The following is a 144,179-nucleotide window of genomic DNA, read 5'->3' on the forward strand; positions in this document are numbered from 1 at the left end:
CTGTACTATTATGCATATTTTAGGGGCCAGCTGAAGGACACCTACGGGTGCGGGAATTCTCGCTACATTGAAGACCCATTGGTTGCCTTCGGCTGTTGTTTGCTCTATGGTCGGGTGGTTGTCGCTTTGACATATTCACCATTTCCTTTCTCAATTTTATTACATACAGCAGGAGGCTGAATGCACTTACATTACGTTGAAGTTATAACTGAATGTTTTATATATCGACTTGTTAGCAGTGATTCCTATTGGCCACAGACCACTGCTGTCAATCAGAAAGGGAAGTAACTCTCAATCATTAGATAATAAAATGGCTTTTGAAAGGGATTAGTCACGACAGTGTATAAAATGAAATGATTGAGTGTTGCCATCTTAACACCCAGTTATAATCATTTCTTGCGAGAATAAATTCAGGTTGGTATAGGCGGGAGGGTCTAGTAATAATTTCAAATTTTGAAACAGATAACTTAAGGCTGGATGAAAATCAATATTCCGCAAAATGTAGGACAATGCAGAAAATACTTGTCAAAAGTGAAAATAAATTTGCGAACAACAAAATAAATATGTACTCTCCTGAAAATTGAAATGATTATCCCTAAATTCAATTCAAAATGCAGATAGTTTAACATCTAATGACAGACAATTTGGCTGTCACTTGCTGGAAAAAGTGGAGAGGACAGAACTTTTACGTTGCAACAGGCCACAAAAGAGTTATTGCAAGTTTTGTTTTCAACGTTCAAGGCTTGAGAATGTAAAATTTTTCAACCTGAAGCATCGGATTCAACGTCTTCATCCGACCGGACGTGGATGTTATTCACAAACCCCGAATCAATAAATAGTCGTCCTCACTTATATGAGGGGTCAGAGGCTTCTGATCCCGAAATTCAGAGCTTAAAAACATGAAATCCCGAGGTCCCGAATTTAAAGAAATTTAAATCCCGACATCCCGAAATTCCAAAAAAATAATTCCCGGATCCAGAAATCCCAAACTTAGAAACACCCGATCCCGACGTCCCGTTCTTATTTGAAAGCCTTGGTTTACAACACATAATCTCTGAATTGGGTATATGAAATGAAAATAAACAATTATAGTAACGTTATTGATAACATTATCAGGTGTTCATCATCGATAGGATGACCATTGTTTACTGATTAGTCACAAAATAACAAATTATAAAACAAATTTGTGGTTTAAATAAGAGGCCCAACATAGGTTTGATATAATGCTGTAATTTATATATTTAAAGAAAAAAAATGGTTTTATACATGAAATTATCATCATTATACATGTTCAGACAAATAGTCATTTAGCAGTTTATTAACATATCGTTTTGCGTATTCACCAAAAATAGTACAATAATTTCCCCTAACAATAGGTCAGCTACATGTAATAAACAATTATCATCATTTGTGTATATATAACCAAGATATCTCATAACTAGGCAAGTTTTATTTACTAGATTTGAGCCAGCGACGACTTTAACATGAAGAACTACTTGGTTTCCACAATATTTTTCGTTATTTGTGTCTCTTTGGCAACATGTCAGGTACCACGATGGGGAAGTTGCCCGGATATTCCAGTTAAACAGAACTTTGATGCTGATCGGGTAGGTCAAAGCTTTTGTATCCAATGTCACAAATAAAAAGATGCATTCATTTAATTTGTAAGAAGAAAAAAATCGCATCAAGATTTTAATTATTTCATTTCGTTTTATATATTATATATTTTTTTTTAATTATATGTCTAGTCGCCAAAAAAAATGTAATGGTCGTTAATTTTTTAAGCTCATCGTGGGTTTTACTAGCGAAATTTGGATAAGGTTTCTTATATTATAGTGTCGCTCAAATTTTAGTCAAAATGTTCATACAGTGTAGACCGCTCCTTAGAGATTTAGTGTTTTTAACAGTAATATGCAAACTAAATTTCATATAGTTAGCTACAACTGTATAAAAGTTCATGACAGATACAAACAAGCAATGTCTTGCATATCTAAATATTTTCTAATGTCCATATCGCATATTCTGATATTCATGAGTGTGTATATGTGTCGTATAACTCTCCGATGCAAACATGAAACATTCATAATGCAGCCATTTTTATTAAATTTAATGTTTATAAAATGTTAATATATTTCAAAACACAAAGGTTTTTTCATCAAAACAAAGATGGCATTAGAGTGATTTGTCGCAACGTTTTAGAGGCTTTTGGTTTTTAATACTCTTCAACTTTGATTTGAACTCACCATTGCTCTAATTTGAGCAACTCCCATGATACGTCTGTATAAAAACGCAAAATAATTAGTTGCACTGTCGTATTTGAAATGTGCCCGGGATGTTGGTTTGCTGCCATTTTGGCACAATTTCAAAATTAGCATTTATAAATGCTTTCTTTTATTTATATTTTAAACACATTGTTCCCCAACAAATTAAAAAAAATATAACATACTTGTTAGTTAGACAACAGACAAAACTAATTACCAAAACAACGTACCTGAAATCACCCCAGTTTTTAGTTGGGTTCGTGTTGTTGTTGTACCCACAGACAACAGACAAAACTAATTACCAAAACAACGTACCTGAAATCACCCCAGTTTTTAGTTGGGTTCGTGTTGTTGTTGTACCCATAATTTTTAGCTCACCTGGCCCAAAGGGCCAAGTGAGCTTTTCTCATCACTTGGCGTCCGTCGTCCGTCATCCGTCGTCCGTCGTCGTTCTCCATCGTCGTCGTCGTCGTCGTCGTTAACTTTTACAAAAATCTTCTCCTCTGAAACTACTGGGCCAAATTTAACCAAACTTGGCCACAATCATCATTGGGGTATCTTGTTTAAAAAATTTGTCCGGCAACCCGGCCAACCAACAAAGATGGCTAAAATAGAGCAATGGGGTAAAATGTAGATTTTGGCTCAAAACTCTGAAACCAAAGCATTTAGAGCAATCTGACATGGGGTAAAATTAAGGAATTTTTGCCGTTTTCGGTTATTATCTTGAATATTGTTATAGATAGAGATAAACTGTAAACAGTAATAATGTTCAGCAAAGTTAATTCAACCTGACCAAAATGGTCAGTTGACTCCTGAAGGAGTTATTGCCCTTTATAGTCATTTTTACCATTATTTCGTAAATTTTTGTAATCTTTTACAAAAATCTTCTCGTCTGAAACTACTTAGCATAATTTAACAAAACTTAGCCACAATCATTATTAGGGTATCTAGTTTAAAAAATGTGTCCGTTGACCCAGCCAACAAACCAAGATGGCCACCATGGCTAAAAATAGAACATAGGGGTAAAACCAAAACATTTAGAGCAATCTGACAAGGGGTTAAATTCTTTATCAAGTCAATATCTATCTTCCCTGAATTTTTCAGATGAATCGGACAATTGGTTTTTGGCTTGTTGCCCCTGAATTGGTAATTTTTAAGGAAATTTTGCCATGTTTGGTTATTATCTTGAAAACTACTATAGATAGAGATAAACTGTAAACAGCAATATGTTCATCAAAGTATCAAAGATCTACAAATGACCAAAATGATCAGTCGACCCCTTAAGGAGTTATTGCCCTTTATAGTAAATTTTTAACAATTTTGTAAATTTTGTAAATTTTTACAAAATATTTTAACTACTGGGATATATTCATAGGTTCATTATAGATAGAGATAATTGTAAGCAGCAAGAATGTTCAGTAAAGTAAGATCTACAAACACATCACCACCACCAAAACACAATTTTGTCATGAATCCATCTGTGTCCTTTGTTTATGATATGCACATAGACCAAAGTGGGCGACACAGGCTCTTTAGAGCCTCTAGTTGTATTTGTGACACTTTGTTTCCGCATCGATGTCAATATAATGGAATTTGATGCGACTGTCGTACAAGTGAAAGGTTTAGCGCTATAAAATCAGGTTCAATCCAACATGTTTTACATTTGATAATGCCTTTACAAAGTCAGGAATATCACAGTTATTGTCCATTCGTTGTGTTTTATCATTTGATTTTTCCATTTGATTAGGGACTTTCCGTTTTGAATTTTCCTCGGAGTGCAGTATTTTTGTCATTTTACTTTTTAGACGTTTAAGTTTGTTTATTTTCAGTATTTAGGAAAATGGTACGAAAATGAGAATTTTTTCTTTATTGCTGAAATTGGTCTGAAATGTATAAGTGCCAATTACAGTTTAAACAGCGACGGTAGTATCAAAGTTCTAAACGCGGGAATAAACGCGAGGTAAGTTACTTTTACAATCAACTTTTTTCTTTTGGCTGGTCAAAGTTTTCTCCCTTTCATACGGGAAACTTTAAAGTCACCATTATTGTCTTATACCTGTCAGAGCCAAACAGATAAAAGGTTGGGAACCTATCTACATTTGTTTTATATGTTTTTTAAGTATGCATTCCATAACAAGTAAGGGACTATTTTTTTAATTTTTTTTTTACATATTTTCAAACCTCACACAGAACCATTCGACTCTTTAAACATTTTGGAGGATATTTCTATCCTCATTTTTTAAGTAGTCCTACATTGTATCCTACCAACTTGGTAATACACGTTAATTCTATTTCCATTACAACTGCCAAATTGAATATCGTTTCAACATTTATTCGCTTAAGGTTGTATATTTTCTTTGTAGAACTGGTCGTCCAAGTGAATCTGTCGGTAGAGCAACTATAGGAGAGAAGGAACCAGCAAAATTATCTGTCAAGTTTTCTAGGTGTAAGTATGATTTTTTTTTGAAAATGTGCAAAAATACAGTAAATAGACAATAAATGGGCAGTTAGTTTTTAGTATCAATTGTTTTACATTGTCATTTCGAAACTTTTTATAGTTGACTAAACGGTATTGATTACACTCATTGTTGAAGGCCGTACGGAGACATATATAGCCGTCACCGGAAAAAACTCGTCAATTATGCGCGCCTTTATGACGTCATTTACCAGATAGAGGGGGTCGCCTGTATCCATGCACTATTAGCGTTCATCAAGCGTCTTAGTGATTAACATTGTGCAGGATAAACTAGAAATAATGCTTGTTCTCTAGGTACTTTATGACAATTACCTAATGACAGCAGCTAATTGTCAATTTTGAGAATTCAATTTGCCGAATAATGCGTACAATATAGATTAAAAGTTTTCCAACCACTCGCTCAACATTGGAATGGAAGTCACGACGCTCCTAAACGCAGAAATGACGTTCACTAAAACCAGAGTTTTTGACGGAAATGCATCGAACTCGAAAGTTGTCTATTAAACTAAACTTTTGGAGAAAAAAAAATTCAACGAAGTTTTTATACAATCAGTCTCGTTCTGTTAGAGATTAAGTCAATAAGTTGGAGCATGCGTCGTATACGCTGATGCTCAGTGTGCTGCTCAGTTAATGCAATTTCCCTGATGACCATTGAAACAGTTGTTTGCATGTGAAATATTAAACGTACCATCACATGATATACAGATATACATGTACTCAGGGTTGGATGGGCTATACATAAAAGGTTGATGGAATGTTGGTTGCTAAGTGAAACGGAATATTCCATGTATTTTCGGGACGATAGCAAGATAGAGAATGATGTAGAAAAAGTGTAGAATAAGCATAAGGGAGTGAAAAAAAAATATGAGATAAACATATTATTGATAGAGAATAAAGAACAAAATAAATTGAAAAAAATGGTATAAAAACCAAGAATTAATTGTTGTACAATTTAAGTTGAAAAATTATATTACCATATTGATAGATACATGTACTCCATGTTAGACACTCAATATGTTATATTTATATTTATTTACAGTCCAACCAGCAGGAGCCTATTGGGTTTTAGACACTCAATATGTTATATTTATATTTATTTACAGTCCAACCAGCAGGAGCCTATTGGGTTTTAGACATTCAATATGTTTTATTTATATTTATTTATAGTCCAACCAGCAGGAGCCTATTGGGTTTTAGACATTCAATATGTTTTATTTATATTTATTTATAGTCCAACCAGCAGGAGCCTATTGGGTTTTAGACATTCAATATGTTTTATTTATATTTATTTATAGTCCAACCAGCAGGAGCCTATTGGGTTTTAGACACAGATTATGACACCTACTCCTTGGTTTGGTCTTGTAGCGACTTCTATTTTGCAAGAGCAGGTACTGTACTAACTATGTCGTCAGCACATATTATGTAATACAATTTGTTGTTATGGACGACAAGCTAACAATGAATGACATTTGTCGTTTTTAATGCTATTTGACCTGGTTTTTCATCTTTGTCTAACTAGTCATTACTATATATTAGTCTTTATGACAAAACAGGTTACATATTTGAATAAAAAATACGCATAGACAGGGTCTATTTGCATGTATCGCAAAATATTCCACAAAACATATAGATTAACTGATGAATTACAATGCTTTATAAGGGTTTACAGTTCTTTCTCCACTAGTGTATGGCAAGCCGTTCTCGTCAAAACTATGTTTAAACCATTTTTCGAAATATTTACACACTGAGAATTACAACAAAGCACACTGAGATTTAAAAACTTCAAAACGCACACTGAGAATTGAAAATTACACACTGAGAATTGAAAATTACACACTGAGAATTAAAAATTTACACACTGAGATTTCATAAAGACGCACTGAGATTACAAAAATGAAAAACGCACACTGAGAATTGAAAATTACACACTGAGAATTGAAAATTACACACTGAGATTTCAAAAAGACGCACTGAGAATAAAGAAACTGAAACACACACTGAGAATTTGAAATTACACACTGAGAATTTAAAATTACACACTGAGATTTGTGCGCACTTTTTATGCGCACATATCTAATTAGCATACTTAATCTGAATCTATTACAAGCTTAAAACAACAAGGGGACATAACTCGTTAGTCCTTCGATTTGGTTCCAAATTATTAATAAAAAAAACTTTAGAAATACAAGAACAAGAAAATACCCACTTACTCTTATTAGAAAATATAACCAAATGGTGAAAAACTTTATTAAAATTATAAGAAAACATTGGAACAATCTGCAAAAGAATGCAGCGAAATTTTTACTCTCTCCTCTCGTCCAAGGAAAGTGTCTATTATAGCATATAAACGTAACAAAAATATAAAAGATTTACTACCGAAATCAGGTAAACAGTTGGAAGACTTTTGAAAAGGGACCCATGTTTAATTACTGGTAGTAATGATCTGAATTATAGGCAACAAACTACATGTAACTTATGAATATAAGCGATGTTAAGTCTTGAAATTTATTACGAATGTTGGTTGAAGGAATCGCATTTCATTATAATGACAAGAGTTCTTGAGATCAAGATATTAATCTGTTGAATTATTCATCTCATGAATATTCATTAGTAATTTGCATATTAATCTCAGTGTGTATTTTTGAAATCTCAGTGTGTAATTAACAATTCTCAGTGTGTGTTTTTCAATTTATTTCATCTCAGTGTGTCTTTTTAAAATCTCAGTGTGTAATTTTGAATTCTCAGTGTGTGTTTTTTATTTTTTAAATCTCAGTGTGTAATTTCGATTTCTCAGTGTGTTATTTTAGGTTTTTAAATCTCAGTGTGTACTTTTTTCGAAAAAAGGGTTTAAACATAGTTTTGACGAGAACGGCTTGCCATACTAGTGCCATTTTTTTTTTTAAACAATTTGCAAAGTGGTTAAAAAGAGAAAGACCTGTCTGTTCAGTATAGTGCGCATACGCATGTATAATGGAATTTCCTGTCATATTCCTGATTTAATTAGCACAGTCAATTTCCGACGAAAATATCATGTTATTGTTTTTCTATTTAGCTAGTTATTTATGTGTTCTTTGCATTTTTGTTTGTATCAAAGTCAAGTTAAATAATAAAGTTTATTGATAAAAGAATGCGATTTGAAAATAAGAAGATGTGGCATATTTTTCAATGAGACAAGTATCCATCGAAGGTCAAATAAAGTGGATGTTAGTTAATCACTGTGAAATTAAACAAAAAGAACCGCACCAGCCAATGCATCGTTAAGATTTCCTCAACGACACACACAAAACGGTTCGCGTGCAAAATTTGAATTTGAAGCACAACAGACTGAGTTTCAAACAGTTTTTTATTTACATTTGTCCCTTTCGTAAGGTGTTTATCTGGCAATATTTCAACCTATAGAAATCATTGATTAATAATGCTTTTATCCGTATCCCGATTTTATAACTCGTGCATCACAAACTGTAACTTAATTCTCATAATTTAAATTCATGTTAATCTATTGAAATATCGAAGTAAGACAAACGAGGAATCTTTATTTGAACATACACAAACAAACCTATTGATAAAAACATACACAAACAAACCTATTGATAAAAAAATACAAGACAAACCTATTGATAAAAAAATACAAGACAAACATATATATATATACGCGCGTTGAATAACAGCAGTGTAAAGTATGTTTAACTTAGTACTATACACTACTTTGTTACATGTATACAACAGACAATGTATGGTCACCATACGGCTTTCAAAAATGAGCGAAAAGGAAGCCGCATAGTCAGTTATAAATTGCTCCGAAATTACACAAGTCATGCAATCCAATCCAAACACAAAAACTTAAGCCTGATCTAGGAACAAAACAATAAACGAAAACAAATATGATATAAAACAATCATTATATACGACAACCCCTAAATTACAGGCTGCATACAACGGGCAGGTACGTATCGAATGGAACGGGTTTAACTTGATTTTTTGCCGCTTAACCCTCTCCTAGCATACCGTTGGCAGTGGTGTTATATTACAATATAAAAACAAGCTATAAAAATCAGCTGACTATTTGGTTTTCGCTTTTGGAATATTTCCCATATTGTCATGTCGGGGCCGTTTTAAAAGAGGAAGTTTTGCTCATTATTGAAAACCCTACTGAGACCTATAGTTTCTAACATACATGTCGTTTGAATTCTGGATGAAATGTTTCTTATCGGCAAGTATATCACATTCTGGGTGCTTGTTTTAAAAACATGTGTACTAGTTTTCCCCATCTGAAGTTTATTTTATCTGATTAAAAAAGACAAAAGGCATGTATTTTATAGTCTTTGAGAACTATCGAGAAATAAGAAGTTGGGCTCCATTAAACATTGTCAATAAATTACACAGAATACATATAATGTTATTTGCTTTATACCCAGTAGCATATCTTTGACTAAATTAATATTCAGGACAGACATGTAACATATACACGTTTAATCATAACCCTATAGTTAGCCTTTTCAGAATCTAAAGAATCATGGGTAATTTCATTGTTCATACCCCAAAATGAAAATAACGCCGCGTCATTGGTTAAATTTCCATTGTTTATGACATTTTTAACCAATCAGGACGTCGTGGTGTACACTTTTGAAAATATTACCCAGGATGCATTAGATTCTGAAACGCCGAGTTAGGCATTGATAACCGCAGGTTGATGAGAGTATTGATAAATATATTAAGAGGTATTAACTGAAAGGATTTAAAAAAAAGTCTCAGATATTTCACTTCTTTCAAACGAAACGTCAATATGTTTAGAATACTTATCTAGTTTAACTCAAGATATATACATATAACTAGATTCGGGTATGCATGCATCTTAATAATTGACGATTCATAGAACTCGAGTTCTATTGTTTACATTCCTTGCCTACCAGTTTTGGTTTGAACGGGTCGAATACAGCTTAATATAGCTCTTCAGACGCATTAAATTTATAAGGTGTCAGTTTCATTTTGCATAAACTTTTGATAGACATTTGTACTATTAAAACTGTATTTGCTTCAAAACTGCTATAATATTGTAGTTTATAATAATTCACACTCTGGCCTTTGTTAAATTTATATCATTGTATCATTGTAATTTTAGTTTCTTGTGTATATTTCGGTTGGGGTTTAGTATTTCCATTCTCAATTTATTTGTTACAGAGTTTGTCTTTAGTGCCGTGTTGACACAGTAGAGTGTTAATGCTCTTATAATATACTAGATTAGGGAGTGTGTATCCTAGCAAAAACTTCTCTAGTCGGGTTGCTGTCTCTTTAAAAAATTCCCCATTTCTTTTCTCAGTTTTATCTTTACTTTTTTGTTTCCTATTTTATAGAAATTGCTTGGATACTGACACGAGACCGTAATGGTGTAGACGAAACAACAACAAACAGATTAAAGAACATTCTACAAACGTATCACATTGACACAACCTCGTTTAGAAAAACCGATCAAATTGGTTGCGCGTAAAACAATGGATATTAAATATATATATATATATATAAATTTGAAAATGGTACATATAACATGTAATGCATATATAACATATAGATAAGTTTATCCAAGTAAACTGGGTGTATGTTAAACATGGGACATACTTCAAAAACATTTAAAAAATAGTTTTGATTTTGTCATTAATTAAATATTACTGTTTTATTTCCTTATTCTTTCATTCTGGCACCATCAACGTTTGTAATGTGCCAAATATTTATTTTACGTTGTTTGCGACTTTTGATTGGATGCAGGCAGTTACGACTGCATCCAATGAAAATCATAACCTAGTAGATCCACAATTCTTACTTAATCCGCAAAGGGTAACGGAAAGGGGGTGGGTCGTATCCCCTGGCTAGCGAAAATGGATATATCCCTATTATACACTTGTATAAACGTTTACTTTTATTTTTTAATGAAAAAAAGCAGAACCAATTCTTTCAATTTGTCTTTTAGTTTTGAATGGATAATACTGGTGTGAAGTGAAGAAAAGATAACATGATCTCTGGAATAAATTGTGCGACATGAAAAAATTCAATGATAACGTTTTCTTGGCGTTTCCTCTTGCGAATACTTGAATATAAAAAAAAAAGAAGTGGTATGATTGCCAATGACAAACCTCTCCACAAAAGATCAAATGACACAGAAATTAACAACTATATGTCATCGTACGGCTTTCAACAATGAGCGAAGCCCATACTGCATAGTCAGCTATAAAATGCCCCAAAATGACAATGTAAAACAATTCAAACGAGAAAACTAACGGCCTAATTTCAGAACAAATAATAAACGAAAACAAATATGTAACACATTAACAAACAATAACCATTGAATTACAGGCTCCTGATTTTGGACAGGCAGGGTTAAACATGTTAGCGACATGTTATAACTAATCATCCTGTTTTAACAACAAGAGTTTAAAACACCAAATTGAAAATGTATATAAAACAGACATATAATCATACATATGTTATCATAAGGTTACCTTATCAACGAAATGTACTAAGATACCACCTCTTTTGTATATGCACCGACAGAAAAGACCCAATAGACAAACGCAGACTGTAACAAATAATAAACAACAAATTTAAGATTTCGATTAAGCTGTGCTAACCGTGGTAATATTTTTAATTTCTGTCAGTTTTTATTGGCTCAAATTCGGGTTGATTTACAGTTTGGTGTAGTGCATATAAATGTAAATTGTTGAAGGAGGCTCCCGCAGGGTCAAAAACGACCTGCGACCTCTGGGCTTTTTAGAGGCGACTTCCGACCTGAGGGCCTTCTAAAAACGACCTGCGACCTTTAAATTTGGAAAAAAACGACCTCCAATCGACTTCCGTCCTCTGTGTTGAAAAAAAAGACATGCGACCTGTTCAATTCCCTAAAAACGACCTCTCGACGAATTTAAAAGCGACCTTGCGACCTGAGGGGGGTACCCTGTGGGAGCCTCTTGAAGACGGTATAATACTCATCAGATGTCCGTTTGTTTATTTGTGTTGTCAGATACTGTCGTATTAGTATATATTTACCGCACTCCAATTTTCAATAACATCACGTTAGAACATTAAACAATCAAATCACATGCGAACACAATTTTATTGATACATTCTTGTGACTTTAAATCAAATAAATCAGAAGGAATATTTGAATATTTTGTCACATATTAATTTGTCATTAGTCTGAACTCAGTCAGTTATATCTTAGCGTTTCCAACCATGTCCGCCATTTCCACCATTCCAACGACCACCGTTTCCTCCACTACCTCCATATAGACCGTTTCCTCCATTACCACCATTCCAACGACCACCATCTCCACCTCTCCCATTATTCCAAGCGTTTCCTCCATTACCACCATCCCAAACACCACCATCTCCACCTCTCCCATAGTTTCCTTGAATATTAAATGCATGATTATTTATTTAGGTGAAGAGTCAAAATTAATCGATTCTTCGGTAATAAAAATTATTAGTTAATTACAATAAATATGCTAGCGGTATCAAGTATTTATATGAAGAAACATTCTTACAAAACCTACTCAAACACAAAAGGAATTCTTTAATTTACGTTCAGGTATAGTGGTGAAGTCCTGAAAAAACCAGCATTTCATTTTTTTTCCATCAAAGCTTTTCCGAGGTAACTTTACTGACACTAAGAATGCTACTGATGATAGAAGGTTCGCTTGAAATCTATTTAAAATTAAAACCGAGGGACGACTTCAAACTGAATGTCAAGTTTCGATCTAATAGTTATAACATATCTTCGTCCCAATCGTGTGAAATATTTATGTCTCAATTGATGATTTGCGCACGCATAAGTTAAACATGTTAAACAATACGAACTATAGTATTATCATTATCGTATTGACAAAGCTGTTGCATAATTCCGAGATGTTTCTTTTACACTGATCATTCATAGCCTTAAAATTCTTTTATAAATAAATAATTTAAATAGATTTTGACGTTAGCAAGTTGTGTAAACATGTTAGACGTGATCTAAATTTGGTTGATGTTATACTTTTTGTATTTTAAACTTGTGATACAGCGGAATTATAAAAGTACGCTTATTGGCAAATGAATAAGATCAAGAATAAGATTAAGTGCTTAAAGAACATTTGAAGAAATGAAGAAATAAATACTGATGGCTATATATTAATTAACTTGAAATTCCATTTACATGATCTGTTCGTAGAATACTTTTAAACAAAAACTCTTCAGTATTGTGAAAAAGAGAATTTAGACTTCTAAAACCATGTGAACAATATAAATACTAATTGATATACTTACGCCTATACCAAGCTGTTCCAGAAACTGATACAACCAGACATAAAACTAAGATGATTGAAAACTTCATTTTCCTCTAAATTTCTAGCTTATGAGAGGAGTATAGATGTTTTATAGTCTTGATAAGGCCATACAAACACGGATACAAGTAAGGCAACGGGATGTGTTTTAATTTATATGTATAGTTTACGTCAATCATGTGAAGATTTCCGATACTTGAGCACAATGATTGTTTTGTTGGTTGTACAATAAGACGAAATGATCGCTGAATAGGTACAACCTTCTATTGTCATGCTTATATTTTGTTAGTATAAGGAAAAAGGAAAATAAAAAGAAAGGAAATTCATTATTGTCGAGAGTTCTGAGTGTCTTATAGTATTATTTTACTTGAAAACATATACAGGAAACAACAAAGCTACCAGGCTTAAGAATTTGTACGTTAGACTCGCCTTATGTAAAAAAAAGAGTGACTCTTTTCACTTTTCTCTCAATCATTTTAGAGGTCATAATAAAATAAGGCACTATCTAAAATAAAATAAGTTATAGCAAAATCTTTTCCATAACTTTTATAATGTTAACTTATTCATTAGTGTACGGTAGAAATATTAGGACAGTAGTGAAGATAAAAAAAAAAAATTAACGAAAGTGGTTAATACGACATAGAATGTTATGTTAACGATATATAAATATGGTAAGTATATAGTTATCAAAGGTATCAGACTTATAATTTGATACGCCGACGCGCATTTCGTCAACATAAAACTCAGCGTCGACGCTAAGATCAAAATAGTTAGAAAGCCAAACAAGTATAAAAAAGAGCATGCTTTAATAAAAAAAAAGTTTATCGTTTTAATGCACATGTTAATACATCATTAGTTTCGATTATATTGAAGTCATTTGAAACTTGAAGTTAAAAAAATCTAGAAACTGATACAACCAAACAAGCCCCTAAGTTGAGAGAAGTCTTCATTTTCCTCTAAATATGTAAACTTAAATCTTAATTTTTTCAACTGTTCACAAAAGTTCAAATGAAGTGGATAAATGCAAGTATAGGCAACCATACGACCTTCAACTATGAGAAAAATTTAACACCGAATAGTAAAAAAAATCAAAAATATATGTCATCATCAACAACAAAAAAATTATATTCGAAACACCTATATACAATAATTATTATACTTTGATTCAAACTGATACATATATATATATATATATATATATATATATAACAAACTATACAAGTCTTGTCAAATTTACAATACTGTCTTCAATAGCAACATGAATCAACGAATAGCTTTTAATCGATTAATTTGTACCGATTGAAAAAAAAGATACTTTTTATTCTTCAATTGACCTTTCTATTATACCAAAAACCGGTTGACATATAACATAAAGCGATTTGCATATACTATACACATTTATATTCTTCTAGTATCCTGGCTCTGTTGCAAGCGTACAGTTATGTTCAAGTTACTATTTACATCATAGTTCAATTTGGGGATCTCATTGCGATCTGCGTTTAAGTCATGCTGATGCCATTCAATAACAAATTCATCGATTGTGCCGGAAAACAAATTATACGTTTAAGCTCAATGTTAAATTGTAAGATACACACAATACTCGTACAGTGTAGGATAATATAGAAGTTCATTTTCCCGTGGGCTCTTATTTGTGAGAAAGAGAAATAGATCTTTTTTTTTTGAGTGGAGCTGAAATAATACGGATATTAATAAAGTTTTAGGATGTGTTTGAATTTGTTTGAGCATTCATCGTCATGTGCAGATAGCCGCTACTTAAGCGATGATTATAAAGTGTTTCTTTGTTGTAAACAAAGACGGAAACTGTAGCTGATTGGATGCAAGCTTTATTTTTCTTTTGATACCTACGAGGATAACGGAAACGATATAATGTTAACCAAGGTTCAAGGGTATCCTAAAACAATTAACTAAGTCGTAAGCCGATACAGACAATTTTATAAAATGAAAAGTTATTTTATAAACATCGATGTGTTAAATAGTTATATAGATAAGGCAAAATTTAAAATAGAAAAAGAGTTTAAAATTTAATACTCGGATACTCGGTCATGATATTCGCAAGTGCATTTATTGAAAAGTTTAGATTTTAGGTGGGATGCAGTATTTTTGTTATTACCTTTCATAAACATATTAACGAAAGACAAACGTACCACAACAACAGCTCGATCCTCTGTTATGTGTATCACTCCTCCTTTTTTGTGTCAATTAAACAAGGAATTACCGACCGCTGTTTCTACAAACAACCTATCAAAATAGCAATTATGGTTTGTTTACATGTTCATGAATTAAATTCCAATAGAATCATAAATATTTGCATATGTAAGTCCGACAAAGTAGACAATATAAGTACCATCTGTTCCGGAGTAGTTGCTATTTTTTATATTACGACTTGTCCATTTTAATTTGGTCAACAACAATATTAGACTTTAAATAACTTGAGCTTGTTCGTGTCTTAAGTTTTCTGTGTTTTGTTTTATTTTTTGCACAATCGTTTGTCTGAATGTTTTTTCTTTTCTTTTGGCCATGGCGTTGTCAGTTTATTTACAACTTTTTGGTTTGAATGTCGTTCTCGTACTTTCGCCTCTCTTGACATTGCAAAATTAAACAATAATCAAGTTTCAAATACTGATTAATTAAATTAATCTAAATGTACATATAATACCAATCACGTTTACATAGAAGTCTTGATTAACAAACTAAGGTAACTTTAATTACGGCTTGTGCTCAGTTAATTATCAATCCATGAAAGTGTTGATCCGTGTACAAACAACGTTAAAAGTGTCTCTAATCAGTTCTATAGGGTTTACCGCAGGGGCTCTTTGATTTTGTTTTTGTTTAGAAAAATAGTCTGGTCAACAACTTCTGATGAAATACTGTTAGACTTTCTATTTTTATGCCCCGCCTACGGTAGTAGGGGGGCATTATGTTTTCTGGTCTGTGCGTCCGTTCGTCCGTTCGTCTGTTCGTTCGTTCGTCCGTCCGTCCGTCTGTCCCGCTTCAGGTTAAAGTTTTTGGTCAAGGTAGTTTTTGATGAATTTGAAGTCCAATCGACTTCAAACTTGGTACACATGTTCCCTATGATATGATCTTTCTTATTTTAATGCCAAATTAGAGTTTTTATCCCAATGTCACGGTCCACTGAACATGGAAAATGATAGTGCGAGTGGGACATTCGTGTACTGGGGACATATTCTTGTTTTGCTAGCAGTAGTGCACATGAAAACATCCACTCTAAAGGAACGGACGTTGCTGGTTACTACTATAACAAATAGTAGCATCAGGATAAACATATTTAGGTTGATAATTGATTTTATTTAGTATTACGAAAGGGATATTTCAACGGGACTAAAATGAGCGGAAATGAGAAGAAAAATGTCTCAAGATGTATAACAGACAAACAAGCATCCGAGTTCTAAAAGTGTACTCGGGTACTTGTTGCCATCCCTAGTAATTAGACATTAACAATAAAATAGATAAAGCTACATGTATATTGGAAGGTAGAAAAATATTTACGACAACTTGTATATCTATGGAATATAATATGTCTTTTTCAATATTAGTGCTGATATTACCCCAATCTAATTAAAAACCGATCTCTCATCGCTCCCGTTTTCTGATATGTCGCGTGGGAGATCTAACGAAACCCGCTTTGAGGTCACATGTGAGTGAACTAGAAGTTATGAATTTATAATGATATGCAAATGAGTTGACGACCTATCAATAAGCCAATCAAAAAAGTTAATGAATGCTTTTGACTGACGATTTCTTCGTAAATAAAACGAGTTACATCCCTTTACCTCGCGATAAACTTCCAAAATCGTGGAAGACTCATTTTCATTAGTCGAAAAAGACACACCTACGAGGTCACTCACATGTGACCTCAAAGCGGGTTTCGTTAGATCTCCCACGCGACATATCAGAAAACGTGAGCGGTGAGAGATTGGTTGTTAATTAGATTGATATTACCCCGATATACCAAAATAAGCAAACGGCACAAGCCGCGTTCTTACATTAGCCGAGGTATAATGCAAGGGCATATTTAGCATGTTTAGGAAAGGACTGCGAATTGTTTTTAAAGAAATCCTAATCAAAATGAGGAATGCATTAAAAAATTTAATTCACAAATGAACTTAATTAACATAGATTCAAATACATTTCTCAATTTGTCACATGTTTATGTAAGTGTTTTTTTGCTTTTGTTGTATTTTACTATGAAATTGTCAAATATTGTTATGATAAAAGAACTTGCACATATTGCACATACCGTGAACTCATGCGGACTCCACAAAATCATTGTTCAATCAGTAAGCTGTATTCATGGTATTCCCAATCATGCGTCATGGATGGCCACAGTAAAACTTTTTCTACACATATAAATACATTATTTCATTTCAACATTTTATCTAATAATTAATGCTTACCTACTGACCAGGACAGATAGAACATACATTAATACTCTGAAAAGTCCCCCCTTTATAATTTTATAACAGTCTGCACAATATACAAACACGAATTAATCTTCCCTGCGGTCTCTAAAAAATATATTCGGCTTTTCCATGGCAAATGCAATATATTCAAACACATTTCTTAATTCGTCACATGTCTGTAGTATATAATTTTCTTTATTTTACTGTAAGATTGTCGAATATGGTATGTAGTATTTTCTGCCAGAGTATATTTTTTTTTATTTTACCCAACACGCACAGGTATATATTTTGAAATCCTCATTTTCAATGCACACGAGTACATGAAGTATAACATCTAAATGAATAATATGACGACCAATTAAGAAGATCTAGTGTAACCATTACAAAAATACTTTACTCTATCAGGTAAACCATCATTCTACAGGAAAACAACAAATTTGTGCATCCTGTTACAATGTTTAAAGTTTTGCATGACATGATGCATAAGTATAATCAGTCTGTAAACAGCCACATGAGCATTACTGGAGAGACAGGATGTGTCTAAAAGGTGGAATACAATCGGTACCGTTATTATATAAAAAAGAAGATGTGGTATGATTGCCAATGGGACAACTATCCACAAAAGACCGAAATGACACAGACATTAACAACTATAGGTCACCGTACGGCCTTCAACAATGAGCAAAGCCCATATCGCATAGTCAGCTATAAAAGGCCCCGATAAGACAATGTAAAACAATTCAAACGAGAAAACTAACGGCCTTATTTATGTAAAAAAATGAACGAAAAACAAATATGTAATACATAAACAAACGACAACCACTGAATTACAGGCTCCTGACTTGGGACAGGCAAATACATAGTACACCTAGGATTGGGATGTTTAGGTATTAACATTTTTATACCGAAAGTGTCCGGCGAATTCAAACGTTTAACATAAAAGGAGCTATTTGCTTTTTTGTCGTCTTTGTTAATGCAAATATATCTTTAAACAATCGAATTGTAACACTGTCAAAGCTATATTGTTGCATTCTCTTGAATTATTAACACACATTCTAATATGACGTGCTTCTTTCGCTTTGTGAACAAACCCATGCTCTAAATCCAATAAAATTTGTTTGCACATGCGTATATTGACTACTGCAGAATAATGACTTTTATCTAATTGGCATACATTTAATATATTTCATTAACTTAAAACAATTCCAAACTCTTAAATGATGTACATGTTGTTATTAATTCATTCATTATGACTGTAATGTGTTGCATTCCGAAATTGACATATTTGACCTAGATACAACAGCTGTTCATGCAGGCTGTTCAAACCCCCCTCCCTCTGAAAAATCAAAGTGCCGGTCGTTTACTTCTTTACAAACAAAAAAGGGAGGTTCCTGGAAGAGTCTACACAAACGCTTTACCACTAATATTTATCGAACATAGAAATTACATTAATTGTCCTAATCAGAATCGAAATAATTATATTCGTGTTATTGTAACCCTCACTACTGTTCAGGCAAAAAAAAATCACGAATATAATGCATACCCTGTTAACACTACAATAAAGTATAGCTTGCATCAAGTATTTCTTAAATAGCCATTTTCGATGGTTTTCCAATCTTAACTTAAAGTAACAATGTTACAACTCTGTGTACAATATCAGGATCAAAATAAGAATTGGTGTATTTATCAATATTAAACCATTTTTTATGTTTTAAAACTTTGTTTTTATTTAAAGGAAGACATAAACTACTGGATTATGTTCGCTCTCAATGCAAACTTTACATAAACCATAAACATGTATTACAAGTAAAAAAAACAAAGAAAAAAGAACAACTGACTTTGTATTTCTTTATGTAGAAAAAGGTGGATTAGACCTGGTTTTAAAGCTAGTTAAAGGGCATCCGATACAGTTCCTCGATAAAACGTCATTTTCATAATTTTGTAATATGTTGTAGGCCTTGGCGAGTTATAAAATAAAACACAAAATTAAACTTAGGTCATCGTGCTTGTTTTTGAGAAAATTGAGGCTGAAAATTGGGGATTTGTGCAATTTTGTAAAACAATTAGGCAATGTTATACAAATTTTGGAGCTGATATTTTTCGCTGTGACAAGTGACAAAAAGGAAAAAAAATCACTACACGAACAGCTATACAATTATTCAAGCCTTGCTTGACATTGCGGACAAGATGCTCAAAGTGGTATTTTTTAAAACCTAAACAATGGAAATAAACTGTTTCTGAAAATGTCATTTTTATCATTTTTCTGCATAAACTGCATTTTGTCATGCCTTCTCCAAATCTCAAATAAAAAATATAGGTCACTGTGCTTGATTCCATGATAAACGCGATTTATCCTAAAAATTGCGTCCCTCCTTTGTAACCTCAACGTTAGCGCTAAAGTGCACGACGTCGCTGGCAGACAATTTCGACCTTATCTCTGCAAATTACCGGCGACATTTTTCAGATGTGTAAATATTGCTTGTAAAGTACTATCTATAAATTGGTTATATTGTTTTCGGAAATAAAATCATGTGAATAACAAATACCTCTCTCTGTTTGTGGTCTAAGTGAGAAACATCTCAAGAAAAGTTATAACGGACTGTTGATAATTTTTAGGCTTTTAAAATTAAAGACTCGGCAATTTAAAACTTGACATACAGGTACATTAACTGTACACACTCGTATATTATTTCATACCGTATGTTGACCTCTGGATTTGTTTTGTTTTGTTTGGTGGGATGCTTTTCATTACAAATACTTTTTTTCACGTTTTAATCACTGTGAAATCCGTTTTTGTTGATACGAATTAAAAGTTCACGTCGTTTGGACAGTAAATCAAATTTAACGCGCATTGCAATTCGAATTGGAATTTACGTTAGGACTTGAAACATTTCGAATGCGAATTAAACTAATTCGAATTAGTTAATGCGAATTGAATTCGAATTATGTGTGAACTCAGCATCATCCTGCAAACGGAACTTCTTTTTTTGTACATAAATTGCAGCACATACGTTAGGCCGTTTCGTTTGAATTGTTTTACATTGTCATTTCGTGACCTTTTATAGCTGACTATGCAGTATAGGTTTTGCTCATTGTTAAAGACCGCTCGGTGCCCGGTTGTTAATTTCTGTGTCATGTTTGTCTCTTGTTGAGAGTTGTCTCATTATTATACTACATCTTCCGTTTTATATGGTCAGAAAACAAAAGCAAACTCTTATAAAGGAGAATCTTCAATTTTCTATAGAATGCTCTTGTCCATGCAAACAATGAAACTATAACTTTGAAATTTTTGATTTGGCAAAACCGATTTGATTAAAATTCCTCTCTCATAGCGTAATTTTATTGGTAAATAACTTTATTTTTTTTTACCATAGCGCGTACATAAAATATCGCACGTCCATTATCTTGTCTGTCCTTCCGGTCTTTCTGGTTAATTACATTTTTCAAGTAAACAATTCTTGCCAACTTTTTATAAAACTGATGTCGCATGGACACGTTTGAAAATCATATCAACTATTCTTTAAAAGAGTTATGCCATTTGGAAACATTGATTATATTGGAAATTGCATTGTATTTGCTGTCATCCCGTCATTTCTCATATATTTACAAAAAATATAAAGAACAAAATAAACAGCTGCGCTACGAGGGCATGATGCGCCCGTCGTGTTATTCAAAATCATTATACATGTTTTTAAAATAACACGGGGGTTGTACAGGAAGTCATGCTAAGTATATCTTGACTAATTCATTATTCTTGCGCAATAGTAAGTTTGTATATCACAAAATGTTTTATATGATCCCCAAATTGAAGCTCAATAAAAATTTAAGAACTCAAAAATGAATTAAAGAATCATCACGAAAAAGTATACAGATCTTCAGAATAATTTAACTAAAAAGTTTTATGCAATAATTATAAATAGTTTCCGAGATACGGCGCGACATGTGAAAACCCACTCTTTTTGTCATAAACTCAATAACTCTAAAATCAAATTTTGAATCATCCTCAAAAAAGTTTATACAGATCTTCAGATTAATATAACTAAGAAGTGTGTAAATTTTTAAGCAAAAGTCATAAATCGTTTTTGAGTTACAGCGCGAACTGTAAAAAAAAAAACTGTTTTAGTTACAAAGTCCTGTAACTCAAAAGGTTCAACAAAAATTAAACAGATCGTTATACCATCATGACTGAAAAAAACAACCATGTTCAGTTTAATGAAATTTGGATAATATGCTGTTCCATGTTTACGACGGACATTTGTATACCATAAGACGTCCCGTAAAAAATTACGGGTGTATAAACATATTGTTGGCTATTGCCTTTTTTTTAAGATAAAATACGTGCAACGTTGAGGAAATAAGAACTTTGTTCTTTTATATTAGCGGCGTGTACCTACGTTTTCGGTATTAGTTTTAAAATATCATTGGTTTCCTGTGCTGCAATACAACGTCATGGATGATGAATGATAATAAAAATGATAATTGACGTGCATGATATTAGTAACACCAGAAGGGTTAGTCGTCTTGAGATTGCTCACTTTACATTTTTTGTTGAAGATTTCAAAGAAACAGTAACTTGTTTTATTTCTTATGATATTATTAGACTGTTTTCCTGTTAGAATCAAATGTACTAATATTAATGGCGTAGAAGTTAGCATGTGGAGAACAGAAATTGGAACATTAAAATTCCACATTACGTTTCTTATTACGGAAAATAAAACGCATTACGTCCCGCAAACAGTGACGTTTTGCGGAAATTCAAACGCTTAACGTCGCGCCAAGAGTTAACTCCCTTGAAACTGTATCGGATGCCCTTAAACCTATAACTTGCATTATAGTCATATAAAGAATTCTATATTTTGACCAAAAAATGATGTGTGAGTAAAACAAACATATATAATCTGTCAATATGTCAAAAAATTTGGTACAACTGTCAACATTGTGTTATAATCTTCTTCACTATACAAACAAAAGTTTGAAAAAGAAAATTAAAATGGCATCTCGACTCTCTATAGACAAAGTACATACGCCAAAAATAAAGACGTGAATACAAAAATGACAATAGCACAATGACACACTAGCAGGATGTTTGAAAATGAAATGATATTGCTGAAAATGTTTTACTAACCTTTCAATGTCTCTTTTATTGGTGTTCTCATGTGTCTGTCTTTAGAGTGTATATCGCACGCTCCAATATTCAACAAAACATTCTAAAGGATCAAACAATAATAACAAATGTGAAAGCATTTTAATCTATATTCTTATGACATAAAAATAGACAAAAGCGTTCAGAAAATAGAATTATTCAGTCAAATGATCATTTTTCTTTTATCCGGAATTCGGTCAGTTATATTTTAGCGTTTTCCACCAAGTCCGCCAATCCCACCATTCCATCGACCACCGTTTCCCCAACGACCTCAATGCTGACTGTTTCCGCCATTTCCACCATTCCAACGACCACCGTTTCCTCCACGACCCCAACGCTGACCGATTCCTCTATTCCCACCATACCAAAGATCACCATTTCCTCCACGACCCCCACGCTGACCGCTTCCTCTGTTCCCACCATACCAACGACCACCGTTTCCTCCATTCCCACCATTCCAACGACCACCGTTTCCTCCACGACCTCTAGGCTGACCGTTTCCTCCATTCCCACCATTCCAATGACCACCGTTTCCTCCATGACCTCTACGCTGACCGTTTTCTCCATTTCCACCATTCCAATGACGACCGTTTCCTCCATGACCTCCACGCAGACCACTTCCTCCATTCCCACCATTCCAACGACCACCGTTTCCTCCACGACCTCCATGCTTACCGCTTCCTCCATTTCCACCATTCCATTGACCACCGTTTCCTCCATGACCTCCAAGTAGTTCACTTCCTCCATTCCCACCATTCCAACTACCACCGTTTCCTCCACGACCTCCACGCTGACCGCTTCCTCCATTCCCACCATTCCAACGACCACCGTGTCCACCGAGACCTCCACGCTGACCGCTTCCCCTATTTCCACCATTCCAATGACCACCGTTTTCTCTATGACCTCTCCGCTGAGTGCTTCCTCCATTCCCACCATTCCAACGACCACCATTTCCCCAACCTCCCCCATGCCGACTGTTTTCTCCATTCCAACCATTCAAAGTATCACCATTTCTACCATTCGAACCATGTCCTCTATTCCTACCATTCAAAGCATCACCATTTCCACCATTCAAGGTATCACCATTACCACCATGTCGACCATTTTCGCCATTCCCACCATTAAAAGTACCACCATTTTCACCATTCCCAATATTCGAACCGTTTCCACCATTCCAACTATACCAAGTACCACCGTTTCCACCATTTCGACCGTTTCCTCTATTCCCACCATTCCAAGTACCAACATTTCCATCATTTCCAGTTCCTGTGTTCCAAGCAGGTTTAGAATATTTTCATGAAAAGGAACATGTATCATAATGTATTATAAGAACGAGTCAAAAGTAATTAATTCTACGGAAATACTATATAATTAAAATACATATGCTAGCAGTATCAAGTATTTTCTTCGAAGCAGCATCTTTACAAAACTTTCTAAAAGACAAATGGATTTCTTTAATTTCATGTTCAGATATTTTATGATGTCCTGTACAACAACAACTCACATTTAAACGAGTCCTTCTATCAAATCTTTTCCGAGTTAATCGAAATAGCCTAATAGAAGGATACTACTGATAATAGGTCAGTGTGTTTCATGTCTTGATAATTGAAATTAAGGACGAGTTCAACTAGATCTATGACAAACGTGTGAATGCAGTTCGTATTTCAACTTTCCATCTAGTAGTCTTAGTCTTAATCGTATGATATTTTTATATCTCAATTGGTGTTTACACATGTGCATGTTACGAACTATACGAACTACATTGTTATCATTATCGTACTGGGAAAGCCTGTGTATAATTCCTAATGGCTTCCACAACACTGATATAGCCATACAAATTGCTTTTAAAAAGATAATTAATATAAAAAGATTATAACTTTAGTTTGTAACGCGCACGGCAACACCAAACAAGTATAACAAAAACTCCAAAGCAAATTCTGCTACAACACTGATCTGTTATATCCATAAAAAAGTTTACAAAAAGATGAATACTATAAAACTATTTTTATAAAATTAACGGTACCAATTTTCTTGCACCAGATGCGCATTTCGACAATACATGTCTTGTCAGTGATGCTCGTGGCCAAAATATTTGAAATCCAAAGCTTATATAAAAGATGAAGAGCTATAATCCAAAAGGTCCAACAAGTATTGCCAAATCCGTGAAAGGAATCAGAGCTGTGCATGAGGAAGATACATTTCTTAATTTATAATAATTTCTATCATTTTGTAACAGCAAATTTTAATAACACAAAATATCCGTATTTTCATGCCAGTACCTAAGTACTGGCTACTGGGCTGGTGATACCCTTCGGGGACTAATAGTCCACCAGCAGAGGCATTTTAATTTTTGTTTCAAGGGTTCATCTGTTCGCATGATATACCATTTAAGTTGTTAACGCTACAATGGGACGATGTCAGCATATCAATCGTGTCATCGTCAAAAGTTAAACAAAAACATCGAACTTTAAATCAAATTTTAAAGGGGAAGTCCATGAATATTGACATAAATCCAACGCTATCAATCAACAGAACAAGTCAAAAAGTTTAAATTTCAACATCGTTATATCTCTTTAACACAAAACATTAAAGGTATTACCATTTCGCCCATTCCAACCATTTCCTCCATTCCCACCATTCCCACCATTCGAAGTATCGCCATTCCCACCATTCAAGGTATCATCATTACCACCTTGTCGACCATTTTCGCCGTTCCCACCATTAAAAGTACCACCATTTACACCATTCCCATTATTCGACCCGTTTCCACCATTCCAACCATTCCAAGTACCACCGTTTCCACCATTTCGACCGTTTCCTCTATTCCCACCCTTCCAAGTACCAACATTTCCATCATTTCCAGTTCCTGTGTTCCAAACAGGTTTAGAATATTTTTATGAAAAAGAACATGTATCAAAAAGTATTATAATGACGAGTCAAAATTAATTGATTCTACGGTAAAACAATTTAATTAAAATAAATATGCTAGCTGTATCAAATATTTTCTTCAAAGCAGCATCTTTACAAAACTTTCTAAAAGACAAATGGATTTCTTTTAATTTCATGTTCAGATATTTTTAATGTCCTGTACAACAACAACTCACACTGATACTACTGATAGGATAATACAATTTTAGTCATTCTGATGGCTGTTTTTACCTCATTTGAAAGAGAAGTATACAGGATGTTGCAATTTTGAATGATAGTTATTTAGAATTCAGTACTCTCTGACCAGGTGTGATTGTTTTAATGAGTTTGTCCTAAGCAGGTGGTATACTTTTATACTTTACCACTAATCATGGGGACAATTCTTTTCATTTCCATAATTATTTATCCCTATTTGATATATATTTTATATTAAATGTTCCAAATTATAATAAGAATAGATATATTTACAATATATTAAGGTTAAACAATTTCAGTGATTCTGATGGCTGTTTTTACCTCATGTGAAAGAGAAGTATACGACTATTGTCTTTAGCCCTCAGACCTATATAGTTTTATCTTTGAATTTAGAAAAAAATAAGTTTAAAAAAAAAATCACATGGCAACACAAGAGGCACCTTAATAAGGCTTTATTGCCCTCAGAATAGGTGTTGTTTTTTGGAAAATATTTTTTTTTTAACAAAACTCCTAAATTTTGAAACTAATTTAATTAATGATGATTTGATTTAACTATCTCTATTTGATTAACCTGAGAATCATGCACTTCATGTCAGGATGTAAAAATCTGTTTTTATAAAATATATATGTTTATTTTATTGTGGCTGTCGTCATGTCAGTTAAAAAGAAATTTATCTTAATAGTTAAAATGTAAAAAAAAAAGTAGAGTTTATTTGGTCAAGTGTGGTTCAGACTGGTCAAGTATTGTTCAGACCTTTGCTCGAGTATTTGTTTAATCTGACAACAATAGGTCGAGTACATGTCGAGAACATGGAGAATGGGTTAAGACTGTTTCAAAAGAGAAGAGAAGAGAAACTGGTCGTGTAATAGTTCAGACTATTTCCAATGCCAAAAATAAGGGTCAAGTACAAATCAGTACAGTCGAGTATGGATAAGACTTGGGCAGAATAATGTCGAGTAAAACATAGACCAATTCAGTCTGCATGGTCGAGTAAAAAGCAGGACAGTCGAGTACAGATATAGGCGATTTCAGACTTTTACTAGTTTGTAGTGAAATCTGTACATATAGTACTATTGAATAAAAGCTTCTCAGTATATTGAAAAAAATATGAAATAAGACTTTTAAAATTATTTGAACTTTATAAAATATAATAATTGATATACATACGACTATTCCAGGTTCCAGAAACTGATACAACCAGACATACGGCTAAGATGATAGAAATCTTCATTTTCTATCGTGATAGAGGGGTACAGATGTGTTATAGTATTGATGAGGACATACAGATACGGATATAAGTAAGACAACAGGATGCGTTTTAATGCATATGAATACTTCATGTCAGTTATGGGGAGGTTTCCGATACTTTCACATAATGATTGATTTATAGGTTGCACAATAAAAAGAAATGATCGCTAAATGGGTACAATATTTTATTATTTTCTGTAAAGTATAAGTAAAAAGTAGAATAAACAGTTGAAGAAGTGCATAATGGTCAGAGGTTCGGGTGTCTCCTAGGTTTTATATGATTAAATGATTAAAAACCTATACAGAAAACAATCTGAACATAGACCAGGCTTGAAATTTTAAACGTCAGGCGCGCCTTTAATAAACATCTCCAGTTACTTTTTTTCCAATTTTTCTCACAACCATATAAGACAAGATGTTATAATAAAATAAGGCACTATCTCCAGAAATGCGAGTTGATGTCCACATGATTGCCAATAAATACCCATTGCAAGTCTTGGTCTGTTGTTAAGGTCCAAGACTTTTTATGTTTTCTCTCTCCATCTCCTATTTATTTCTTTTTCTGGAACACATTTGATTGCCCCTCCTATAGTGCTAGGTTCTTCAATATTCATCCTCAACTTTTAAGCAAATTATTTCATAGTTTAAATTGTTATCAAGAAAATAAAAACCGACCTTAACACATTTATGATGGACATACTATTTACAGTAGCGACTAGTAGCCGTTTATATTTTTCAAAAAAAATATCTTATTATTTGTTCTTGGAGTAAGAAAAACTTCAAAGTTTCAAAAAGCATGATATTATGGGCAATTCTTCATCAAGCTTTCAGATTATTGATAGCATATCCGTCAGCTGAAACTTAGGAATCTATGAAGGGTAATTGGCCAATAATTGGAAGAGGATGAACGCAAATTGATGATGAAAAGATTCGTGCAGAAAAGTTTGTGTTAAACATTCCATAAGACGAATAAACATTTATTAAATAGTAGATTCTCTTTATAGACATAGCCGTGCCGTTATTGCACATTTTGTAGAACTATGTGCAGCTATTTCACTACGACGAAACCTGCTTAATGTACATCATAAATAAATTGTATCAACATCTAAAATTGTATATTACTTCCATTGGTGTATTTAAAAAATGGTTGAATTTAACTTTGGTGTTTGACAGATTCATGTGGATTGATGAATTGAAGTAATACTCGGTCTTTTAAATTCAAATTTTAAACAAGATAATGGAGTAAAAAGGTTGAACTAATAAACATTGTAAACATGTCCCATTCACTAAACGTCCGACCAAAGGGATGTCTTTGAAAAGACCAACAATTTTCTGCCTATAAACTTATGGCACCACCACATGGTATACAACTCTCCATTCCTTTTCTCGGATAGCATCAGGGGCCCCTATTTCATCATTATAATGCGGCTCGATGGGTATAACATTCGGCCACTTCGTCTGCTTACTCCTGTTGTATAGTCCTCTTGCAGAGCTGAGGAACCTCAGGTTCTGTATTTTGCTCTTCCACAATCTTTCTTATGGCCAATGAATGGCTATTACACTGTAACATCTGGTCATAACTACATGCTTGTCAGTGCTAGGTGTATTTTGTTTTTTTGTTTCTAATTGTGCTAGGTGGTTTCATTTCTGTCGACAAGGAAGTTTCAGAAAGGTTCTTCTTTACAGTCCAGTACGTTAAAATACTAAATTCCTGGGATGTGCTATAGTTGATTTTAGTCTCTGATGTTTGATTTTGTTTATGATCATTAATTGTTTTTGGCTTTTAACTAGCTTTCAGTAACTGCGAGTACTTTACAATCGTACTTTCAGGGTAATTAGACCTGTTGATACACTTTGTAATACTTTTGTTATTTAATGTTAAATTAGCTAGTGTTGTATCTTGCTTTCTATTTTTAATCAATACCAGCTTTGATAAGTTTTTGGTATGACTATAAATTTTCACTTCTGTTCTCGTACTAAGGACACAAAAATATTTACATTTTCCATCTATACTGTATACTTACAACACAATTATTTTCATTTACCTGTGTACATTATTCTATTTGGCAGCATTTTGTTCAAGGGCATGGTTGTCTTTTTTAAATGAACATTTCATCCCGTATTTTATTGATTTTGTATTCTCATTGTGTCATATATCAAATTTATTTGTTCAATGTACGTTCACTTATGTTAATATTTCTCTTGATTAAGTTAAGCCATTTCAACTGCTATTCTATAGAGAGTCTTTCTATATAATGACGTAAAACTTTTGTTTTATGTTAGGGTGTAGGTGAAGGTTGGTGCATACTTAAGCGTTTAAATCTGCTGCATTTGTTTGCATCTGTCCTAGTCAGGAATCTGATGTTCAGTAGTTATCGTTTGTTGATGAGGTATATAAGGGTTTCTCGTTTTTCTATTTTTAAATAGATTAGACCGCTGGTTTTTCCGTTTGAATGGTTTTACATTAGTCATTTGTGGGGCTCTTTTTAGTCTGATGTGAGGTGTGAGCCAGGCTCTCTGTTGAAGACAGTACTTTGACCTATAGTGGTTAACTTTTACAAATTGTGACTTGAATGGAGAGTTGTAATATTGCCGTCATTTTACATTTCCTATTGATACTTTTCCTTTTTTAGACAGCGATGTTACGTAGGCTCTATCATACGTTGTTTAAATACCCCAAATAGCTCGTTATGTCCGTGAGTGTAGTGATGTCATAGATTGTAACGAATGTAATCAATGCATCACTGGTAAATTATTAAGTCAGGGATTTCTTTTCCATAACTTACTTTAAAGTTTTACTTAATTGTTTCATAGATACAAAGAAAATTTGGCTGTACCAAAAAAAAAAGGTATTTCACATCATCAATTTTACGGTTTTCATTGTGTGATCCGTGTAAACTCATCGTATCCTTGGACAAAATTATTAGTAAAGGTTTTGGTTGACTTTCCGAAATTACCTATCATCACACAGCAGTATACTACTGTTATTTATATACCCCTTTTTTTAATTGATTTTGTACTTACATTGTGTCATAGATCAAATGTATTCGTTCCGTGTATGTTCACTTGTGTTAATATGTCTTTTGATTGCATTGAGTCATTTCAATTGATATTCTATAGTGTGTCTTTCTATGTTGTGATGTTACACTATTGTGTCGAGTTAGGGTGAAGGTTTGTACCTATTAAAACTTTGAAACCCGCTGCATTTTTTTGCACCTGTCCTAGTCAGGAACCTTTCTCGTTTTTTATATATGTTAGACCGTTGGTTTTCCCGTTCGTATGGTTTTACACTGGTCATTTAAGAGGCCCTTTATAACTAGATGTAGGGTGCGAGACAAGGCTGTGTATTGAAAACCGTACTTTGACCTATAATGGTTTTTCTTTTAAAATTGTGACTTGGATGGAGAGTTGTTTTATTGGCACTCAGACCACATCTTGTTATATCTATATAAAGCATTAAACAATAAAAACAAATGTGAAAAAAGTTTAACCTATGTTTTTCGACAGGAACAATAAATAAATCTCAAGGGAAATAAGAACATTTTTTTCACATGTTTATGTAAATAGTACGGAGCTCGGTAAGTTATATTTTAGCGTTTTCCGCCATGTCTGCCATTCCTGTCATTATAGCGACCACCGTTTCCTCCACTACCCTCATATCGCCCGTTTCCTCCATTTCCACCTTTCCATGTACCACCATTTCCTCCACTCTGTCCATACAGACCGCTCCCTCCATTGCCACCATCCCAAGTACCACCGTTCCCGCCATTTCCAGGTCTGGTTTTCCAAGCAGGTTGAGGTTTAGGTCCTTTAAAATAAAATAAATGATAATTTATTGAAGAAATGAGTAAAAAGTAATCGATTGTTCGGAAATCAAAATCATGATATAATTACAATAAATATGCTAGCGGTATGACGTATTTATATGAAGCAACATTCTTACAAAACCTTCACAAAGACAAAAGACATTCTTTAATTTCCTTTCAGATATAGTGACAAAGTCCTGAAAATTATACCCTGCATTTCAATGAGTACTTCCATCAAATCTATTCCGAGGTAATTTTACTGACATTGAGGATGCTACTTATAATAATACGTATTGTTTATATTTTCTATTCTTTTTTAAATTACTACAGAGGGACGACTTTAAGCTGAATCTATGACAAAACTGACGAATTTAGTTTAATATTTCAACTTGTCATCTTATGGTAGTAACACATCTTAGTCCAAAATCGTGTGAAATATTTATGTCTCAATTGGTGCTTTGCGCACATGCATGTTAAACAATACGAACTATATTAAAATCATTACCGTACTGGAAAAGTGTTTGCATAATTCCTAGATGTTTCTTCAACACTGGTCATTTATAGCCACAAAAAAGCTTTCATATAGAGATAATTTGAATAGATTTTAACGTTTGTTTGTAAAGCGCATGAGTAGATATAGTCACAAGAACTACCATTTAAGATGCACAAGCTATATTGGCACTATGGCAGTATACATTGTATGTATCGTGCCGTCGTCAAAGTTAAATTTAAACATCGTTATATCTCATTAATACCAAACTATTGTCATATTCATTATCAGATATGTATCGACGTGAACTGAAATTGGTTTGTGTTTCGACATGTTAACCACGGAATAACAACGAATAACTAATATTGATTAGGAACAATACAGAAAACATCTTAGTATATTTACAAACTGTGTGACTGTCATACGAGTGTATCAACGCCACAAAAGTAACGTCAAAAGTAAATTTCTAAATAATGGATATACATCTAGATTAAATCTCTTATTATGGTATTTGATATATATTTTTTAACATATACCAGTATAATAATATAGAGTACGTTGTGTTAGTAATTGTCGGCCTTTCTACCAAATCAAACTATGTAAAACAAATAAATCCCGTGTACATAGTTGCTTTAAACTAAACTCATACAAATGAACTGGGTGAGTAATTATCTTTACTTTTACATACGAATAGAAAATAAAAAGAAAAATCACGACTACAAACGATAATACATAAAACAATATCCGATCAGAATTTCAAATAGAACTTCGTAACTAAATGCTTGAACGCTGGATAAATAAAATCAGAGACACGTCTTATAGCAATGCGAATTCACTCTCAAAACACTCATATTCGGGAATATGTCACGTTCGGTTCTTATAAGACCAGACGACGTATATGGTAAACCACAATCTAAGACGTGGAAAACATGTCCTTAGTTTGTGTAGACACAGCTATAAAAAAAGTCCTGTCATATTCATTATGATTTTTATTGAACAGGAACTAAAACTTATGTATGTTATACTTTTTGCATTTTAAAATTGTTGATACACCGGAATATAAGAATCACGCTTAATTAGCAAATGAATAATAAAAAGATAAACTGCTTTTATAATAAAACATTGGAAAAATTAAATACTGATGGCTATATATTAATTAATTTGAATTGCTGTTAACCAGACATACTACTAAGATGATTGAAAGCTTCATATTTCTCTAAATTTCTACTTTGAGAGATGGGGTACAGACGTGTTATAGTCTTGATGAGGACATACAAACAATAATATTAGTAAAACCACGGATGTGTTTTAATTGATATGAATAGTTCACGTCAGTGATGGGGCGTTTTCCGATATTTAAGCACAATGATTGTTTTGTAGGTTGTACAGTAGAAATGATCGCTGAATAGGTACAACCTTCTATCATATTTTCTCCGGAAAGGGAAAAGTCAAATAAACAGAAAGGAAATTCAACATCGTCAATTGTTCGAAGTGTCTTAAAGCGTTATTATACTTGAAAACATATGCAGGAAACGAATTCAACATAACCACCAGGCTTAAAATATAGAAACAGACACGTTTGTTTCACTTTCATTATGTAAACTTCTTTCTTCATTTTACAGTAGACAGTTAGGACAATAATGGAGAAAAAAAATAAATGTATGTGGTAAATACGACATGGCATGTTGCGTTAACGATATATAAGTATGGTACTTATTATGCTTAAGAAATAAAATTGTTTGTCATTTGAATAAACATGTTAAGGTGGTATGGGAGTCTAAAATAAAAATGATAGAATTTGTTCATACTTTGCCAAAACGTAGTATCTATTGATATATGTTGAAAAATATAATAAAAATGATAGGTCACCGCGCATTTTCTCAAGCTACAGGACGTGACAAAATGACACATTTTGTATGGATTATACAGGAAAAACACCATTTTGTGATTAGAAACTAAACAAAATGATAGAATTGTTATATACTTAAGGAAAAGATAGCTTTCAGACAATGCTTTGAGAAAATCAAAAGAAAAGATAGGGTCACCGTACGTTTATTCTGGCTAAAATACAAAATAGGAAAATTCCATGTAGAATCCTTCAGAAAATGCACTGTTTTAGAGTTACCTCCTCTTAAAATGCCAATTAAAATTTTTTTTTAAAACAACCAAAAATAATCAACACTTGCAAAAATATTAATATTTATAAGTTATATTCTTATAAATTGGTTCTTTTAAATGAAAATTCACTTTGAATATCTGCATTCCTGCATCAAATTTTGCTAACTTGATAGAAAATCTGGACCTTGAGTTCTCTGTTTTTTACAATCCAAGATGGAGGAAGACACCCATACCACCTTGAATGATAAGTTATTATGCAAAAGTCATATGAAACTTCAAGTTAAGAAAAAGGTTAAAGAAACTGGTAGTGGTACAAATAACAAGGCCGATAAGATGATAGTCAGCTACATTTCCCTCTAAATTTCTAAATTTTGAATTTAATTTTTGCAGCTGTCATCCAAAGTTGAAATGAAGTGATAGTTGCAATTATAGGCAACCGTACGGACTTCAACAATGAGAAAACAAAATACCGTATAGTCATCACAAATATTAGCAAGGAAGGTTATCATCAACAAAAAACAATATATATTATTCGCTCTTTGTATGGTAAGGTGTGTTACTACGTCTTTTGATTGATTTAAGCCATTTCAATTGATATTTTATAGTTTGTCTTTCTATGTTGTGATGTTACACTATTGTTTCAGAAAAGGGTGAAGGTTTGGTACCAATAAAAGTTTAAACCCGCTGCAATTGTTCGCATCTGTCCTAAGTCAGGAATTTGATGTTTAGTAGTTGTCGTTTGTTGATGTGATTCATAAGTGTTTCTCGTTTTTATGTAGATTAGACCGTTGGTTTTCCCGTTTGAATTGTTTTACACTAGTAATTTGTTGGGACTTTTGATAGCTGGCTGTTCAGTGTGAGCCAAGGCTCCGTATTGAATACCGTACTTTGACCTATAATGGTTTACTTTTATAAGATGTGACTTGGATGGAGAGATGTCTCATTGGCACTCATACCTCATTTTCTTATTTCTATATGTACAGTAATTATTTTCATTTAATGTACTTTGGTGCAAACTTGTACATAAACTAGTCTGGTGAAACCTGCAATACTGCCTTCAATAGCAACGTGGAGCAACACATATCTTTTAGTAGATGAATTAGGACCAATTTATAAAGATACTTTTTATCCCGAATCGATCTTTCTATCATACGAAAAACAGGTTGACAGATAACATGAAGCGATTTACATATACTACACGTTCATAGTCTACTTTCGTGCCTCTGATGCGAGCGCACGGTTATGTTCAAATTACTGTTTTCATCAAGTTCAATTTTGGCTCCTGCATTTAAGTCATGCTGATGCCATTCAAATTTATCGATTGCAATGGAAATAAATTATACTTTAAGCTCAATGATAAATTGCAAGATACACGCAATATTCGTATAGTGTTAGATAAAATAGAAGTTCATTTCCCCGTGAGCTCTTACTTGTGAGAGAGAGAAATATATCTTTTGTTGTTTCAGTGAGGATGAAATAATACGTTTATTGATAAGGTAATGGGATGTGTTTCAATTGGTTTGAGTATTTATCGGCATATACAGATTTCCGATCCTTGAGTGTTGTTTATAATGTTTTTTTCTTGTTGTACATCAAGACAGAAATTGTAGCTGATTGGATACAAGCTTTAGTTATCTATTGATCAATGTACGTAAGAGGAAAAAGGAAAAGGTTAAATGTTAACCAAGGGTCAAGGGTATCCTCAAACATTAACTTTGTCGAAAGCCGATGTAGAAAATTTAATAATTTAAAAATGATTTTTTTCTTTTATAAACGACCATAAAGTCAATCAAATAAGTAAAATGTAAACACTAATTTTGCTAATTTTAACATTTGTTCTGAATGTTTATCGAAATGGTCATGCTATCCATCGAAATTATTTTCCAAATTCATATTTCTTTCCTGTGTATATGATTTGTGATTGATAAAAGTCCAGTGACACATATTTCATGAATGTTCTGGGTTATTTATGATTTGTGCACGTAACCTAATATTAGTGGGGGTCATTGATGTACTATTATTCCGTAATTAGAAATAAACAATAAATTTAGATAAAGTTATATAGGAAGGTAGCATAATATTGCTGACAACTTGTATATTTATGGATTATAACATGTCTTTTTTCCATATTAGCTCGGTATTACCCCGAGATTGCAAAATGAGCTAAAGGCGCAAGCCGAGTTTTCATATTGGCCGAGGGATTTTACCAGGGCTAGATTTAGGAATGAACGCAGACTGTAACAATTGTGATTTTCGAAAAAAAAGTAACCTTACCGTAGCAAGATAATATGTCATTTCTTTCAGTTTTTGATGGTTCAATGTAAGATAATGGCAGATTTGAAAAGTGTCTGTAAAAGTTTTGGACGTCAACTTGTTTTAAATTCGGGATGATTTTAAGTTTGGTGTAGAGTATATAAATCTATATTGTTGAAGACGGTATAAAAACCTCTAAATGTTCGCTTGTTTATTTGTGTTGTCAGGTACTTTCTTATTGGTATAGTTACCACACTCCAATATTCAATAAGTTCACGTTAGAGCATTAAACAAGATAATCACATGAGAACAAAATTTTATTGATATGTTTTTGTGACTTCAAAACAAATAAATCAGAAGAAATATTTGAATATTTTGTCACATGTTCATTTGTCATTAGTTCGAAACTCTGTCAGTTATATCTTAGCGTTTTCCACCATGTCCGCCATTTCCACCATTCCAACGACCACCGTTTCCTCCATAACCTCCATATCCACCGTTTCCTCCATTACCACCGTCCCAAGTACCACCATTTCCACCTCTCCCATAATTCAAACTGTCTCCTCCATTCCCGTCTTTCCAAGTACCACCATTTCCACCATTCCATCCGTTTCCTCCATTCCCGCCATTCCAAGTACCACCGTTTCCGCCATTTCCAAATCTGGGCTTCCAAGGCTTTGGTGGTCCTTAAAAATGAAACACGTCATAATTAAAGTGTTGGGTCAAAAGTAATCACTTCTTGAGAAATCAAAATTATTAAAACCTGTTTTACGAAACCACTTAAGAGAGAGCAAAAACGTGGTCTCTAAAGACAGGTGGACTTTAAAAACAGGTTCATTTTTTTTTAAAATGTACTCAAGAGAGATCTAAAATTAATTGTCTTACAACACATGTTTTTGTTTTATACAGGTGTTCTCTTAAGCATGTTTGACTGTTATTACAAAAAATATGCTAACGGTATCAAGTATGTATATGAAGCAGTACTCCTGCAAAACTTTCTCAAAGACGAAAGGAAATATTCAATCATAGTTCAGATGTAGTGGTCAAGTCCTAAAAATAGCATTTGAAGGAGTTCTTCAATCAAATCTTTACTGACATTAAGGATGCTACTGATAATAGGTTTATATTTTGAACTTTTGTTTAAAAAATCACCACAGAGAAACGACTTCAAACTGTATCTATGACAAACCTGACTAATTCAGTTTAATATTTTAACTTTTCATCTTATAGTAGGAACAGATCTGAGTCTCAATCGTGTGACATATTTATCAATCGGCAATCCTCGGGAGACTCCGCTACTCTCCTTCTATGAGGTTCGGAATCGGCCGAGTTGTGACGAATGACACATTTATGTCTCAAATCATGCCTCGCGCATGTGCATGTTTAACAATACAAACTATATTATTTTCATAATCGTATTGGAAGACAGTTTGCATAATTCAGAGATGTTTTGTCAACACTGATCGTTTATAGCCACAAAAAAGCTTTTTTAAATAGATAACTTGGACAATTTTTACGTTTGGTTGTAATACGTAGTACGGTTAATCACAAGACATACCAATTAAGCTGAAAAAGCTACATTATGACGATGTCAGCATACGCATCGTGCCGTCGTCAAAGTTGAATTCAAACATTGATGTATCTTAGTAATACAAGAAAAGAAAACTCAAAACACATCAATTATAAGAGGAAAACAACAAACGACAATGCAACATACATGAAAAAACTATAAGTTATTGTTCATGACTTGTCACAGGACATTTTAAGAAAAAAAGATGGGCTGTACCTGGTTTGAATGCTAGCCGAATCTCGCTATTTATGGTAATATTAAATATACCGCTAAAATGACAAAAGTTAATGTACATGACGGGAAAACAATATGACGGAGAAATACATAAATAAATAATACAAGAGTACATTTCGACGCACGAGTGTAATAACGCCACAAAAAGTAACGTCACAGAGAAAAAAAATCAATAAACCTTCCAATAAGGTTTCAATTATGGTATTTAATGTAACTTATAAGAATTACAAGAATATTAATATAGAATTGTTATGGTAATTGTGCAACTACCTATGTCGGCCTTTTTACCTAATCAAACTGTGTAATAAACAATCCTGTGCACATAGTTGATTTAAACTAAAATCATACAAGTGAACTGGGAGATTAATTATCTCTTCTTTTAGATACGAATAAAACATAAAAAAAGAATCACAAAAACAAACATTAAGACACAAAACAATATCCGATCAGATTTACAAATACAACTTATTAACTAAATATGCGAATTCACAAGTAGAAAAGCAGTCATATTAAGGATTAGGTCACGTTAGGTACTTAAAAGACAGGACAACATAAATGGTAAACCACAATCTAAGACGTGGAAAACATGTCCTTAGTTAGGACTAGCTTACACACACATATATTGTCATATTGATTAGCAGTCTTTTATAAAACTTGTGTATGTTATACTTGTTTGTATTTTAAAACTTTTAATACATCGAGATCGGAATAAAATAGTACGCTTCTTTAGCAACTGAATAAGAATAGAAGTAAGAAAAACTGCGTTTAAGATAAAACATTTGAAGAAATAAATACTGATGGCAATGTATTGATTAAATTTATTTGCCATTTACCAGATGTTCAAGTAATACTTTAAAACAAACTCCACAGTATAATGATATAGAGAAATAAGATTTATGAAATCATGTGAAAAACATGAATGATAATTGATATACATTTACTTACTTCTAACCCAAGTTCCAGAAACTGCTACAACCAGACAAACGACTAAGATGATAGTAAGCTTCATTTTCCTCGTAAGTTCTACTTTGTGAGAGGAGTACAGATGTTATATAGTCTTGATGAGGACATATAAACACGGATATAAGTAAGGCAACGGGATGCATCTTAATTAATATGAAAAGTGTATGTCCGTCATGGGCAGATATCCGATACTTGAGCACAATGATTATTTTGTAGATTGTACAATAAGACAAAATGATGGCTGAATAGGTACAACCTTCTATTATATTTTTTTACGTATAAGGAAAAAGGAAAAAAAAAACAGAAAGAAAATTCATATTTTCAATTGTTCAAAGTGTTGAATTGCCTTTTGTAATTAAAAAAAAAACAAAAAAAAAAACAAAAAAAAAAAACAGTCATAATTTTTTGTCTCTTTTCTCACAATCATTTCAGACAAGATGTCATCATCAAATAAGGCATTATTAAAAATGAAACAAGTTATTGCCAAATAATTAATAACGTTTAGTATGTTATTTTTTTTTATAAATGTATGTGGTTAATACGACATTGCATATCGTGTAAACGATATGTACATTTTTGTAAGCATAGTATTTATTATGCTTAAGTAATATAATTGTTTGTCATTTTAATAAACATTTTTAAAGGTAAGTACTTAGATTAAATTCATATGAAACTTAAATTTAGAAAAAAAAAATAAAAATAGACAAACCGATAAAATGATAGACAGCTTCATTTTCCACTAAATTTCTAAACTTTGAATCGATTTTTTTCAACTATCCACCAAAGTTCAAATGAAGTGGATGTTTGCAATTATGAGCATCTATACGGTCTTCTACAATGAGAAACAATAAATACCTTATAGTTATCAGAAATATTAGCAAAGATGGTCTTTATAAAAATAACTATTAAACTTGAAGAACCTTTATACATGATATATGTTATCTGACTTAGACCGCGTTCACATTGACCTAAACTCGGTATTGAGTAAGTGTAATGCACACGCTAACTTAACACAATTACGTTTTCATTGATAAAACTCAATTACTACATGTAGTTAAAATTATGTTTTGTCTACATGCAGTCATTAGTCAATGTAAGCTTTGTGTGGGTTAAGTGTTCACAAAATATGGTATTTAGAACATGAATTTTATCATGTATATTTAAAGACAAAACTTTTTTGAATGACATTTATATCTATATCATTAATTAAAAAAGTTGTTTACAGAGTTATAAGTCTATACTTGATATATTGCTTTGTTACATAAAGAAAACCAACTTTAGGTAGCTCTAGTTAAATTATTAACCCCTTTTCATGACCTAATCATCGTCATTGGCAAACACATAATTTATTTGAAAATGTTGTCCAGAAACAACTGGACGTACAAAGAAATATGTGCTGGTCTTTACTAAATAACAAATACCTCATCAATACATTACTAAAAAGAGTGCGGTAAATTGTATAGTTAAGTTAGTATCTCAGTTACGGTAAAATGCACTTAGAAATAAAAAAAAGTATTATTGTGCAATGAACGAATTGTTATTTTAATTCCGAATTCGTAGTTATTAAGAAGTATCTGCATGATATTATTTGTTCATTGCTGTTAGTTGTTTTGTAATTGTGCAACACGTCGACTGCCTAATAGCAAACAAGTGTGAAATTGTTGATCACTGCTTTGTCGTTTCTAAAATGACTTCATAAAGGAGCAACTATCTTAAAAAAAGGGGGGATGTTATGTTTTTTTTTCATAGTCTTTTTCGAGCGAACGCTTTCATGAGTTTTTTCAACGCTATCAATTAAATTATTTTTTCAATATTTGACACGGTAAGGTATGGGAAAACATAGTACTCAGATTTGTTTTGTGTCCTCTTCTTGACCAGAATATATCTTTTAATTTTTATCAACATGGGATCAGAATATTTTTTTAGGGAAAAAACGATACCCCCCCCCCTTTTTGAACAAGTGTGGACAAATCTGATGTACAGGTTATTAAATGTTCTTCAACTTTGTACTTGTTTGACTTTATAACTATTTTGATCTGAGCGTCACAGATGAGTCTTATGTAGACGAACGCGCGTCTTGCGTATCAAATTATAATCCTGGTACCCTTGATAACTAATATAGTCCTGTAAAATTATTAATACTGCATACATAGCAAAATGGAGCAACGAGTAGCTTTTAATTGATAACTAGTACCAATTAAAACGCATATCTTGTAATTAACGAAAAACATGTTGATAGTTAACACAAAGATTCATATAATACTATATAAATAGTATAGTATGTTGGTCCTGGTGTGAGTAGACGGTTATGTTCAAATTACTGTCTACATTAAAGTTCAATTGTGGGTCCTATTTGCAATCTGCATTAACATTCATATCAATGTCATTCAAAACCATATCTATCGATCGGAATTTAAAACAAATTCTACCTTAAAGCTAAATGTTAAATTGCAAGATACACACACTATTCGTACAGTGTAGGATAAAATAGAAGTTAATTTTCCCATTGGCTCTTTCTAGTGAGAGAGCAATATATCTTTTGTAGTCTGAGTGGAGTTGAAATTATACGGATATTGATAAAAATAATAAAATGCGTTTAAATTGGTTTGAGTATTTATCGACATTTGCAGATTTCCGATACTTGAGCGATGTTACAATGGTTGTTTGTTGTACACAATGACGGAAAGTGTAGCTGATTTGATACTAGCTTTAGTTTTCTTTTGAACAGGAAAAAAGAAAAAGTTAAATATTAATACATACAATTTTATAAAATGATGTGTCAGTCTTAAACAATGAAACAAAACCACATACCATAAACATGTAGTCGGCTGTTACAGATCTTATATCGAGCATATAAAACAAGTCAATTGAGAAAACTAACGATATATTTGTAACAAAACAATCAACAACAAAAAAGTGATATACATGAACTAACGACATCCACTGAATTACAGGCTCCTGTATTGATACTATGTTAACTTGACCATTAAATCGTCCGTTCATATATTTGACAGTATATCTATATTGGTTAACCCACAATACTGCATATTTGCAAATAAATGCAACATATTCCTTCTTATATACAAACAATATAAAAGAATTCAAATACAGCCGAATGTGGGGATGTGTGTGTAGGAACAAAACCTACAGACAAATTACATAATAACGTGAGTTCATGAAAAGCCGATTGGCATTTTACAATAAAAGCTGTGAATATGCTTGTAAAATTCTGCATGATATTATGAGTCTGTTTACATGCATAAAGGTTAAAAACCTAAGCGTCAGTAAAAAGTCGTTAATCATCGAAATGCGCATGTATTGCATTGAAATCGCCACGAATAATGTCATTGTGTACATATGCGTGATGTGGTGAGCTATTCAATCTACATTCCCAATATAATTTGCCAATATCAGGTGAAGTCACACTTTTAATATCTAAAGAAAATTGTTGCTTTTTGTCGTGCTCGAACACGTATCGTAGAATATCACGCTAAATTCATTTTGAAGACGTATGGTTAATTTCCATTTAGTTCAGGTCACACTGTAGCTAATTCACAAACGTTGCTTTATTTTCAGATGCATTACTTAAAGTTCTAATGCGATAGTTCTGTATTTTAATATCCGGTTAAGATATGTTTCGGTGTAATTTCATTTGAAGTAAAATTATGTTTTAAAAGAGAGGCGCAAGATACCAAATGGACATTCAAACTCTAAGTTTAAATTTCCGATATTGTGTCAAAACTGTCTTCAAAAGCAAAGAAGAGCGCAGAGTAACATTTGGATTGTATTGATAAGTGAAAATAGTTCAAACTCAGTTTAATGTATGTTTTTATACTCATTGGTATACAAGTTCATAAAAGAGCGTTCGAAGCACCTTTAAAGTGGCGTTCACTTTCTCTTTCAGTTTCTACTGGTAAGTTGTAAGTTGAAGGCAGATGTTTTATAGATTCTGTGAAAATTTTGGACAACTTGTTTACAATACGGGATGATTTACAGTTTGATATAATGCATATATATATATATATACATACTTAAATTGACGACATATTCTAACCATTAAGTGTCTTTTGTTTATTGGTGTTGTCAGGATACTTTCTTATTGGTATATACACTCTGATTTTCAATAAGACATTTTTAAGCATTGGCAAATCAAAAACCCAAGTAAACACATTTCAATTTTTCTTTTTTTGTGACTTAAAAAAAAAAAAAAAAAAAAGTCAATATATTTTAGCGTTCTCCACCATGTCCGTCATTTCCACCATTTCAACTTCAATTGTTTCCTCCACGACATCCATATTGACTGGTTCTTCCATTTCCACCATTCCAACGACCACCATTTCCTGCACGACCTCCGTGCTGACCCGTTCCTCTATGTCCACCATTCCAACGACCACCATTTCCTCCACGACCTCAATGCTGACCGTTTCTTCCATTTCCACCTTTCCAACAACCAGCATTTCCTCCACGACCTCCATGCTGACCGGTTTCTTCATTTCCATCATTCCAAGTATCACCATTTTCTCCACGACCTCCATGCTGACCGCTTCCTCCATTTCCGCTATTCCAACGACCACCATTTCCTCCACGACCTCAATGCTGACCGTTTCTTCCATTTCCACCTTTCCAACAACCAGCATTTCCTCCACGACCTACATGCTGACCGGTTTCTTCATTTCCATCATTCCAAGTATCACCATTTTCTCCACGACCTCCATGCTAACCGCTTCCTACATTTCCACCATTCCAACGACCACCATTTCTTTCACGACCTCCATGCTGACCGCTTCCTCCATTTCCACCATTCCAACGACCACCATTTCCTCCACGACCTCTATGCTGACCGTTTCCTCTATTTCCATCATTCCAACGACCACCATTTCCTCCACGACCTCCATGCTGACTGCTTTTTACATTTCCACCATTCCAACGACCACCATTTCCCCCACGACCTCCATGCTGACCGGTTCGTCCATTTCCACCATTCCAACGACCACCATTTCCTCCATGACCTCCATGCTGACTGGTTCCTCCATTTCCACAATTCCAATGACCAGGATTTCTTCCACGACCTCCATGCTGACCGCTTCCTCCATTTCAACCATTCTAACGACCACCATTTCCTCCACGACCTCCATGCTGACTGCTTCCTCCGTTTCCACCATGCCATGTATCACCATTCACACTATTCCGACCATTTTCTCCATTCCCACCATTCCAAGTATCACCATTCACACCATTCCGACCATTTTCTCCATTCGCACAATTTCCTGCATTCCCACCGTTTTCACCAATCGAACCATTTGCCCCATTCCCACCATTCAAAGTATCACCATTAACACCATTCAAGGTATCACCATGTCCAACATGTCGGCCATTTTCACCATTTTCACCATTTTCATTATTCGAACCGTGTCCACCATTCCAAGTACCACCGTTACCACCATTTCGACCGTTTCCTCTATTTCCTCCATACCACGTTTCAACATGTCCATCATTTCCAGTTCCTGTAATCCAAGCAGATGTAGAATAGTTTAATGAAGAAGCAGATGTATAATAATATATTATAATGACGAGTTAAAAGTAATTGACTCTTATACTATATAATTGAAATAAATATGTAGGACTCAAATCTATGGTGGGTTCCAAATCTATGGCAGATCCCTAATCTACGGTAAATGTGACGTCATGCCATCCCAAATCTATGGCAGATTATTTACTACCCTAATCTATGGCAAGTTTTGTAGTTTCCTAATCCATGGTGGATTTTTATTGTTTCCAAATCTATGGCATTTTTTTGGCAAATGGAAAACAATGCAGTACATTTTCGGCCAATGACTTGTCTTAAGAAATATGAAATATACGACAACGGGAACATGTCTATAAACATTTGTGAAATAAACATTCCATAATGGTCAACCAAAAAAAGTAATAAATTATAAATTTAAAAACCTTTATACAGACTTCAAAAATGAAATGATGTGCTCTAAAAAATAAACATTTTTTAATCTGTGGATTGTATCTGCTTGATGTGGATTTAATTCAAGTTTGTATCCGTTAATTTAATCTTTTACTTTATAAACTTTGCCAGTCGTAGACCGTAGACTACTACTAAAACTCATTTCAAAAATATGCGATACTGAAAATAGTGGTTCCCTTATTCATCGGGGGCATTGACCGGTACAGCACATTTTGTCCCTCTTCGGAATAGTAGGTCACATCTTCCTTTAAACCACCGGCATATTTTTGTCAGGAAAATAACTTCATCTTGAATGGTGTTCAAATCTATGGGTTCCGCCATCGTTAGCGGCGGCGAAGATGTGATATGGCGTTATTCAATTGTGACGTTATATGTTACTCTCTCCCCCAGATCTGCTATAGATTTGGAGTAAACAAAAATCTGCCATAGATTTGAGTTGCTTGGCGTTTGTAACGTCACATTTGCCATAGATTAGGAATCTGCCATAGATTTGGAACCCGCCATAGATTTGAGTCCTACAAATATGCTAGCGATATCGAGTATTTTATACGGACCAGCATCTTCACAAAACAGTCTTAGAGACAAATGGAGTTCTTTAATTTCATGCTCAGATATATTGTGATGTCCAACCACTGGGTTGATGCTACTTCTAGTGGAGATTTTTTTCCGCGAGGGTATCACTAGCCCACTTCTGTGTTGACCTGATGTATCAATGATATGTTCATGATAATAAATTAACTGTTAATACATTTTAAGTGTTTGAAAAACTAAGTCTTTTCTTTTAATAGATTTTCTTATCTATATTTGGCAAAACTTTTAGGAATTTTTGGTCCCCAATGCTCTTCAATTTTATACTTTATTTAGCCTTTTGAAACATTTGTTGATTCGAGCGTCACTGATGAACCTTTTGTAGACGAATTGCGCGTCTGGCGTAAATATAAAATGTTAATCGTGGTATCTATGATGGATTATCTGTCCAACAATTTCGCATATGTAAACAACTCCTTCCATCAAATATTTTCCGAGTTAACTTTATTAACCTAATTAAAGGCTTATTGAAGGACACTACTGATAATAGGCCAGTGTGTTTCATGTCTTGATAATTGAAATTAAAAGAGAACGACGACTTCCACTGAATTAAAAAAAATGTTACGAATACCTATTTCAAATTTTATCCATTATTAGTAACATATCTTGACCACAATCGCATATAATTTGTATTTGTTTAATTTGGTATTTTGCGCATGTGCATGTAACGAACTGCATGAACTATATTAACTATGGGCGGCAAAAATAAATGAAGAAATTGTGATGATCAATATTAAGCAAACAAAATGAAATAACATGTACAGCAATTCCTCGAAAACGAATTTATGCTGAGGTGTGTCTTACCATGTTTGGAAAATGTCATCGTCAAAATAGTTATAAAAAACATTGAGCTTTTATATGATTAAAAACCTATACAGAAAACAATCTGAACATATACCAGGCTTGAAATTTTAAACGTCAGGCGCGCCTTTAATTAAAATCTGGAGTTACTTTTGTTTTCCGTTTTTTTCTCACAACCATATAAGACAAGATGTCATAATAAAATAAGGCACTATCTCCAGAAAAGCGAGTGGATGTACACATTTGCGGTATTCTGAGTCATTGTATTTAAGTCAGTGCCAGAAGAAATGTTGCATGATTTAAAGGCAAGTCTTCTTTCTAAATAAATTTCCAACCAAAGGGATGTCATTGACAAGACCAATAATTTCTTGACTATAAACTTATGGCAACACCACTTGGTATACCACTCTCCATTTCTTTTCTCGGATAGTACCAAGGGGCCTCCATCTCATCGTTATAATGCCGGCTCAATGGGTATAACATTCGGCCACTTTGTCTGCTTTCTCCTGTTGTTTAGTCCTCTTGCGGAGCTGAGGAACATCAGATTCTTTATTTTCCTCTTCCACAATCTTTCTCACGGCTAATGAATGGTTATTACACTGTAACGTCTTGCCATTACATAACTACATGCTTTTTAGTGCAAGGTGGTTTTATTTCTGTCGACATGAAAGTTTCAGAAAGGTTCTTCTCTACAGTCCATTACGTTCAAATACTTAATCCCTGGAATGTGTTATTTGCGATTTTATTCTCGGCTGCATGAATTTTTTTTATTAATTGTTTTTGGCTTTTAACTAGTAACAGCGAGTACTCTGAACTCGTACTTTCAGGGTTATTTGACCTTTGTAAAGCTTTTTTTTATTATTTAATGTTTAATTATTTAATATTGTATCTTGCTGTCTATTTTTAATAAGGGGACTTGGCTTAGAGTTTATCGCCGTTAAAGGGATTTCAAATTAATTCTGGTACTAGTCTGCGGTATTCATTTTAGATCCAGATTCAATAATTTTGGGGATTCGGGTTTGGGTTTTTTTTTTCTTTTTTTTGGGGGGGGGGGAGGGGGTCTGATCCTGAAAACTCGAATATAAAGACATGAAATTACTTAGTTGCCGAAACGATTAAATGCATAGGCGGACAGGACTGTTCGCTTGCGATGCCCCAGTACTTGTCATTCTATTTATAGTTTTTTGCTTGTTCAAGAGAGGCTATTTTCAATACCCAATCTCTTAACCTCTGTTGTCATCACAAACAACACCAGTAAGATTACAAAAAAGTATTCCTTCCTCACCAGAGATCCATGATGATTACTGTTATTAGGTCAAACATGGACATATGTGTGAAAAGACTCTCAGATTGACTTAATCTGAATCTAACCGCATCATTGGTTCTTTAAACCAGATTATACATACATTACACCCCGAATGTGGCGAAAGTAGATGAGGGAATGCTTATACACATACAATTAAAATAGGTCTGATAATTGCTATGCAATAAGGGTGCATATAAACACTGATCATATACTTGAAAGGAAACCATTATCTACTTTGGTCTCATATGACTTCTGTTCATTTTCAATATTTAAAAACTACAAGAAAACATGTAAATTAGTGCTGGTCAGTGGAAGAGAGGCAAACTATACCAAAGTGACATTCAAACTCACTAGCAAAAAGCGTAAAAAGACCAATAGACGAATAACCAATACACAAAACACAACATAGAAAACTTTCCCAACGTTCAAATACGCTGTCAATCATCAAAAGAAAGCATTTTGATTGATAAGGTCAGTTTCAGAGAAATTTTTGATTGAATCATAGTAATTTTGTACAAATTAGGATTCATCCCTCTTTAAGACAAGATACTTGTATAAACGTTGAGCATCGTTTTCTTTTTTATCAAACAAAACAGAAACAGCTTTTTCAATTGATCATTTAGTTTAGAATGGGGAATACTTTTGTAAAGTGTAGTAAAAATTACATGACCTCTTCAACAGACCGTGCGATATGGAGAAATTTAATGTTTCTGTTTAATTGGCGTTCGTTCTCTCTTTTGTTGATTTAAATATTTCTTATAACTAATTATTCTGTTTTTAAAATACCAAACAGAAAATTATAAGAGACATACGACCATACATGTGTTGTCGTAAAGTTGCCGTCCCATATACCACCTCTTTTGTATATGCATCGGCAGAAAAGTCCAGTAGACAAACGCACACTGTAAGCAATGTGATTTTCGAAAAAAGTAAGCTTACCGTAGCAGTTAATATGTCATTTCTTTCAGTTTTTTTGGATCATTGTAAGATAATGGCAGATTTTGAAAAGTTTCTGTAAACTTTTTGAACGTCAACTTGTTTTAAATTCGGGATGATTTACAGTTTGGTGTAGTGTATATACATGTATATTGTTGAAGACGGTATAAAAACCTCTAAATGTTCGCTTGTCCATTTGAATTGTCAGGTACTTTCTTATTGGTATATTTACCACACTCCAATATTCAATAAATTCATGTTAGAGCATTAAACAAGATAATCACATGCGAACAAAATTTTATTGATATGTTTTTGTGACTTCAAAACAAATAAATCAGAAGAATTATTTGAATATTTTGTCACATGTTCATTTGTCATTAGTTCGAAACTCAGTCAGTTATATCTTAGCGTTTTCCACCATGTCCGCCATTTCCACCATTCCAGCGACCACCTTTTCCTCCACGACCTCCGTATCGACCGTTTCCTCCATTACCACCGTCCCAAGTACCACCATTTCCACCTCTCCCGTAATTCAAACTGTCTCCTCCATTCCCTCCGTTCCAAGTACCACCATTTCCACCAGTATGTCCGTTTCCTCCATTCCCGCCATTCCAAGTACCACCGTTTCCACCATTTCCAAATCTGGGCTTCCAAGGCTTTGGTGGTCCTTGAAAATGAAACACGTCATAATTAAAGTGTTGGGTCAAAAGTAATCACTTCTTGTGAAATCAAAATTATTAAAACCTGTTTTACGAAACCGCTTAAAAGAGAGCAAAAATGTGGTCTCTAAAGACAGGTGGACTTAAAACAGATTCAATTTATTTCAAATGTACTCAAGAGGGATCTAAAATTAATAATGTTACAACACAGGTTTTTGCTTTATACAGGTGGTCTCTCAGGCATGTTTGACTGTTATCACAATACATATGCTAACGGTATCAAGTATGTATATGAAGCAGCATTTCAACAAAACTTTCTCAAAGACGAAAGGAAATATTCAATTTTAGTTCAGATGTAGTGATCAAGTCCTAAAACAGCATTTGAAGCAGTTCTTCAATCAATTCTTTACTGACATTAAGACAAACCTGACTAATTCAGTTTAATATTTTAACTTTTCATCTTATAGTAGGAACACATCTGAGTCTCAATCGTGTGACATATTTATCAATCGGCAATCCTCAGGAGACTCCGCTACTCTCCTTCTATGAGGTTCGGAATCGGCCGAGTGGTGACGAATGACACATTTATGTCTCAATTCATTCCTCGCGAATGTCCATGTTTAACAATACAAACTATAATATTTTCATAATCGTATTGGAAAACAGTTTGCATAATTCAGAGATGTTTTGTCAACACTGATCGTTTATAGCCACAAAAAAGCTTTTTTAAATAGATAACTTGGACAGTTTTTACGTTTGGTTGTAATACGTAGTACGGTTAACCACAAGAAATACTAATTAAGCTGAAAAAGCGACATTATGACGATGTCAGCATACGCATCGTGCCGTCGTCAAGATTAAATTCAAACATTGATGTATCTTAGTAATACAAAAAAAAAAAACAAACCAAACGGCCTCTCCACCTAATTAAACTGCGTAAAAAAATCCTGTGTACATAGTTGGTTTTTAACTAAAATCATACAAGTGCACTTGGTGATTAATTATCTGTTCTTTTACATACGAATAAAAGATAAAAAAAAATAACCACAACAACAAACAATAAGACACAAAACAATATCCGATCAGAATTACAAATACAACTTCTTAACTAAATATTCGAATTCACACTTAGTAAAACAGTCATATTAAGGAATAGGTCACGTTCGGTACCTAAAAGACAGGGCGACATAAACGGTAAACCACAATCTAAGACGTCGAAAACATGTCCTTAGTAAGGACTAGCTTACACACACATATAATGTCATATTAATTACCAGTCTTTTATAAAACGTGAACTAAAACTTGTGTATGTTATACTTTATGTATTTTAAAACTTTTAATACTTCGGAATAAAAAGTACGCTTATTTAGCAACTGAATAAGAATAAAAAATAAAAAACTGCGTTTAAAATAAAACATTTGAAGAAATAAATACTGATGGCAATGTATTAATTAAATTTATTTGCCATTTACCAGATCTGTTCAAGTAATACTTTTAAATAAAAACTCCAGAGTATAATGATATAGAGAAATAAGATTTATGAAATCATGTGAAAAACATGAATGATAATTGATATACATTTATTACTTACTTCTAACCCAAGTTCCAGAAACTGCTACAACCAGACAAACGACTAAGATGATAGTAATCTTCATTTTCCTCGTAAGTTCTACTTTGTGAGAGGAGTACAGATGTTATATAGTCTTGATGAGGACATACAAACACGGATATAAGTAAGGCAACGGGATGCATATTAATTGATATGAAAAGTGTATGTCCGTCATGGGCAGATATCCGATACTTGAGCATAATGATTGTTTTGTAGGTTGTAAAATAAGACAAAATGATCGCTGAATAGGTACAACTTTCTATTATATTTTCTTACGTATAAGGAAAAAGTAAAGTAAACAGAAAGGAAATTCATATTTTCAATTGTTCAGAGTGTCTTATAGTTTTCTTATACTTGACAACATATACAGGAAACAAACTCAACATAGCTACCAGGCTTTAAATTTGAAACGTTATAATTGCCTTTTGTAATAGAAAAAAAAAACAGTCATCATCTTTTTCTCACTTTTCTCACAACCATTTCAGACAAGATGTCATCATCAAATAAGGCATTATTAAAAATGAAACAAGATATTGCCAAATAATTAATAACGTTTAGTTATTTTTGTTTATAAATGTATGTGGTTAATACGACATTGCATATTGTGTAAACGATATGTACATTTTTGTAAGCATAAAATTGAGAATGGAAATGGAGAATGTGTCAAAGAGACAACAACCCGACCATAAGGCAGACAACAGCAGAAGGTCACCAACAGGTCTTCAATGCAACGAGAAATTCTCGCACCCGGAGGCGTCCTTCAGCTGGCCCCTTAACAAATATATACTAGTTCAGTGATAATGAACACCCTATTAAACTCCAAATTGTACACAAGAAACTAAAAGTTAAAAAAAATACAAGACTAACAAAGGCCAGAGTATTTATTATGCTTAAGTAATAAAATTGTTTGTCATTTTAATAAACATTTTTAAAGGTAAGTACTTAGATGAAATTCATATGAAACTTAAATTTAGAAAAAAAAAATAGACAGACCGATAAAATGATGGACAGCTTCATTTTCCGTTAAATTTCTAAACTTTGAATCGATTTTTTGCAACTGTCCACCAAAGTTCAAATGAAGTAGATGTTTGCAATTATGAGCATCTATACGGCCTTCTACAATGAGAAACAATCAATACCTTATAGTCATAAGAAATATTAGCAAAGATGGTCTTTATAAAAATAACTATTTAACTTGAAGTACCTATATACATAATATATGTTATCTGACTTAGGCCGTGTTCACATTGACCTAAGCTCGGTATTGAGTAAGTGTAATGCACACGTTAACTTTAAACATTTATGTTTTCATCGATTAAACTCAATGTCTACATGTAGTTAAAATTATGTTTTGTCTACATGTAGTCATTAGTCTATGTAGGGCTTTTGTGGGTTAAGTGTTCACAAAATAAGGTATTTAGAACATGAATTTTATCATGTATATTTAAAGAAAAAACATTTTTGGATGACATTTATATTTATATCAATAATTCATAAAGTTGTTTACAGAGTTATTAGTCTATACTTGATATATTGCTTTGTTATATAAAGAAAACCAACTATAGGTAGCTATAGTTAAATTATTAACCCCTTTTCATGACCTAATCATCGTCATTGGCAAACACATAATTCATTTGAAAATGAAACAACTGGACGTACAAAGAAATATTTGCCACTGGTCTTTACTCAATAACAAATACCTCATAAATACATTACTAAAAAGAGTGCGGTAAATTGTTTAGTTAAATGTGTATCTCAGTGACGGTAAAATGCACTTAGAAACAAAAAAAAAGTATTATTGTGCAATGAACGAATTGTTATTTTAAATCCAAATTCGTAGTTGTCTGATAATATCTGCATGATATTATTTATTCATTGCTCTTAGTTTTTTTTTGGTAATTGTGCAACACGTCGACTGCCTAATAGCAAACATGTTTGAAATTTGTGACCACTGCTTTGTCGTTTCTCAAAATGACTCCATAAAGGAGCAACTATCTTCAAAAAAGGGGGGGATGTTTTTTCTGAGTTTTTTATGAACGCTTTTATGAGTTTTTTCAACGCTACCAATTAAATTATTTTTTCAATATTTGACATGGTAAGGTATAAGAGAACATAATCCTCAGATTTGTTTTGTGTCCTCTGCTTGACCAGAATATATTTTTTTTATCAACATGGAATCAGAATATTTTTTTTAGGGAAAAACGACCCCCCCCCCCCCCCCGCCCTTGTTTTTTAATCAAATGGTCGTTTCCTAACTTCTAGAATAGCTGTTCAAGAAATTTGAATTCGATTTTATGTAATTAAATTTAAATGACATATTGTGAACAAGTGTGAACAAATCTGATGTACAGGTTTTTAAATGTTCTTCAACTTTGTACTTGTTTGACCTGATAACTATTTTGATCTCAGCGTCACCGATGAGTCTTATGTAGACGAACGCGCGTCTTGCGTATCAAATTATAATCCTGGTACCCTTGATAACTATAATAGTCCTGTAAAACTATTAATACTCAAATTACTGTCTACATTATAGTTCAATTTGGGTCCTATTTGCAATCTGCGTTAAAATTCATGGCAATGTCATTCAAAACCATATTTATTGATCGGAATTTAAAACAAATTCTACCTTAAAGCTAAATATTAAATAGCAAGATACACACACTTTTCGTACAGTGTAGGGTAAAATAGAAGTTAATTTTCCCATTGGCTGTTACTTGTGAGAGAGCAATATATCTTTTGTAGTTTGAGTGGAGTTGAAATTATACGGATATTGATAAAAATAATGAAATGCGTTTAAATTGGTTTGAGTATTTATCGACATGTGTAGATTTCCGATACTTGAGCGATGTTACAATGGTTGTTTGGTGTACACAATGACGGAAAGTGTAGCTGATTTGATACTAGCTTTAGTTTTCTTTTGAACAGGAAAAAGGAAAAATTTGAATCTTAATACATACAATTTTATATACAGACAATATAAAAGAATTCAAATTTGGTGTTTTCAGGATACTTTCTTATTGGTATATGCATTCAAATTTTCAATAAGACATGTTGAAGCATTGACAAATTAAATTAAAACACAAGTTAACATATTTCAATTTTTTCTTTTTTGTGACTTTTAAAAAAAATAGTCAATATATTTTAGCGTTCTCCACCAATTTTATTACTTAAGCATAATAAATACTCTGGCCTTTGTTAGTCTTGTATTTTTTTAACTTTTAGTTTCTTGTGTACAATTTGGAGTTTAGTAGGGTGTTCATTATCACTGAACTAGTATATATTTGTTAAGGGGCCAGCTGAAGGACGCCTCCGGGTGCGAGAATTTCTCGTTGCATTGAAGACCTGTTGGTGACCTTCTGCTGTTGTCTGCTCTTTGGTCGGGTTATTGTCTCTTTGACACATTCCCCATATCCATTCTCAATTTTATGCTTACAAAAATGTACATATTGTTTACACAATATGCAATGTCGTATTAACCACATACATTTATAAAAAAAAAATAACATACTAAACGTTATTAATTATTTGGCAATATCTTGTTTCATTTTTAATAATGCCTTATTTGATGATGACATCTTGTCTGAAATGGTTGTGAGAAAAGTGAGAAAAAGATGATGACTGGTTTTTTTTTCTATTACAAAAGGCAATTATAACGTTTCAAATTTAAAGCCTGGTAGCTATGTTGAGTTTGTTTCCTGTATATGTTGTCAAGTATAAGAAAACTATAAGACACTCTGAACAATTGAAAATATGAATTTCCTTTCTGTTTATTTGACTTTTTCCTTATACGTAAAAAATTATAATAGAAGGTTGTACCTATTTAGCGATCATTTTGTCTTATTGTACAACCTACAAAATAATCATTGTGCTCAAGTATCGGATATCTGCCCATGACGGACATACACGTTTCATATTAATTAAGATGCATCCCGTTGCCTTACTTATATCCGTGTTTGTATGTCCTCATCAAGACTATATAACATCTGTACTCCTCTCACAAAGTAGAACTTACGAGGAAAATGAAGCTCACTATCATCTTAGTCGTTTGTCTGGTTCTCGCAGTTTCTGGAACTTGGGTTAGGAGTAAGTAAATGTATATCACTTATGGTTCACATAATTTCAAAAATCTTATTTCTTTACATCATTATACTGTGAATTTTTTTTTAAAGTATTATTTGAACAGATCTGGTAAATGGTAAATAAATCTAATTAATACATTTCCATCAGTATTTATTTCTTCAAATGTTTTATTTTAAACGCAGTTTTTCTTATTTTCTATTCTTATTCAGTTGCTAAATAAGCGTACTTTTTTTTCCGATGTATTAAAAGTTTTAAAATACAAAAAGTATAACATACACAAGTTTTAGTTCACGTTTTATAAAAGACTGGTAATCAATATGACAATATATGTGTGTGTAAGCTAGTCCTAACTAAGGACATGTATTCCACGTCTAAGATTGTGGTTTATCGTTTACTTGTCCTGTCTTTTAGGTACCGAACGTGACCTATTCCTTAATATGACTGTTTTACTAAGTGTGAATTCGAATATTTAGTTAAGAAGTTGTATTTGTTATTGTGATCGGATATTGTGTTGTGTCTTATTGTTTTTGGTTTTTGGTTTTTTATCTTTTATTCGTATGTAAAAGAAGAGATAGTTAGTCACCCAGTGCACTCGTATGATTTTAGTTTAAACCAACTATGCGCACAGGATTTTTTTTTACACAGTTTGATTAGGTAGAAAGGCCTACATAGTTAGTTGAACAATTACTATAACAATTATATATTAATATTCTTGTAATTGTTGTAAATTACATTAAATACCACAATTGAAACCTTATATGATTTTTTTTTAATTTTTTTCTGTGACGTTACTTTTTGTTGTGTTATTACATTCGTGTGACAAACACACAGTTCGTCATTCTATAAAGCTGTTTTTTGTACTGTCCTTAATCAATTTTAATTTTTCGTTATTACTCTGTGATTGACATGTCGTAATGTACTATTATATTATCTATTTAAATATTTCTCTGTCATATTGTTTTCCCGTCATGTACATTTACTTTTGTCATTTTAGCGTTATATTTAAGAGTACCCTAAATAGCCAGATTCAAACCAGGTGCAGCCCATCTTCTTTTCTTAAAATCTCCTGTGACAAGTCATGAATAATAACTTATAATTTGTGTCTATGTATGTTGCATTGTCGTTTGTTGATTTCCTCTTATAATTGATGTGTTTTGGTTTTCTTTTTTTGTATTACTAAGATACATCAATATTTGAATTCAACTTTGACAACGGCACGATGCTTATGCTGACATTGTCATAATGTAGCTTTTTCAGCTTAATTGGTTTTTCTTGTGATTAACCGTACTACGTATTACAACCAAACGTAAAAATGTCCAAATTATCTATATATAAAAGCTTTTTTGTGGCTATAAACGATCAGTGTTGACAAAACATCTCTGAATCATACAAACTGTTTTCCAACACGATTATGAAAATAATATACTTTGTATTGTTAAACATGGACATGCGCGAGGCATGAATTGAGACATAAATGTGTCATTCGTCACCACTCGGCCGATTCCGAACCTCATAGAAGGAGAGTAGCGGAGTCTCCCGAGGATTGCCGAATAATAAATGTGTCACACGATTGAGACTAAGAGGTGTTCCTACAATGAAAAGTTAGAATATTAAAATGAATTCGTCAGGTTTGTCATAGATACAATTTGAAGTCGTTTTCCTGTGGTGATTTAAAAAAAAGATTTAAACCTATTAACATTAGCATCCTTAATGTCAGTAAAGATTTGATAGAAGAACTCCTTGAAATGCTGTTTTTAGGACTTCACCACTATAACTGAACGTAAATCAAATAATCTCTTTTGTCTTTGAGAAGGTTATGTAGGATTGCTGCTTCATTTGAATACTCAATACTGTTAGCATATTTATTGTAATAACAGTCAAACATGCTTAAGAGATCACCTGTATAAAGCAAAAACCTGTGTTGTAAGACCATTAATTTTAGATCCCTCTTGAGTACATTTCAAATAAATTGACTCTGTTTTTAAAGTCCACCTGTCTTAAGACACCACTTTTTTGCTCTCTCTGTAGTGGTTTCTTAAAACAGGTTTTTTTATTTTGATATCTCCAGAAGTGATTTCTTTTGACCCAACACTTTAATATTGACGTGTTTCATTTTCAAGGACCAAAGCCTAGATTCGGAAATGGCGGAAACGGTGGTACTTGGAATGGAGGCAATGGAGGAGACAGTTTGTATAATGGGAGAGGAGGACATGGTGGTACTTGGAATGGTGGGAATGGAGGAAGCGGTCTGTATGGAGGTAGTGGAGGAAACGGTGGTCGCTGGAATGGTGGGAATGGCGGACATGGAGGAAAACGCTAAAATATTAGTGACTGAGTTTCGAACTAATGAGAACCGAACATCTGACAAATTATTCAAATATTCCTTCCGATTTATTTGTTTTTAAATCACAAAAATATATCAATAAATGTGCATTCGCATGTGATTATCCTAATGTAATGCTTTTAATAAACTCATCATAGAAACTTACATGATTTTATTGAATATTGGAGTGTGGTAAATTTACCAATAAGAAAGTAGCTGACAACACAAATAAACAAGCGAACATTTAGAGGTTTATATACCGTCTTCAAGAATATACATTTATATACACTACACCAAACTGTAAATCCCGAATTTGAAATACATTTGTACGTTCACGTCCAAAAAAGTTTATAGAAACTTTTCAAAATCTGCAATTATCTTAAAATGAACCACTAAAAACTGAAAAAAATGACATATTAACTTGCTAAGGTAAGCTTGCTTTTTTCGAAAATCATATTGGTTACAGTCTGCGTTTGTCTACTGGACTTTTCTGTAGATGCATATACAAAAGATGTGGTATATGAGACGGCGCCTTTACGACAACACATGTATGGTCGTATGTCTCTTATAACTTTCTGTTTGATATTTTCAAAACAGAATAATTAGTTATAACAAATATTAAAATCTACAAAAGAGGGAACGCCAATTAAACGGTTACATTAAATTTCTTCATATCGCACTGTCTAATCAAGAGGTCATGTAATTTTTCTACACTTTACACAAATACAGTGAAAAAGCTGGTTCTGTTTTGTTTTATAAAAAAAAGCGATGCTCAACGTATATACAAGTATCTTGTCTTAAAGAGGGATGAATCCTAATTTGTACAAAATTACAATAATTCAATCAAAAATTTCTCTGAAACTGACCTGATCAAAATGCTTGCTTTTTTGATTGACAGCGTATTTGAACGTTGGGAAAGTTTTCTACGTTGTGTTTTGTGTACTGGTTATTCGTCTATTTGTCTTTTTACGCTTTTTTCTAATGAGTTTGAATATCACTTTGGTATATATTGCCTCTCTTCCACTGACCAGCACTAATTTACAAGTTTTCTTGCAGTTTTTAAGTATTGAAAATGAACAGAAGTCATATGAGACCAAAGTAGATAATGGTTTCCTTTCAAGTAAATGGTAAGTGTTTATATGCACCCTTAATGCATAGAGATTATCAGACCTATTTTAATTGTATGTGTGTATGCATTCTCTCAGCTACTTTCGCCACATTCGGCCGGATGTTATGTATGTATAATCTGGTTTAAAGAACCAATGATACGGTTAGATTTAGATTAAGTCAATCTGAGAGTCTTTTCACACATATGTGCATGTTTGACCTAATAACGGTAATCATCATGGATCTCTGGTTAAAACAGGCTCTTGCAGGAAAAAATAAAAGCGATACTAAAGGTGAGGAAGGAATACTTTTTTTGTAATCTGACTGGTGTTGTTTGTGATGACAACAGAGGTTAAGAGATTGGGTATTGAAAATAACCTCTCTTGAACAAGCAAAAAACTATAAATAGAATGACAAGTACTGGGGCATCGCAAGCGAACAGTCATGTCCGCCTATGCATTTAATCGTTTCACCAACTACGTAATTTCATGTCTTTATATTCGAGTTGTCAGGATCAGACACACCCTCCCCCCCCAAAAAAAAAAAGAAGAAAAAAAAACCCAAACCCGAATCCCCAACATTATTGAATCTGGATCTAAAAATAAATACCGCTGACTAGTACCAGAATTAATTTGAAATCCCGTTAACGGCGATAAACTCCAAACCAAGTCCCCTTATTAAAAATAGACAGCAAGATACAACATTAAATAATTAAACATTAAATAACAAAAAAAGCTTTACAAAGTGTATCAACAGCTCCAATTACCCTGAAAGTACGAGTTCAGAGTACTCGCTGTTACTAAAACTAGTTAAAAGCCGAAAACAATTAATAAAAAAAATCATGCATCTGAGAATAAAATCACCTATCACACATCCCACGGATTTAGTATTTGAACGTAATGGACTGTAGAGAAGAACCTTTCTGAAACTTTCATGTCGACAGAAATAAAACCTTCTAGCACTGAAAAGCATGTAGTTATGTAATGGCCAGACGTACTCATTAGCCATGAAAAAGATTGTGGAAGAGGAAAATTACAATGAATAAAGAACCTTTACAAAAGACCAAGACTGGCAATGGGTATTTATTGACGAGCATGTGTACATCCACTCGCTTTTTCCGGAGATAGTGCCTTATTTTATTATGACATCTTGTCTTATGTGGTTGTGAGAAAAAAATTGGAAAAAAGTAACTGGAAATTTTAGTTAAAGGCGCGCCAGACGTTTAAAATTTCAAGCCTGGTATATGATAGTGTTTGATTTTGTAATTGTTTTTGATTTTCTCTTTTTGAATTTAACGTTCAATGCTTTTGTTTAACTACTTTTACGATGACATTTCCAAACAGGGTAAGACACACCTCAGCATAATTTCGTTTTCGAGGAATACAAATTTGTCGGTCACTTATAGCTTAGCAGCATTTGTATTCAACATATAAAAACAAAATCAATATTTACACTTGCTGTACATGTTATTTCATTTTGTTTGCTTAATATTGATCATCACAAATTCTTCATTTATTTTTGCCCCCCCCAGCCGTAATGGACGTTGCATTAAGTTTTACCTTTGTCCGTCTGTGTGTACGAACGTTCCAAAACTGGTTTCCGTTCTCTATCTTAATTTTGCCTCAACCAAATGTTATGCAACTTCAAAGTATTTAAAAAATTGTGAATGCTTTTTTTATGGCTATTACATAGCGTTGTTGTAAAAGCCTCTAGAAATTTTGAAAAAGCTTTCCGAGTAACATAATGTAAATTATATAGTTCATACAGTTCGTCACATGTACATGCGCAAAATACCAAATTATACTAATACAAATTACATGCGATTGTGGCCAAGATATGTTACTAATAATGGATAAAATTTGAAATAAGTATTCGTAATATTTTGCATTAATCCAGTTAAAGTCGTCGTTCTGTTTTAATTTCAATTATCAAGACATGAAAGACCTATTATCAGTAGTATCCTTCTATTAGCCTTCATTTATGTTAATAAAGTTAACTCGGAAAATATTTGATGGAAGGACTCGTTTACATATGAGCAATTGTTGGACAGATAAACTCATCATAGATACCAGGATTAACATTTTATATTTACGCCAGACGCGCGATTCGTCTACAAAAGATTCATCAGTGACGCTCGAATCAAAAAATGTTTCAAAAGGCCAAATAAAGTATAAAATTGAAGAGCATTGAGGACCAAAAATTCCTAAAAGTTTTGCCAAATATAGCTAAGGAAATCTATTCCTGAGGCAGAAAAGACTTAGTTTTTCAAACATTCAAAATGTATTAACTGTTAACCTATTATTATGAACATATCAATAATAACTCAAGTCCACACAGAAGTGCTGACTACTAGGCTAGTGATACCCTCTCCACTGGCAGTGTCATCAACCCAGTAGTTTGACATCACAATATATCTGAGCATGAAATTAAAGAACTCCATTTGTCTCTAAGACTGTTTAGTGAAGATGCTGGTCCGTATAAATTACTCGATATTGCTAGCATATTTATTTCAATTATATAGTATAAGAGTCAATTACTTTTAAATCGTCATTATAATATATTCTTATACGTCTGCTTCTTCATTAAACTATTCTACATCTGCTGGGATTACAGGAACTGGAATGATGGACATATTGGAACGTGGTATGGAGGAAACAGAGGAAACGGTCGAAACAGTGGAAACGTTGGTACTTGGAATGGTTGGAATGGTGGACACGGTTCGAATAATGAATAACGTTTTTACATTAGCTACATTTGGAACTGAACTGAATTATATCATGCAGAATTGTACAAGCATTTTCACAGTTATTATGAACTCATGTAATTGTGTAAACAAAACATGAGCATCACTGATACAAATGGAATATTCAAACTCATAAGTCGAAAACAAACTGACAATGCCAAAAGACAAACAAACTGACAATACCAAAAGACAAACAAACTGACAATGCCAAAAGACAAACAAACTGACAATGCCAAAAGAAAAACAAACTGACACTGCCAAAAGAAAAACAAACTGACAATGCCAAAAGACAAACAAACCAAACTGACAATGCCAAAAGACAAACAAACTGACAATGCCAAAAGACAAACAAACTGAAAATGCCAAAAGAAAAACAAAGTGACAATGCCAAAAGAAAAACAAACTGACAATGCCAACAGAAAAAGAAACTGACAACGCCAAAACAAACAAATGAAAGTATACAAAACACAACAACAAAAAAAAGAAACTGAGCAACATAATCCCCACCAAAAACTGGTGGGTAATCGCAGGTGCTCCAGAAGGGTAAACAGATCATGCTCTACATCTGACACTCGTCGAAATGCACAACTGTTTCAATATGATTGGCGGTGTGAATGTTATTATATACCTAAGATTGATGTGTTGGCTTTTCAATTTTCAATCCCAAAGGTTTGCCAATTTCAGACGAAATTAAATTTTTAATAATAAAAGGAGTCATTTGCTTTTTTGTCAGCCTCTTAGGCCGTGTTCACACCAAACGCAATGTACAGTAAACATGTTTACAATTAATGTAATGTAATGTACACTGGTTTCACATTACATTTGTTCACATCTATACACCTGATTTAGTTACCTGTTCATAAGATTTGTTTCACACTTGTAAATAAACTCATCATACATACCAGGACTAAATTTTATATATGCCAGACGCGCGTTTCGTCTAAAAAAGACTCATCAGTGACGCTCGAATCCAAAAAAGTGAAAAAAAGCCAAATAAAGTACGAAGTTGAAGAGCATTGAGATCCAAAATGCTATACTATATGTCATTAGAATTTTTAAGAAATTTACAAACAATTAGGAATTATCGAGTTTTTGTGGACTTTTAAAGATATTCCGGATAGTCGGAACAGTTTACAGTCATGATAGGAGTGAATACGGTAAAATCATTTGTTTGTGTGCTCACGTAGAACCAAATTGTTATTTGACAAATGAAGTGATTCCCAGTACTTTTCTATTACCTTTCATGATAAAATCGCGCAGGAACAATATTCAAAGTTCCTTACATGTATATAAGTTGTAAATTTGATTTTAATTTTGTTTGGTGATTATTCATTTAAGATCTTGAAATATCTTTTTAATTAGATTATTAAAGGATTATGTACGATACTCGTGCATCTGCCCTACATTGGCTCCTTTTTTAAGGGCATGTAAATTAGTTGATAGAACCCCTTATTTTTTTTTACAAAACACCACTATCACAAATATTGAAAGTGTATATTTGATTGTTTCGAAGAGATTCCAATTAGTTTTTTTTAAATGACGAATAGTCTTGTTAATAAGCTCGGGATCACATAATATGTTTTGATATATCTGCAGATGCGGATACGTCAACGTATACGATACTGTTGATACGTTTGTAAATGACCGACCTCTAATGCTACCTAAAGGTGGTTTTTTTATAACAAAGCAATATATCAAGTTTAGAAAAATAATTATGTTAAGAACTTTATTGATCATTGTTATAAATACCAATTGTTTAATTATACATGGTAAAATTTATGTTCTAAATACCTAGTTTTGTGTAAACTTAACCCGCACAAGGCCTGCATCGACTAACGACTGCATGTAGACAAAACATGATTTAAACTACATGTAAACATTGAGTTTTATCAATGGCAACGTAATTATGTTTAGTTTACGTGTGAATTACACTACCACAACACCGAGTATAGGTCAATCTGAACACGAAAACTTAAGGGTAACAAATTATAAAAACAACAAATTTGAGATTTCGAGAAAAAAACATAACCTGAACAATTTCATATGTCATAACTGTGAGTTTTTATGTCAAAGGGAGTATTTTATTGTTTCTGAGAAATTTTGGAAAATATTTTACCAACACTTAGGAGATAACTGCATCAATTGGTGATTTGATGGTCGCAAATTAAGATGACCGATGACAAGTAAGTGGAGTCAGTAAATGGATATTTGCAACCATCAAATAACCATCAGATAACCTTATCCGTTTTTTGCACATCTTTTTGGAATTTTCGGTCATCATTCCTCTTCATCTTTGTATGGCTTTCTTTACTATTTTGACCTGAGTGTCACTGATGAATCTTATGTAGACGAGACAAGCGTCTGGCGTATTAAGTTATAAGCCTGGTACCTTTAATTAAAATTAGCATGTTGAAATGTTCTATTGTATTGTTTAATTGTGCATTTATCTGTCCCGAATGTTCTTCCATGTATTTGTACTGTAATCCTGTCATGTTATGTTGTCATTTTAGTGTTGTATGTAACATTGCCATAAAAGCACGAGGTTTGGTTAGCCACAACACCAGGTTCAACCCACCATTTTTTTTTAAATGTCCTCTACCAAGTCAGGAAAATGGCAATTGTCATCTTATAGTTCGTTTCTGTGCGTGTTGCATTGTCGTTTGATTTTTTGTTGCACTTCAGTGTTTCTATTGTTTCGTTGGTTTCCTCTTATATTTGATGTGATTCCCTCAGTTTTAGTTTGTAACCCAGACTTGTTTTTCTCTCAATCGATTTACGACTTTCGAACAGCGGTATACTACTGTTGCCTTTATTTATCCAATCAAAATGAACCTTTCAAACGATGTTGCATTCAAACGAATGATTAACAGCTTGATGTATTGACGTTTCATGTACATATATGTTTTTTTATGTATGTTGACAAAAAAAAAATGCTTTTTGTTAATTTGTGTTGCCAGGTTTCTGTCTTATTTGTGTATACCCCACAGTCCAATATAGTCATTAAGACATGTTAAAGAATCAAATAATGAAAATTAATGTGAACAGTTTTATTTTATATGTGAAATAGAAAACAAACAATTACAACATTTCCGTCACATGTTCATTTTCCCTTATTTCACCACCATGTCCACAATTTCCTTCATTACCAGCCTCTCCCACCATTTCCACCATTGCCACCTGTCCATTGACCACCATTTCCGCCATCTTCGTAATTCCAACCATCTCCTCCATTTCCACCTCTCCATCGACCACCATTTCCCCCGTATCCGCCATACCCTCCGCCTACGCCTCCGCCATTCCCACCATTCCAAACACCACCGTTTCCACCATTCCCAGTTCTGGCGTTCCAATCAGGTTGAGGTTTAGGTTTTGGTTTTGGATCTGAAAAAAAAACCCAGTAATGAGTGAAAGCAATCGGTTTCTCGAACATAATCTATAAATACAATAGTGAATATTATATACTGTTTAAAAATTATGGAATTGAAACACAGACTAGATGATCAGATGTAATGTGTTTAATTAGATATTGCAGATCAAATTTATTCATTTATAGTGTATTAATGTACGTTTTTTGATTGAGTTAAGCCTGCCAATCCTATTGTTTTAGAAAAAGGAAGAAAGCTTGGATCCATTAAAACGTTTAATCCCGCTGCAAATGTTTGCACCTGTCCTAAATCAGGAATCTGATGTACAGTAGTTGTAGTTTGTTTATGTAATTTATACGTGTTCTCGTTTCTCGTTTTTTATTCTATATAGATTAGACCGTTGGTTTTCCAGTTTGAATGGTTTTACACTAGTAATTTTGGGGTCCTTTATAGCTTGTTGTTTGGTGTGAGCCAAAGCTCCGTGTTGAAGACCGTACATTGACCTATAATGGTTTACTTTCTTTAAATTGTAATTTGGATGGAGAGTTGTCTCATAGGCACTCACACCACAACTTTCTATATCTATTTAAATACATAAATCATAGATACTGTGCGTGTAGATACATTTATGTACTTAATATACTTATGAAGTAGATGAATTCAAAAGTGTATAAGCCACATCTTATGATATGACAAAATTATGGTTTAGAATAAATAAACTCGTCATATATATCAGATACAATAAATGTGTATATGTAAGATATGATGTAGACGAATCAGATACAGTATAATCATTGTAATTTATATAGCGATTATTTTAGGAATACAAATATTGCTATCAAAGTTTTCTGAAACTTAGTATATCTTTTACATGATAGATTTGTTAAATGAAACAAATACAGTACAAAGAATTACTTCCTACTTATGGAGTCTTCTCCTGAATGTATTATAACATTTGAGCATACAACCATTACATTCATACTGGTCTAATGTGAAGAAAAAAGAGAAAGATAACGTCTTTATACCTCAACAGCACCCGAATGTGCTAATGTTCCATGAATTAAAACGAATTTGGTTTATCTTATACTTTTAATATTTTATCTCAAAGATAAAAAGTATAAAAGAAATTTTAATTAAAATCTGAATAGGTTCGTTAAACTGGCAGATAAATAAAAATAAAAAATTGGATGATTTGAATTTAGAGTAAAATATTGATGATTGTATATTACTTTAATCGTTTTCTAGTTTTCAATCAATTGCCATCAACCAGATCTTTACATGGAATCATTTCAGATAAATACATTGCAGTGGAATCAAATCAATTAAAGACTTCTGAAAAAATGTAAACCACATAATTATTACTAATAAATCATATACTTACGCCTATGCCAAGTCCCAGAAACTGAAACAACCAGACAGACCACTAAGATGATAGAAAGCTTCATTATCTGCAAATGTCTACCTTAAGAGAGGAGTACAGATGTTTTATAGTCTTGATGAGGACATACAAACACGGATATGAGTAAGGCAACGGGATGTGTTTTGATTTATATGAAATCACTTGATTTGAGCACAACTATTGTATTGTAAGTTGTACAATAAGAGGAAATGATTGCTGAATAGGTACAACCTTCTATTATATTTTGCAACGTGTAAGGAAAAAGTAAAATAAACTAAAAGGAAATTCATAATTGTCAAGGGTTCGGAGTGACTTATAGCATGTATAGCTTTAATATACTAGTACTTGAAAATATATACAGTAAATAAACTCAGCATAGATACCAGGCTTACAATTTTGTACGACAGAGATGCTTTTGGTAAACCTTTTTAAATAAAAAGTTATCTTTTCTTACAACTATTTTATAAGAGATGTCAGTTATGATAGCAACATAAATAAGGCATTATCTAGGATAAAAGAAGTTACAGCAAAATCTAAGCGATCAATTGTGTAATGTTTACTCCTTTATTATTTTACGGTACACGTTTAGGGCCATAGTGAAGAAGAAGAAGAATACATATTCATGTAGTAATTACGTGATTATCCTGATATAGCATGTCGTTTATATTAGAGATATAAGAGTCGTAATTATGGAGCTATAATAAGAAAATCGATAGTCATTCAAATACATATGTAAAGAGATAATGAAATAATTTGATTAAGGAATTAATTAGTTATCATGAATTATTCAGTTGAGAAGTTCATGAACGATAACATTGATATGAGCATCAATATAAATTTGTTGTTTACAAAACTTTGAACTTTTCGAAATACTAAACATTTTCTACCCCAGGAGTATATTACCTTAGCTGTGTTAAACAAAGAACAAATAAAAACTAGATTTGCGATTGCAAGCAATAGCGGATGGCACCCTTACCCTATTGCCTGGTGAGCGGTAGCCATGGTAACGGCGGCCATTTTGGAAATTCCAAACTGAAAAGTCAAGTCTACATTAGCTGAGCAACATTTGTTATAAGTTTCCATAAATTTGAAGCATTTTGAAGTTTTTCGTATTTTTGCTGTTTCCATGGTAACGGCGGCCATTTTGAATATTCCAAAGTCAAACCCCCGCTTCAATTTTTTCCCTCCACAATCATATACCATTTAATGTCTCTAGAATAAATTAAACATTGATGTTCTAGAATGTTCTGTGAAAATTCAAAGTTTTGACCTTTTTGCATTGTTTCCATGGTAACAACAGATATTTTGAAAATTCCAACGCCAAATTCCTCATCTTCCAATGTTGCTCATCGTTACTGTGAAGTTTCATGAAGTTTGGAACACTTTTGGATTTTTGACTTTTTTGGAGTAGTTTCCATGGCAACATAGTAGTTCCAATGAGTGCCAAAATCACCAAACACCTGTATATAGAGGGCACCTACATTGTATTAAAATACAATGGTTCTGAGTTCAATCATATCCCAATAGTTCACCTCAACAAAAAACTGTTTTTTTTCACATTTGTTTCGTTTCCATGGCAACGTCAGCCATCTTGATGATGCCATACCCCGTTTGCACAATTACATATAGTGGAGTACATTATGGCATAGTTTCATCAATATTGTTCAAGCCAATTCCGAGAAATAGCATGGACAAAAAAGTGTGGAAGAATAAATATAATAAGAAAAAAAGAAACGAACAATAACAATATGTCACCCCAACTCCGTTGAGGGTGCCATAAAAAACCGATTTATTTATAAACTACGTTATACAAAACGTATCATAAAAAACTAAAGACTGCATGAACTACATGATCTCCACTTAAGGATCTCGGGTTCTCTAGTTTCGCGAAAAACGGCACTAAAACAATATAATTTAAAATTTAAGAATAAACATGCAAAAGTAAACATCAACTTTTTTGCTGGTGTTGAAATATAATGAGCTTAGCAAACGTACAAACAAGAAGTGGAAAACATAAAAACCCCTAATCTATAAGATAACACAAACAGATAAAAGTTACAGAAGATACATGTAGCAGTCCTATATTTTCAATTGCAGATCCTTATCAATGGTTGTTTAACAGATATCAAAAATGTTGAAATCCCATATTAACAGTGGAAAACTTTAAAGGTCCATATATTGTCTGTCTTTGAGCTTTTTTCTTTTGACGTATTGACCATTGGTATTTATCATTGTTCCTTTAACAGGTTTTTCGTGTGTTATTTGCATCGTTTCGTCCGTTTAAATGGACGGCACAGTCCGTACCTATGCCCTTTCATCCGTGCATCCCACTGTTCTACTTTTGTATCTACATATGTTACTGGACTTCTATCATTGATTTGATGTAATCATCACAGAGTTTTATTTCTTCTTTTGAATGATTCTTCTTGTTAGTTTTGTCATCACATAGACTTTGTCAACTCATATTGTTTGACAAATGTTTGTGTCTTCTCCCCTTCTTCCCCCTTTTAACACAAATGGTTTTGATAGGAATGATGGTAGGTCTTGACACCCATGTCAGTTTATGACGATACTTAGTTTGACTATATAGCCAGTGTTTTGTTCATCTGTTTGTCTTTTCATTTGCATATTTTTTCTCGACAAAGTTATTAGTTTGGATGCAGGTCATTGTTTAAAAGATTTATTTATTCTTAACAGTTTTGTTGATTCCTGTTACCATTTTTAATTTAATAAAATATTTTGTCTATGTCAATGTTTGTGGCTGTTTCGTCCCCTAATATGTCTATGCCAATGCCTGTGGTTGTGCCCATAGCGCACGATGAGCCAAGGAGTCAGCACTCCTTTTCAGACATGATTAGTCATCGATTCCTTGATTTTGTTAGTTTACTGTATTGGATTTTAAATAATTCTAAACGTTTTTTTTTGTGTATACTTAGCTTGTCGAGTTAAATGAAGAAGACGTTTAGGTCTGACCAATTTACATACTTTCATACTTTCAAATTCAAGCAAAAAGCCGTTTTCAAACATGCACAAATGTGTGAAAAGATACTCGGATTGACTCAATCAGATTATCAACGCATCTTTGATCCTTTCAACCAGATCATACATACGATACACACCGAACGGGACAAAAGAAAACGAGGGAACGCATTCTACAGTCAATTAAAATAAACCAGATAGTCTCTCTGCAAAAAAAGATTTCATATAAACACTATGCATTTACTTGAAAAGATACCATTATCTACTTTGCTCTCATCTGACTTCTGTTCATTTCCTATAGTTAAAAACTACAGAAAAACTTAGAGACAAAATTGATTAGCGTTGTCTTTTTTAATCATTTTATGGAGGACCTTTACATCGATACCGGTACATCTCGCGTGCTTATCAAACACTTTACCATATGAGCTAGTCCGCAGGTTGGCCAGTTAAAGAGATGCAATATATACCAATTGATGTTCAAACTCATTAGCAAAAATCGAAAAACGACAATAAGATAAAGGATCAGTACACAAAACACAAAATAGAAAACTAAAGGCTGTGCAACACAAACCCCACCAAAATTTGGGTGTGATCTCAGTTGCCCCCGAATAGTATCAACAAATGATAACTTTAAACAGTATCCGACAAGTCTTGAAGATTTTTTTTTGGGTAGAAAACAAGAATTAAGTGATAAAAGAAAATGATAAAAGTTCATTTCCAATATTGCACTATTTAGGTCATTTTGTGGTATGCTTACTCAAATGGTCTATCAACAATCCAAAACCGTAAAACGTAATACATTCATGAAAATTCATATTGTGCACTCACTAAAAATACTTTTCAACATTTAAAAATTTGAAACTAAATAACATCTATTTATCATTTAAATCAAATACAGATGGGTGCGGTCCTAACCTTGACAAAAGTTAACTTAGAGTTAACTTGTTGACTGCTTTCTAAGTTAACTTGAGAATTTTTAAGCAGTCAAGCAAGTTAACTTCGTCGTTGGTGGACCAGACCTACGGTCTGCTTTTTTAGGACTGCTGCAGACCTATCGACAAGTCTGCTCCAGACCAGACCTGTGGACAAGTCTGCTTTTGACCAGTCCTGAGGACAGGTCTGCCCCAGACCAGACCTGTGGACAAGTCTGCTTTTGACCAGTTCTAAGGACATGTCTGCCTCAGACCAGACCTGTGGACAGGTCTGCTCCTGACCAGACCTGAGGACAGGTCTGCTTTTGACCAGACCTGTGGACAAGTCTGCTATTGACCAGACCTGAGGACAGGTCTGCTTATGACAGATTATCGTTATAAGAGTTTTCATATCAGACTTGAGCTTTCATTAAAATATGTAAACAACATTCGCATTGTTTTTCCACAGATATCATTTATTATTTACTCGCTAGACTCTACTAGATATTATACCAATGCTCTCTTTTATTTGATATACATGTATTTTTATATAAATAAAAAATGGCTATACGATCACACAGAGTTTTTTTTTATTAGGAGGCGGATAGAAAGGTTATCCAACGCATCGGAACAATATTCTTATATCACGGGATATCGGCAACATTGTCTACGTTACTTCGTTCCCCGTTGTTTACCTGTCCCTTCCTAAATTTTACTTTATGCATTAGTTTATACTTGCATGGATATTTCATTGATATTCAACTTGTTTGCATTGGATTTACTATTCTATTTCCCGCAGAATATTCTAACAGAAATTGTACAGTGTCCGTAAGCATACGGTGTGGTAAAACTATCAACAATCTCGTCAAATTCGTCAGATTTATCGAGAGATTTGTCATTGCCGATATTTATATGGGACGTCCTAAAATTATACTCACTGCGCACTTTAATGAAATAGTTGCCACTTGACGTTTAACTATAAACAAAATCAATCAACCGACATAATAGATTCCAAGAAGAGAACCTCGTATACTTTTTTTTATTAAATCATTGTAAATAGTACAAATGAATTCAGACATGTCAGTGTTGGTACTTTGATGATGTGGCATAATAGTTTTGTTTTACACGTACACCATCATGAACTCCTATATATGATGTGACTGTTATTATAAATAAAGAGATGAAATTCTGACATTCTCAATTTATTCAGAATATTTTTTGCATTAATGGTTTTCCAATATTATTGATTACGTGTACATTTACGGTCCTACTAAAATGTGAACAGGAGCGCCAGGAGAAGACATTAAGGCGCTCGGTACAATGGTATGCGGGTATATAGATTTGCAAATAAAAGTGCACATATGATCAGTTTTGGTCAAATAGTTTTGTTTTCCAAGTCAGCATGAGGTATTAAAACTACTGAAATTTTGTTACGTATCAATATTTTGAATAAAAGGAGGACACGCTGGTATCCTAAATTTATGCGAACAAAAATTTGTTGTTATTAAATTGCAATATTGCTGTCCATTGTCATGATTATATTATACAATGATTCCTGACATAAAAAATATGGCTGATTAATACTATGCGGGTACGTCATGGTGTATATAGATTTACAAATTAAAGTGCACATATGGTCAGTTTTGGTAATGTGGTCAAATAATTTTGTTGTACAAGTCAGCTGGAGGTATCAAAACTACTGAAATTTTGTTACGTATCAATATTTAGAATAAAATGAGGACATGCTGGTATCCTAAATTTATGTGAACAAAAATTTGTTGTTATTATATTGCAATATTGCTGTCCATTGTCATGATTGTATTATACATTGATTCTGGCATAAAAAATATGGCTGATTAACTATGCGGGTATATAGATTTACAAATTAAAGTGCACAAATGGTCAGTTTTGGTGGATGCAGTCAAATAATTTTGTTGTACAAGTCAACTGGAGGTATCAAAACTACTGACATTTTGTTATGATCAATATTTTGAATAAAATGAGGACATGCTGGTATCCTAAATTTATGCGAACAAAAATTTGTTGTTATTATATTGCAATATTGCTGTCCATTGTCATGATTGTATTATACATTGAATCCTGACATAAAAAATATGGCTGATTTACTATGCGGGTATATAGATTTACAAATTAAAGTGCATATATGGTAAGTTTTGGTGGATGCGGTCAAATAATTTTGTTGTAAAAGTCAACTGGAGGTATCAAAACTACTGAAATTTTGTTACGTATCAATATTTTGAATAAAATGAGGACATGCTGGTATCCTAAATTTATGCGAACCAACATTTTTCGTTATTATATTGCAATTTTGCTGTCCATTGTCATGATTGTATTATACATTGAATCCTGACATCAAAAATGTGGCTGATTTACTATGCAGGTATATAGATTTACAAATTAAAGTGCACATATGGTCAGTTTTGGTGGATGCAGTCAAATAATTTTGTTGTACAAGTCAACTGGAGGTATCAAAACTACTGAAATTTTGTTACGTATCAGTATTTTAAGTAAAAAGAGGACATGCTGGTACCCTTAATTTAGGCGAACAAAAATTTTTTGTTATTATATTGCAATATTGCTGTCCATTGTCATGATTGTATTATACATTGAATCCTGACATTAAAAATAAGGCTGATTTTCTATGCTGGTATATAGATTTACAATTTAAAGTTCACATATGGTCAGTTTTGGTAATGTGGTCAAATAATTTTGTTGTACAAGTCAGCTGGAGGTATCAAAACTACTGAAATTTTGTTACGTATCAATATTTTGAATAAAATGAGGACATGCTGGTATCCTAAATTTATGCGAACCAAAATTTTTTGTTATTATATTGCAATTTTGCTGTCCATTGTCATGATTGTATTATACATTGAATCCTGACATAAAAAATATGGCTGATTAACTATGCGGGTATATAGATTTACAAATTAAAGTGCACATATGGTCAGTTTTGGTGGATGCTGTCAAATAATTTTGTTGTACAAGTCAACTGGAGGTATCAAAACTACTGAAATTTTGTTATGTATCAATATTTTGAATAAAATGAGGACATGCTGGTATCCTAAATTTATGCGAACAAAAATTTGTTGTTATTATATTGCAATATTGCTGTCCATTGTCATGATTGTATTATACATTGAATCCTGACATAAAAAATATGGCTGATTTACTATGCGGGTATATAGATTTACAAATTAAAGTGCATATATGGTCAGTTTTGGTGGATGCGGTCAAATAATTTTGTTGTACAAGTCAACTGGAGGCATCAAAACTACTGAAATTTTGTGACGTATCAGTATTTTGAGTAAAAAGAGGACATGCTGGCACCCTTAATTTAGGCGAACAAAAATTTGTTGTTATTATATTGCAATATTGCTGTACATTGTCATGATTGTATTATACATTGAATCCTGACATTAAAAATAAGGCTGATTTACTATGCTGGTATATAGATTTACAATTTAAAGTTCACATATGGTCAGTTTTGGTAATGTGGTCAAATAATTTTGTTGTACAAGTCAGCTGGAGGTATCAAAACTACTGAAATTTTGTTACGTATCAATATTTTGAATAAAATGAGGACATGCTGGTATCCTAAATTTATGCGAACCAAAATTTTTTGTTATTATATTGCAATTTTGCTGTCCATTGTCATGATTGTATTATACATTGAATCCTGACATAAAAAATATGGCTGATTAACTATGCGGGTATATAGATTTACAAATTAAAGTGCACATATGGTCAGTTTTGGTGGATGCTGTCAAATAATTTTGTTGTACAAGTCAACTGGAGGTATCAAAACTACTGAAATTTTGTTACGTATCAATATTTTGAATAAAATGAGGACATGCTGGTATCCTAAATTTATGCGAACAAAAATTTGTTGTTATTATATTGCAATATTGCTGTCCATTGTCATGATTGTATTATACATTGAATCCTGACATAAAAAATATGGCTGATTTACTATGCGGGTATATAGATTTACAAATTAAAGTGCATATATGGTCAGTTTTGGTGGATGCGGTCAAATAATTTTGTTGTACAAGTCAACTGGAGGCATCAAAACTACTGAAATTTTGTGACGTATCAGTATTTTAAGTAAAAAGAGGACATGCTGGCACCCTTAATTTAGGCGAACAAAAATTTGTTGTTATTATATTGCAATATTGCTGTACATTGTCATGATTGTATTATACATTGAATCCTGACATTAAAAATAAGGCTGATTTACTATGCTGGTATATAGATTTACAATTTAAAGTTCACATATGGTCAGTTTTGGTAATGCGGTCAAATAATTTTGTTGTACAAGTCAGCTGGAGGTATCAAAACTACTGAAATTTTGTTACGTATCAATATTTTGAATAAAATGAGGACATGCTGGTATCCTAAATTTATGCGAACCAAAATTTTTTGTTATTATATTGCAATTTTGCTGTCCATTGTCAGGATTGTATTATACATTGAATCCTGACATAAAAAATATGGCTGATTTACTATGCGGGTATATAGATTTACAAATAAAAGTGCATATATGGTCAGTTTTGGTGGATGCGGTCAAATAATTTTGTTGTACAAGTCAACTGGAGGCATCAAAACTACTGAAATTTTGTTACGTATCAGTATTTTGAGTAAAAAGAAGACATGCTGGCACCCTTAATTTAGGCGAACAAAAATTTGTAGTCATTATTTAAATGAATTAAACTATTGCTGATTGTGGCTGCATAGTTCAAGGATGTATAACTAACAAGGCCGCGTATACACCTAACATCAAATATACTTCTTTTCAAAAATATACATAATATGATTGAATTTGATCTCGGAATATATATATATATATATATTCAGTGCCTGTTATCATTGTAACCGAGATCGTTTTTATAATAGATAGATTGTCAGATCACAGATAAATGAGTCATAAATTTGTGTTACGTTCTGTGCGTACTTATTTTCAATTATTTGTGTTTAATCCTGTTCATAAAACGGAAGTATTAATTTTCAAATTACTTTATTTTCGATGTTTGTACTACGAAACAAAGATATTAAAAATAATTTTTTTTAAATCAACGAAGAGCGGTCCTGGTTACAAGTTAACTTAGTGTTGACCAGACCAGTCAAAAGTTAACTTGGGAACAGGTCTGGTTTTGATCGGATTTGTTCAAGCAGAAGTTAACTTTGTGGCAGGACCGGTTTCCAAGTTAACTTATGTTAACTTTATGACAGGACTGGTTCCGAAGTTAACTTATGTTAACTTATGACAGGACTGGTTCGAAGTTAACTTATATCAATAGCGGACCTGTTTCTAAGTTAACTTTTTGGCAGACATAAAAACAGTCCTGGGTCCAAGTCCGCTTTTCAAGTTAACTAGATTTTGGTCCTAGGACTGGTCAGAGCAGTCCTATATTCGGTCACAGGTTAACTTTGACCAGTCCAAATGACTGGTTATCAAGTTAACTTGCTGTACAGGTTAGGAGTGCACCCATCTGTAGGTGCTATCATGCCTATGTTCGTTTTGAACATGCAGTTAGTAGAGAGCTTTTCTATTTTGAGACATCACTTAAGATAAAGGCCCACAACGCAAGCAAATATCTTTTGTTATGGGTTTTCCGTTTTGACAGATGCAACTTCAAACACCTGTATTGTCTGTACATAAATATTGATACGAAACGAGTGGTAAATTTTCCTTTGGAACAATATATGCCAGCAATAAGTAGGAATATGTATTACTCTTATATGACTTGAGTAAACTGGTGTTGAACCTCGGTAACTACATGTAATCACTGATTTCTTACAAGCTCTCTTTTTTTTCCCCTATACATTGAGGAGGTCTCAGTGACTAAGTGGTCTACTACTGTAATCACTAGCCAATCAACACTGATGTGTGAGTTTGAACCTGGCTCGTGCAGGTGCACTCGACTCCAATCTTAATTGATTCTGATTGTCAGTTTTCCTATAGAAGGTCGGTGGGTTTCTATGGGCACTCCGGCTTCCTCTTACAATAAAAACTAGCCGCCACGAAACAGCCCGAATTTTGCGCTTAAAAATGACGTAAAAAACACAACCAATCAATCAATCAATCAACCTATACATTGAAAGTAAAGACCAAAATAGAATGAAACAAATGCAAGCTCAACATATTTTAGATTAGTTGTAGCCTCAACAAGTTCATGTCCATTTCAAAAGTGTTTTATGTGTCATACCTTAACATTTTATTGATAGTTTTAGGCAGATTTTTCATGGTTCCTGTTAAACTTTGTGACACCTTTTCCAACACTGGATGATTTTGAGCTTGACATATTTTGAAACATCTATCCATTGTTGGAGACTGTTATGTTGACATCTGAATGTATTTTGCTTATCTCTGTTTCCGAGTTGCTTTTGGCGTTTACCTAACATTTAATTTGGTTTAAGATATATAAAAATACCAACAAATAAAGATGTATTTGAATAGAGTATTTATGTTGATTTTTTGTTACATTAGATAAAATATGAATGCAAATAAACGAGTATAATCCTTTCACATGGTAAAGTGTCGATAGTCCGGAACCTGGTTAGTGTTTGTACCACAATTTTCAAGATTTCTACCATTCCAAAATCCATCGCTACCGCCATTCCCACCGTTTCCCCAAATTCCACCTTTCCAAACACTTTATTTGTTTATTAGGTATCTAAAAACACCAACACATAAAGACGCATATGGATAGATGTATTTATATTTTTTTTACATTAAATAATATATACAAGTAAATGCAAATAAACGAGTATAATCCTGTCACATGTTCAAGTGTCATTAGTCTGGAACCTGTTCAGTGATTATACCATGATTTTCACGGTTTCCTCTATCACCCATTAAAATTTCTACCATTCCAAAATACACTGCCTCCGCCATTTCCGCCATTCCCACCATTCCAAACACCACCGCTTCCACCATTTCCACCATTCCAACTGCTTCCACCATTCCCACCAACCCAAACGCCACCGCTTCCTCCATTTCCACCAGATGGTTGCCATGTTGAAGTTCTTGTGTTCCAACCTCCCGTTCCACCACTATTCCCTTGATGACAACCTAAATATAAAAGATATATGGTCTAGTGCTTTCAACAAGTTTAATCCATTGAACAGAGCGTTAACATTTTTAAATTATATTAGATTCAACATGCCAAAGAGTTTCAAAAAACTAAACAATTTCAACTGTAATTTATTATAGGTCAAATGCATTTTTATAATAAACAATATTCACTTTTAAGGAAATTAATCGATATGAGATTGTGTTGATCTTTCAAAACATGTTGTGATAAACCTTTGAATGGTAGGAAGTTCTTTCTACAATACTGGTACCTTGTGAATCACATGTGAAATATATTGTTAAAGATATTGTCGGCATAAGTGTGTAGATACACTTATCCATAACATTTGCATTCATTTAAGTACAATATTGTAGATTATGAAATTGTTATGTCAACTTTCCCACGTATTTCGTGACAACAGAAGGTAAAACCAAAGTAAGGAATTGGCCGTTGTAGAATCTAAAGCATCATGGGTAATTTCATTGTTCGTACCTCAAAATGAAAATAACGTCACGTCATTGGTTAAATTTCCATTGTTTATGAAATGTTTAACCAATCAGGACGTTTTGGTGTACACTTTTGAAAATATTACCCAGAATGCATTAGATTCTGAAACGGTTTTGATATAAAACTTTTACTCACATATGTCACTACATTCTCTGAAAGTTTTGAAACGATTTGCGTTTCCCTTACAACCTTTGTAGTGAAATTCCTCACACCGTCCGGTTGCCGTGTTATAGTAGAAACGTCTTAACCAGGAGGAACACTGTCCTGAATCTGGTGGTAAGTTACAACTTTGTTTAGGTGTTGGTCCTGGAAAAAAACAATAACATATGGTGGTAAGGTACAATTAGATTAAGGTTTTGTTCCTGGAAAAATATAAAATCTGAAAGTAAAGTATGGTGGTAAGGTACAATTAGGGTCAAGTTTTGTTCCTGGAAAAAATATAAAATCTGAAGGTAAAGTACAATTAGGGTCAGGTTTTGTTCCTGGGAAAACATAAAATCTGAAAGTAAGGTACAATTAGGGTCAGCTTTTGTTCCTTGAAAAACATAAAATCTGAAAGTAAAGTATGGTGGTAAGGTACAATTAGGGTCAAGTTTTTTTCTGGAAAAAATATAAAATCTGAAGGTAAAGTACAATTAGGATCAGGTTTTGTTCCTGGGAAAACATAAAATCTGAAGGTAAGGTACAATTGAGGTCAGGTTTTGTTCCTGGAAAAACATAAAATCTGAAGATAAGGTACAATTAGGGTCAGGTTTTGTTCCTGGAAAAACATAATAGCTGGTGGTTAGGTACAATTAAGTAAACAATTGGTCCTAGAAAAACATAATAGCTGTCATATTTTATTGTGAAAGTAATCTATTCCCCCTTAATATGCAATAGCCACAACAGATATGAGATATCATTTTTTTTTCTAATTATAAGCTTTATAAAATATAGTACCCATAGAGTATAAAATAATCAAATGTATGTGTATTAAAAGACAGCTAAATATAGTCACATTCAAGCCTAATTAACGTGCAAACTATTTAAACTTTAAAACAAACACAACCTAAAATGCAAAATCAATGAGTGGAACATTTTAAAGTAAATTAGCAGTCTTAGGATAATCATATAAATATAGTATAAAACTTGTAAAAAAAAAGGTGAACAAAATAACTATTTTTTATAATTGATATACTTACGCCTATTCCAAGTTCCAGATACTGCTACAATCAGACAGGCGACTAGGATGATATAAAGCTTCATATTTCTATAAGCCTCTAAATTGAAAGAGGGTTTCATGTGTTTTATAGTACGAGTGGATTTGAAATATTACGGATATTGGTAAAGCGACGATATGCGTTTTTGAATTATCTATCTAACATCATGGACAGATTTCCCCCACTTCAGCTCTGGTTATGACTGTTTCTATTGTACAATAAGACAGAAATGATTGCTGATTGGGTACAGACTTATACAATCTTTTGATACGTTTACGGAAAAAGGAAACATAAAAAACAAGGTTCAGGGGTTATTTATCACTCTTATTTAAATCAATAGCTCATACTAAAAACTTGATTTAATGTGAAGTGTTTATATCCACAATTTTAGACAACACATTACCTATGAAGACTGGTATATAATGGGGCAGATGTCAACATTGAAAGATTTATCTCAAAAATTATCATTTAAACTATTTTAAAATTAATACGTTAATTCGTGTAAAATTATCTAAAATGTATCATTATGCATGTTATGTGATCATGGTTGTTTCAATGTGTATATTTGTCAATGAGATTGGGTATGACAGTGTTAATTTGATTTATTTGACGATCTGCACTTTGTGTATTTTACTTAAATCTTAAGGCATAAAAAATCGATCTCTACCAAATAATTCCAATTAAACCTATGTAGTAAGCAATAATCCTTGGCGAGGTAAAGACCTCAATATAATTTTGAGATGAAGAACCGTTGATTCTGGTTGTTGAAAGGTAAAAACTTAATTATAAATTTCCAGTCTTTTATATAAAAAGATATTGACCTACAGATCAATGTTAGGACTTTGGGTACTGTTCAATTTGAAACATCAATGCAAATAGTTATAAGATTACTTTCCATTTATTACTCTCGAGTAAAAAGAAAGAGAAAATAGTAAGCGGGCAATCAGAAACCGTCAGTCCTAAAAACAATTTAACATAACGTTCAAAATAGACACGATGAAAAACAAACAAAAACAAAAAACTATACAAAAAAAAATATTACACAGAAACTTTGTGCAAGGAGTATTGACGAAGGATTGACAATATACCTAGTCTTTTGATAACAAAGAGACTTGACAATAAACAGTACACGAAAACAACAAGTGTATGCATCCTATAAAGTTCCGCTTGGCGGTAACGTATAATTAATTAGTATGTAAACATACATATAGTTATGAACCATGTTGTATACTTAAGGCATTAGTAATATACCGCTGTTCAATAGTCATAAATTGATTTCACTGAAACCAATCGGTGTCACAGATCCGGGTCACAAAATAATTTTGTATAAAAAAAAACAATTGTGTTTCGCAATTAAAGTTGAATTATAATCGACAGAATAGCCAATTGCAGATGAAATCATATAAGAAATATTTAATATAACGAATTTGCTGTTGACTACTAAAAATAAGCCTTGTCTGTACCTTGTTGGTGCACCCGATCTCATTTTAAGGTGGATAAAAACTGAATTTTTGATAATTTGGCACAATGCGAGTAATTACCCCACCCCCTCCCTAACGACAAAATTAAAAAAAAATTAAAAACCACAAAAAATAAAAAAAATAATAAGAAGCACATTATTAACCGATCACAGATTATATTGTTAGAAAAAGCTACGTTGTATCTTACAAGTAATAATAATGTGATAGTTGAAGATGTCATTCGACAATGACAACTGTACATTGACAGGAAAATGTATTATGACAAGCTAAAGACGACATTTTTGTGTTTTGAGAAATTTTTGGATTAATACATGGCTATATGGAAATAAAATGTAGACTCTTTTATAGATATAGGAAGATGTGGTATGAGTGCCAATAAGACAACTCTCCATCGAAGTCACAATCTATAAAAGTAAACCATTATAGGTCTTTTATGTCTATTATCTAGACTATTCAATATTCGAACTCAGAAAGGTTTTAAGAACCTTCGGATTTTGAACATGCATGTGTTTTTCCTTTGAGGTATTTAGAGTTCATGGCAAATCTTCGGGAGTCCCTCTTAAATTCATACGTGTACATACACTTTCTAATAAATAAAAATAACACTTTATATATTTTGTGCGAAAGCTTTTGTGGATTAACCTTCATCATAAAAGCTCAAACCCAGACATTTTAAGGCCCAATATTGTTTTTTATTTTAGTTCTTTTATATGTTTTAGAGTTATGTATGGCGTCCATTATCACTGAACTAGAACACATTTTTGTTTAGGGGCCAGCTGAAGCACGACTCCGGGTGCAATATTTTATCCCTGTGTTAAAGACCCATTGATGGCCTTCGGCTATTTTCTGTTTTTTTGGTCGGTTTGTTGTCTCTTTGACACATTCCCCATTTCCATTCTCAATTTTACAAAAGTGACAAATAATAGTTTATAAGCTTGACATATGTTTTATGTTATCGTTTTGTCGTTACAGAGGCATTAGCTGTCAAATTCATGTTCACCAATTTGACTCAAATCATCATATTTGATTTATGACATAATTACACGTTTATCAAAATTACAATAAGTATAAAATAAACCATTAACAAGACAAAGACTCGATAATAATATAACAGCATTTCGTGTGTATTTCTAAGTCTTGAAGCCATCTAATCAACCACTGAGATTACCTCCGAAGACTGCCGACGGTCATATAACCCGTTATGTACATAAATGAAAATTTTAATAGATAGCAACGACGTGCAATTGGATATTTATATGTGTGTTTGGTTTCATGTTAAAGGTTAACAAAATAAGTAAATCATCGTTTTTAACAGCGGTATACTACTGTTGCCTTTATTTACCTGTAAAATAATGATTTTTTGCTGATTTAATCAATTAACGAAATGCTTCACCCTTGTTTCACTTTCGATATCGACAATCTTTTCTTTTTATTGCTGAACATGCCTAGTATATGCGTAAGCCATTTACAGCTAAGTTCACATAAATAATATTACATGAGGTCGAATTAGTCACTTGCAAGTCAATTGTACATTGAGCTTATGTTGACAAAAATCTAACTGCTTATAACAACATATTATTTCCAAATTCCGTTGTTATTAACTCGCAAAAAAACGTATTTTGATTTTGTCTCTAAAATGTGATAATGCCTCTCTTTTAAACCCACATTAATAATGACCGTAGACATTGATGGTTACAAAAGAGCGACGGAAGGGACATCCAAACTCATAAGACGAAAATAGACTGACAACGCCATAACAAAATAAAATAAAGGCCCAAAAGACAAACAATACACAAAACTCAAAATAGAAATCTATAGACTGAGCAACACGAACCTCCAACAAAAAACCGGGGTGATATCAGGTGCTCCTAGAGGGTAAGCAGATCCTGCTCTCCATGTGGCACCCGTCAGTTTTCTTTTATCATGTTAATACAAACCCGGTGATATCTAATTTGGTAGATCACATTCGGGAAAAAAGGACAGAATTGCGGTTACAGCAATTGGAATATATCCGTCGTCATCTGTGAAACAGATATTCGATAACGGTCAGCCAACTGTTAATGGCGTCCGTTATATTAACACTTCACCACTTCACCACTTGGAACGCTTGGTCTAATAGCTTTTCTTGTTAGCAGCAACCCTCTATCAAGGGAATCATGATAGGAAAAAAACTAGCCTTGGGATATCGTATCAACTATGATATACTGTGGATTCATTAATATTCGTGGATTTTCATGGATTTCGTGGGTAAAGGTGAACCACGAATTCAAATGTTTAACGAAATACAAATGTTATATTGGTTGTATGCCGATTTTGGCAAAACCACGCAATAAAATATCCACAAAAATGCAATATTTACCTAATCCACGATAATTGATACCCACGAAAAAAAATGAATCCACAGTATGTACTTTATATGTATGCGCTGCTCGAATGTTGCTACATAGAAATGCAAAGTTCACAATTAGTGAGGTGAAATAATCTATTTTTTCATAAAGTTTTGTTTTCAACCGACCCTCAACGTCAATTTCGAAATACAAATCAAGATGTGGGCCAGACTTAATTGCATCTATTGTATCCTTTATTTCAAGGTTGGTGGGATAGATGCGTTCAGCATAGTAACCAAACTTTGAATTATTTAGGGGAAAGTCAAGTTAAAGGATCATGCTGACTTATTTTCTTTTACCTTTTAAAAAGATCCTTTATGAAATTATCCTCATTTGAATATAGAAACAGTTCGACCAGAAGAGGAGCACAGTAATTTTTAATGGTAATCTATGCCTTTCGAGGTAGAAAAGCCGTAGTATTTAAAAAATCTTAATTGTGTAAACAGGTAATTTATAAATATAACCATATCAATAATAATTCATATCAGCCCATAGTATAATATAATAGACATGCATATTAAGCAAACAGTTTATAGAATAAAATACAAGCTATCATAAGTAAAGAATAAGAGAGAGATAAAAAAAATAAATAAGAAAGTTGGAAAAGTCATATAAGTACATGTATGTGATGATGACGTGAGTGTTGATGATGATGACGTGCCGTGTCAGTATAAAAAACGCTTTATGAAGGCACAACAAGGAACAGGTTTGTTTATGTCAATCAATTAAGCAAGCGACAATCAATCGTTATATTCTTGTATTTTATATTATGTGCAAAATTATTATCCCAGCGGGTTTGAAAATCACGGAACGGTTGTATGGGTCATGTTAACGGAAGTCTGTATTACACGTTGCTGCTTGCTACCATTGTTTATGTACTGAATTTGAACTGTCGATTCCTGAGGTATCACTAGTTTTTTAACCAGTGTATCGATCGGAATATGTAAATGAAATACATATTGTCCTAACTTGGTCTATGATATCGGTGCTGACATTTTTATTGTTAGTTTAGAATTTTTTTATCAAATGTCCTGCGCCCTTATAGATTTTGTGTGAGATTTCCTGTTCATAAGTTATTACGTTTCTTCTAATTCTTCTTTTATTTATACCGGATAACAACCACAATTATTAGACTGAATGTTTTGCCATGACTTCGGTGCGCATACTCCTCCTATAATGTTTAAATTTAGTGCAGCTTTGTCATCAAGGCTTTGGAAGCCTCGACTGACGGTGCTGGTGCAACCCCTGGAGGGAGATTCTTCCAATCTCTGATGGTTCGTGGAAAGAAAGAATATTTCCGGTAATCACTTCATGATGCTGGAATGTGGAAAATTCTGTCATCCATGTTTCTTGGAAGTCAAACGACCATCCCTTGTCACTGCAACTTTCTCTTTAACAATTTTGAAGAGCATGGTAGGTCTTGCATCTTTTCGCCTTTGTTCCATAGATCTCCATTCCAGGTGATTTAGCATCGTACTAACAGTAGGGTGATTTATATGTTTGTTCGTTACATATCGTGCTGCTCGTCTCTGGTTCATTTCTTATCGGTCAATCTATGTTTTATTGTTTGGATCTCATAACACACAGCTGACGGTTACAAATTCCTAACAATGCAAAATCGGCCTTAGCCGATTTGTGTATGATCTTTTTGAGCAACTTTGGCTTGTAACATACATTAGACATGTATTGTCGAAATGCGCATCTGGTGCAAGAAAATTGGTACCGTTAATTTTATTAAATGCTCTCAAATTGTGGTTATACATTTTGAATACCTATTTATTTGTCTCCAGCATAAAGGTGCATGGTACTGTACTTGAGCATACAACCATTCCATTAAAGGCAAAAAATGGTTTTATATATCAATAGATATGTTATTCTTCAACGTATTTTTTACAGTTCACACAGTATATGTGCAGTTTTATGGTCTTTACCATGATGTTACATAAACGTCTGAGTATTTATTCATTTTTAAATTATGGCCCTTTTTTGTCCTAAAGGGGTTTGTTCATTTTTATAAAATTCCCTTCAAGCGTCACTGAAAAGATTTTATGTGTTGATATTTGTTGAAATCAAATAGTATCAGGTTGAACCTTTCCCGTTCAACTAGTTATATCCCATTTTTTTCAGATGAAAGCTCACATAATCAGCATAATGACGACCCTTGTTCATGTAGGTGGTAATATACTGTATAGCTTTGAAGGCGTTGACAATACGACACTCACCCGATAAGTTAGGTATTTATGAAAATAAGAAAATATGGCGGGGTTGCCATTGAGACAACTATTCACAAGAGACCAACATGGCATTGTTCCTTTTTTTATTAACTTGATTCTTAACTGCTAGAAACCCCATAGAAACATGAAGGTGCCGTTGTGTATTTTACGTCCTTGAATAAAGGTGTTTCATTAGTTTTTTGTCAAGTGCGTTGTGTTGTCTGTTGTTCTTCAAATTTTTGTTTGATTGGATACTTGTCCTTTTCTCTCGTTTCTCCTTTACCGTTTTGTGTTAGTACCAAACGACGATCATATTAAAACAACAATTAGCAATGTGAGTGGGAGAGATAAGTAATGATGATCATATTTTTATTTTTAGGCGTTTTCATTAAACAAAAAGTAGTATTTTGGTAAACATATGGCGGTATTATGTTCCGACTTGCAGTTTTACTTGCAGAAAATGTTCTATACCTAATGAAAATAGTTAAACATCTCCCCTTTTTACTATTTGTAGCTAGATTTGGTGGTATCTTTAGAGGTCGTTCGCGCCTTTCGAACATTTGAGTTGTCAACACATTGCTTTTCCAATGATAATGCGAATGATATTGCAGGCAGAACGTCTATAGATATTAAGGTGATTGTATTTTAGCACGTGGTCCATATTTGAAAAAAAAATTAAGGTGGATTTGGATATGATGGCCAGTTTATTCTTATATTGTAAAAAGAAAAGCAACTCCGTTCCACAGGCTATAAACGATTGAACGAGAGAGATTAATTCTAACGACGCAAAAAATGTTGCATTGATTTAATTCAATAAATTCTTTATTCGACAAAAAGTATACAAATAATGGTAATGAAAATGTTTGGCAGTCAAATTCTCCATCTTAGATATGCATATTACATGTTGCATGTTGTTTATACAATTTTTTTTCATCACATGAATTCTTAAGAAATACTAGTAGACGAGAATGTGATATTAAGCGTCAAGGCCATAATCACGCTGGGGATGGTTTTTGGCCTTGAGTAGACATCTCATCGGTACCATCACTGTTTCCGCCATCTCCTCCACCACCACCATTTCCACCATTTCCACCATTACCGCCATTTCCTCCATTTCCGCCATTTCCACGACCTTCAGTAACACCACCATTCCCACCATTTCCGCCATTACCTCCATTTCCTCCACCATTATCACCACCACCATTTCCGCCATTCCCACCGCCTCCTCCATCACCTCCATTACCAAAACCGCCATCTCCTCCATTACCTCCGTTTCCCCCATCACCTCCATCACCAAAACCGCCGTTTCCACCGTTTCCACCGCCTCCTCCGTTACCTCCGTCACCAAAACCACTATCTCCACCATTTCCGCCATTCCCTCCATTACCTCCATTTCCGCCAGATGGCATCATTGTTTCAGTTGTTGAGTACTTGCCAACCCCTCCATCCATATTTGGTGTCATGCCTCCATTAGAACTCATGTCGATTTGTCCTTCGCCTAAATAATAAAAATAACATCTAATTGTTATATATATTTACTGTTTTTTTTTAAATTATAGATAACCCATTTATAACGTTCGATCAATACTATTTACAAATGTTGGAAAACGATGGGAAAATTCATACTCATTAATTGAAAAACCCGACATAGAAAACTAAAGATCGAGTAATACGAGCCCCACAAAAAAACGGAAATGATTTTAAGTTCTCAGGAAGGGTAGTCAGATCCTTCTCTTTATGTGCAACCCGATGTATTGAGTTAGTTAGTGGTTATTATTGCCAGGAGTAATATGCACGCCTTGTTCAAACAATCAACATTATACAAATCTGTCTCTACATACTTGGACATTGAAGTTGTTTGCATATGATCATATATTGGAATGAAAAATATTTGTATTAAGTTTTTAAATGTTGATTTGTTCAGTATACATCTAAAAACTTCCTGTTTCATTGTGTTTATAAAAAAAGAAAAAAATATACAAATTTAAGCTCCCCCCTCCGTTTTCGCCATTTCTCTCACCCTCAACATGCTCAAGAAAACAAATATCATAGATGTGAAAAACAAATCTGTTACTTACATGTATCTCTGCATTTTTGTAAAGTTTTGAATCGATTGGAGTTTCCCCGGCATCCTTTGTACCGGAATCTCTCGCATGCTCCGGTTTCGGTATTAAAGAAGAAACGTCTCAACCAGAAGAAACATTTGCCTGAGTCTACTGGTAAACTACAATCCGGTTTTGGTATATTTATCTTGTATTATTATAAAATACGAAATGCTCGTTGTTTTTAAAGGTCGAAATGATCGTTGTTATTTTCAAAGCTAGTATGATATGTAAGAGGAACGTTTTACGAAAATATGCATATAACGTGAAAACTTTAATTAAAAGTTCCTTTCACTTCCTTTTTAAACACGTTTCTGGAACATATTCTCGTAAATAATGTTCAACGTTTCTCAATGATTATCTTCTGTCATTCTATACATTAATTTTCAATGGTTAACGTCGTCCGAGTCAAGTATGACCACCTATGGTGTGCAGTGTGTGTGACATATACAGACCTAATTGTGCAATAACTATATCACATTTAATAGTCTCTTTTAAATTCATTCCAGATATCTTGGATTTAAAGAAAAATGATACGGACAATTGTTAATCAATAAAGACCGTTTGTAAAACTCTAGATCTATGTTTTTGCAACTTATCGGGCATTTGGTAGCTGTTTCTAAATATTTGTACTGGCAGGAAATTGCTTCTGTAGAGCAATGCTTATGATAAGGGTCTTTTGTTTTAAGGGCATACGATACAGTTTTGATCCTGTATTTACAGTTTGATGAAAATTTCCATATAAGCTATTTTTTGCCTGCTTAAATCAAATATGTAATACAAAATATACCTTCATGTGCTACTTTGTTAGTTAAATGATGTCGAAATTTTGTATATTTGCCCAAAATTTGGATTTGTGGCCGTATTTTCCCTTTCGAAAGAAAGCCATAACTTTTTTGTTTTAAAAGATAAACACAAATTGTTTTTTGTTAAATAGTTTGTAATTTTTGTATTTTATAAGTATCCTATGCATTTTTTATTCAGAAATAGCTCATATTTATCAAATGGTCATGATTTAAGAAAAAAAGCGTATGTTTTTGCTGTATATTTATCAAAATTAAAAAAATTTCTCCATTTACAGTTTTATAAAATTTGGTCCACATAATCTCCTTGCAAAATGAAACAAAATGTCTTTTTAAAAAATAGGGGTCCATGCACTCGTTTACAAATTAAATCAGTTTGAATGATAAAAAATAGTCGAAAAATGAATCTTTTCCCGATATGTCATAGTTTGACGTCGCGAAAATAACATTTTACGTTAGCAACGTCATTATCTCCCCTGTAACTGTATCGTATGCCCTTTAACAAAAACAATGAGAAATGAAAAAATAATTAATAATAATTAACATAAAGATTCATTTTAAAGTGTGATAATTTCAGAAGCAAAGCAAAATCGATCTAGCGTGCACGTGAATACTCAGGTCTAGATATCTTTTAAATTAAAATGATCATAATTATTTATTTAAAATGTAAAACACGACAACAATTGAACTCATCGACAACAAAAAGACAAAACATTTACAAAGGAGCTTAAATTATAAAATATAAATAAGAATTAAAATTCTGAAATATTAAGGAACACATATTTTATATACGTACGACTTCTTCCCCAGTTCCAATGTCCAGAAACAGACACAATCAGACAGACAGCTAAGGTAATTGATATCTTCATCTTTTGTTGGTTTAAGTCGAGAGAGAGGTACAGATGTTTTATAGTCTGAGTGGAGGTGTATTACTACGGATATTGATAAGGCGACGGGATGTTTAATGAGTCATTTTAGATATCAAACGTGATATACAGGTTTCCGATACTTCAGATTTGTTTATGATTGATTTTATAAGTAGTACAATAAGACAAAAACTTATCAATAACAAATTTTAATCATTCTTTGATTCGTATAAAGTATTAATAATATTCAAAAGTACAAATATCATTCAAGTCTACTGGTATATGCGGACTCTTATAAATGTTTTATCCATCACCGAATAATTAATGTAATGAAATATTTGTTTTCCTATGACTACCTCTGACAAAAAGCAGCTGTTGATGACATATATCTCAATACAGCTTCTGTTGTGTGTACGTACGAATACTTCGTTGTCCGTCGGTCAGTATATTAATCGAAGTTCAAAAGCAGTCAATCAGTATTATTTGCGCTCTTCGTCCGTATTCTTGCACTAGCAATTCACAATGATCGTGGTACATTATGCACCGTATTATCAACTCTTTTCATACTATTCCTAAATGTTGATTCATTTCTTCCGCATTATTCTAAAACTCTTTCAATGCGTTTAAACCGTATGAAAATTAAAAGAGAATTTGGAACTTATCTCAATTAATACCGAATTTTGTGATTATCCCTATTTACTACGACATTTCAATATTCTGCTTGACATGGCTTAGTGTTTACAGACGAATAACCAAAAAAAGTCCCCCCCCCCCCCGCCAAAAAATAGAAAAAAAAGAAATAGCAAACATAAAAAAGCAAACATAGACAATATTGAGAATATTAAGATATACTAGTACAATAGAAGAATAGAAAAATGACTCTAAATTCAACTTTAAAAAATCCCCGTAGAAATCCTTATCACCGGTACATATATCCCTATATTTTTCATTCTCCTATACACTTTATTTTTAGTGGCAAAAATGCAGAAGAAAAAGTTCTAGTCAGGGTTCTATTTCGACCGAAATCAGCAACGAAAACCAATTAAACAAAATTGACCTCGTTTCTTTTCACATTATTTTTAAAAGTAACATAAAATTGAATACTATTTTAGCGCAATGGCGATGCTCTTCGTCATTCTTTAACAATGATCTGTTTCGAGCTGATATTGTAAATGATCCGTTTTGCAAATGTGGGGATAGATATTGAGGATGTCTATCATTATTTTATCGTTTGTCCAAAATACATATCATGTAGAAAAACCTTATTCACATTTCGAACGAACAAAATATTTAAATGTTCAAACATGTTCTCATCATAAGGTCAATTAAACAGATTTCTTATACCTACATAAAGCGATATTGTTACTAACTGGCACATATCATCATCATCATCATCATCATCTTCATCAACACTCACATCATCACCACATAATTGAATGACTTTTCAAACTGTCTTTTTCTTTTATTTTCTCTCTTCTTTTTACCTCTGATAGCTGGTAGTATACTCTATAAAGTGTTTACAGTAATGCATGCCCATTGTAATACTATTAATGTAAATAAAAATTGTATTACTTCGTAAGAATGATTTACTTGTGTCTAATCCATTTTGATTTTATACAGCAAATAAAATACTATTTAACGTGTACATTGCAATTGATGTTCTATTTGTATATTTGACCAATGCAAGGTGACGTTTTATTTTGTTTTTTATCGACATTTAAGCATGTTTTAAAATGTTTTGCTAAAAACCTATCTTGTGCTCAATGTACTACTTAATTGAAAACATAGGGCGTTACATGTTCGGTCAACAAACTATGCATTAACAGCTGACAATGACGTTTACTGTTCAATTATAGATTCAACCTAAGGCACTTGAGCAGAAACAGTTCACTGACATTGTACACGAAACAACAAGTGTACGCATCCTGTTAAGTTGTTCGTGGCGTTGTATATATGAGGGTCTGGTTGGGGTTAGCGAATAATTGACAAAATAGTAAATAATAAAGATAATCATGATAATTGATTGCTGAAAAATAAGGAATAGAGAAAAGAAAAAGACAAAACTGTCAGGAATAGAAGAGAATTTGCTGATAAATAACTAATTAAAAATAATGAAAACAGTAAGTAAAGAAAATGGAATAAAAATTGAAGAAAAAAAAAACGAATACCTTTTCCCTTTCCTTCATCAAGACCATCATACAAAGCAATGATTATGCTGTTTTTACAAGTAGAGTATGCTTAACAGAAATAGAAGCTAAAACAATCGACACATAAGGTATCCATTGTTTTAAATTAATAACATCTTTACTTGTTATAATTCAAAATGTATTTTTGTAAATAATAATTATATACACAATATATATGCACTAACAACAAATGCACTTACCAGTTTGAAAATAGTGCGAAGAAAATAAACATAAACGCGTTTACCTTCATTTTTTTGTGCTGTTATAAACGTTAATGTGTAAATTGTGTTTACTACGTTTTGTACATCTAATCACTTTTTTGTCATTTTCATTGAAATAAAAGTCCTAACGAGAAGAGAAAAGTGAGACGAACGATACCAGAGGGACAGTCAAACGCATAGATCGAAAATAAACTGACAACGCCATGGCTAAAAATGAAAATAACAAGAATGTGTCCCCAGTACACGAATGCCCCACTCGCACTATCATTTTTTATGCAAGGGAACCATCAAATTGGGGTAAAAATTCTAATTTGGCATTAAAATTGAAAAGAGCATATCAAAGGAAACATTTGTACTAAGTTTGAAGTCATATCGATTAAGAATAATTTTCTATTATGGTAAAAAAAGGGCCACATGTGGTTCCTTATTCTTGAGTAATAAATTCTTTCCGTCATTAAAAGAACTTGTTAGTTTTAAAAGATAAACACAAGCTGTTTCTGTTAAATTCTGTGTAAATTCTGTTTTATATAAATGTCCTTTAAATTTGTGCAATTTATTTTTCAAATAACTCATATTCATCAACTGTTCACGAATGTAGTAACAACACGTCATTTTGTGCTGCATATTTACAAATTTAAAAAAAATGCACTATTTATGTTTTCATAAAAATTGGCACACTGAATCTTCTTATGTAATCAAACCAAATGTCATTTTAAAACAGAGGGGTCAATGAACTTCAAGTTATATAAGTTGGAATGATAAAAATCAGCCGAAACTAAATCTTTTCGTGATAAGTCATCGTTTGACGTCGCGAAAAAAAAACTATTTACGTTAGCAACGTCATTACCTCCCCTGTAACTGTATCGTATACCCTTAATTATTAAGACACTTGAGTAGAAACGGTTCACTGACATTGTACTCGAAACAACAAGTGTATACGCATCCTATAAAATTGGTCGTCACTTCATACATGCCGGTCTGAGTGGGATTTACAGATAAGAGAATAATGAACAAAAATGGCAGAATAGTAAAAAATAGAAAGAAGTAGATAAAACAGTAAAGAGTAGAGAAGAATTTGGTTCTGAAAACAAAAAAAATAGAGAGTAATGGGCGAATAATGCAGTATAATGGATTAGAAAAAAGAAAAGAGAATAGACAACTCAGTACAGAATAGAGAATAATTAGGTGTTGAAAAATATTGAATAAAGAGTAATGCGGAAAATAAAAGACTAGAGAATGTGGTCCAAAAAGGTAATATATACAGAAATAAATTATCCCCATCCAGATTCTAACTCAAAGCAATGATAAAGCTGTGTTCACATGTTAAGGTTCAATGTTTTAGATCACTAGCATCTGTACTTGTCATATTACAACATCTTATATTGCTAATAATAATTGTTTATATACTGATCAACACGACGTTCAACAACCAGTTTGAAAATAATAAGCAGCAAATAAACATATAGTTGTTGACCTGGCATTTTGTGCTGTTAGGTTAATGTTTCAATGGTGTTTACACCTCATTTCTTTTTTAGCTCACCTGGCCCGAAGGGCCGAGTGAGCTTTACTCATCACTTGGCGTCCGTCGTCGTCGTCCGTCGTCGGCGTAAACTTCTTATAGAGAACCACTTAATGGAATGAAACAAAACATAGCATGAATGTTCCTTATGAGGTGCTGACAACTGTTTGTTACTTTGTAGCCAATCCATCATCCAAGATGGCCGCCGGGGATACATACAAATGTCTTCCTTTAGAGAACCACTCAAGGGAATAAAACCAAACATGGCATGAATGCTCCTTATGAGATGCTGACCAAGTGTTGTTACTTTGTAGCCGATCCATTATCAAAGATGGCCGCCAGCGTGGGACTTAGTTTAACATAGGACCCTACGGGAAATACATACAAATGTCTTATTTTAGAGAAGCACTGAATGGAATAAAATCAAACATGACATGAATGTTCCTTATGAGGTGCTGACCAAGTGTTGTTACTTTGTTACACGTCCATTATTCAAGGTGGTCGCCAGCGTGGGACTTAGTTTAACATAGGATCCTATGGGAAATACTTACAAATGTCTTCTTTTGAAGAACCACTGAATGGAATGAAACCAAATGTATCATGAATGTTCCTTATGAGGCGCTGACCAAGTGTTGTTACTTTGTAGCCGATCCATTATCCAAGATGGCCGCCACGGGGGACTTAGTTTAAAATGGGACTCTATGGGAAATACATACAAATGTCTTCTCTAAGAGAACAACTGAATGAAATGAAACCAAACATAACAATATTAAACCAAATTTGGCCTTAAACCTCATTATAAGTATCGTATCTGTTACAATTTTTTACATTTTTAATATAATTTGACACATTAAAAAACAAGTTTAAGATTTCAAATACAAAGTTCAACTCTAGGCACATGCATGAGCCATTTAGACTTCCGGAAACTGGTTAAGGTTCAGTGTCATATCTTAATATTCTTTTGATTTAGCTTCACCTTTTTTATTTCTGATGTCATATTTTTCACAGCTGTTTTCGACTGTAAATTACAGCCATACTGTTTCGGTTATTGTCCAATGTTGAGTTTATACGTAGACCTTCGTGGTTATTTTTGTTATCGATGTTATTACTTTTTTACCACAACGTCACTATTTTCATTACACGTGTAAACACACATATAATTTGATATGATTTAGTTGTTAATATTGTTTGTTTAAAACCAATTACTACAAACGACGCTAAAATGTAAATGATGGCAGTCACACAAATACGTCTGATATCAATAAGATTGCAATAAAGACATTAACAAAAAAACAAATATGGCAGTACACCTCCTACAGTTGTTTGGCAAAGACGTCATAAAAGTCGGAGTAACGTCTGACCGTGTACAATGCCACCATATGTATACAGTATATGTACATTGTCGGAAAATACATGATTTATTTGTACGAGCGTAAGAAACAAGACTAAAAACAAGGCTAGTCGAGCTTTTCTCCTGTTTCGTAGCGAGTACAGATGTCATTTAAATTTCCAAAAATAAACATATACTTGTTTTTGTTCTGCAATTTATACCTGTCATTTAACGTGTTAGTTGTTCAAAAAGAAATCTTCACAACAATCTACATAGTTATAATGTTTTCCGCGATGATTAACCCAAAATAGAATTTTTGCAAAACGAAATATTTACATTAACACAAAAGAAGATATACAATTACAAATGGATAAAAAAATGTTTGATTACATCAAGCGAACTTAAAGAGAAATAATCAGATTACTTTATCTGCTATAGCTTTTATATTAAGTTTGATGGTATAGATGCGTATAACAAAGTCACTTTACCTAACTTTACCACAATATACGATAATTGGAAATAAGTATAATTATGATTTTAAAACTCGTTTAAGATGTCAAGATTCAAGAGGATGTCAAATTTCCACGTAAACTGCTTTGCAAGAGTGTATACAGTTTTAACTTACATATCTAAGGGGCTCACTTGAAGAAGATAATCTACCAGTTCAGATTTTCCAATTTGTTGGATATTCTATTATTCATTTAATATGAGTTCAAAATAGAACTGCATGTGTGAGAGTACAGCACGAATAAATTCCATATTGCCTACAAGCACTTTCCTGCCAAAAGTACCTACAAATAATTTTAAGATTTAATACATTTTAGAAATCAATTACAAACGAAATGACCCGTAGAAGTACATTAGTTTTCAAAACGATTATCAAAACACTTAAAAAAGTGTATGACCATCTCTAAAAACAAATACTACAATACATTATGTAAATGTGAAATAACTGGGATACTTTTGATATACTAAGAGGTTACGATTCAAAAATACTGGAAGTAAGGTAATTCACTAACGGAATCGATAAATATTGATATTCCACAATGTGCTGTACCAGATAATTCGTTGACCGTAATGATGCATCTGTTTCAAAGATGCCGACAGAAACGTTCCAGTTGTCATAACCACAATATCGTCATCGTTACACCCACATTCTAATATTCCATGTTTGCAACGAGCAAAATGTTTGCCATAAAACTCCAACTTTCAGGACATTTTCTCCACATCTAGTAATCATAAAAGCCAGTTCACGAGTTCGATTGCTAAGAATTAAATTATCTTTCTTGTTTACCGACGCCATGCTCCATTTTTACAGAACGGAACATATTTACAACAATAGAAAATGCACCAATAAATGTACTTACTAAAATGGGTACTATCATTTGCAATATTTGAGATGATAAAACGGCCCCCCTACAGATCCTCATATATTGTTGTTGATTGTTCGCATTGCTTATCAATGTTTATTGTTTATTGAAGATAATATGAATATTTGCTGATAAAACGTCAAGCCAACGTGATCACCTGCTGATAAAATATCAAGTACAGTTCAAAATATAAGTACCGGTAACCGAGACATCATTTTACGTCAAGTCTAGAAATAAATGACCAAGTTAGAATTTTTGCTTTTATTAAATCACCGCGATATAGCCTTGTTGTGCTAATGCGGCGTAAAGCCACCAACAATCAATCAGTTTTATTAAAACCTTTCTTGAAACTCTCATTTCTCATCATACTTTATTTTTTTCAGTCAGAACATTTGATTGCAAATTGTTTCCAGTGGATAGTCTGAAGATATTTGTAGCAATCTACAAACAATATTATTAAAATATTGATTCACCATGATAACTGCACTTTAATACTTGAAAGTTCTACAGTAAACTAATAAGTCGGAAATAAATGGACATTCTCATGATAAAAAACGACGACGTCAAAAAGACGAAACATAAAAAAACCACAACAAAGAAAAATATAGACTAAGACACATACCCCACAAAAAATTAGGGTTGATCTCATTTACTTTATTCAAGATATCAGACATCAAATAGAAAGTGGTCGATTAGAACAAAAATATATAAATATATTTTACAATATGCATTTAACCAACAAACAAGTGTACCATATTATGATCGTATTATGAGATTTAAACACGATATCCTATATACTTATCTAGTTTGATAACATTGTAAATAATGTAGTGTCTATACTGATCTACTGACACCCTGATAATTATACTTTCAGTGGACACGTAAAATCCATTAATTCACCTTGGTTTTGTGTGTTAAGAAAATTAAATCATTTTTGAAAATCTTATTGCTCAATATAAATGACTAGGGAATACGGTGATGTCTCAAAAAAGTGAAAATGAAGCTAAAGGTAAGAATGACAAATACCATTTTTTTTAATGTTGACGAAAGTATTCATATTTTATGAAAAAGAATAAATATTGCGTTTTTTTTTTAAATAGAAAATAAGATATAATGATGGTTCATAACCTGTCATTAAAAGGAAACACTTGCACTCTCAATTATCACATAACTCAGTTGAAGTATACTTACTCTTTTATACGTTTTACAGTTTCTCAAATTAACTGATCAAGGGACTGTAAATGTGTAATATTTAAATAACTGTATAAGTGAATGCATTCACAACGAAAACGAAATTGCTTTCTTATATAATAATGCTACTAAAACTATCATTTAATTTCCTCGTGTACGGTTTATGTACCTAATTCAAAGGGCAATAACCTTTCATGAGGTACAAACAACATGTTATTGTTTTTACATATTCAATATAAATAAGAATTATAAGCATTTCTAAGAATTTAACCCAAATTGTTTGGCGGTACTGGGTTGTAGGAAAATAAGAATAGATTATGTGCTGCAATATATATCCCCTTAAATAGAAACAACCGATCATGATTTAACAAAAATACTCACTCTAAGGTTGATAAAAATGTATGTCAATAAAACAAAACAAAACCTTCGACTATGTCAACAAATATGACGACCGGAAAATTACTTAATGGGTATAGCGGAAACAATGTGCATTACCCGCGGTTTCAACACTTGCGCAACCTCCAACTTGTTTGACAGTTGTTTATAGTTCAATTATTAATATCAGCAAAGTTGCTTAAACACAATATTTGACGAAGGTTAATCCCGAGAAAAATGTATCGGGTTTTTTTTTGGTTACAGTTAAAAATTCTAGCGAAGTGATTTGAGATAATAATGGTAACACGAAACATTCTTTTGAACAAGAATATAAAGTATTTTGATTAAATATATGTGAAAATCCTTAGAATATCAATGATAATTCAATTGTAAAAATGGATTAAAATTGCAATTGTTCATTGAAATATCTTGAAGCTGTTTGTTACCTTGTCATGATTTGGTTGATTTGTTAGTACGGAACATGCATAGAGGTCTATATGTTTACGACAAGAAACTAAAATTCCCATTATCTTTGTTTGGCTTTCTTTACTATTTTGATCTGAAGCCTGGTACGTTTAATAACTATTAGATTGTCGTTATATTCTATTGTATTGTTTATTTGTATGATTTTCTGTCCTGTATGTTCTTCCATTTATTTGTATTGTAGTCCTGTCATGTAATATTGTCATTTTAGTGTTATATTTAATATTGCAGTTCAAATGAGAGGTTTGACTAGCCACAAAACCAGGTTAAACCTACCATTATTTCTAAAACAAAATCTCTTGTACCAAGTCAATGGCAAATGTTATCGTATACTTTGTTTCTGTGTATGTCGAATTGTCGTTTGTTTTTTGTTTACGTCAGTGTTTCTGTTGCTTGGTTGTCGAAATGTACTATATTGTATTGGTTTTTTTTTCTCTCGTAATAATCTGTCCTGAGTGGTTTTGCATTTATTTGTACTGTAAACCTGTCATGCCGTGGTTTTCATTTTTAGTGTTATATTTAACATTGGCATAAAAGTGCCAATAATTTAGAAAAGACAAATATATAAGACACGAATCAACGGCGCATAACATAAAAGACTTGGAACAGGCACTTGAAGAATGTATTTGGTAAATTAATCATGGACAGTGATGTCACATCACCTGAAAATACAACCAAATGTAAAACCGAGTTCCAATTGTCTTCACTCAAATGGTCAGAACACCATGTACAAGACATGAATAGCTAACACCAATTAAAAAGACACAAAACGACACATTAGAGAACTTGCATTTACTGAAATCTATCGCAAAGCCACATAAAACAAGAAAAAGCTGGAGTTTGTTTTCAAAACACGCTCACTTTGATATTATACTATTGGATATACTAATATTGTGTTTGTCTTTTGTTACAGATACAAACACTTCAAGTAAAGGTGAATTAGAAGCTCCATCTAATAACAGTAAGATCTATTGAGGGTCCATCAAAATAGAACATGCTTTGATTGTCTTTCGAATTGATACAAGTATCAACACATATGTACCCATTTTTATAAATAAAAGTTTGGTATTATTCTGTTGTTTTGTTTTGCTAAACCAACCATGGTTTAAATGTGTATTATTTCTTTTAGCTGTATTTAACAATTGTAATATTTTAATACAAAAAAGTATGGAAATCTATTGTGAAAAGGAGGATTATATGAAAAAGTCATTATGTAAAGACCATTCGTACCTGATCAATCAGGTCACAAGCAAATAGTCGATTCTATGGTCTTTAGTGATTAAAAAACGTATCTCCTACATGTCAGGCTCTGAATTAGTATGCACTTATAGAATTTCACTCTATACAGATTTGACTGCAACTTGTGAAATAGACCCAAAGGAACAATACCTTAAATGTCAGACCTTGTTTGTAGTTTGTTAATGCCTCAAAAGCAAACGCTGTAGTGCAATATCAATTGATCTTATTTTTTCCTTCAGAAGAAAATTGACATACCTCAATTGCCCATGACACTAAATTTGGTAATCCCACCGGGCAGCTTTTATTCATTTCAGTCGATGTTTGGCATTTACAGTTTTACAATTATGTGATTTGGTGGAGTTTATACTTCTTTTCTTGTTGTTGTTTTATAATCGATTGCATTATAGTTTCCAATGAATTTAAACCACCGATTAACTAGTACTATTTTCTGAAGTGTATATCTACTTAATATTTTTGCGAGTCCTTAAATAGTTAAATCCATCTACTATAGATGGCGAAACTTATTTAACATTTCATTAAATACATAGGAAAATCATAGTTTTAAAGTAATAGAAAACGTCGCATGGAAACGCATAAAAGTAAAAATAGGCAAAGTCTTATGTGTTCTCAATATAAACCCTGAACACTAAAGTAATCAATAAAACAACTATTTACTAGAGTTAATTGTGTGGTATTAGGCAATAATAAGAGAGGACACGACCTTTCTAAATGAAAAGTAACTTACCGTATGAAGTACATGCAAAATGTGAAATAATCAAAATAACATATTTACGGCGTGATAAATATATACTAAAAAAAAATACAAAAGACAAATATAAAAGACATGAACCAACAGCTACTACTAAAGATTATGCTTCAGACTTGGGACATGAATAAGAAAAATTGTAGGGTTGACATTGATCATAGACAATTGTAAAATCTTCTCAATACCAACAACTGTAAAACCAAGTTTAAATTGACCTTGTTCAAATAGTCGTGCCAGGCACAAAACAGCTAGCATAAACGCAATATAAATAAAACGGCAAATAAGAGTGCTTGCAGTTACTGAAAGCTATTGAAAAGTCAAACAAAACAAGAAAAAAAAACTGGAGTCAGTTGTTAACAGACGCCCACTTTGATATTAGACTTTATTGCACTTGTCTTTTATTGCAGATACGAAAACTCCAAGTGAAGATGAACCAGAAACTCCATCTGATAACAGTAAGATCTATTGAGTGTCCATTCAAATAGAACATGTTTTGATTGTCTTTAAACTTCATACAAGTATTAAAATATATGTACCAACCATAACATTGTTTATAATTCTGTTTATTTTAGCTAAACTTACAGTTGTGAAGTATGAAAAAGTCATTATTTGAAGACTATGTTTACCTGATCAATTGAATGCAACCAACTATTATTTGTAAAAAAGATAAAAGTTTACCACGCATTCTGTATGAATTTAAATTTAAGTAATGTATGTTTATCAGTATTTATATTATAATTAAAGAACACAGGCAATTAAGTGATTTTACGGTCTTCAGTTATATGCAATCGTCTCTCCTACATGTCAGGCTCTGAATTATTATGCACTTATAGAATTTCACTCTGTTACAGACATGACTTCAACTAGTGTAAAAGACCCAAAGGAACAAGACGTTAACGGTTAGACCTTGTTTGTAGATTGTTAATGCAAAAATAAAGCAATTTTATGATTTGGAACATATAGATGAAATTAATGATGAAAATTTACTACTTACTATAAACAAGCAATTATTTCTTGAGACTTTATTGATGGAAATCAGGGGAAAGACTATTTCATACGCAAGTTTTCAGAAGAAAAAAAGAGGAAAATGTTCTTAATTTACAAAGGGAGATTGATTAATTAGAAGCAAATGTTAAGGAAGAATTAATTAATCAATTAACAGATGAAAAACAAGAACTGAAGATTATAAGGAAAGAAAAGATGAAGGGTACATTAAAACGTTCAAGAGTCAAATAAATTGAAGAAGGTGAAAAGCCAACTAAATATTTTTGTGGTCTTGAGTCAAAAAGTTTTACTAGTAAAATTATACCTAAAGTTTAAACAGAAGATGGAAGGGTTATAACAAAGCAATATGATATGTTTAATGAAACAACAGAATTTTATGAAACACTTTATAAAAAAAGGGATTGTAGTTTAAATGGCTGTAAAATTGAACAAATTGCTTGTATTTATGTTTTGTTGTTGTTTAAAACAATGTTGATAAACCTCAACCGCCCCAAATACTAAGATTGGTAATCCCATCAGTCAGTTTTTATTCATTCCAGTCTATGTTTTGGCATTCACACTTTTACAATTATGTGATGTGATGGAGTTTATACTTCTTTTCTTGTTGTTGTTTTATAAGTGATTGGATTATAGTTTTCAATTAATTTAGACCATCGATTAACTAGTTTCTTTCTTTTTTAAGTGTATTCCTTTTTTATTTTTAGCGAGTCCTGACATAGTCAATTTCTTCTTCTACTGGCTGCAGAACTCATTCAATACATACGATATCCTAGTTTTTTTAATAAATAAAAAAAAAAAACTGTCGAAGACAAACGAACAAAAGGAAAAATAAGAAAATGCCTGTGTTCACAACAAAAACCCTGAACACTTATTTAATCAACATTACAACTATTTACCAGAGTTTAGTGTGTGGTATTAGGCAATTATAAGCGATTGTACGACCTTCCATTATGAAAAAAAGTAACTTACCGTATGACGTATATGCAAAATGTGAAGTAATCCAAATTACATTTTGACGGCGTGATCAATATTCACTCAAAAAATCAAAAAAAAATCAAAAGACAAATATAAAAGTCATGAACCAACGGTGACTACTAAAGAAAATGCTTCAGACTTACGACAAGAAAAAAAAAACAGATTGTGAAGGTGATATTAATCATGGACAATTGTTACATCTTCTCATTTCGAACAACTGTAAACCCGACTTTCAATTGGCATTATTCAAGTATTCATTACCAGGCACAAAACAGCTAATGTAAATGCTATAAAGAGAAAAACGGCAAATAAGAGTGCTATCAGTTATTGAAGCTTTTGCTTAGCCAAAAAAAGAAGAAAACAACTAGGTAGTTTTTATTAGAGGCTAACTTTGATATTAGACTATAAAATATAGTATTACTGTGCTTGTCTTTTGTTACAGAAACGAATACTCCAAAAGAAGATGATCCAGAAGCTCCAACTAATAACGGTAAGATAATGCTATTTTAAGTGTCCATCTAAATAGAATATGCATAAATTGTCTTTTTTATTGATGCAAGTATTACATATAATTATACATTACTTTATGAATTCACATAACGCAATCAAAAAATTGTTTAAAATTCTGTTTTAATTTAGCTAAAGCAACAATGATTTAAATGTCTATCTTTTTGTTAAGCTGTGTTTGACAATTGTAATATTTTAGTACAAACAAGAAGTATGGAAATTTGATTAATATATGTTTATCGGGATTTGAATAATGATTAAAGATCACAAGCACATAAGTGATGCTATGGTCTTCAGTTATTTACAAAACGTTTTTCCTACAGGGCGGACCCTGAATTATCATGCACCTATAGAATTTCACTCTGTTACAGATATGACTCGAACTGGTGAACTTGAACCAATAGAACAAGACGTTAAAGGTTAGACATTCTTTGTCGTTTGTTTATGCAAATCAACCAAACGTTGTTTTGACATATGAATTACTTGTATTTATGTTTTATTGTTGTTTAAAACAATGTTGATAATTCTCAACCGACCCAAATACTAAGATTAGTTATCCCATCAGTCAGTTTTTATTCATTCCAGTATATGTTTTGGCATTCGCAATTTTACAATTATGTGATATGATGGAGTTTATACTTCTTTTCTTGTTGTTGTTTTATAAGTGATTGGATTATAGTTTTCAATTAATTTAGACCATTGATTAGCTAGTTTCTTTCTTTTTTAAGTGTATTCATTTTTTTATTTTTTGCCAGTCCTGAAATAGTCAATTCCTTCTTCTACTGGCTGCAGAACTCATTCAATACATAGGATATCATAGTTTTTTTTTAATAAATTAAAAAAAAAAAAAACTGTCGCAGACAAACAAACAAAAGGAAAAATAAGAACATGCTTGTGTTCACAACAAAAACCCTCAACACTTATGTAATTAATATTACAACTATTTACCAGAGTTTAGTGTGTGGTATTAGGCAATTATCAGCGATCGCAGGACCTTCCTTAATGAAAAAGTAACTTACCGTATGACGTATATGCAAAATGTGAATGTATCCAAATTACATATTGACGGCGGGATCAATATTCACTCAAAAAATCAAAAAAAATCAAAAGACAAATATAAAAGTCATGAACCAACGGTGACTACTAGAGAAAATGCTTCAGACTTACGACAAGAATAAAACAGAATGTGAAGGTAATATTAATCATGGACAATTGTTATATCTTCTCATTTCAAACAACTGTAAACCCGAGTTTCAATTGGCATTATTCAAGTATTCAGTACCAGGCACAAAACAGCTAATGTAAATGCTATAAAGAGAAAAACGGCAAATAAGAATGCTTTCAGTTACTGAAGCTATTGCTTAGCCAAAAAAAGAAGAACAAAACTAGTCAGATTTTATTAGAGGCTAACTTTGATATTAGACTATAAAATATAGTATTACTGTGCTTGTCTTTTGTTACAGAAACGAATACTCCAATTGAAGATGATCCAGACGCTCCAACTAATAACGGTAAGATAATGCTATATTAAGTGTCCATCTATATAGAATATGCATAAATTGTCTTTTTTATTGATGCAAGTATTACATATATGTATACATTACTTTATGAATTCACATAAAGGAATCAAAAAATTATTTATAATTCTGTTTTAATTTAGCTAAAGCAACAATGGTTCAAATGTCTGTCTTTTTGTTAAGCTGTGTTTTACACTTGTAATATTGTAGTACAAACAAGAAGTATGGAAATTTGATTAATATATGTTTATCGGGATTTGAATAATGATTAAAGATCACAAGCACATAAGTGATGCTATGGTCTTCAGTTATTTACAAAACGTTTTTCCTGCAGAGCGGACCCTGAATTATCATGCACCTATAGAATTTCACTCTGTTACAGATATGACTCGAACTAGTGAACTTGAACCAATAGAACAAGACGTTAAAGGTTAGACATTCTTTGTCGTTTGTTTATGCAAATCAACCAAACGTTGTTTTGACATATGAATTACTTGTATTTATGTTTTGTTGTTGTTTAAAACAATGCTGATAATCCTCAACCGCCCCAAATACTAGGATTGGTAATCCCATCAGTCAGTTTTTATTCATTCCAGTATATGTTTTGGCATTCACACTTTTACAATTATGTGATGTGATGGAGTTTATAATTCTTTTCTTGTTGTTGTTTTATAAGTGATTGGATTATAGTTTTCAATTAATTCAGACCATTGATTAGCTAGTTTCCTTCTTTTTTAAGTGTATTCATTTTTTATTTTTTGCGAGTTCTGAAATAGTCAATTCCTTCTTTTACTGGCTGCAGAACTCATTCAATACATACGATATCATAGTTTTTTTTAATAAATAAAAAAAAACTGTCGCAGATAAACGAACAAAAGGAAAAATAAGAAAATGCCTGTGTTCACAACAAAAACCCTGAACACTTATTTAATCAACATTACAACTATTTACAAGAGTTTAGTGTGTGGTATTAGGCAATTATCAGCGATCGCAGGACCTTCCTTAATGAAAAAGTAACTTACCGTATGACGTATATGCAAAATGTGAATGTATCCAAATTACATATTGACGGCGGGATCAATATTCACTCAAAAAATCAAAAAAAATCAAAAGACAAATATAAAAGTTATGAACCAACGGGGACTACTAGAGAAAATGCTGCAGAGTTACGACAAGAATCAAACAGATTGTGAAGGTGATATTAATCATGGACAATTGTTACATCTTCTCATTTCGAACAACTGTAAACCCGAGTTTCAATTGGCATTATTCAAGTATTCAGTACCAGGCACAAAACAGCTAATGTAAATCCTATAAAGAGAAAAACGGCAAACAAGAGTGCTTTCAGTTACTGAAGCTATTGCTTAGCCAAAAAAAGAAGAAAAAAACTAGTCAGTTTTTTATTAGAGGTTAACTTTGATATTAGACTATAAAATATAGTATTACTGTGCTTGTCTTTTGTTACAGAAACGAATACTCCAATTGAAGATGATCCAGAAGCTCCAACTAATAACGGTAAGATAATGCTATATAAGTGTCCATCTAAATAGAATATGCATAAATTGTCTTTTTTATTGATGCAAATATTACATATAATTATACATTACTTTATGAATTCACATAACGCAATCAAAAAATTGTTTATAATTCTGTTTTAATTTAGGTAAAGCAACAATGGTTTAAATGTCTATCTTTTTGTTAAGCTGTGTTTGACAATTGTAATATTTTAGTACAAACAAGAAGTATGGAAATTTGAGTAATATATGTTTATCGGGATTTGAATAATGATTAAAGATCACAAGCACATAAGTGATGCTATGGTCTTCAGTTATTTACAAAACGTTTTTCCTACAGGGCGGACCCTGAATTATCATGCACCTATAGAATTTCACTCTGTTACAGATATGACTCGAACTGGTGAACTTGAACCAATATAACAAGACGTTAAAGGTTAGACATTCTTTGTCGTTTGTTTATGCAAATCAACCAAACGTTGTTTTGACATATAAATTACTTGTATTTATGTTTTATTGTTGTTTAAAACAATGCTGATAATCCTCAACCGCCCCAAATACTAAGATTGGTAATCCCATCAGTCAGTTTTTATTCATTCCAGTATACGTTTTGGCATTCACACTTTTACAATTATGTGATGCGATGGAGTTTATACTTCTTTTCTTGTTGTTGTTTTATAAGTGATTGGATTATAGTTTTCAATTAATTCAGACCATTGATTAGCTAGTATCTTTCTTTTTTAAGTGTATTCATTTTTTATTTTTTGCGAGTTCTGAAATAGTCAATTCCTTCTTCTACTGGCTGCAGAACTCATTCAATACATACGATATCATAGTTTTTTTTTAATAAATAAAAAAAAACTGTCGCAGATAAACGAACAAAAGGAAAAATAAGAAAATGCCTGTGTTCACAACAAAAACCCTGAACACTTATTTAATCAACATTACAACTATTTACCACAGTTAAGTGTGTGGTATTAGGCAATTATCAGCGATCGCACGAACTTCCTTTATGAAAAAAATCAACTTACCGTATGACGTATATGCAAAATGTGAATTTATCGAAATTACATATTGACGGCGTGATCAATATTCACTCAAAAAATAAAAAAAATCAAAAGACAAATATAAAAGTTATGAACCAACGGGGACTACTAGAGAAAATGCTGCAGAGTTACGACAAGAATCAAACAGATTGTGAAGGTGATATTAATCATGGACAATTGTTACATCTTCTCATTTCGAACAACTGTAAACCCGAGTTTCAATTGGCATTATTCAAGTATTCAGTACCAGGCACAAAACAGCTAATGTAAATCCTATAAAGAGAAAAACGGCAAACAAGAGTGCTTTCAGTTACTGAAGCTATTGCTTAGCCAAAAAAAGAAGAAAAAAACTAGTCAGTTTTTTATTAGAGGTTAACTTTGATATTAGACTATAAAATATAGTATTACTGTGCTTGTCTTTTGTTACAGAAACGAATACTCCAATTGAAGATGATCCAGAAGCTCCAACTAATAACGGTAAGATAATGCTATATAAGTGTCCATCTAAATAGAATATGCATAAATTGTCTTTTTATTGATGCAAATATTACATATAATTATACATTACTTTATGAATTCACATAACGCAATCAAAAAATTGTTTATAATTCTGTTTTAATTTAGGTAAAGCAACAATGGTTTAAATGTCTATCTTTTTGTTAAGCTGTGTTTGACAATTGTAATATTTTAGTACAAACAAGAAGTATGGAAATTTGAGTAATATATGTTTATCGGGATTTGAATAATGATTAAAGATCACAAGCACATAAGTGATGCTATGGTCTTCAGTTATTTACAAAACGTGTTTCCTACAGGGCGGACTCTGAATTATCATGCACCTATAGAATTTCACTCTGTTACAGATATGACTCGAACTGGTGAACTTGAACCAATAGAACAAGACGTTAAAGGTTAGACATTCTTTGTCGTTTGTTTATGCAAATCAACCAAACGTTGTTTATACAATTAAATTACTTGTATTTATGTTTTATTGTTGTTTAAAACAATGCTGATAATCCTCAACCGCCCCAAATACTAAGATTGGTAATCCCATCAGTCAGTTTTTATTCATTCCAGTATACGTTTTGGCATTCACACTTTTACAATTATGTGATGTGATGGCGTTTATACTTCTTTTCTTGTTGTTGTTTAATAAGTGATTGGATTATAGTTTTCAATTAATTTAGACCATTGATTAGCTAGTTTCTTTCTTTTTTAAGTGTATTCATTTTTTATTTTTTGCGAGTCCTGAAATAGTCAATCCCTTCTTCTACTGGCTGCAGAACTCATTCAATACATACAATATCATAGTTTTTTTTAATCAATAAAAAAAATATTGTCGCAGATAAACGAACAAAGGGAAAAATAAGAAAATGCCTGTGTTCACAACAAAAACCCTGAACACTTATTTAATCAACATTACAACTATTTACCACAGTTGAGTGTGTGGTATTAGGCAATTATTAGCGATCGCACGACCTTCCTTCATGAAAAAAGTAACTTACCGTATGACGTATATGCAAAATGTGAATTTATTCAAATTAAATATTGACGGCGTGATGAATATTCACTCAAAAAATCAAAAAAATCAAAAGACAAATATAAAAGTCATGAACCAACGGGGACTACTAGAGAAAATGCTTCAGAGTTACGACAAGAATCAAACAGATTGTGAAGGTGATATTAATCATGGACAATTGTTACATCTTCCTATTTCGAACAACTGTAAACCCGAGTTTCAATTGGCATTATTCAAGTATTCAGTACCAGGCACAAAACAGCTAATGTAAATCCTATAAAGAGAAAAACGGCAAACAAGAGTGCTTTCAGTTACTGAAGCTATTGCTTAGCCAAAAAAAGAAGAAAAAAACTAGTCAGTTTTTTATTAGAGGTTAACTTTGATATTAGACTATAAAATATAGTATTACTGTGCTTGTCTTTTGTTACAGAAACGAATACTCCAATTGAAGATGATCCAGAAGCTCCAACTAATAACGGTAAGATAATGCTATATAAGTGTCCATCTAAATAGAATATGCATAAATTGTCTTTTTATTGATGCAAATATTACATATAATTATACATTACTTTATGAATTCACATAACGCAATCAAAAAATTGTTTATAATTCTGTTTTAATTTAGGTAAAGCAACAATGGTTTAAATGTCTATCTTTTTGTTAAGCTGTGATTGACAATTGTAATATTTTAGTACAAACAAGAAGTATGGAAATTTGAGTAATATATGTTTATCGGGATTTGAATAATGATTAAAGATCACAAGCACATAAGTGATGCTATGGTCTTCAGTTATTTACAAAACGTTTTTCCTACAGGGCGGACTCTGAATTATCATGCACCTATAGAATTTCACTCTGTTACAGATATGACTCGAACTGGTGAACTTGAACCAATAGAACAAGACGTTAAAGGTTAGACATTCTTTGTCGTTTGTTTATGCAAATCAACCAAACGTTGTTTATACATATAAATTACTTGTATTTATGTTTTATTGTTGTTTAAAACAATGCTGATAATCCTCAACCGCCCCAAATACTAAGATTGGTAATCCCATCAGTCAGTTTTTATTCATTCCAGTATACGTTTTGGCATTCACACTTTTACAATTATGTGATGTGATGGAGTTTATACTTCTTTTCTTGTTGTTGTTTTATAAGTGATTGGATTATAGTTTTCAATTAATTTAGACCATTGATTAGCTAGTTTCTTTCTTTTTTAAGTGTATTCATTTTTTATTTTTTGCGAGTCCTGAAATAGTCAATTCCTTCTTCTACTGGCTGCAGAACTCATTCAATACATACAATATCATAGTTTTTTTTAATCAATAAAAAAAAAATTGTCGCAGACAAACGAACAAAGGGAAAAATAAGAAAATGCCTGTGTTCACAACAAAAACCCTGAACACTTATTTAATCAACATTACAACTATTTACCACAGTTGAGTGTGTGGTATTAGGCAATTATTAGCGATCGCACGACCTTCCTTCATGAAAAAAGTAACTTACCGTATGACGTATATGCAAAATGTGAATTTATTCAAATTAAATATTGACGGCGTGATGAATATTCACTCAAAAAATCAAAAAAATCAAAAGACAAATATAAAAGTCATGAACCAACGGGGACTACTAGAGAAAATGCTTCAGAGTTACGACAAGAATCAAACAGATTGTGAAGGTGATATTAATCATGGACAATTGTTACATCTTCTCATTTCGAACAACTGTAAACCCGAGTTTCAATTGGCATTATTCAAGTATTCAGTACCAGGCACAAAACAGCTAATGTAAATCCTATAAAGAGAAAAACGGCAAACAAGAGTGCTTTCAGTTACTGAAGCTATTGCTTAGCCAAAAAAAGAAGAAAAAAACTAGTCAGTTTTTTATTAGAGGTTAACTTTGATATTAGACTATAAAATATAGTATTACTGTGCTTGTCTTTTGTTACAGAAACGAATACTCCAATTGAAGATGATCCAGAAGCTCCAACTAATAACGGTAAGATAATGCTATATTAAGTGTCCATCTAAATAGAATATGCATAAATTGTCTTTTTTATTGATGCAAATATTACATATAATTATACATTACTTTATGAATTCACATAACGCAATCAAAAAATTGTTTATAATACTGTTTTAATTTAGGTAAAGCAACAATGGTTTAAATGTCTATCTTTTTGTTAAGCTGTGTTTGACAATTGTAATATTTTAGTACAAACAAGAAGTATGGAAATTTGAGTAATATATGTTTATCGGGATTTGAATAATGATTAAAGATCACAAGCACATAAGTGATGCTATGGTCTTCAGTTATTTACAAAACGTTTTTCCTACAGGGCGGACTCTGAATTATCATGCACCTATAGAATTTCACTCTGTTACAGATATGACTCGAACTGGTGAACTTGAACCAATAGAACAAGACGTTAAAGGTTAGACATTCTTTGTCGTTTGTTTATGCAAATCAACCAAACGTTGTTTTGACATATAAATTACTTGTATTTATGCTTTGTTGTTGTTTAAAACAATGTTGATAATCCTCAACCGCTCCAAATACTAAGATTGGTAATCCCATCAGTCAGTTTTTATTCATTCCAGTATATGTTTTGGCATTCACACTTTTACAATTACGTGATGTGATGGAGTTTATACTTCTTTTCTTGTTGTTGTTTTATAAGTGATTGGATTATAGTTTTCAATTAATTTAGACCATTGATTAGCTAGTTTCTTTCTTTTTTAAGTGTATTCATTTTTTATTTTATGCGAGTCCTGAAATAGTCAATTCCTTCTTCTACTGGCTGCAGAACTCATTAAATACATAGGATATTATAGTTTTTTTTAATAAATTAAAACAAAAACTGTCGCAGACAAACGAACAAAAGGAAAAATAAGAACATGCTTGTGTTCACAACAAAAACCCTCAACACTTATGTGATTAATATTACAACTATTTACCAGAGCTTAGTGTGTGGTATTAGGCAATTATCAGCGATCGCAGGACCTTCCTTAATGAAAAAGCAACTTACCGTATGACGTATATGCAAAATGTGAATGTATCCAAATTACATATTGACGGCGTGATCAATATTCACTCAAAAAATAAAAAAAAATCAAAAGACAAATATAAAAGTCATGAACCAACGGTGACTACTAGAGAAAATGCTTCAGACTTACGACAAGAATAAAACAGAATGTGAAGGTAATATTAATCATGGACAATTGTTATATCTTCTCATTTCAAACAACTGTAAACCCGAGTTTCAATTGGCATTATTCAAGTATTCAGTACCAGGCACAAAACAGCTAATGTAAATGCTATAAAGAGAAAAACGGCAAATAAGAGTGCTTTCAGTTACTGAAGCTATTGCTTAGCCAAACAAAGAAGAACAAAACTAGTCAGTTTTTATTAGAGGCTAACATTGATATTAGACTATAAAATACAGTATTACTGTGCTTGTCTCTTGTAACAGAAACGAATACTCCAAATGAAGATGATCCAGACGCTCCAACTAATAACGGTAAGATAATGCTATATTAAGTGTCCATCTATATAGAATATGCATAAATTGTCTTTTTTATTGATGCAAGTATTACATATATTTATACATTACTTTATGAATTCACATAAAGGAATCAAAAAATTATTTATAATTCTGTTTTAATTTAGCTAAAGCAACAATGGTTTAAATGTCTATCTTTTTGTTAAGCTGTGTTTGACAATTGTAATATTTTAGTACAAACAAGAAGTATGGAAATTAGATTAATATATGTTTATCGGGATTTGAATAATGATTAAAGATCACAAGCACATAAATGATGCTATGGTCTTCAGTTTACAAAACGTTTTTCCTACAGGGCGGACCCTGAATTATCATGCACCTATAGAATTTCACTCTGTTACAGATATGACTCGAACTGGTGAACTTGAACCAATAGAACAAGACGTTAAAGGTTAGACATTCTTGGTCGTTTGTTTATGCAAATCAACCAAACGTTGTTTTGACATATAAATTACGTGTATTTATGTTTTGTTGTTGTTTAAAACAATGTTGATAATCCTCAACCGCCCCAAATACTAAGATTGGTAATCCCATCAGTCAGTTTTTATTCATTCCAGTATATGTTTTGGCATTCACACTTTTACAATTATGTGATGTGATGGAGTTTATACTTCTTTTCTTGTTGTTGTTTTATAAGTGATTGGATTATAGTTTTCAATTAATTTAGACCATTGATTAGCTAGTTTCTTTCTTTTTTAAGTGTATTCATTTTTTATTTTTTGCGAGTCCTGAAATAGTCAATTCCTTCTTCTACTGGCTGCAGAACTCATTCAATACATACAATATCATAGTTTTTTTTAATCAATAAAAAAAAAACTGTCGCAGACAAACGAACAAAAGGAAAAATAACAAATGCCTGTGTTCACAACAAAAACCCTGAACACTTATTTAATCAACATTACAACTATTTACCACAGTTAAGTGTGTGGTATTAGGCAATTATTAGCGATCGTACGACCTTCCTTCTTGAAAAAAGTAACTTACCGTATGACGTATATGCAAAATGTGAATTTATTCAAATTAAATATTGACGGCGTGATGAATATTCACTCAAAAAATCAAAAAAAATCAAAAGACAAATATAAAAGTCATGAACCAACGGGGGCTACTAGAGAAAATGCTGCAGAGTTACGACAAGAATCAAACAGATTGTGAAGGTGATATTAATTATGGACAATTGTTACATCTTCTCATTTCGAACAACTGTAAACCCGAGTTTCAATTGGCATTATTCAAGTATTCAGTACCAGGCACAAAACAGCTAATGTAAATCCTATAAAGAGAAAAACGGCAAACAAGAGTGCTTTCAGTTACTGAAGCTATTGCTTAGCAAAAAAAAGAAGAAAATAACTAGTCAGTTTTTTATTTGAGGTTAACTTTGATATTAGACTATAAAATATAGTATTACTGTGCTTGTCTTTTGTTACAGAAACGAATACTCCAATTGAAGATGATCCAGAAGCTCCAACTAATAACGGTAAGATAATGCTATATTAAGTGTCCATCTAAATAGAATATGCATAAATTGTCTTTTTTATTGATGCAAATATTACATATAATTATACATTACTTTATGAATTCACATAACGCAATCAAAAAATTGTTTATAATTCTGTTTTAATTTAGGTAAAGCAACAATGGTTTAAATGTCTATCTTTTTGTTAAGCTGTGTTTGACATTTGTAATATTTTAGTACAAACAAGAAGTATGGAAATTTGAGTAATATATGTTTATCGGGATTTGAATAATGATTAAAGATCACAAGCACATACGTGATGCTATGGTCTTCAGTTATTTACAAAACGTTTTTCCTACAGGGCGGACTCTGAATTATCATGCACCTATAGAATTTCACTCTGTTACAGATATGACTCGAACTGGTGAACTTGAACCAATAGAACAATAAAATTGAGAAAGGAAATGGTGAATATGTCAAAGCGACAACCACCCGACCATAGAGCAAACAACAGCCGAAGGCAACCAATGGGTCTTCAATGTAGCGAGAATTCCCGCACCCGTAGGTGTCCTTCAGCTGGCCCCTAAAATATGCATAATAGTACAGTGATAATGGACGTCATACTAAACTCCGAATTATACACAAGAAACTAAAATTTAAAATCATACAAGACTAACAAAGGCCAGAGGCTCCTGACTTGGGACAGGCGCAAAATTGCGGCGGGGTTAAACATGTTTATGAGATCTCAACCCTCCCCCTATACCTCTAGCCAATGTAGAAAAGTAAAACAATAACAATACGCACATTAAAATTCAGTTCAAGAGAAGTCCGAGTCTGATGTCAAAAGATGTAACAAAAGAAAATAAATAAAATGACAATAATACATAAATAACAACAGACTACTAGCAGTTAACTGACATGCCAGCTCCAGACCTCAATTAAACTGATTGAAAGATTATGTCTTCATCATATGAATATCAGGTACAATCCCTCCCGTTAGGGGTTTAGTATCATACTATCATAAAATATATGAGAGGAACATAACCCGTGTCATGCCAACAACTGTTTTTTTTTAAATAAATGTGTTTAGTTCCGATGCAAAGACCCTATCAGTGAATCAATGTTAAAGCCAAAATATGCAATCTTTAATGACCTGACAACAGTATCGTAACTATATCCCCTTTTAATAAGTCTATTTAAAGGTTTTGTTAGTTTCTGAGGAGAATACTGACATTTTTGTGCTTTATAAAGAATATTTCCATAAAATTTTGGATGTAAGACGTTAAAGGTTAGACATTCTTTGTCGTTTGTTTATGCAAATCAACCAAACGTTGTTTTGACATATAAATTACTTGTATTTATGCTTTGTTGTTGTTTAAAACAATGTTGATAATCCTCAACCGCCCCAAATACTAAGATTGGTAATCCCATCAGTCAGTTTTTATTCATTCCAGTATATGTTTTGGCATTCACACTTTTACAATTACGTGATGTGATGGAGTTTATACTTCTTTTCTTGTTGTTGTTTTATAAGTGATTGGATTATAGTTTTCAATTAATTTAGACCATTGATTAGCTAGTTTCTTTCTTTTTTAAGTGTATTCATTTTTTTTTCGCGAGTCCTGACATAGTCAATTCCTTCTTCTACTGGCTGCAGAACTCATTAAATACATAGGATATTATAGTTTTTTTTAATAAATTAAAAAAAAAACTGTCGCAGACAAACGAACAAAAGGAAAAATAAGAACATGCTTGTGTTCACAACAAAAACCCTCAACACTTATGTGATTAATATTACAACTATTTACCAGAGCTTAGTGTGTGGTATTAGGCAATTATCAGCGATCGCAGGACCTTCCTTAATGAAAAAGCAACTTACCGTATGACGTATATGCAAAATGTGAATGTATCCAAATTACATATTGACGGCGTGATCAATATTCACTCAAAAAATCAAAAAAAATCAAAAGACAAATATAAAAGTCATGAACCAACGGTGACTACTAGAGAAAATGCTTCAGACTTACGACAAGAATAAAACAGAATGTGAAGGTAATATTAATCATGGACAATTGTTATATCTTCTCATTTCAAACAACTGTAAACCCGAGTTTCAATTGGCATTATTCAAGTATTCAGTACCAGGCACAAAACAGCTAATGTAAATCCTATAAAGAGAAAAACGGCAAACAAGAGTGCTTTCAGTTACTGAAGCTATTGCTTAGCCAAAAAAAGAAGAAAAAAACTAGTCAGTTTTTTATTAGAGGTTAACTTTGATATTAGACTATAAAATATAGTATTACTGTGCTTGTCTTTTGTTACAGAAACGAATACTCCAATTGAAGATGATCCAGAAGCTCCAACTAATAACGGTAAGATAATGCTATATTAAGTGTCCATCTAAATAGAATATGCATAAATTGTCTTTTTTATTGATGCAAATATTACATATAATTATACATTACTTTATGAATTCACATAACGCAATCAAAAAATTGTTTATAATTCTGTTTTAATTTAGGTAAAGCAACAATGGTTTAAATGTCTATCTTTTTGTTAAGCTGTGTTTGACAATTGTAATATTTTAGTACAAACAAGAAGTATGGAAATTTGAGTAATATATGTTTATCGGGATTTGAATAATGATGAAAGATCACAAGCACATAAGTGATGCTATGGTCTTCAGTTATTTACAAAACGTTTTTCCTACAGGGCGGACTCTGAATTATCATGCACCTATAGAATTTCACTCTGTTACAGATATGACTCGAACTGGTGAACTTGAACCAATAGAACAAGACGTTAAAGGTTAGACATTCTTTGTCGTTTGTTTATGCAAATCAACCAAACGTTGTTTTGACATATAAATTACTTGTATTTATGCTTTGTTGTTGTTTAAAACAATGTTGATAATCCTCAACCGCCCCAAATACTAAGATTGGTAATCCCATCAGTCAGTTTTTATTCATTCCAGTATATGTTTTGGCATTCACACTTTTACAATTACGTGATGTGATGGAGTTTATACTTCTTTTCTTGTTGTTGTTTTATAAGTGATTGGATTATAGTTTTCAATTAATTTAGACCATTGATTAGCTAGTTTCTTTCTTTTTTAAGTGTATTCATTTTTTTTTGCGAGGCCTGACATAGTCAATTCCTTCTTCTACTGGCTGCAGAACTCATTAAATACATAGGATATTATAGTTTTTTTTAATAAATTAAAAAAAACTGTCGCAGACAAACGAACAAAAGGAAAAATAAGAACATGCTTGTGTTCACAACAAAAACCCTCAACACTTATGTGATTAATATTACAACTATTTACCAGAGCTTAGTGTGTGGTATTAGGCAATTATCAGCGATCGCAGGACCTTACTTAATGAAAAAGCAACTTACCGTATGACGTATATGCAAAATGTGAATGTATCCAAATTACATATTGACGGCGGGATCAATATTCACTCAAAAAATCAAAAAAAATCAAGAGACAAATATAAAAGTCATGAACCAACGGTGACTACTAGAGAAAATGCTTCAGACTTACGACAAGAATAAAACAGAATGTGAAGGTAATGGTCCAGTCGATTTGTGCAGATTTTTGACAAAATTGCTCAGATTGTGGTAAAAGCATGAAACTTGGCATAGTAGTAGTATATGTCATGGACAACATTTTAAGCTATGGACCCAATCTGAAAATCGAAATTGGTGGAAGAGGCGGCCATTTTAAAATGGCGGCCGTTTGATCTCAATAGATTAATAATAGAAAATCATGAAAATGATATTCGAGAAGATATTCACATGAAATCTGGTTGATAGAATAACAGTACTGAATCCAATTGTCTTGTAGAACAAAAGTTTTGGAAATATTACCCATATTGAATGGCGGCCATCTTGAATATATTTTTTTAAAGCCAAAATATGAAGTCATTATTCGATATAATAAAAAAAAAATGCATTGTGGAAGATATATACAAATTTATTTGTTTGAGCTATATAAACAGGACAAAAAGATAGCCTTTCCCCTCCCCCGAGTGTTTCTTCTGTTTTGTGTACAAAAGCTAGAAAACGCGGACATGAAGAGGATGATAAAATGAGCTATTACTCTGAAAGAAATATTCGTGCAACCGCTTGTTCGACATAAAATAACAGGAGAATTTATTTTATACGTAGAAATAAAGCAAGAAAATATTTGTATACCTGTCGTTTATAATAGTTGGCTGATTACTGGATAATTCGTTTTGTTGATATTGTTCATTTGAAACAACTTTCAAAAACCTTGATTGCAGACATAATGAATTTTATATCATACAAGTAATGTTATAAGAACATCAACTGTTCAAATGTTCTCAATTGACGTTAAAAATATCTAACAATAAAGGAAATGTACATGTACGTTTTGTCGAACCACACTCTGTTTATCATATTCTATCACATTGTCCTCCACATCAGCATAGAGTAGAACAACTTAATACTGTCTTTGCACATTTGCATTTCCTTAGTAACCGTGTTCACTTTGACTTATAAGTTAAGCGCTTGCTGCAGGAAGTTATTATATAGTCATATGGTATATTCATCACAATTGACAAGGACTGTCATCTGAGGACTTCATATATATTGATTTTTTGGTAGCCATCTTGAATGATGGCCATTTTGAAAACATGAATTTCCAATATATAATTATTCGCTAATCTTATTAATTCACTGTTTGCATTCATACTTTTTTTTATATTTGATATTCACAGGTCAGATAAGGCATTCACATGTTTACAAAATTAAAATTAGTATCAAAATTTCTGTAACTTACACGTTTGCCTAAGTAACTTTTTAAAACAGAAACTAAGTATTATATATTATATAATTTATGACCGAAAGTTTTTTTTTTGGAAAAGATCAAAATTGTAGATTTCGAAAACACTGGAACTAGATATAAGAAAAACATAATGGGCAATAAGACTGGAAGGAATGTGTGAAACGGCAAGAGAGGACATGTAAGGGTTTGCAATGCCAAGCAGATACAAACAGAACAGTCATAGACATTTGAGCTGGCAATCACTCTTTTGATGCAAGCATACGAAGATGTTCAGTCAATTCGAACCAGTTGAATGAGGGCTATGGAACTGCAGAAGCACTCCAGAATCACAAGGCAAAATGGCACAAATCATGTCAAACAAATTTTCAGACCTCAAAATTTTTCATTAGCATAATGGAAAACATACTTCTGATGTCGAAGATAAGTTGCCAATTGAAAGGAAACAAAAAGTGACCAGACACTGTAAAGTGGAACTGGATCAAAAAGATCAATGACTGCAATGTATTTTTTCTGTGGTGATGTATCTGAAGATCTCCATGATACATCGACATTTTCAAATCAACAAAAATAGGGCATGACTGTGCACTTGTACTACAGGACAAACTCCCTCAGCCAAAGAAAGAGCTGGAGATGTCAAATCACTAGTATTATGCTTGATGATTGATGAAACTTGACAACATAGCAAATAGGCAGAATAAAAGACACAGGAAGAAAGCCAGGAATCTTTTATCCTTGGAGTTGTGCTTTCCTAAATAATGAAATACATTGATGGCACACGGTCTGGAAGAAGTATTGTACCAATCTCCAAGCTTGCAGATCACGCCTGGAAGATCTTGGAGTTATCATGGAAAGAAGAATTGATACAACGCAGTTAACAAAATTGGAATGTAGCTGCCATAGGATATTAGCATACAAGCAAGATAAACTAGTGCTCTTGATTTTTAACAAATTTAATCGTGAAGCTCTGAAACAGACCTAATAATAAAAGGGTAAAAATGAAGGCTTCACCATAGCCATAGCAGGCAAAATATATATGCTTGATACTAAGAATAACTTTACAGGGACACTCAATAACAGCTGTTGACACGAATCAGTTCAACAGACATAAGTTTCCTTAGTAAGAATGGGCAAACATCAAGACACAGTCCAGAAATATCGTTAAGTGGCAGACATGACTTACCATTTCTCAGCTATAATAGTTCAATTGTGCAACTCGTCGTTGAAAGGATACAACTGCAACTTATCAGTCCTCAGATACAGAGTAAGATGTCTTAAAGATTGTGGAATTGATTCATTTGGAAAGCCTATATTGAATGTCCCTTAACCCTTTTTATAGTAACAAGCTTAACTCTTAAAACTATTCTAGTTACTTTGACTATGAAGAGGCCTTCATCATCACGACTAAAAGACATGGCCTGTTTCAGAACTTCCCCAACATATTCGTTGAGAATCCGGAGAAAGACGCAATCTTTCATGTGTACTTGCATATCATCTATGGCAGCTAGTATTCAATTTTTCAGAAGTGTTGTATTAATAAATCCTTCCATGACAACTCATATTTATGAAGAACGTTTACTGTACAATTTACCAATATCATCAATTTCAAATATTAAAACAATATCTGTTCGTTCCAGAGTGTGAGCCGTCACTGTTTTCTATCAATTTGGCAGCCCCATTCCATGGATAACAGACTCTTGGCTTTTTTTTTCTGTGTCTCGAATTCTGTCTAATATATCGTTATGCCCTATCGTGCAGTTTTAACAAACATTTAGCATGATATCTGCTCCTGAAATATTAATCTCCAGCACTGAGTCTTGCTAAAAGAACAATGGTTAGTTGTTCAAGTGACTGTCACATACTCTATTGTCGATCATAATTTTCGAGGCTTAATGATGATAGTCAGATACATCATCACAATGAAAGAAAAAAAATCCTGCAATCATATTGTTCTTGTTAATTCATCACAACCGTGGCTGGTTATTTTACTAGTATTTTCAATCCGTGACTCATCTTAGACTTTTTTCCTGACAAAATATGTTATGGTGTTAAGATTTGCTTTGACATGATAAGTACCTTTTGCTTTGTGATTCTGGAGTGATTCTCCCATTACATGGCCTTCGTCAACTTGGAACAGTTGTATGCTTACAAAAATGACTGATTACCAGCTCAAATGTCTATGTCTGCTCTTTTTGTATTTGATTGGCATTGTAAATCCTCATGTGTCCTCTCTTGGCGTTACAGAATTCTTTCCAGTCTATTTATTATTTTTTCAGCTCCATTGACTTAATAAATACGTATTATTTCTTTTCAACCTACAGTGGTCATAACTTATATTGTATATAGGCATTTTTTGGTGGTAAAAAAGTAACTAAGCCCTACATGCTAAACTTCAATTAAAAGAATTTACGCGTATTTTTTAAATACATTTATTTGTTAACATATGCATGCCTTATTTGAGCACTTGGTGAATATATCCTATATGAATAGCAACAGTCATATAAATAAATGATAAGAAAAACTAGTTATAAATGCATATAAAACTTAGTATTAATTCAAACAACAATTTAGGATAGCGAATACTGATATATTTGAAATTTACGTTTCCAAAATGGCCACCATTCAAGATGGCCACCTAATACTTCAAAAGTCAGCAGTTGTGATATTCTTTGTCATAAGATATACGAAAGTTTATCAAAATTGGTAATGTAATATATCTTTCATATTTTTATTAATAATTTTTATTAATATTTTTGACATGATTTCAAAATGGCCGCCCAGAGCCGCCATTTTGATTTTCTGAATTGGGTCCATAGCGATAAATGTTAGTAAAGACCTCAACTAACACTCTGCAAAATTTTATGCTTTTACCACAATCTGAGCAATTGTTTCACAAATCGACTGGACTATAATATTAATCATGGACAATTGTTATATCTTCTCATTTCAAACAACTGTAAACCCGAGTTTCAATTGGCATTATTCAAGTATTCAGTACCAGGCACAAAACAGCTAATGTAAATGCTATAAAGATAAAAACGGCAAATAAGAGTGTTTCAGTTAGTGAAGCTATTGCTTAGCCAAAAAAAGAAGAACAAAATTAAACTGTCAATTGTTCTTGAACAATTGAGAGGTCTTTCCTTTTTTAATGTAAAATACATGTTCCAACAGACGTAGAATGTATTGAAAAGGTCAAGGTCAACCTTAAAAAGCTCGAAAACACACTAAAAATCCTTTAAATAAGGTTAAAAACACTAAATTCGCTATCTGGGACATGACCTTGACCTTTGACCTTTTGACCTTTGTCAAGGTCATTGGTCCCCAATGCCATTATTGAAGACCTTAAGGGTCTAGGACCTTTGGTTATATAGTAAAAGCTGATTTTGTCTTTTCAAAAACCTAAAACAGGGGTTATGCCCCTTATAGAAAGGTCAAATCTCTTTGGTCAAAATGTAACAAAGTTGCGCCATAATGACCCAAATATTTTCCACCATTTAAAACTTCTGTAAGTATAATGGTTTCTGAGATTATCCCATAACAAGGTGTTAGGTCAAAGGTCAAGGTCAACATACAAATTTGACCTTGAGGTATTTTTTAAAGATACATGAAATGAAGATGATTGGTGAAGATCCTATGTGTCTACGACTTACGGTTTCTGAGTTTTGGTGGCCAACCGACACCGGTTAATTTTCATAGGGGCATAACCCTACCAATGAGTCGTTGAATCTTTTCGATCCAAAAGTAACGAAGAACCGGGGTCTGGTCCTGAACAAATTTCACCTATTACGGTTACGGTGTTGGAACGATAACAAGGTTTTTGGGTTTCGGAGGGATTCCTCCGAACCGACAAAATATTTCGACTCACAGGGTGAGTTCCGGATAGGTATTCATGACACCGATACAAAGTGTGAACATGAAAGCGACACGTCTTACGGTTACGGAGGGAAATTTTGTCAAAGTTTGGCGGAACAAGAATAATAATAATAATAATAATAATAATAATAATCAGAAGAAATACAGTAAGGTCTTTCCCTTTAGTAAAAGGAAAGACCTTAACTAGTCAGTTTTTATTAGAGGTTAACTTTGATATTAGACTATAAAATATAGTATTACTGTGCTTGTCTTTTGTTACAGAAATGAATACTCCAAATGAAGATGATCCAGACGCTCCAACTAATAACGGTAAGATAATGCTATATTAAGAGTCCATCTAAATAGATTATGCATAAATTGTCTTCTTTATTGATGCAAGTATTACATATATTTATACATTACTTTATGAATTCACATAAAGCAATCAAAATTTTTTTTATAATTCTGTTTTAATTTAGCTAAAGCAACAATGGTTTAAATGTCTATCTTTTTGTTAAGCTGTGTTTGACAATTGTAATATTTTAGTACAAACAAGAAGTATGGAAATTTGAGTAATATATGTTTATCGGGATTTGAATAATGGTTAAAGATCACAAGCACATAAGTGATGCTATGGTGTTCAGTTATTTACAAACGTTTTTCCTACAGGGCGGACCCTGAATTATCATGCACCTATAGAATTTCACTCTGTTACAGATATGACTCGAACTGGTGAACTAAAACCAATAGAACAAGACGTTAAAGGTTAGACATTCGTTGTCGTTTGTTTATGCAAATCAACCAAACGTTGTTTTGACATATAAATTACTTGTATTTATGTTTTATTGTTGTTTAAAACAATGCTGATAATCCTCAACCGCCCCAAATACTAAGATTGGTAATCCCATCAGTCAGTTTTTATTCATTCCAGTATACGTTTTGGCATTCACACTTTTACAATTATGTGATGTGATGGAGTTTATACTTCTTTTCTTGTTGTTGTTTTATAAGTGATTGGATTATAGTTTTCAATTAATTTAGACCATTGATTAGCTAGTTTCTTTCTTTTTTAAGTGTATTCATTTTTTATTTTTTGCGAGTCCTGAAATAGTCAATTCCTTCTTCTACTGGCTGCAGAACTCATTCAATACATACAATATCATAGTTTTTTTTAATCAATAAAAAAAAACTGTCGCAAACAAACGAACAAAAGGAAAAATAAGAAAATGCCTGTGTTCACAACAAAAACCCTGAACACTCATTTAATCAACATTACACCTATTTACCACAGTTAAGTGTGTGGTATTAGGCAATTATTAGCGATCGCACGACCTTCCTTCATGAAAACAGTAACTTACCGTATGACGTATATGCAAAATGTGAATTTATTCAAATTAAATATTGACGGCGTGATGAATATTCACTCAAAAAATCAAAAAAATCAAAAGACAAATATAAAAGTCATGAACCAACGGGGACTACTAGAGAAAAAGCTGCAGAGTTACGACAAGAATCAAACAGATTGTGAAGGTGATATTAATCATGGACAATTGTTATATCTTCTCATTTCAAACAACTGTAAACCCGAGTTTCAATTGGCATTATTCAAGTATTCAGTACCAGGCACAAAACAGCTAATGTAAATCCTATAAAGAGAAAAACGGCAAATAAGAGTGCTTTCAGTTACTGAAGCTATTGCTTAGCCAAAAAAAGAAGAAAAAAACTAGTCAGTTTTTTATTAGAGGTTAACTTTGATATTAGACTATAAAATATAGTATTACTGTGCTTGTCTTTTGTTACAGAAACGAATACTCCAATTGAAGATGATCCAGAAGCTCCAACTAATAACGGTAAGATAATGCTATATTAAGTGTCCATCTAAATAGAATATGCATAAATTGTCTTTTTTATTGATGCAAATATTACATATAATTATACATTACTTTATGAATTCACATAACGCAATCAAAAAATTGTTTATAATTCTGTTTTAATTTAGGTAAAGCAACAATGGTTTAAATGTCTATCTTTTTGTTAAGCTGTGTTTGACAATTGTAATATTTTAGTACAAACAAGAAGTATGGAAATTTGAGTAATATATGTTTATCGGGATTTGAATAATGATTAAAGATCACAAGCACATAAGTGATGCTATGGTCTTCAGTTATTTACAAAACGTTTTTCCTACAGGGCGGACTCTGAATTATCATGCACCTATAGAATTTCACTCTGTTACAGATATGACTCGAACTGGTGAACTTGAACCAATAGAACAAGACGTTAAAGGTTAGACATTCTTTGTCGTTTGTTTATGCAAATCAACCAAACGTTGTTTTGACATATAAATTACTTGTATTTATGCTTTGTTGTTGTTTAAAACAATGTTGATAATCCTCAACCGCCCCAAATACTAAGATTGGTAATCCCATCAGTCAGTTTTTATTCATTCCAGTATATGTTTTAGCATTCACACTTTTACAATTATGTGATGTGATGGAGTTTATACTTCTTTTCTTGTTGTTGTTTTATAAGTGATTGGATTATAGTTTTCAATTAATTCAGACCATTGATTAGCTAGTTTCTTTCTTTTTTAAGTGTATCCATTTTTTATTTTTTGCGAGTTCTGAAATAGTCAATTCCTTCTTCTACTGGCTGCAGAACTCATTCAATACATAGGATATCATAGTTTTTTTTAATAAATTAAAACAAAAACTGTCGCAGACAAACGAACAAAAGGAAAAATAAGAACATGCTTGTGTTCACAACAAAAACCCTCAACACTTATGTAATTAATATTACAACTATTTACCAGTGTTTAGTGTGTGGTATTAGGCAATTATCAGCGATCGCAGGACCTTCCTTAATGAAAAAGTAACTTACCGTATGACGTATATGCAAAATGTGAATGTATCCAAATTACATATTGACGGCGTGATCAATATTCACTCAAAAAATCAAAAAAAATCAAAAGACAAATATAAAAGTCATGAACCAACGGTGACTACTAAAGAAAATGCTTCAGACTTACGACAAGAATAAAACAGAATGTGAAGGTAATATTAATCATGGACAATTGTTATATCTTCTCATTTCAAACAACTGTAAACCCGAGTTTCAATTGGCATTATTCAAGTATTCAGTACCAGGCACAAAACAGCTAATGTAAATGCTATAAAGAGAAAAACGGCAAATAAGAATGCTTTCAGTTACTGAAGCTATTGCTTAGCCAAAAAAAAAAGAAGAACAAAACTAGTCAGTTTTTATTAGAGGCTAACTTTGATTTTAGACTATAAAATATAGTATTACTGTGCTTGTCTTTTGTTACAGAAACGAATACTCCAAATGAAGATGATCCAGACGCTCCAACTAATAATGGTAAGATAATGCTATATTAAGTGTCCATCTATCAGCCGGAAAGCAAACATCTGATGTGTCCGTTAAAACCCCGGAGATGCGGCAAGAGAATCAAGTGGAGATAATTTAAGGAAAAGCTGTCAACAGATGTCGCTCCTCGATGAAAAGAAAATTGGCCGTGATCGACGCCTCGAAAAATCGCAAATTTCATTTAAAATAAACGGAATTATAGACCGATCTTGAAATTATTTCATCTAAAGTATTAAAGCAAATTAAATTTATAAAAAAAAGCGAGATGACATAAGCCATTTAAATAAATTCATGCGATTCTTTCCATTTTGTGAAACGGACATTTTTTTCACAACGACTGCCCTGGTCAATTTTTCTGCTCATAACGAATCGTCACACCGCCGGTTTACCTAGTGAAAATAAATATGACTGGTATATTTTGATACATTGAGGCATGGAGAAGGGCTACAGTAGGGTCATATGACGTTACCAGTCGATTTAAAATACTTAAGCGGCCTGTCAAACGCAAAGCATAAATGTAGGTAGCGGGAAACAAAATCCTCTTCTTATATTGAAAAACGTCCATATTTTGAACAAATGAAAGTTAATACTGGTTATATTATTCAGAAATTATGTTATCTTCATTTTTTATCCAATTTTCAACCTTTCAAGCTAATTTTTACTTAATTTTTCCCTTTTTCTGCCCCACTGACGTAGTCTGAATTTCAGAGTTCACAGTTGAAAAAGATTGTTTACCAACAATATTGTCCACGTGTTCATCTGCAAAATGTATTTCTGACTCGTTAAAAACTTACAAGACACTAATTGATAAATTCAAAAAGAAGAAAAAAATTGGGGTGGGGGCAATTAACATTCAGACCATGAATATCTTATTAAAAAATGTAGCCCGGCCTCCTCCAACACCTAAAATACTGAAATTTGTTATCATCCTCAGCATTCTGATCATATGTCCATATATGAAATACCATACAAATAGAATAAAAAATGGAAATGGGGAATGTGTTTAAGACGACGAACCAATCAAATCCAAAATGCACAAAACAACCCAATTAAGCTAGGCCATCAATGTGTCTTCAACACGGCAAGAAATCCTACAACAAGTGTGAATTTTAAAGGTTGAGATTGACAGGGACCAGCCCCGTCCACACCGCCTTTTCAAGCTGATTTGATGATAATAGTATATATTTTTATATGTTCCACTTCTTCCTCTGTTCATAATCCTTATAATCTGCCTCTGGTTTAATTAAAATTGCTAGGAAGGACACTTAATGCCTATTACCCATATTTCTCAGAATCTTATGTTGTTTTATAGACTTTTTTGGTTTCCTTTTTGATAATTTCAAGAAAAATGAAACATGCACATGTATATTTGTATCTAAAGGACTGGTGATATAACTCACTTTTTCTCCAATTAATCTTCAATAATTAAGGTTACTTCTTTAGACTTTTCTACATTTAGCATGTTTAGTGTTGACCAACATATTTTCATCCTTACAGCCAAATGGATATATTTGTACATGTAATTGTATAAAATTTGTACAATGTATAGGCATCCATCATACTCATTTTGGGGCTCTTCTAAACATCTAAAGAAATTTATTGACATGACAATCAATTAATCTTGTTATCTTTCAGTCTATTAATTATGAGCTCAGATAATTATATGCAGCATTTAAAGCTGGTATGTTATAGTTCATGTAAACTTTTCAATGTTCATGATGTTACAATGCTCATGTAGATTCTAAATTGAAGTTTATAGTCCCCTTTTAACAAAGTTGAAGGGGACTTTTAGGTTTGCACCCTGTCCATTAGTCTTTCTGTCAATCAATCCGTCTGGCAAATCTAGCTTTCCACACTTTTTTGTCATGGTTAAAAGATAATGGTTTGATATTTGCTATATTTATTATTATAACCATGACAAGTTACAGATCAAGGTCTAATTTTGTTCTGGTCCAATGAGTTTTTGTAGAATTTTGGCCGTTGGACTCAGGAAAATCACATAAGTTATCTGTTTACTGCATACATGTATATAGTTTAACCTTTACAAGTTTCAGATTAAGTTTGAATATTGTTCTGATTTGATAATATTTTGCATACTGTTTAAGACCTAGAAAAATCGCACTATTAATCTTCTGCACTTTTCTTTTAAGTCATGCCAGACTACCATTACACTGCTATGATATTTGGTATCTATAGTTTTAACATGACAATTTACATATCAAGTTCAAATCTGGTTTGAGTATTAAATATTTTCAACTGGTAGAGGATGGCAATACTCTCAGAATGCTAGATACTTTCCATGCTGGTCTGCATCCACACTTGTTAACCATTCTTATAATTAAAACTATATATGCATAATTTATAATGCTGTTTCTCCCATTTCACAAATACCTCTATTTGTATGTATTTACTCAGGTTCTGTAAATAGTGAAGATGTATGATAAATGTATGCTATGTACAATATTCTGTAATTGTCTGCCTTTTGTTAAGAATTTCAGGTTCTTTAAAACATAAATGAGAAGTTGAGAGCTTCATAATATGGCCATTGAAATGTTTATACCATTATGAAATATTTTGTGAAATCTTCCAAAAAAGGAGTGTCTAAATTTCACAAAGTTTTTTGGGGGATTTCAAACAATTCACATGGATAAAATTAAAGATAATATATATATATAAGTTTTTCGTTCTATTCCTTTTAATTCTAAGTAACATGCAAATCATGCTCTACTATGACAATTTCATGTATTTGTAGACTTCATACATTCATCAGAACACGAGTTCTTAGGTGATCCAAACTCTACATTTTCATTTCATACCAACTTTACCTTAGGTTTTTAATATGAAAGAGTTTCTGTTCTGTTTGATCTTTCTGAAAGAATCTATAAGTGGTTCTATTCAGAAGAAGGCATCTTATATAAGAACCATTTTTTTTGTAAAGTAAATAAATATATTGTAAATTATTCGTCTGTATTCTTTTTGCAGATATTTTGGCTGAAAGAGGTACAGAATCACCGGGACAAAATGATAACGGTACTATTAGTAGATTCTGCTCGTCTTTAAAACAAGTAATTTGTGGAAGGACAGACAATTGCAATAAAACGTTCGATGACACTGATGATATGTCTATTTTAAAGAGAGTCTGTGGTTAGTGCTCAATTGATCTGAATTTGAATACATATGTAATTAACTCGAGGATACCAGGATTACACTGTGGTACGCTAGAACGGGAGTTTTATTTCATACAAATTCATGATTTTTTATAATTACAAAGTAACGATGAACGCGTAAAAGTTATGTTATACATATGTATTTAAAAGACAAAACATGTTTAGTTATGCTTTACTTTTCTACATTTGCTAGAGGTATAGGGGGAGGGTTGAGATCTCATAAATATGTTTAACCCCGTCGCATTTTTGCGCCTGACCCAAGTCAGAAGCCTCTGGCCTTTGCTAGTTATGTATTATTTCTAATTTTAGTTTCTTGTGTACAATTTGGAGCTATGTATGGCGTTCATTATCACTTAACTAGTATATATTTGTTTAGGGGTCAGCTGAAGGACGCTTCCGGGTGCGGGAATTTCTCGCTACATTGAAGACCTGATGACCTTCTGCTGTTGTTTTTTCTCCGGTCGGGTTGTTGTCTCTTTGACACATTCCCCATTTTCATTCTCAATTTTATGAGTGATCCTCTAAACAAAAGGGACGGTTTCTAATTGAATACACGTCATAACATTAGCGTTGAGAATATATTTGATCTGTTTCGACAACTGCTTATATTGAAGTAAAGCATTTCAAATATGATTGATACTTGTATCTATCACCCTTGATATTGAACAGATTTAATTTTGTATTTGTAACACTGTAACCAAAATTCCATAAAAGATTTGCAAACATGAATTCAAAATATTTAAAGTTAAAAAACCGTAAAGATTAAAACATACAACTTGACAAGATAGTTTGTACATATACACACATACAGTATATTACCTTCTATTGATGAAATGCTCAAAGTAAATTTCGTAACATCTTGCTCTAAAGACTCCGTATTTATGTACGCATTTATTTATCTGTTTCTGAATATAATATTGTTTACACTAACATGACTAAAGACTCCGTAAAACATGTTAAAATTAAGATAGAAAAAAACATGTGCATTTGTTTCATCTTTTACAAAAAAAAAGCTATACGTCTTTCTATTATGAAAACAGTAGACAACATGACAAGCGTTATGATGACACATTCATGTTCCATGTTTATGAACAAGCGTAAATCGTAAAGATCAAAATACATGATATTTATCCATTTCATTGTAGCTACAGAAATGAGAGATTTCAGTGCATTTGAGTCAACAGACGAAGAAGTGGGTGGTAAGTTGATAGTTATTGGGCTTCAAACTGTCTATATCAACCTGCTAAGCTCTTTATAAAATTGTCTATCACGGGCTTTGTGTCATATAAGTTGACCCAGCCTTGGGTAGCATTACACAGTTAGGGAGAAAAAAAAATTAACACTCAAAATTTTTAAACACCCTCTTTCCCTTCCTTCCTTACAAATACTTTATATTTGTGTTTTACATGTGCATATTCATGGAAAGAGAATGTTCCATAGATTTGATTATTTAATAGCTATAATTGACATAGACAATCTGTGTTAGTGTTACCATGGCAACAATCTGCATTTATTTGATACAAACAAATTGCAAAAAGGGGGGGGGGGGGGTGGAGTTGAACAAAAAAGTCTAAAATATTTCGAAAATGGTCCAAGGAAAATTTCAATCAACAAGAGTGGTACCTTTCCTGAAACCATAGATAAATAACTTTCTAGACCTATGGGTGGTTCGGATAGGAAAGTTCGAAACGTTAATATAAACCCACTATGTTAAATCCCACTACAATAATTATCTACCTATGGGCGGTACGGATAGTAAAAAAATACGGACTGTAAAATAGAAAATGACCTATAAAACATGCTAAACAAATCTAAATGTTCGTATAAACCCACTTAAAAGGCTATATTATTCTTCAATTATCTAAAAGTAAATTTTGATGTTTCAAATAAACAACAAAACTAACATATATTGTCATGCTAAAAAATGTTTCATCCTCAGAATTGTGTGTATAATCTAAATATGAATAGATCTCCAGTATGATTTGTCTTAAAAAAGCAATGCTGTGCTTAGTCAAATGCCATAAGGTAGCAAAACACAGTTAAGAAAAAAACTTAAAATTGACACTCATATATTTTTAACACCCTCTTTCCCTTCCTTCCACACAAATAAGGCTTAATATTTGTGTTATGAATGTGGATATTCATGGAAAGAGAATCTTCCATAGCTTTGATTACCAATAGTTTAATGGTCAAATATAATCTCTATTGGTGTAACAGTGGAAACAATCTGTATTTATTTGATACAACATAATTGCAAAAAGAGGAAATTGGGGTAGGGGTTGAAAAATTTCACAAAGTATAAAAATTTTGTCCAAAGGAAAATTTCAATGAAAATTGTACATTTTCAAAAACTACAGATATATATCTATTAAGAGTTAAAAAAAATCATATGCATTTCTGCTCTTTTTTCCATAAAATTGAAATGAAAATATCGGGCGTCAAATCTTTGTTAAAAACACTACAATAATTATTGACCTATGAGCGGTAAGGATAGGCAAATACGGACTGTGAAACAGAAAATGACCTATAAAACATGATAAAAACAATTGTAATATTAATATAAACCCTCTTGGAAGGCTATATTATTCTTCAACTGTCTAAAAATCAATTTTATTGTACAAAAACTTTCATATTTAAAATAATCAACATGGCCATAAACTAAACTTCTATTTGTTTATTGCTACCTTAATTACTTTGACCGTGACGTGTCAGCAACGTCATGATGTTTGACCAACAATGTACTCCGGTTGCTGGTAAAAACAAGAAACCATTTTGAAAAGAACATTAAGATAGTAAAACTATAAAAGATAAAAAAAAAAAAAAAAAATACTAGTAAAAAAACAAACAGAAACAACAAATAAGCATAAGCAACTCAAAGACAGACATAATAATAAGACCAAACACCGATAATATGTAAAAATTAAGAAACATGTTAAGTACATGTATATAATTGTTGAAATAAACACACAAGTACTATTTAGTTGCTTACAAATGAATCTAGTTTCTTGCTTTGAAAATTTAAACAGAAATGCAAATAATTATAACAATGTGTTCCAATCTAACTTTTTAAAATTGGTTATTTTCATAACAGAAACTGTCATATTAGTGGCTAGTTTATCTACATATTTTCCCATGTTAAATCCACCATTTTATACATACGGAATATTCACATTCAGTTGATGCGTGTGAGGGTTTTGATTTGTCATTTGATATAAGAGACTTTCAGATTTTAATTTAACAGGGTTTTTTTGTGCTTTAGTTTTGTTATTTCATTTTTGAACATTCCAACCCAAGAAGTTTTAATCAATATAATCAACATATAAGTATGCATATTACTTAAAGATAAAAAAAACAGATTTATAGGTAGAAAAGAGGGACGAAAGATACATGAGGGATAGTCAAAATTCAAAGATCGAAAATAAACTGACAACGCCATGACTAAAAATAAGGTGACAAACAGACAAATAATAAGAGAAAACTAAAGACTGAGCAAAACGAACCCCTACAAAAATTGGGCGTGATCTCAGGTGTTCCGGAAGGTTAATCAGATCCTGTTCCACATGTTGCTCATTAGTGAAGATGGGAGTGTCTGGTAGTTACGACATAAGGAACATATCCGATATCATCTGTGAAACGGTTATTCCAAAAGCGGTTAACTAATTCGTGATGGCTTCCGTCAAATTTACGAAGGGGTGACTTCAACTTCATTATTTGGGAACTCTTGGTTTAAAAGCTTCCGTGTGAGCAGCAACCCTTTATCAAGGAAATCATGATAGGAATTATATATAGTTTTGATAAATACCTATCATGTATCACATGAAATCTTAAATCTGCCTTCCAATGTAACACATTATAGTGTAGTGTTTAAATTAGCTGAAAAACTAAAATAAATTGGAAATTGAAATTCTTTTTGCCGATTTAAGATGGTTTAAAAGAGGGACGAAAGATACCAAAGGGACAGTCAAACTCGTAAATCTAAAACAAACTGACAACGCCATGGCTAAAAATGAAAAAGACAAACAGAAAAACAATAGTACACATGACACAACATAGAAAACTAAAGAATACACAACACGAACCCCACCAAAAACTAGGGGTGATCTCAGGTGCTCCGGAAGGGTAAGCAGATCTTGCTCTACATGTGGCACCCGTCGTGTTGCTTATGTGATTACAAATCCGGTAAATAGTCTAATTCGGTAGGTCACATTCATGAAAAGGAAGGGGATTGTAGTTACGACGTAAGGAACATATCCGATATCATTAGTGAAACGGTTATTCCATAACGGTCAACCAACTCGTGATGGCGTCCGTAAAATTAACGAAGGGATGATTTTAACTTCACCATTTGGAACTCTTGGTTTAATAGCTTCCTTGTGAGCAGTAACCCTCTATCAAGAAAATCGTGATAGGAACTGCAAGCACGGGAATATCGTATCAATTGGGAGATATATACCCCGTATGCAGGTGCTGCTGGAATGTTGCTACTTAGAAATGGAAAGTTCACAATTGGAAAGCTGAAATCATCTCTTTTGTCGTAAAGTTTTGTTTTCAACCGACCCTCATTGTCAATTTCTTGATGTAAGTCAAGATATAAAGCCGACTTAACTGTATCTGTAGTATCCTTTATCTCCAATTCGATGGGATAGATGCGTTCTACATAGTCACCAAATTTTGAATTGTTTAGTGAAAGAACGTCATCTATATAGCGGAAAGTAGAGTTAAAGGATATTGCTAACTTCTTATCTTTCTTTCTAAGAAGTTCCTGCATGAAGTCAGCCTCATAATAATAAAGAAACAAGTCGGCAAGTAGAGGGGCACAGTTTGTTCCCATTGGGATGCCGACAGTCTGTTGAAAAACACGTCCTCCGAACGTTACAAATATGTTGTCAATCAAGAAATCAAGCATCTTGAAAATATCGGTTTCAGAGAATTTTTTGTTTGAATCAGAGTGATTCTTTACAAAGTATGATTTATCCCTCCCTAAGACAAGATAATTGTATCTACGTTGGCCATTCTATTTTATGAAGCAAAGTAATACCAACTCTTTCAATTTGTCTTTTAGTTTGGAATGTGGGATACTTGTGTAAAGAGTAGAAAAGTCAAATGTTTTAATACTGTTACAAGATGAAAGAGAGTTAGATTGTATGTACTCTAAAAGATCTTTGGAATTTTTTTGTATCCACATCTGATTCACGCCACCTCTAGAATAGGCAGTTTCACAATAACTTTAAAGCCCGTCTTTGATTGCTGATAAAATAGATGTTAATAATTTAGAAAGAGGTTTCGTGGAGCACTTGGAAGACCCAACAATATACCGTTGTTTGTAAGGACACTTATGTACTTTAGGTATCCAATACAGTGATGGAAGATCCAGTTCTTCATCTTTGGTTGAAATACCAAAGGAACAAAGAACAGACCTATGACATGTATGATTATCCAGGATTTCCTCTTTGGTAAGTGTCGTGAGGGTATATGTTGAGTTTCCAAGTGAATTGTCTATACCTAATTCGTTTATACAGCAATTAATGTATTGACTTTTACAGACAAAAACGATGTTATTTGGGGCTTTGTCTGCGGGGACAACAACATATTTATCATGGAGGTCGGATAAGTGTTTAGCAACATTTAAGTCTTTAAAGATTGACGTAGCATGGGCATTGATGGACCCATTGAGTTTCTTGATTCTTATTTGTATTAACGACCTCACTGCCTTAATCCATTCGGATAGAGTGTCTACATCTTCCTTTTCACGTTTAGCCTATTGCCTGGCATAATCCTCGACTGAGTCCATCAAAATTTTTAAGTTGTATTTCCAATTGATGGATTTAGGCTCACGATATTTCGGACCTTTCGATAACACATTTCGTAGAGAAGTGTTATTAACAATGTTAAGGTCACCGGTAATAACGTGGCCAGCAGGATTATATATGAATTGGGAACTAGCACAAGTGCAATCAGGAGGTTTAGACTTGAAGTCGTCAATATCGAGATTCTGCAAAACGCGTTTGTAATTGGAAATTTTAGTTGCAATAGGTTTGGTATAGGTAGAAGAAACTATTGGTACAGACTGGTCTTTGAAATAAGGAGGTATTTTCGATTAAACTAATTTATGATGAAGGATATTGCCTAGGTTGACGCCATCGAGACCTTTGTTGACAAAGGAAAGATTTAGAAAAGATCTTTTCTCTTTTTCATCTTGAACACCTAAATGTCAAATAAACTTAATGCAATTTTTTCCCCTCCAATTGCAAGTTATTTCAAGCATAACTGTCAAATTTTGTCTCAGTCAGAACTATAGTTTCAGGGAAAATCACTATAATGTAAGGCCATATCCTACGGCAATTTCAGTCCAATTTCTTCGAAAAATCCTAATGTCAGTGTATCATTATAAAATGCAGTGTTGACTAATATCTGATCATAAACTCATGATATATGCAACCGGATGTGACGTACCATGATTTGGTGGTATTACACCTTCCAATGATGTGATTTTTAAGTTGTTATCAAAGGTACCAGGATTATGATTTAATAATCCAGACGCGCGTTGCGTCTACATAAGACTCATCAGTGACGCTCCGATCAAAATAGTTATAAAGCCAAACAAGTACAAAATGTTCGATATTATGTTTCAAAATAACAAGCATTTTAAAAGGCAGTTTAAAATTGATAGTATGTTTATGAAGACTCAATTTACCAGAAACCCCTTAAATTAAGAGGCATTGTGCTTGTTTTTATCAAGCCATTGACAAAATGGCAGGAAATAATTTTCTCTTGATTTTTCGTACGTCTATCGTCCTAAATATGCATGAAATATTTGCCTCTGAACGTTAAGCAACCAACAACCAATCAATCCTACATTTTTCATTTGCATTTTGTTTCTCAATAATCATGAAAACAAAAGTTGGTTTTTATAATATTTTAGAGATAACTATGTAATCAAATTATAGAAAGACATGTGGGGGTTAATGGGCAAACATTTTTGGCCAAACATGGATAAAATTAGCGGATTCTGAAATATTACAAAAATTCTAAGACATTAGAAGCAAACAACCTTAAGAATGATTACATAATTCATAAAGTGCAGTAAGTGTATTATTCAATTTGACGAGCCTAAACAACAGAGTAACAATCAGTGGTCGTGATCCTGTTCTGTTGCAAGAATAAATAAATTTTTATTTGTTCACCCGGCCAAATTTTGGTGTTTTTTAATTTAACCCAATCGACATGACCGTAACACGAACAACAATTATTTCTGTAATTGAACTGTTATGTAAAGAGTAATTGACCACAACTGTTCTCTTACAAGGAAAAAAGGCACGCTGGTGAGATAGGAATGACCGGTTCAAATTTAAATTGAGTAACTGATGTATGTATGTAAACTAAAATAACAAAATGAACAGATAATTATTACTCAATGATATAATATATATTTTCAGATACAAAATCAAACTCTAAAAATGAGGTATGTTAGTATTTCAAGCTTTAACCATGCTTGGTTTTGTTTATTTCATATAATATATTGACTTAAGGGACAAAACCCGTAACAAATACCAGTTTTGGTAAATTTGGAGACGACTGTTTATTATATCTGAACTGTTTGTTTTATGATTGCTGGTTTCATTTGACCATATTGTCGGTGTTTCATTAATTGTTTACGTTTTTTATTGAAATATTATCACTGTTTTTCATTCTATATGGTATTAGTATTTTAAGCGTAATTATCAATATTAGTGTGTCAACACGTATAATCATAATTTGTTTTACGAGGTTTTTAGTTTTGCCGGAATTTGAGCTTTCATTGTGACGTTTTATAATATTTGTTTACTAGCTGTTATGCCATACCACAGAGATCTATCAATTTACTTATCAGTATTTGGTACGAACATTAATTTACAACTTACCTCTCATAGTATTTGCTTTGATGAGTAGAAAATTATTATGAAACGAAGATTTCATCTCCCTCCGACAAAACTATGAAAACATTAGACCGTTGGTTTTCCCGTTTGAATGGTTTTACACTAGTAATTTTGGGGCCCTTTATAGCTTGTTGTTCGGTGTGAGCCAAGGCTCCGTGTTGAAGGCCGTACTTTAACCTATAATGGTTTACTTTTTAAATTGTTATTTGTATGGAGAGTTGTCTCATTGGCACTCACACCACATCTTCCTATATCTATATACATTCTGTGCATCCAACGCATTTTTGTTTTTTTGCTTTGTGTGCAAGGTTCATTATAAAGCATGTGAGTACCGACTGTTTGCAATTAATACCTTTGGGAACCAATCGTTCACCAGTATCGATATAGACCCAGTTCTTAAAATTAAAATGAATATAGTATTTTGATTTTAGCAGACATTTAGGTTCATCAAAATAGAATATTTTAAGACGCGGAATATAAAAACTGAAACGTTGTTTACAATGTAGCTATAACCCTAGTGTATTCAAATGAATGACATAATCCAACCAATTAAGGCTGAGGTGCCAGATAATTTGTATAAACCAAGGAATTGTATTTTTTTTGTTTTTATACAACACAAAGTTAGAAAATACTGATCCCTATATAAGAAATTAAGAAGGTGTCACACAATATCAGTAGAATTGTAATGCAAGTCAAATAGAAGCTTACAATGAATAAAAGCTACAAATTTGATATGAAAGCTGAATACGAAGATTATAGGAATATAATGTTATTGCTATGATAAAATACCGTATCTTTGCTTATCATTATACAACACATAGATAAATTTTGAAACCATAAATATCTCCTGAATCGAATTGCAAAATCTGCAGTCCATTAGTTTTGTTTTGACGTGTAATTTGTGGCTAATGAAAGCATATATATTAAGATAACAAATGTTATATATAAATATTTCAAATATCAAAGCAAATTTTGACACATGTGTTCTAGTGATACTTATCAGTCTTGTCTTATCATCAAACATTACTCACGATGGTAAATCTATGTAATGTTTGAATGTCCAATTTATAATAACTACTACGACGTTCATTTGCCGCGATATTTTTCTTTTTCTAAATAAATATTTTCCTTATCGTTCATGCATGGTGTTGAGTCCATCAAGCTCTAAAGTTTTTTTAATTTTTTTTATCCAAAAAGCTTCTTCATTTTTTCTGTAAATTTCTGTTCCAAATACTCTTTCTATAGCGGTTACCTTTAAATTGTTTATCGAATGATTATGCTGAATGAAGTGGTTGGCTACCAGATCCTCTGTCGTCTTTGTTCATATTTTTGAAAAGTTCAATATCATCCGTTGATATTGTGGGTCACCAATATGTTGACCGATATATGTGTGTTGTGTCTCAGCACACAAAGGAATGTTTCGCAGTTAAAGAACTCTAAATACCAGTAAATATATCTGATCTGTAAATTTACAAACATTATTTATATTCCCGATGGTAACATTTACTGAGTGTGAAATCACATGTCTGGGCATACATACAGCATGATAGTTCATACACATATCTATTTGAAAAATATATTTTCGAAGCGAAATAATCGGGTTTAATTATTGGTACTTTACTGTTGTAAGTATTTAAAATTTGTTAATCTTTTATAATCTGAGCCTCACTGATGATCCTTATGTAGACGACAAGCGCGTCTAACGTATTAAATTATAATCCTCGTAAATATTAACGATATTATTCAGCAACACTTATAGATAATATATACATCCCATGAGGCGTCACTGCGGTGGAAATTACTTTTTTGTTTTATCTACTTTATCTAAAATACAAGCGTCGGCAGAATATTTGAATTAGTACCCACATAACATGTTAAAAGGGAAAGAAAAAAAAATATCGAACCCCAAAGGTACTTTAAAACAGTAAGTCATTTATAAAATTGCAAATTAATTGAAAGCATCTGTCGTTTTCTCAACGTCAAAGATCATTCTTTTGGTATGCTCTAAACATAGATTTCATCAATTTGTTTAAGAAAGTATGAAAATGGGGAATGTGTCAAAGAGACAACAACCCGACCATAGAAGAGATAACAGCAGAAGGTAACCGACAGGTCTTAAAAGCAACGAGAAATTACCGCACTCGGAGGCGTCCTTCAATTGGCCCCTTAACAAAAATATATACTAGGTCAGTGATAATGAACGCCATACTAAACTCCCATTTGTACACAAGAAACTAAAATTAAAAATAATACAAGACTAACAAAGGCCAGAGGCTCCTGACTTTAGACAGGCGCAAAAATGCGGCGGGGTTAAACGTGTTTATAAAATCTCAACCCTCCCCTATACCTCTAGTCAATGTTTATATATATATATATACCTATATAAGTCTATTTTGTTATAATAGTAACCTGTCATATTGCTAATTGCAGGTGTATAAAGAAGAAATAAGAATTGCAATTATTGGTAGAACGGGTTCAGGGAAGAGTACACTTGGAAACTCGATTTTTAATGATAAAAACATATTTAAAAGCGATTTAACACCCGTCTCAGTTACAGCAAAAACAGAAACGAAATCTAGGATACTAAAAAATGAAACTAAAATTACAATTGCTGATACACCAGGATTGTTTCACACCAGCATGTCAGAGGACCTTCTCGAAAAGGAAATCTTCAAATGTATAGAAATGACAACACCAGGTCCTCATGTATTTCTGTACACTATTAAAATCGGGAGATATTCAGAAGAAGAGATCATTGCTTTTAAAAGATTTTGTCATATATTTGGAGATGATGTTTTGAAGCATACAGCTCTGATTTTTACCGGAAAAGACTACTTAATGGGAGATAGCATCGACAATTATGTCAAAAGGCTTCCAGAGAAATTCAGACAAATAAGTGCAAATAAGTACATGAAAAATATGGCTTACAATAATTTGGCAAATGGTAGTGAATATTATGAACAATTGGATAACCTTCTGGCATTGATTGACACTGTACAGCAGAAAAATGAAAAAAAGATATTCAGTATAAAGAAATAGGAAGCACCTGATTTAAGTTCTGTCAAATAGTCTCATGGCATTAGAAACATAATGAGATAAATGAACTAGACCATATCATGTTATCGAGAAGACGTATACCTGGTCAATTACGTATACCAATCTAATTTCATTAATCATGATGAGTAGTTTCCGAAAATAATAAAACTGTCTGTCAAACTGGTTCTCCCTTATGATCAGTATCTGAGAAATAGATAAAGAATTAAAAGTAACCAGATGTATGACCCTACGACAGTTAGACTGCTCTTTTGTCATTTTAAAGACTTTGAATATGTAAACAAAAATGATTTTTTCATACTTTCTTAATTCGAATGTATATTTAACATTTTTTGAAAAATGTTATTCCATTTTAATGCTTCAAATGGTTTCTAAAGTGATTTTTTGTTAGCATAATCAGAAATTTGGCAAAAAATAGATATTAACCAAACAAAAAAGATTTGTTTGGATCTTGAAATATAGCGTTCCGTTTTTAAGATCATGATAGGTGTTGTGAGTAATCTTCTGACACGAACACGTTCAAATCATTATGTATTATTATGGAATAATTCTCTGTTAATTCATTAAGTTTAGTGGGGTATCAATTTTCGTTGATGGGGCAAAACTTGTATTTTTTCGTGAGTTTTTGATTTCTAGGTGTTTTAAATATCTGTACACACAGCCTATAAATAATTTTAATTTGTTGAACAGTTGAATACATGGTTAACCTATACCCCCGAGTCCCAAGAAAATTGGTATCAAACGAATGATAATGAATTCGCAGTTTATTCAAATTGGTTACGAACAATCTGGATTTTCATGACTCATGTTGTTTTTCTTCTGTTAGTGAAAAGGTTCAAATCCAATGAATCAGTTAAAGATTGAGAACAGAACCGAATTGCCTAAATTACAGTTTAAGTTGTGCCCATTGCACAATCGATCGTGAGTATATTAATTATCAACGTACCGCTGATTGATAATATAAATGACGTACAGGTAATGTGAACAGACTGACCAAACAATCAGGTAAAATTAACGTTCTCTTGGTACAATTTACTTCATGTTAGCAGATTCACTGAATAATCAATCAATTAGCCGATATTATGGATGTTGTCATACGAACAACAATCCGTATAACTAAGGTTACAACACTTACACACAAAAATGTGTACATATGAATTATTTCTAGAGCGAATGTATTAAAATTATACAATAACTATAAACTTTTACTTTTCGAAAGTTTAGGCTACTGAAGGTTCTTTCATCTTATCTAGTCACCTTTGTATGTCAACCTTATATGTTCCTTAGGTAAAAAGCACGACTGTTAAGATTGAGATAATGCGTTGCGTGATATTGTGATAAAAAAAACCAAAAAAAACAACAGAACCCACGATTTTAAAACCGAAATAAACAGTGTCAAGAGGAAACAAACGTTTATTTCTAGAATATCTGACACACCAATTTTCAGTTTCAAATATACCATATACCATATGACCATCAGGTACAAATTCTGTTGGAAACATTTAAGGTCAATAATTCCTACTTCTGATTTTGCCTATTTTCACATGTATTATGCTGTAATTTGGTGTACACTACAACTTCTATAACCAATATAAAAGAGGATTATATGTCATAACCCGAAAAAGAAATCCGAACATGCCTATTTAGATATAGGACCTTGCGGCGTACTGTTCTTGAGATCGATACACTTTTACAACATATATTTTCTTGAAACCAAATTCTTCGAACCATACGTATACGCAGACAAGGCCATAAAATTACTAAAGCAAAATGTTGCGGTCGTATAAAAACGCGGACCACATAGTCAGCCATACACGGCTCTGGATGCCGTTTCATAAAACGATCGTTAGCGTACGTTTGAACGTTAACCAAACGTAACGCTAATATTCCGTTTCATAAAACAATCGTACTTTGCGATGGTCGTACATTGCGTGTGAATCGCGAACGCTATTCACGTGCGGTTGAACCTGTCGCAAAGCGATCGTTAAATAAAAGATGGTCGTCGCCTTGCATACTTTGGGTACAACCGACGCCGAATCTTTAGACGACAAAGGGTTTCCAGGGAAGGATTGAAATCAGTGACACAATTCAAATGACACATATATCATATATCGCTACCGTCTTGGTAGACAGGGCATATTTAAGTTTGCAGATTCGCTTTTATCACGCCTTGAAAGGACGACTTTGGTAAACTTTGACCTCCTTCACACTGACTTTCGAGTTAAGTAAAAGAGAATGTGCGTGCTATTGTATGTACTTACAATTCATATGTATAACAAGTTATTTCAACAGAACAATCAGAAATATCTGGACCAAATTTGGCAGGGAGCGCTTGTTTGTCCAATTATAATAACTCCGGTTGAAATATTAATAATATTTTTCTTTTTTTGATTTCGAGGGCATTTGAAACTATCTAAATCTATCAGTAGCTGTTAATTAAAAAAAAGCAGCACTCTTTCATGAAGATATAAGAATGGTATATTTATATAAAAAAAACTGTCAGATATTTTGATACTGTGCGGGATTCAACATTAAGGTTCGTTATATACCAATTTTCATAGCTTTCGTGGGAACAGATAAACCAATAATTTAAGTACACGAATTATTTTTTTGTTTGCATAAATTGTCCAAACCACGAAATCAATAGATGAAAAATATACATAAAATTGGAACTTGAACAATCAAATTTCGGGTATCCAACAACACAGAACGGTACTAACTCCCCTTAAAATGGTTTCAATAATTATATATAATAGAAAATAGTTTTTGCAAATGTTATTATTACTATGAAAATGATATGGTACGATAGCCAAATAAGGAACAATTACCGAACATTACCTAAATACTGGTGCCTCAAAGTTTTAAACAATGCGAAAAGAACAATATAAACAATTAAAAGAAAGCCATTTAGTTTAAACATATCTTATCTGCAAAAGTAGCAAAATGGAGAGATATGAACAAAGAAAAAATATTTTAATGTGACGATAACCGAAAAGGAATACATGTTATAAAAAAAATCGGAACTCTTTCTCTCGCGATGTTATGCTGCTGTCAGCGTTAAAGTGTAATGTTAACTAGAAAATAAACCATTTATCAGTAAACCATCCAATGTTTCATACAAACTTTAACAAAAGACTGTACCTAAATGTTGACCCCGACGCCGATGGACGTAATCTATTATCGGTATGTCCCGCTTTATTAATTAATTTAGCAGGCACGACAACAAAGGGTCGAAATACAATGTACATGCAAAATGATAAGACTGGTCTGGATTGGAATGAGAGAATTTAAGAATTCATAATTTTTTTTTTAATTGAATGTTTTGAATCGTTGTGTAATTCGAATATAAGATTGTAGAGACTCAAAAATGTATATACATATTTACAAGAGAGTTGTCTCATTGGCACTTATACCACATCTTCTTATATCTATTTTCCTGAAATGTAAGGTCACCATCAACAGCCAAGTAAAGCTCAAATGCTTCACGCCATTATTCCGACTGCTCACTAGTCCGACAGCCCATTTTTCCGACAGCCCATTAGTCCGATAACCAATTAGTCCGACAGCCAAATATTCCAACACTTTTTTTAGAAGGGCGGTATAATGATTGAGTAAACATTAATACATTACAATACAAGTGTAATATAATTATCATTATATCACCATTATATCACCATAGGTCTCAGTCAGAATCGGAGCCAAAACAAAATAGAAAAAAACAACTAACGGTTTTGAAATCAAATAACAGTATCAAGACTTGTTCTACACAAGTCTAAAGAAATTACAATAAAATCATAATTTTCCTCCCATAATAGTACAGTTTTCTTGTGGTAAAACATTAAAACAAATTTCGAAGATTTATCATGCTTATCTACACAAGTTCTGACAAGTGTGATCGTTATTGGAAGTGCTGTGTACTTTCTCAGTATTTCGTGGATTCACATTCCCAAACACGATATTCATAAAATCGCACGGGTGGCGTATTTGTAGAAGCTGGAATTGCTCATCTTTTCGGAACACATATATGTATTTCGTCATATGTGTCATCTTATTTTCTTTGGACCTGGATTGTATTTGTGTTTTTGTTTTCAGTCTCATTTCGACTGACGCTACATAAGTGCTAATTTAAGCGACAAAATTAATTTCAATAAAACTCAGATAAGTGGTTTTAGAGGTAGAAAGTGTTGCGACCAAAGAGGGCGGGTAGTGCAGTTGCAATAAGCATGTGTATAAACTCCAATATACTGAGATAAATATTCCGCATGAGAAGAAGAATCGAAATCAAAACGGATATAATTACAAAATTTTATATTATAGAGAACGGAGTTAGTCTTTTTAGAGAAAATTTACAGATACACTGAATATAGATGCATTGTCGGAATAATGAGCTGTCGGAATAACGGACTGTCGGAATATTAGGCTGTCGGTGTAATGGGCTGTCGGAATAGTGGACTGTCGGAGTAATGGGCTGTAGGAATAATGGTTGTTGGACTAACGGGATGTCACCATATCGGCAATGATATAGCATACATTTGTACATCTTTCTAATTAATAATTTTTTTTTCGCTTCATTGTGAAAATGGAACTAAAAAATTGTGAAAACATTATTCAGGCGAAAGCCATATGTGAAAGAGGATCGTAATGGGGGTACCTTTATGACTAATAACGGAAAAAAATTCTTGCAAAATGACATGAACTGTAATATCCGATGCATGACCATTTTCTTAATGACGCTTAAAAAAAATCGACTGCTTTTGACAATTTTTTTGTTTCCAAAAATAACTGTAACGATTTATTATTTGAGATCTCCGAATCTCGAGAATATGGTAGCATTATGCGGCTACATGTATGAAAGAACGAGATAACTATCTTGTTGGAACGACATAATATGTGGAGAGAACGATACAACTTTCTTGTGGGAACGCATAGCATCTTTAGGGAACGACAAAGTATCTTGAGGGAACAGTATTTTTCTCCTACATGACAGCATTCTGCTACCGTATGATGAGGATATTTTCACGCGACGGAAGCCGAAAATGACCTTTGGGGCCTGACGGTAAAGTGCATCGCTATCCTCATTAAAGCCATCGATGTGATTTAAAAGATATTAACAATCATAAAAAAGAACTATCACATATATAAATGTTTATGTTCTCTTAAAAAAAAATGTGGGAACGGAACTGTGCGGTTTTTATTTTAAATATTTTTGGTCATTCGGGAGATTGTCAAGCGGGGTTCAGATATTCGGAATAATTTTAGATTTAGTTGTTATTGGAATATACCCACAAATTAGTTCTTTCTTTGGTGTTTTTTTACTTGATTACTTTTTCTGTATCGATCTAATCAGTCAAATCCTTTTCAACTATTTTGTATAGCTTGTTGTGCTGTAACCTGTATGCCCAGATTAAGACCAGGCCTTGAAGGCATAAAACTTTGCTCAGTGCTCGGAGCACAAAAATCATGCTCGAAACCTGAAATCTAGAAATTTGATTGGTTGATTTTCGAGTCTTAGAACAAAAATCATTCTCGAAAGTTTTATGACCGTGATGCCAGGGGCTGGTTTGGAGCCCACAAACATTTAAACCACGTCGTATTCTGTATGACAGTTGTATAAAGTCTACAGTCTGTGATGCACTGGTTGTCGTATTTTCCTATGTTTCATATTATTGTTTGTTTATTTGTTGAAGGCCGTACGGTGACCTAACATTTACGTCATTTGGTCTAGAGTGGATAGTTGTCTCATTGGAAATCATACTGTATTTTTTAATTGTAACAAGAAGCGTCAAGAAGCGACAAGAAGAATAAATTTAGCGACAAGAAGACTATTTAGCGACAAGAAAACTTAAAAACAAGAATGTGTCCCCCGTACACGGATGCCCCACTCGCACTCTCATTTCTTATGTTCAGTGGTGGACCGTGAAATTGGGGGGTCAGAACTCTAATTTGACATTAGAATTAGAAAGATCATATCATAAGGAACATATATACTAAGTGTCAGGTTGATTGGACTTCAACTTCATCAAAAACTACCTCGACCAAAAACGTTAACCTGAAACTGGACAGACGAACGAACGAACGGACGAGCAGACGGACGAACGGACAAACGGACCCGCAGACCAGAAAACATAATGCCCCTCTACTATCGTAGGTGGGGCATAAAAATAATTTTATTTTCATATACGTGCAGTAATAAAGTTATTTTCCTTTTTAGCTCACCTGGCCCGAAGGGCCAAGTGAGCTTTTCTCATCACTTGGCGTCCGGCGTCCGGCGTCCGTCGTCCGTCGTCCGTCGTCGTCGTCCGTCGTTAACTTTTACAAAAATCTTTTCCTCTGAAACTACTGGACC

At 32.6% G+C, this 144,179-nt stretch overlaps 9 protein-coding genes across 10 annotated transcripts; 1 reads left to right on the top strand and 8 right to left on the bottom strand.

Moving 5' to 3' along the window:
* The first annotated feature begins 1,415 nt into the window (after positions 1-1,415).
* Positions 1,416-10,408, top strand: LOC139496041 (apolipoprotein D-like). Its single transcript, XM_071284470.1, has 5 exons — positions 1,416-1,607; positions 4,091-4,221; positions 4,625-4,707; positions 6,033-6,125; positions 10,089-10,408. The coding sequence occupies exons 1-5, from the start codon at positions 1,485-1,487 to the stop codon at positions 10,220-10,222; spliced, it is 564 nt and encodes a 187-aa protein (XP_071140571.1). The 5' UTR covers positions 1,416-1,484; the 3' UTR covers positions 10,223-10,408.
* A 1,412-nt stretch (positions 10,409-11,820) lies between these two features.
* LOC139494932 (heterogeneous nuclear ribonucleoprotein 87F-like) lies at positions 11,821-13,164 on the bottom strand. The gene is made up of 2 exons (XM_071283061.1): positions 13,027-13,164; positions 11,821-12,134 (listed from the first exon to the last, which is right to left on the bottom strand). The coding sequence occupies exons 1-2, from the start codon at positions 13,091-13,093 to the stop codon at positions 11,944-11,946; spliced, it is 258 nt and encodes an 85-aa protein (XP_071139162.1). The 5' UTR covers positions 13,094-13,164; the 3' UTR covers positions 11,821-11,943.
* Positions 13,165-22,716: 9,552 nt separating this feature from the next.
* On the bottom strand, positions 22,717-27,013 carry LOC139494933 (uncharacterized PE-PGRS family protein PE_PGRS20-like). 2 transcript variants are annotated; one of them, XM_071283062.1, is made up of 2 exons: positions 26,920-26,996; positions 22,717-23,894 (listed from the first exon to the last, which is right to left on the bottom strand). In XM_071283062.1, exons 1-2 carry the CDS (start codon positions 26,981-26,983, stop codon positions 22,900-22,902), a joined length of 1,059 nt encoding a protein of 352 aa, XP_071139163.1. In that variant the 5' UTR covers positions 26,984-26,996; the 3' UTR covers positions 22,717-22,899. The 2 variants fall into 2 exon arrangements, 1 of the variants encoding a protein (XP_071139163.1); XR_011657213.1 differs by lacking the exon at positions 22,717-23,894 and adding an exon at positions 25,241-25,494 and having other exon boundaries at positions 26,920-27,013.
* An 8,953-nt stretch (positions 27,014-35,966) lies between these two features.
* LOC139496042 (glycine, alanine and asparagine-rich protein-like) lies at positions 35,967-38,537 on the bottom strand. Its single transcript, XM_071284471.1, has 2 exons — positions 38,417-38,537; positions 35,967-36,353 (listed from the first exon to the last, which is right to left on the bottom strand). Exons 1-2 carry the CDS (start codon positions 38,478-38,480, stop codon positions 36,091-36,093), a joined length of 327 nt encoding a protein of 108 aa, XP_071140572.1. The 5' UTR covers positions 38,481-38,537; the 3' UTR covers positions 35,967-36,090.
* Positions 38,538-43,150: 4,613 nt separating this feature from the next.
* On the bottom strand, positions 43,151-45,822 carry LOC139494473 (N66 matrix protein-like). Its single transcript, XM_071282632.1, has 3 exons — positions 45,804-45,822; positions 43,543-43,938; positions 43,151-43,461 (listed from the first exon to the last, which is right to left on the bottom strand). Exons 1-3 carry the CDS (start codon positions 45,820-45,822, stop codon positions 43,151-43,153), a joined length of 726 nt encoding a protein of 241 aa, XP_071138733.1.
* A 2,500-nt stretch (positions 45,823-48,322) lies between these two features.
* On the bottom strand, positions 48,323-50,410 carry LOC139494934 (glycine, alanine and asparagine-rich protein-like). Its single transcript, XM_071283063.1, has 2 exons — positions 50,293-50,410; positions 48,323-48,709 (listed from the first exon to the last, which is right to left on the bottom strand). Exons 1-2 carry the CDS (start codon positions 50,354-50,356, stop codon positions 48,447-48,449), a joined length of 327 nt encoding a protein of 108 aa, XP_071139164.1. The 5' UTR covers positions 50,357-50,410; the 3' UTR covers positions 48,323-48,446.
* Positions 50,411-63,595: 13,185 nt separating this feature from the next.
* Positions 63,596-65,462, bottom strand: LOC139496043 (glycine, alanine and asparagine-rich protein-like). The gene is made up of 2 exons (XM_071284472.1): positions 65,310-65,462; positions 63,596-63,944 (listed from the first exon to the last, which is right to left on the bottom strand). The coding sequence occupies exons 1-2, from the start codon at positions 65,371-65,373 to the stop codon at positions 63,706-63,708; spliced, it is 303 nt and encodes a 100-aa protein (XP_071140573.1). The 5' UTR covers positions 65,374-65,462; the 3' UTR covers positions 63,596-63,705.
* A 10,482-nt stretch (positions 65,463-75,944) lies between these two features.
* On the bottom strand, positions 75,945-78,223 carry LOC139494935 (uncharacterized). Its single transcript, XM_071283064.1, has 3 exons — positions 78,003-78,223; positions 76,957-77,127; positions 75,945-76,313 (listed from the first exon to the last, which is right to left on the bottom strand). Exons 1-3 carry the CDS (start codon positions 78,100-78,102, stop codon positions 76,090-76,092), a joined length of 495 nt encoding a protein of 164 aa, XP_071139165.1. The 5' UTR covers positions 78,103-78,223; the 3' UTR covers positions 75,945-76,089.
* Positions 78,224-84,891: 6,668 nt separating this feature from the next.
* Positions 84,892-86,345, bottom strand: LOC139495991 (ctenidin-1-like). Its single transcript, XM_071284422.1, has 2 exons — positions 86,180-86,345; positions 84,892-85,599 (listed from the first exon to the last, which is right to left on the bottom strand). Exon 2 carries the CDS (start codon positions 85,580-85,582, stop codon positions 85,097-85,099), a length of 486 nt encoding a protein of 161 aa, XP_071140523.1. The 5' UTR covers positions 85,583-85,599; positions 86,180-86,345; the 3' UTR covers positions 84,892-85,096.
* Between the last annotated feature and the right edge of the window lie 57,834 nt (positions 86,346-144,179).

The sequence above is a fragment of the Mytilus edulis genome, chromosome 11 (genome assembly GCF_963676685.1).
Source record: "Mytilus edulis chromosome 11, xbMytEdul2.2, whole genome shotgun sequence".
Classification (NCBI taxonomy): domain Eukaryota; kingdom Metazoa; phylum Mollusca; class Bivalvia; order Mytilida; family Mytilidae; genus Mytilus; species Mytilus edulis.

Coding starts and splice junctions, on each gene's coding strand:
- LOC139496043 (XM_071284472.1), bottom strand. CDS start 65,373: ATGAAGCTTTCTATCATCTTAGTGGTCTGTCTGGTTGTTTCAGTTTCT. Junction 63,945..65,309: donor TTCTGGGACTTGGCATAGGC/GTAAGTATATGA, acceptor TTTTTTTTTCAG/ATCCAAAACCAAAACCTAAA.
- LOC139494932 (XM_071283061.1), bottom strand. CDS start 13,093: ATGAAGTTTTCAATCATCTTAGTTTTATGTCTGGTTGTATCAGTTTCT. Junction 12,135..13,026: donor TGGAACAGCTTGGTATAGGC/GTAAGTATATCA, acceptor TTAATATTCAAG/GAAACTATGGGAGAGGTGGA.
- LOC139494933 (XM_071283062.1), bottom strand. CDS start 26,983: ATGAAGATTTCTATCATCTTAGCCGTATGTCTGGTTGTATCAGTTTCT. Junction 23,895..26,919: donor TTCTGGAACCTGGAATAGTC/GTATGTATATCA, acceptor CTTGGAACACAG/GAACTGGAAATGATGGAAAT.
- LOC139496041 (XM_071284470.1), top strand. CDS start 1,485: ATGAAGAACTACTTGGTTTCCACAATATTTTTCGTTATTTGTGTCTCT. Junction 4,222..4,624: donor AACGCGGGAATAAACGCGAG/GTAAGTTACTTT, acceptor TTTTCTTTGTAG/AACTGGTCGTCCAAGTGAAT. Junction 6,126..10,088: donor CTTCTATTTTGCAAGAGCAG/GTACTGTACTAA, acceptor CCTATTTTATAG/AAATTGCTTGGATACTGACA.
- LOC139494473 (XM_071282632.1), bottom strand. Junction 43,462..43,542: donor TCGTGGAGGAAATGGTGGTC/GTTAGAATGGTT, acceptor GTGGAAATGGAG/GAACCAGTCAGCATGGAGGT.
- LOC139494935 (XM_071283064.1), bottom strand. CDS start 78,102: ATGAAACCCTCTTTCAATTTAGAGGCTTATAGAAATATGAAGCTTTAT. Junction 77,128..78,002: donor ATCTGGAACTTGGAATAGGC/GTAAGTATATCA, acceptor GTTTTTTTCCAG/GACCAACACCTAAACAAAGT. Junction 76,314..76,956: donor CAGAGAATGTAGTGACATAT/GTGAGTAAAAGT, acceptor TTTTATATTTAG/GTTGTCATCAAGGGAATAGT.
- LOC139494934 (XM_071283063.1), bottom strand. CDS start 50,356: ATGAAGATTACTATCATCTTAGTCGTTTGTCTGGTTGTAGCAGTTTCT. Junction 48,710..50,292: donor TTCTGGAACTTGGGTTAGAA/GTAAGTAATAAA, acceptor TTCATTTTCAAG/GACCACCAAAGCCTTGGAAG.
- LOC139495991 (XM_071284422.1), bottom strand. CDS start 85,582: ATGAGTTCTAATGGAGGCATGACACCAAATATGGATGGAGGGGTTGGC.
- LOC139496042 (XM_071284471.1), bottom strand. CDS start 38,480: ATGAAGCTTACTATCATCTTAGTCGTTTGTCTGGTTGTAGCAGTTTCT. Junction 36,354..38,416: donor TTCTGGAACTTGGGTTAGAA/GTAAGTAAATGT, acceptor TTCATTTTTAAG/GACCACCAAAGCCTTGGAAG.